Source organism: Myxocyprinus asiaticus, chromosome 48, assembly GCF_019703515.2.
Source record: "Myxocyprinus asiaticus isolate MX2 ecotype Aquarium Trade chromosome 48, UBuf_Myxa_2, whole genome shotgun sequence".
In the NCBI taxonomy this organism is placed as follows: Eukaryota; Metazoa; Chordata; class Actinopteri; order Cypriniformes; family Catostomidae; genus Myxocyprinus; species Myxocyprinus asiaticus.
Genome location: NC_059391.1, coordinates 881,949 through 1,020,000, shown reverse-complemented (window position 1 = coordinate 1,020,000; position 138,052 = coordinate 881,949). Strand labels below are relative to the sequence as shown.

At 41.0% G+C, this 138,052-nt stretch overlaps 1 protein-coding gene across 1 annotated transcript; it reads right to left on the bottom strand.

Moving 5' to 3' along the window:
* Window positions 1-24,225: 24,225 nt before the first annotated feature.
* ldlrad3 (low density lipoprotein receptor class A domain containing 3) lies at window positions 24,226-79,395 on the bottom strand. Its single transcript, XM_051692064.1, has 6 exons — window positions 79,224-79,395; window positions 76,970-77,116; window positions 44,893-45,018; window positions 42,824-42,958; window positions 28,063-28,450; window positions 24,226-26,477 (listed from the first exon to the last, which is right to left on the bottom strand). Exons 1-6 carry the CDS (start codon window positions 79,288-79,290, stop codon window positions 26,279-26,281), a joined length of 1,062 nt encoding a protein of 353 aa, XP_051548024.1. The 5' UTR covers window positions 79,291-79,395; the 3' UTR covers window positions 24,226-26,278.
* Between the last annotated feature and the right edge of the window lie 58,657 nt (window positions 79,396-138,052).

The window sequence follows — 138,052 nt, the reverse complement described above, 5'->3', positions numbered from 1 at the left end:
GGGAAACAGAGATGGCGTTCTCATCAGAGTAAGACGTTGCGCAAATCGACCCCCGCTACCCAGTATTCTACTGGCAAATGTTCAGTCTCTGGACAACAAGCTCTGCGAGCTGAGAGTGCGGATCTCTTTCCAACGAGAGACGAGGGACTGCTGCATTATCTGCCTTACAGAAACTTGGATGTCTGCGGAGATTCCAGACTCAGCCATCGAACCCGTGGGGTTCTCCATGCACCGAGCGGACAGAGCGAAAGACCTCTCAGGTAAAAGCAGAGGTGGTGGTGTATGTTTTATGATCAACAAATCTTGGTGTGATCAGAGGAATTCTATCAAGTCTTTCTGCTCTTCTGATCTGGAATTTCTCATGCTTCTGTGTCGACCATTCTACCGATGGAATTCACAGCGGTCATTATTACTGCTGTGTACATCCCGCCACAAGCCGACACAGACTGGGCACTCAAGGAACTGTACAGGATCATAATCAAGCAGGAAACCGCGCACCCTGAGGCCGCGTTCACTGTGACCGGGGACTTTAACAAAGCCAATCTCAAATCAGTTGCACCAAAATACCACCAACACATTAGTTTTAACACACGAGGGGACCGGGTTTTGGACCATTGCTACTCTCCCTTCCGGGATGGTAACAAATCCCTCCCCCGCCCACCATTTGGCAAATCGGACCACTCTTCCATTCTGCTTCTGCCTGCTTACAGGCAGAAACTGAAACAGGAAGCACCCACCCTCAGAACGATCCAGTGCTGGTCGGACCAATCAGACTCTACGCTACAAGACTTGTTTTGATCATGCGGACTGGGAGATGTTCCGGTCCACCTCTGATGACGACATCGAGCTTTACGCTGATAGCGTAACGTGTTTCATCAGAAAGTGCGTAGAGGACGTTGTTCTGACCAAAACAATACGGATCTACCCGAACCAGAAACCTTGGATTAATAGCGATGTTCGCGCAGCACTTGATGCGCGGACCTCCGCTTTTAATTCTGGGAACACAGCGGAGCATAAACAAGCCAGTTATGCCCTCCGAAAATCTATCAGGGCAGCAAAACGTCAGTACAGGAACAAGATTGAAGGACAGGTTAACACCACCAACTCTAGAAGCATGTGGCAGGGAATTAACATCATCACGGACTTTAAAGGGAATAAAAAAAACTCAGCCGTGAACACCGCTGCCTCTCTCCCGGATGAGCTAAATACTTTTTATTCTCATTTTGAGAGAAATAACACCGCCCTCACGGAGAGAGCTCTCACGGCCGAAGCTACAGAGGTTAGTTCGCTCTCTGTCTCTGTAGCGGATGTAACCCGATCCTTCCAATGGGTGAATATCCACAAAGCCGCTGGTCCAGACGGCATTCCGGGCCGCGTTATCAGAGCGTGTGCGAACCAGCTGGCTGGTGTTTTTACGGACATTTTCAACATTTCCCTCTCTTTGTCTGTAGTCCCCACATGCTTTAAAATGTCCACCATTGTGCCTGTTCCAAAGCAATCCAAAATCACTTGCTTAAATGACTGGCATCCTGTTGCTCTGACCCCCATCATCAGCAAATGCTTTGAGAGACTAATCAGAGATTACATCTGCTTTGTGCTGCCTCCATCACTGGACCATTGCAGTTTGCTTACCGCAACAACCGCTCCACTGTTGATGCCATTGCATCTACAATACACACTGCTCTCTCCTACCTGGAAAAAAGGAACATATATGTGAGAATGCTGTTTGAAGACTACAGCTCAGCATTCAACACCATAGTGCCCTCCAAGCTTGATGAGAAACTCTGGGCTCTTGGCTTAAACAGCTCACTGTGCAGCTGGATCCTGGACTTCCTGTCAAGCAGATGCCAGGTGGATAGAATGGGCAGCAACATCTCCTCATCACTGACCCTCAACACTGGAGCCCCGCAGGGCTGTGTTCTCAGCCCACTCCTGTATTCTCTGTACACACATGACTGTGTGGCAACACACAGCTCCAGTGCCATCATTAAGTTTGCTGATGATATGATGGTGGTAGGTCTGATCACTGACAATGATGAAACAGCCTACAGAGAGGAGGTGCACACTCTGACACACTGGTGTCAGGAGCACAACCTCTCCCTCAATGTCAGTAAGACAAAGGAGCTTGTGGTGGACTTCAGGAGAAGAGAAAGCGAACACAGCCCCATCACCATCAATGGAGCACCAGTGGAGAGAGTCAGCAGCTTCAAGTTCCTGGGTGTCCACATCACTGAGGAACTCATATGGTCGGTCCACACTGAGGCCGTTGTGAAGAAGGCTCATCAGTGCCTCTTCTTCCTGAGACGGCTGAGGAAGTTTGGAATGAACCACCACATCCTCACACGGTTCTACACCAGCACTGACTGGCTGCATCTCCGCCTGGTACAGCAATAGCACCGCCCACAACCGCAAAGCCCTGCAAAGGGTGGTGTGAACTGCCAGACACACCATCGGAGGTGAGCTTCCCTCCCTCCAGGACATATATACCAGGTGGTGTGTGAAAAAAGCTTGGAGGATCATCAGAGACTCTAGCCACCCAAGCCATGGGCTGTTCTCACTGCTACCATCAGGCAGGCGGTATCGCAGCATCAGCACCCGCACCAGCCGACTACATGACAGCTTCTTCCCCCAAGCAATCAGACTTTTGAACTCTTGATCTTTCACAATCAAAATACATCAGCACTGCACTTTATTACTCTTATATCTCACACCGGACTGTCATAAATTATATTCTCTCTTAACAACATACTGGCAACTTACTATCAACCGACAGCCTGAATGTCAATACAATACAATACAACCTACTGTATATTTTATATATACTATATATACTATTTTTATTGTATAATGTGTATTCTATATTGTGTGTATTGTATACTGTACATTGTATGTTATTATTTGTATATTGTGTTGTGTGTAATTATGTGTATATTAGATTTTAAATTGTGTTAATTGGTATATGTCTCATCACTGTCACGACTACTATGTTGCTCGGAACTGCACCCAAAAATTTCACACACTATCGCACTTGTGTATATGGTTGTGTGACAATAAAAGTGATTTGATTTGATTATTAAAAAGTATACATAATTGGCCATGTCAGACATTTCTACAAACTTTTCTTCCGTCAATTTGAAAAATCCAACCAAATCTGCCTGTTGTGTATTGATGTGACGTCATGACGTAGGGGTAGAAGAATAAAGATGGATGACGAGATCAATCTGGTGTCTGTGTGGTTCGACCTGAGATAAAGAGTGAGGCTACAACAATGGTGACGAGGGAAGTGACAGGACGCCATGCAAGGAGCAGAAGTGTGAGCGACGAGCTCTGCGCACTTTGCTGAATTTTCGATTATTCTCATGTTATAATCTGGAGAAATTTGATACACCCAGTTACACATTTGCCCTTTGTTGCAAAACATGGCAAAGAAGTCAAAATCCTCGGGCTCTGGAGATATTAAAAGACACTTACGTGTTCAGGATGAAAGCCCCGACAGGCCTACAGACCGGGGACTCGATTTGGATGGCAAGGTGGGAGAAGGAATCCAGCGTCAGTTGTCCAACATGTCGGTGATGTTGACAAAGATTCTTGCTGACTTGGAGGATCTCGCTGTAATACGTTGCTCGATTATGGCGATGGAAATTAAATTCTCTGAGTTAGGTACAAGAGTGACTGATGCTGAGAGACGAATCGATTTTCTGGAATCTTCGGAGAGGGAATTAACCGCTAATCCGCCCACGACCAAAGTTGATTTGGAACATCTCCTTGAAAATAGAAGCCGCAGGAATAATGTTCGAATTGTTGGAATTCCTGAGCATGAAGAGGGCAGAGATATGGTGAAATTCCTAGACGAGCTTTTCCCGAGTCTTCTCAACATAACAGGCCACAAGCTGGAAATCGAGCGAGCTCACAGAGACCCTGCTCACAGATCTGCTGAGAGAGATAGGCCCCGATCAATTCTGGCCAGATTTCTGAGATCATCCGATAAAGATCTTGTGTTGCGCCAGGCGAGGAGCAAAGGGAAGCTTTCTTGGAAGAACCATAATGTTTTCTTGTTCCCAGACTTTGCGAATTCGACAAGAGGGAAACGCGATCAGTTCAAGGAATGCAAGAAACTCTTACATCAGAAAAAGATCTCGTTCGCTCTGATGTTTCCGGCCAAACTGAGAATAGAAATGAAGGTCGGTCGCAAAGTATTCACATGTCCAAATCAGGCAATATCTGTTATAGAATCAATGTCTGAGTAAACCATTGGATGTTTTTCATGTGAGTGGGTCTGACTCGCTGTACTTACTCTTGAGGAAGCTGGGCGACATTTTAGGTTTTTTGCGTTGGCTCCGCCGAGCGGCTGGAGCTTGTTTTGTGAATAACACTTTTCCTTAAAGAAACTTTTGCATTGATGAAAGATTACTTTTGCATTGAAGTTCCCGGACAGATTGAGAGTGGACGCCACGGATGACCGCAAAATATCTACATGCTCACACAAAGGATGTCTTTTATAAAGCTGACGGATTGTATAAGTCATGGTATATGCTTTTATGCAGCCTCCGAGTGAATTTACTTGATCATTCGTGAAACCGGGATGCCGGTTTTGTTACTTTTTGTATTGGTTCCGCCTAGCGGCTGGAGCTTGTTCTGTTGAATAACACTCCTTTGGAACAGCTGTGGATTAATCTGTCCGTTCTTCGTGCTTATTCCTCCTGCTGGCTGTAGTTCGTTTTGTTGAGAATTTTTACAGGACACTGGAATGCTTACATAATCCGCTGAACTCATAACAGCCGGCTCACTGAAGATTCGTTTGTCTGTCCGAGGAATCTGAACGGTTTTATATCAGCTGGAATTTGTTTTGTGGAAGATCACATCCTTGAGACAGTTCTGTGAATGAATCTACACATTCTTTGTGTTCATTCTTCCTATTGACTGGGTTTATTTCACAAAGTATTTTCTGTTATGTAATTTTGCCTCACAAATTTGTGAGGCAAACTTGAGCATTCCAATGGCAAAGTTGCCGTGGGGGCTCGTGGGGGCTCGTGGGTGTTCATGGACCTTTTGAGTTTAGAGGGATTGACGCCGGTTGGCGCTTTCGTGCACTGGGTTAATGCGCACGTTTTTCTTTTTTCTGTTTGTTTTGTTCCGGGGGATGTTTGGGGGTTGATTGTTTCACTAATGGGGAATGTGGTCTGTATAATTTTGTTTTTCACACACAATTTTTTTTTTTATTATATCAATATGTCAGTTGTTAATATGAGTGTACTATCTCTCTCCACGTGGAATGTGAATGGGATGGGGCACCCCATAAAAAGAAGGAAGGTTATTTCTTTTCTTAAACGTAAGAAATATGATATAGTGTTTCTTCAAGAAACGCATCTCTCCCCGCAGGAAGCTGAAAAATTTGGGAAGATATGGGGTGGACATGTTTTCTTTAGTGTTGGCTCAAGTAAGAGCAAGGGAGTCATTATATTGATTAATAAACATCTACAATTCAAATGTCTCAAACAGACTAAAGATAAATTAGGAAGAGTAATTATTGTTTTAGCTGAAATTCAAGGGCAAAGTCTGATTTTGGCTAATATTTATGCACCTAACGCTGATGATCAGGGCTTTTTTATAGATCTTGAAGGGATGTTGCAAGCTGCTGGCACCCCTCATGATATAATATTGGGAGGAGACTTTAATCTTTTGATGGACTCAGTCCTTGATCATAATGAAGCAAAAGTGTGTAAACCCCTTAGAGCAACACTGATGCTTCACAGGATGTGTAAAAATCTTGGTCTTTCGGATATTTGGAGACTTTTGAACCCATCCGGTAGGGACTATACATTTTTTTCATCAGTCCATAAGAGTTATTCTAGAATAGATTTTTTTTTATATCCAAATCCCTAATTTCATCTGTTGTTGATTGCTCAATTGGAAACATTTTAGTCTCAGATCACGCCCTGGTGAGTTTAGAGGTGATGCCAAATATAGAGAAAAAGAAATCATATAGTTGGCGCCTTAATGTATCCCTTCTGCAAAATCCTGATTTCCAACAAATGTTAAAGACTGAAATCAATGTTTATATGGAGACCAACTGGTCCTCTGTATCCTCTGTGGGCGTGGCTTGGGAGGCACTTAAAGCGGTTCTTAGGGGCCGGATCATACAGTATGCCTCATTCATCAAAAAATCCAAAGCACGAGAACTTGTGAAGTTGGAAGGAAATATTAAAAGTGCAGAGGCAGAGCTGAAGCGCCGTATGTCATCTGATGGCCTCAGAGAATTGACCCGATTGAAATATAGATATAATACTATTCTGTCGCGGAAAATGGAGTTTTGGTTATTCAGGGAAAGACAGTCATACTTTGAGTTGGGGTGACAAAGCAGGGAAGCTTTTGGCTAGATATATAAAGCAGAGAGAGTCTTTTTCTACTATTCCCTCAATGAAATCTGCTGGTGGTGAAATATTTACCTCGGCCATTGATATTAAAAATGCCTTTAAAGAATTCTATATTGATCTTTATAGTTCCACGCCTTCGTCTACTGATGAAGATATTAGAAACTTTGTGGAACCATTAGATCTTCCTAAACTGACGATTGAGCAAAAAAACTCTCTTGATTCTTAGATAACCTTGGAGGAGCTTGACGAGGTAATTAAGTCCCTACCTACTGGCAAGGCTCCGGGGCCAGATGGTTTTGCTGCAGAATTTTTTAGATCCTATGCTACAGAACTGGCTCCACTTTTGTTAGAAGTTTATACTGAATCATTAAAGAAAGAACTTCCTCCAACCATGACACAAGCCCAGATCAGTCTGATTCTTAAAAAGGACAAAGATCCAAGCGAGTGTAAAAGTTACCGTCCAATCTCCCTGATCCAACTAGATGTAAAAATATTGTCAAAAATTTTGGCTAACCGATTAAGTAAGGTTATGACATCTCTTATACATATAGATCAGGTGGGGTTTATTCTGGGCCGCAGCTCTTCTGATAACATCAGGCGTCTCATCAATATCGTGTGGTCAGTGGCGAATGAACAATCTCCGGTCGCTGCCATCTCACTTGACGCCGAAAAGGCATTTGATATGGTAGAATGGGATTATCTTTTTAAGATTTTGGAAATGTATGGGTTCGGGAGTACATTTATTGGTTGGATTAAGTTACTTTATAGACACCCTGTAGCAGCGGTACAAACAAATGGATTAATTTCAGATTATTTTACTCTGGATAGGGGCACTCGACAGGGTTGCCCACTTTCCCCGTTATTGTTCTGTCTTGCCCTGGAACCATTAGCAGCTGCGATAAGAAAGGAGGAGGATTTTCCAGGGGTGACAGCGGGAGGTGCGGCGCATAAGCTTCTGCTTTACGCAGATGATATTTTATTATTTGTCTCTAAACCTACTAGATCTATGCCTTGCCTCCACAGAATTATTAATTCCTTTTCCAAGTTCTCAGGATACAAAGTCAATTGGTCTAAATCTGAAGCTTTGGCGCTGACAGCGTACTGCCCAGAAACGGCTTTCCAGCTGGGCGCCTTCCAGTGGCCCAAACAGGGCATTAAGTATTTGGGGATTTTATTCCCAGCAAATTTGTCTGATTTAGTTAGAGTTCATTTTGACCCTTTAATAAAAAGGTTTTCGAGCGATGTCAGCAGGTGGGCTTCATTACATTTATCGATGATTGGGAAGGTTAATGTTATTAAAAATGAATTGTATTCCAAAATTCAACTACCTGCTTCAGTCTCTCCCTGTAGATGTCCCCCTCTCTTATTTCAAGCAATTTGATAGCATAGCGAAGTCCTTTATTTGGAATAGTAAGCGCCCCAGGTTAAATTTCAATAAGTTACATAGGCCAATTGACAAAGGAGGGCTAGGCCTACCCAAGATTTTGTTTTATTATTATGCATTCGGTCTTAGACATTTGGCTCATTGGTCGCTTCCACCTGAGAGAGCCCTTCCCTGGTTTTGTATTGAAAAGGAAGTTCTTGCCCCTATCTTGCCACTGCATAGCCTTTTGATTAAATTAGCCGGAGAGGTTAAGTCGCATCCCGTTATTTTGCATTTGCACTCAATACGGACAAAAGTGCCCAGAGTGTTTAATTCTGATATTTATTTAAATGTTGCCTCGAGCATATGGCAGAACCCTAAACTATGTATTAATAAGTCCCGTTTTTGTTGGTCAGATTGGATTGTGAGGGGGGTTAATGCACTTGGTGACCTATATGAGGGTGGAGTATTGAGATCTTTTGAAAATTTGGTTCAACATTTTGGCATTCCCAGATCTCAGTTTTATAAGTATTTACAGCTTCGCCACCTACTCTGCACTATTTTTAGGAGTGGCACGCACCCCCCTAAAGCAGCAGGTGCTTTGGGAGAGGTGATTGCTGCTTTTGGAAAAGGCCATGAAGCATCAGTGTATTACTCCCTACTAATTCAGAGTCTGGGGGATGGAGCCTTGACTTCTCTCAAGATAGTATGGGAAAAAGATTTGAATTTGGTATTGGAGGATGGAGTGTGGACTAAGATTCTTACAAATGTCAAGTCTGTATCTAGAGATGCAAGGGTTTGCCTTATGCAATTTAAGATTTTACATAGATTTTATTGGACCCCCTCTAGATTATATAGGCTTGGTCTTAAAGACACACCCACTTGCTGGCGATGCCAGTCAGAAGTTGGAGACACTACCCATGTCTTTTGGGGGTGTGTTAAGATCCAGGAGTTTTGGTTGAGGGTTCAGAGGTATTTGTGCGACGTTTTGAACACTCAGGTTTTGCTTTGTCCCAGACTCTGTATTTTGGGTGATGGGGCGGTCATGCATTTAGGGGACAATCATATAAAAAACTGGGTTATGACCAGTCTCATGATCGGCAGGCAAGTAATTTTAAGGGGTTGGAAGTCAAATGGAGCACCCTCTTTTTCGGAGTGGTGTGTGGAAATGGGGAGGGTAGCTGCATTTGAAGAGGCGGTAAGTAGAAGGCTGGGGTTGAGGGACGTATTTACTAAAAAATGAGGCAAATATTTAGTTTTTTTGGGGGAATCTTGGGGAGGGGACGTGGAGAGTGTAGTTTAATCATGTATGTTTATTATTTTATTTATTTGTGTGTGTATATATATATATATATATATATATATATATATATATATATATATATATATATAATATATTTTATTTTATGTAAGTGTATGTATGTGTATCTGTGTATGTATGTATATGTATATATGTGTGTATATGTGTGTATGTGTGTATGTATATGTATATGTATATTTATATATATTTATTTTATTTTTTTGGATTGTGTGTATGTTATGTGGGACCACAGGGGTGTTCGTTAGGGGTCAGGGTGGGATTGTATTAGTAGGGTTTAAATGTAAAATGTTGATTCATTATATATGTGTTGAGTCATATGCACATGAATCAATAAAATGTTAATTACAAAAAAAGATTATGTGAATGAATATATGTTTTGCTTTTCTGTTTCAAGTGTGTGAATCAATAAAAACTGTTAATCAGAAAAAAAAAACAACAACAATGGTGACGAGGATATAACAAAGACTCATTCGTTAGTTAAATCTGAAAGTGGGTTAGGCATGCGTTACTCTGACGAGTTTATTTCAGGCGAACAAGCGAACACTGCAATCATTCGTGGGAGGTTTCCAATTCCCACAGTGGATGAACTGTTGCAAGGAATGAATAGATCAGTCATATTTAGCAAACTAGACCTGAAATGGGGGTACCATCAGCTGGAATTGACCCCAGGGTTGAGAGACATCACGACCTTCGCCGTTCACAACGGCATATATGGGTTCAAAAGACTGGTATTTGGAGTTTCTTCAGCAAGTGAGCAGTACCAGCACGAAATAGCTACTGTTCTAGCTGGCATCGAAGGAGTAGAGAACATATCCAATGACATCATCATCCATGCACCTGACAAAGAGTCTCATGATAAAAGAATGCACGCAGTACTAAAGAGACTGGAAAGCTGTGGCTTGACTCTGAATGCAGAGAAGTGCCAGTTGAACATGGACAAATTGGTGTTTATGGGCATGCTGTTGTCAGAGAAAGGCATAGGCCCGACGGCAGAAAGGGTGAGAGCAGTCATGGAGGCAAGAGAGCCTGAGAGTGCTTCAGAGGTGATAAGTTTTCTCGGTTTAGCCGGCTATAGAAGCCGTTTCATACCTCAGTTTGCAAGTATCTCAGAACCTCTGCGCAGACTGACAAAAAAGGACACCAAATTTAATTTTGGGACTGAGCAAAAGAAAGCTTTCAAAATTCTCAAAGATAAGTTGGCTGAAGCCACAACACTGGCTTATTTTGACAAAGACGCACCAATGAAAGTCATTGCTGATGCTGGACCGAAGGGCATCGGAGCAGTACTAGTGCAGGATCAAAGAGGAGGAATGGTTCCCGTCTGCTATGTGAGCAGGAGTTTGACAGTTGCAAACAGAGTGCGAAGCACTTGCACTGGTGTGGGCATGTGAACGATTGCACCCATACATGTATGGTCAGAAGTTTGATCTGGTCACAGACCACAAGGCATTTGAGGCAATTTATAGTCCTCGTTCAAAACCATGTTCACGAATCGAAAGGTGGGTCCTGAGATTACAGCCCTATGATTTTCGGGTGATTCATATACAACATAGCGGTTCCTCTATCATGCCTGCTGGGGCCATCAACCAAAGGTGAGATTCACGCACATGAAGCAGAGGAATATGTGAGGTTTATAGCTGTTTTTGCGACACCAAGCACCCTGACTACCAGGGAAGTTGAGCAGATCTTGGCAAATGATGTGGAATTACAGAGACTGAGAACTGCCATTCAAACAGGTTATTTTGATGACTTCCCTGCATACAGACTTATTGCGGGTGAGTTATGTGTCATTGGCCAAATAATACTCAGAGGAACAAGAATTGTGGTGCCACAGTCGCTGCGAGGAAGAGCATTACAGTTGGCTCATGAGGGTCATCTTGGTGTAGTAGGAACAAATCAACACCTGAGAACAAAGGTTTGGTGGCCCGGAATGGACAGGGCCAAAGAAAGCTTTGTGAGGACATGTCATGGTTGTCAGCTGGTAGCGAAACCAGATGTTCCCGAACCACTGTCACCCACAGTGATTGACAGTCTGGAGGACATTTTCAGTTGGCACGGACTTCCTTTAACTATTAGGTCAGATTGTGGACCGCAATTCAAGTCTAGTCAGTTTCAGAAGTTTTGTCAGGAGAACGGAATCCACCACATCAAAACAAATCCAAAGTGGGTGCAAGCAAATGGAGAAGTGGAAAGGCAAAACGCATCATTGATGAAACAAGTACGGATTGCCCAAGCTGAAGGCCAGGAGTGGAAAAGAGAGCTACGTAAGTATGTGACTTTCTACAGGTCCATACAACACGCCAAAATGGGCAAAAGCCCAGCGGAACTTCCTTTTCAGAGGAAGATAAGAGGAAAGTTATTAGACATCACAACACCACACAGTGAATTGTTGGACGCCATGCAAGGGGCAGACGTGTGAACGACGAGCTCTGCGCACTTTGCTAGATTTTTAATTATTTTCATGTTATAATCTGTTGAATTTTTATACACCCAGTTACACATTTGCTCTTTGATGCAAAACATGGCAAAGATTTAGATGGCGCGGCGGGAGAGGAGATCCAGCATCAGTTGTCCAACATGTTGGTGATGTTGACGAAGATTCTTGCTGACTTGGAGGATCTCGCTGTAATACGGTGATCGATTACGGCGATGGAAACAAAATTCTCTGAACTAGTTACAAGAGTGACTGATGTTGAGAGACGAATCGATTTTTTTGGAATCTTCAGAGAGGGAATTAACCGCTAACCAGCTGATTTGGAACATCTCCTTGAAAAGCTTGAAGATCTTGACAATAGAAGCCGCAGGAATAACGTTCGAATTGTTGGAATTCCTGAGCATGAGGAGGGCAGAGATATGGTGAAATTCCTAGACGAGCTTTTCCCGAGTCTGCTCAACATAACAGGCCACAAGCTGGAAACCGAGCGAGCTCACAGAGTCCCACCTCTGGACCCCCTCTAGACTGTATAGGCTTGGTCTTAAAGACACACCCACCTGCTGGAGATGCCAATCGGAGGATGGAGACATGGCCCATGTTTTTTGGTGGTGTGTTGAGATCCAGAAATTCTGGTCGAAGGTTCAGAATTTTGTGTGCGACATGGTGGGCACTCAAGTTTCGTTTTGCCCCAGATTTGTGTTCTGGGCGATGGGGCGGTCATCGATGTGGGGGATGGCCATATAGAGAACTGGGTTCTGACCTGTGTGATGATTGCCAGGCAGGTTATTTTGAGGGGTTGGAGGTCAGCTGGTGCGCCACCATATCCGGAGTGGTGCACAGAGGTGGGGAGGGTGGCAGCTTATAAGGAGGTGTCATCGGGAAGACGGGGTGGCTTGGATAAGTTTATTCGGAAATGGGGCAGGTATTTGCAGTTTTTGGAGGGCTCTCGGGTGGGGTGTGGAGAGAGTAGTGTATTATAGTTAGTATGATGATTATGTGTGTGTATGTACAGGTGCATCTCAATAAATTAGAATGTGGAAAAGTTCATTTATTTCAGTAATTCAACTCAAATTGTGAAACTCGTGTATTAAATAAATTCAATGCACACAGACTGCAGTAGTTTAAGTCTTTGGTTCTTTTAATTGTGATAATTTTGGCTCACATTTAACAAAAACCCACCAATTCACTATCTCAAAAAATTAGAATACATCATAAGACCAATAAAAAAAAACATTTTTAGTGAATTGTTGGCCTTCTGGAAAGTATGTTCATTTACTGTATATGTACTCAATACTTGGTAGGGGCTCCTTTTGCTTTAATTACTGCCTCAATTCGGCGTGGCACGGAGGTGATCAGTTTGTGGCACTGCTGAGGTGGTATGGAAGCCCAGGTTTCTTTGACAGTGGCCTTCAGCTCATCTGCATTTTTTGGTTTCTTGTTTCTCATTTTCCTCTTGACAATACCCCATAGATTCTCTATGAGGTTCAGGTCTGGTGAGTTTGCTGGCCAGTCAAGCACACCAACACCATGGTCATTTAACCAACTTTTGGTGCTTTTGGCAGTGTGGGCAAGTGCCAAATCCTGCTGGAAAATGAAATCAGCATCTTTAAAAAGCTGGTCAGCAGAAGGGAGCATGAAGTGCTCCAAAATTTCTTGGTAAACAGGTGCAGTGACTTTGGTTTTCAAAAAACACAATGGACCAACACCAGCAGATGACATTGCACCCCAAATCATCACAGACTGTGGAACCTTAACACTGGGCTTCAAGCAACTTGGGCTATGAGCTTCTCCACCCTTCCTCCAGACTCTAGGACCTTGGTTTCCAAATGAAATACAAAACTTGCTCTCATCTGAAAAGAGGACTTTGGACCACTGGGCAACAGTCCAGTTCTTCTTCTCCTTAGCCCAGGTAAGACGCCTCTGACGTTGTCTGTGGTTCAGGAGTGGCTTAACAAGAGGAATACGACAACTGTAGCCAAATTCCTTGACATGTCTGTGTGTGGTGGCTCTTGATGCCTTGACCCCAGCCTCAGTCCATTCCTTGTGAAGTTCACCCAAATTCTTGAATCGATTTTGCTTGACAATCATAAGGCTGCGGTTCTCTCGGTTGGTTGTGCATCTTTTTCTTCCACACTTTTTCCTTCCACTCAACTTTCTGTTAACATGCTTGGATACAGCACTCTGTGAAAAGCCAGCTTCTTTGGCAATGAATGTTTGTGGCTTACCCTCCTTGTGAAGGGTGTCAATGATTGTCTTCTGGACAACTGTCAGATCAGCAGTCTTCCCCATGATTGTGTAGCCTAGTGAACCAAACTGAGAGACCATTTTGATAACTCAGGAAACCTTTGCAGGTGTTTTGAGTTGATTAGCTGATTGGCATGTCACCACATTCTAATTTATTGAGATGCACCTGTATGTATGTATGTATGTATGTACTGTATGTATATGTATATATATGTGTATGTATTCATGTTTGTATATATATATATATGTATATTTTTTTATATATGTATATATGTGTGTCGGTTTGATTTTTATTTCTATATATTTACTTATGTTTGACCACAGGGTTGTTTTTTGGGGGGGCGGGGTCGGGGAGGGGGGGTTGTGGGTTTTAAATGTTGATTTTATATATATATATATATATATATATATATATATGTTTACATTTCATTGTTATTGTATGATTTAATAAAAAAATGTACACCACACAGTGATCTTGAAGCTTGAGACAGAGACGCAGAGCAAAAAGGAAAAGCCAAGATATACACAGACTTAGAGGTCGGCGATCAAGTGCTTGTGAAGCAGGATAAAACAGACCAATTCACAACAACATTTCACAGTATGCCTCAAAAAGTCGTACACAGAGAAGGTAAGCATGTGTGGCAGTGGGGGCGTGGTCAAGTGTCCATCCGGAGAGAAAGTGTTAAGGGCGCTTGCACCTGAGCTAGATTATGTTTAACTCCTGTCTCTAATTCCAGTGAGCATGGGGAGAGTGGCATATAAGCAGCCACGCCACCAGCAGAGGAGAGAGAGAGAGAGTCTGGCACAAGGAAAGCCACTGTGCTCCTGAAGCTGTAGAGTTTAATCTATTGTGTTTGTGAAGCTGATGTGTCTAACTAACTACGTGCCTGTGAAGCTGATGTGTTTAAGTGACTACGTGCCTGTGAAGCTGATGAGTTTGTGAAGTTTTAAAGCATTGAAGTGGCCGATTAACAGTCTTACCTGAGCCTGGAAAACCCGCTTCCCTGTGTTCTCCTTCCCTTCTGCTGTGAAGTTGTGTTACACTGGTGTCAAAACCCGGGATCAAGATCAAAGACGGTACGCCTCATGGAGTCCTCACCATTGACCGAGGTCCTCAAGTCCCTCGCTGGCCTACACCACTCCCACCAACAGGCCCTGCTTGAGCTCTGACAGGACCAAAATTGTAGGTTCCACGAGATCCTCAGAGCTCAGGCAGAGGACCGGCAGGCGATTCGGAGCCTCCTAAGTCAGGGGAAAGCCCTGGATGCATCCCCAGACAACAGTAGCCCCATGCCCCCAGCCATGCTCATGAAGATGGGGCCGGTGGATGACCCAGAAGCCTTCCTGGACCTCTTTGAGCGGTCTAGTAGTGGTAGCAATGTCGTCATGAGTGTATAAGGTTGCGGGTTTAATTCCAGCCTTTTCAAGGGAAAGTTTATGCATTTCACACACTTAACTTCTACCAGTAGATTTTGCTTTAAAAAATAAATGTATTGAAACATAAAAAAATAAAATAAAAATAAATAAACAATATTTCCATAGCTAAGCTCCTCAAACAAATGGACGAGCAAGGCTACGATCCAGAGACGTTCAAAGAGCAAGAGGAAATGCGTGACACTGGAAAAGATGCTCTATTTGATGCTCCAATGTCTCCAGCCGGCATTCTCGGAGGCTCTATGATTAGAATTGCTGAGCGTTACGTCATGACTCAGCAAAAATGACAGGCTATGAGAAATTTTATGCCAAAACAGAGCAGTACTTCATCACAACCGGCTCGCTTCCGCTCTGTCTCGGTCAAGTGTTAATGTTTTTTTTTATATATATATACAGGTGCATCTCAATAAATTAGAATGTCGTGGAAAAGTTAATTTATTTCAGTAATTCAACTCAAATTGTGAAACTCGTGTATTAAATAAATTCAATGCACACAGACTGAAGTAGTTTAAGTCTTTGGTTCTTTTAATTGTGATGATTTTGGCTCACATTTAACAAAAACCCACCAATTCACTATCTCAAAAAATTAGAATATGGTGACATGCCAATCAGCTAATCAACTCAAAACACCTGCAAAGGTTTCCTGAGCCTTCAAAATGGTCTCTCAGTTTGGTTCACTAGGCTACACAATCATGGGGAAGACTGCTGATCTGACAGTTGTCCAGAAGACAATCATTGACACCCTTCACAAGGAGGGTAAGCCACAAACATTCATTGCCAAAGAAGCTGGCTGTTCACAGAGTGCTGTATCCAAGCATGTTAACAGAAAGTTGAGTGGAAGGAAAAAGTGTGGAAGAAAAAGATGCACAACCAACCGAGAGAACCGCAGCCTTATGATTATCAAGCAAAATCGATTCAAGAATTTGGGTGAACTTCACAAGGAATGGACTGAGGCTGGGGTCAAGGCATCAAGACACAGACATGTCAAGGAATTTGGCTACAGTTGTCGTATTCCTCTTGTTAAGCCACTCCTGAACCACAGACAACGTCAGAGGCGTCTTACCTGGGCTAAGGAGAAGAAGAACTGGACTGTTGCCCAGTGGTCCAAAGTCCTCTTTTCAGATGAGAGCAAGTTTTGTATTTCATTTGGAAACCAAGGTCCTAGAGTCTGGAGGAAGGGTGGAGAAGCTCATAGCCCAAGTTGCTTGAAGTCCAGTGTTAAGTTTCCACAGTCTGTGATGATTTGGGGTGCAATGTCATCTGCTGGTGTTGGTCCATTGTGTTTTTTGAAAACCAAAGTCACTGCACCCGTTTACCAAGAAATTTTGGAGCACTTCATGCTTCCTTCTGCTGACCAGCTTTTTAAAGATGCTGATTTCATTTTCCAGCAGGATTTGGCACTTGCCCACACTGCCAAAAACACCAAAAGTTGGTTAAATGACCATGGTGTTGGTGTGCTTGACTGGCCAGCAAACTCACCAGACCTGAACCCCATAGAGAATCTATGGGGTATTGTCAAGAGGAAAATGAGAAACAAGAGACCAAAAAATGCAGATGAGCTGAAGGCCACTGTCAAAGAAACCTGGGCTTCCATACCACCTCAGCAGTGCCACAAACTGATCACCTCCATGCCACGCCGAATTGAGGCAGTAATTAAAGCAAAAGGAGCCCCTACCAAGTATTGAGTACATATACAGTAAATGAACATACTTTCCAGAAGGCCAACAATTCACTAAAAATGTTTTTTTTTTATTGGTCTTATGATGTATTCTAATTTTTTGAGATAGTGAATTGGTGGGTTTTTGTTAAATGTGAGCCAAAATCATCACAAATAAATGAACCAAAGACTTAAACTACTTCAGTCTGTGTGCATTGAATTTATTTAATACACGAGTTTCACAATTTGAGTTGAATTACTGAAATAAATGAACTTTTCCATGACATTCTAATTTATTGAGATTTTTTAAGCAAAATCAACCGGTAGAATTTAAGTGCGTGAACTGCGTGAATTTTTCCTTAAAAAGGCTGGAATTAAACCCGCAACCTTATACACTCATGGGGACACTGCTACCACTAGACCAACCAGTTAGATCAGCAGAATTGATGTATTTTACTATAAACTAACAATATCCAACAACAGACATTTAGAGCTTAAGTTTTTTTTTTTGGGGGGGGATTTTTCCCCTTTTTCTCCCAGTTTGGAATGCCCAATTCCCAATGTGCTCTAAGTCCTCGTGGTCGCATAGTGATTCGCCTAAGTCCGTGTGGCGGAGGATGAATCCCAGTTGCCTCCGCGTCTGAGACAGTCAACCCGCACATCTTATCACGTGGCTTGTTGAGCGCGTTGCCACGGAGACATAGCGCGTGTGGAGGCTTCATGCCATCCACTGCGGCAACCACGCTCAATTCACCATGCACCCCACATTATAGCGACCACGAGGAGGTTACCCCATGTGACTCTACCCTCCCTAGCAACCGGGCCAATTTGGTTGCTTAGGAGACCTGGCTGGAGTCACTCAGCACGCCTTGGGATTTGAACTAGCGAACTAGTGAACTCCAGGGGTGGTAGCCAGCATATTTTACCACTGAGCTACCCAGGCCCCCTATTTAGAGCTTAAGTTAAATTAATTATGTGAAATATTTATTTGAGCGCTTGAATTTGTCATAAAAATTAGTTTATCAAAACAGATAATTAAAAAATATTTTACCATGCATAACTTAATTAATAATGAGTGTCACAACTTCACATCCCTGTGAAAGCGGTAAAATCATAAACAGAGCGCGCATGCGCGAGAATCTTGCTGTGAAACGGTTACCTTCTAGGCTGCTTTCCACTTCAAATTTTTAGCCAATTGTACAAAGGTGCCTCTGTTTGTTCCTGGCAGGCAGCAGATGCCCATCCTAACCACTGTAATAAGAAGACATCCATGGTTTTACCTGTGCTTATATGGCATTACACTGTAAATATAAGGGCAAGAACATTAAGGGGTTTAACATTCAGGACCTCCAAGACTTATGGACAAATTATGGACAAAGCTTTCCTCCTGTGTATTATACTGTATGTTCTGTTAGATTGATGTTTAATAATAAAAAAAAAAAAAAAATATATATATATATATATATATATATATATATATATATATTTATATATATAGTTTGCCTTTAGATATTCCTAGAAATTACTTAAATCATTAAGAGCCTGATAAAAGGAAAATAATACCTGTTATGGAAACCAAAATTTTCACGAGCACATTCCCAACTCAGTAATGTGGTCCACTCATGGGTAAAGTCAGACAAACTAGTTCTATAATAAGTAACTAGTCCTAATAAGTGTTAATAACTAATCCTAATAATAAGGTGTAGATTAAATTGTTTCATTCAAAAGGTTCCAGATGCTTAGACGATATAAAAATCACTCAGAGTACTATACCATATAAAGTACCATAGATGAATATATATATATATATATATATATATATATACCATAATATTACCATCACTTTACCATGGTGTCAAAGCTGGCTACTTTTTTTTGAAGGTTACTGTGAGAAAGTTTAACGACTTCATGTTAATCTTTAAGTCTAAATGCTTTGAAGATGTAAAAATCCAAAATCCAAAAGTCACCAGAATCATACTGTAAAAAATAAAATCTTACTGGGGAGCATACCAACAAACCCCACTACAAAATAAGGGAGAAACGCCCCTGCATAGTATTTTTATTAGTAATAGGATTAAGTAAACGTGATGAAAATGTAATAAAAACAGTTTTAAGATTTTTGCTTTTAAGATTTCAATTTCAAAACAAAATTTCTATAAATTGAACTGAGTAATCTTTAATAAAATAAAATAAAATAATAAGCTAAATATTTATAGTTTTATTAATGTAGTTTTTTTTTTTAAAATACACAATTCAATTTGATGTAATTTTGTTGTGAAATTGAAATGCGTAAATCTGAAAAATACACTCTTTACAGTGTACGTTATACGTGCAAAGTCATGAAACTTTGGTATTTTTATGCAAGCATGCGCTAAGTCTTAGTGGGTTGTGAAATAGTTGTTTAATATTACGCATACTTCTATGACAGTGACGAGCTCCTTTTATATGCATGGGAAATGTGGTTCTCATCAAGACTTGGATGTAGGCTCTGTTAAATTATAGAGAATGAATGTATTACTAATCATATTGATCTGTTGACACACAAAGCATAGCTAGTATTACCAGTGATTGTATCGGCCTTACAGGTAAGGCTGTGGATTTTTGCACGCACTTCACTTCTACAGGTCAATTTTGCTTTAAAAAAATAATTTATTGAAACACACCCACACAAAAATCTATAATATTTCTCAATTCAAATTATACTATAAATGAAATGAAAATATAATAAAAAATAATGTAGTCATAAAATCATATATAATCACCTCCCCAAATCCAAAATTTTTACTCTGTCTAACTTCTTTCACCGGCCCCTTTTGCAGTGACTGTAAATCTAAATAAAACATATTAATAAAAATAATAATTAATAATAATAATTAAAAAATAAACCATGGCCTACGTATAAAGTTTAAGTTCAAATTTGTATTTCATAAAACGGTGATTGTCTTGGACATAATTTGATGTTCCACAATATTTTAAGAGTTTGGACATGAACTTTATTACCACCTGCTTGTGAAATCTCCAAATGCAAATGCAGGAACTGAGTTTAGACTCTGCACTGAGAATAGACGTGGTTTTGAAACATCTTGGTGCAATGACCTATTTCTCAGGAAAATAGCAAATTGTGCTTTGCTCCAATTCATTAACAGATAGCGCAACCACTCCCACCCGCAGCCACTTGTGCTTTGTGCTGGAACGAAACTGCACTTAGAATTAGTGCTCTCACAAAAATGAGATAAGACGTAGCACATGGATTTGCCCGTTGCGCTGCGCCTAGTGCGGACATGAAAAATATAGCCCCTAGTCCACCAAGACCAAATCCTATCAATTACAGCCCAAACCATTCTGAGATTTGTCAAGACTTATATAACAATAAATGAAAAACAAACCTTAAAACAAGGCAAAACAAAATACTCGACAACTAAACGATGGAAACCAGCCAACCAGCAGCACAACGGCATTTCATTCAGTTCATCATGCTCCACCACAGCCACACTAGGTAAAACAGGACATTTCTCTGGGCTATGGCATTAAAGTAGAAACAGAAAAGAACAGTACTGTACACAAAACAATAATAAAACAGTGTTAACACTTAATCCCACAGACCAATTTAATCTGACCTCATCTATGTATGAACAATGACAAATGTATTTTGAATGCTTTTGTTGTCTGTTGTGCCAGACGCTTAAAAAAAATAAAAGGACATTTTTATGTCCTTCAAAAACACGTAAATTTGAAATTGAAATAATGAATATTCCATTTCAAAACGAACAAAAGAATGTTCAAATTTCTGGTTCAGTCCAAGAGACAAATGCTCCTTTTTTTTATTACTGGAATATAGATAGGCAATACTATTCAATACCATCCATACATTTATTATGCATTCCACAGTTCCATTCCTGTTCAACACAGTCCATAGTCTGAAATATAGATACAGGTAATTCCCATCATCCACATATTTAACTTAAAAAACACGAATTTGCCATTTTCTAGCATATGGAGTGAAAACCTACACATAATTCCTGTTCCTTAATAAACCCTGCTGTTTTTCAGGCCTTTCAAGTCATACTGATACAAATTTGCTGGGCCTGATCCTTCAAATATACTTTTCCTTTCACATGTTATAACACCATCACAACAGAATGTAATGCTTGATTGGTCATCTATGTGTCCATTAAGCATGAAAAAAAAAACAAACACAAGACATGAGATGTTGTAACATTATTGGCTGCTGACAATGACGTGCAGTTTATTTACAAAAGTGAATGCCCTAACTATACACGTGAACTAAACATGAACTTGACATAAACCTGACTTGATATAAACTTGGCTTGACATAAACGAGGCCTGACATAAACATCTATACTCACATTCAATACTAGACCCAAACACAATGGAAAACATGAGGCTTAAATACATGGACATGGGGGAACATAAACCAATGAACAAACAGAACTGATAACAAGATAGTTAAACAATAAACCAATGAAAACATGACACATGAACATGGAGGGAAAACAGAAATCACATGACACGGGAAACAGGAACTAAACATTTCAAAATAAGACATGAACCAACAAAATACACATGACATATCCCCCCACTAAGGGGTGGCTCCCGACACCCCAACACAAACAAAACACGTAAAACATGACATAAATTCAAAGTTCTGTAGGGAGCGGGGGGAGGGGGGGGGGTGTCTTGAGGCGTGGCAGAGTCCGTGGAGCCATGAGAGGCTCGAGGGGCGGAGCCATGGAAGGTGGAGCCGTGAGAGGCTCAAGGGGCGGAGCCATGGAACTTGGTGCCCGGAGAGTAGCCGAAGACTCGAAAGGCCAGGGTGGAGCCGATGGCAGGGAGGACCAAGGCAGTGCTAGAGGCTCGGAGGAGCAAGGTGGAGCTGGGGGATTGGAAGACTGAGGTGGAGCCGGTGGGACTGAGGACCAAGGTGGAGCCATAGTGAAGGAGATCCCTGGTGGAGCTGACAGATCGGAGGGACAAGGCACAGCCAGAGGATCGGAGAGCCAAAGCGGAGCCAGGTGACCAACAGACCAAGGAGGAGCCGGAGGGACGAGGGACCCCGGCAAAGCCGACAGGCTGAAGGACCGCAGTGGAGCCGAGGGAACGCAGAGCTGAGGCAATGTCGAGGGACTGACAGGCCAAGGCGAAGTCCAGGGCTCGGAGGGTCCAGGCGGGGTTGGAGGGCCGAAAGTTCCCCTTGCCTGCTCAGCAGAACGAAGGGTGGGTATAAGGGTGGGAACCATCTCCAGGTCCAACTGCTCAGGTGTGGCTGTGACGTGGCATGGAGCAGGCTGAGGCGTCGCTGTGACGTGGCATGGAGCAGGCTGAGGCGTCGCTGTGACGTGGCATGGAGCAAAAGATGGTGCTAGCTCAGCGACCATGACTAGGAACTCTGGATTGGCGGCCATGTCGTGAACCTCTGGCTCGGCGGCGGCCATGTCGTGGACCTCTGGCTCGGCATCCGCCTCCCCCACAGTGAACGTGGAACCAATGATCTGCAGGGCGAGGTCGATATACTGAGCAAGGGTAAGGGTACTTTTACCGCCTGGCATCAGAATGGAGATTGGCTCACTCAGTCCAAACCAGAAACAGTCTTTGAGTACAACCTCATTAAAGTCCACCTGGAAGGCCAGCTCACAAAAGTCCTCCACATAGTCCTCCAGGGGACGATTCCCCTGACGTAGGCGCAGAAGCCGAACTGCTGGGTTCATGGTTGGGTCAAGTATTCTGTAACGTTGTTGGCTGCTGACAATGATGGCAATGACAAAGATGACGTGAAGATGAAGAACCCAAGTGCACATTATTTTTTGCAAAAGTGAATGCCCTAACTATACACATGAACTAAACATAAACATAAACATAAACATGAACTTGATATAAACGTGGCTTGGCATAAACGTGGCTTGGCATAAACGTCTATACTCACATTCAATACTAGACCCAAACACAATGGAAAACATGAGGCTTAAATACATGGACATGGGGGAACATAAACCAATGAACAAACAGAACTGGTAACAAGATAATTAAACAGTAAACCAATGAAAACATGACACATGAACATGGAGGGAAAACAGAAATCACATGACACGGGAAACAGGAACTAAACATTTCAAAATAAAAAACATGAATCAACAAAATACACATGACAGATGTTAACACGAAGTGGACAAATATGCAGCAAAATTTAAATATCACATCAGAGAAATACTTTTGGACTGGGATAGCTCTTGACAAAGATTAATTGTAATCTAACATTTAATTTACAATATACAGTATGTATCTCAAAACATTTAGAGATTCCTTTAAAAAAATGTGAGAATGTGTTGCCGCTGTGGCCTGATGGTTAGCACATATGCAAGTTTGAGTCTGGTTTATGACATCCTCCAATTCCTCATCATTTCCTGTCCTATCTCTCTACTGTACCTTTCCATAAAAGTGGCAAAAAGTCCATAAATTAATAAAAAGGTGTGAAAATATGTTGATTTGATATCAATGCAATATTGATGGGCTATTATATGTGTATATATTTGTCCATTGAAGACCTAATAGTCTTCAATAATAAATTAAAGGGTTAGTTCACCTAAAAATGAAATTTCTCTCATCCTTTACTCACCCTCATGATATCCCAGGTGTGTATGACTTTCTTTCTCAGCAGAACACATTTGAAGAAAAATATCTTAACTCAGTGGGTCTTTAAAATGCAAGTGTATGGGGATCAGACCTTTGAAGCTCCAAAAATCACAGTCAGCATAAACGTCATCCATACGACTCCAGTGGTTAAATCAATGTCTTCTAAAGTGACACAATCACTTTTGGTGTGTAAAAGATAAATATTTAAGTACTTTTTTTAACTCTAAATCATGCTTCTGGTCAGCAGCGAGTGATGTAATCGCATTGGCATTTGAAACACTTGAGAACTGACGCACGTGCGTCACAGCTGGAAGAGCAGTGCTGTTTACAAGTGCGGAGGAACGCTGTACAGAAGCTTCGTTGGATTCGTTTTAGATCTGTAATTGTATCTGTTTTTTTACTCATAATGGTGCATTTGTGTGCTTATCCTGATGTCTCAACCGAGAAAAAATGTGAGATTACGTCCGTGACATGCCACACGAGAGACCATGTCAACTCGAGAATGCATATACTGCTGACTGGAAGCAATGGTTTATAATAAAAAGTACTTAAATATTGATCTTTTTTTTTTGCACCAAAAGCAATCTTATCACTTAAGAAAACATTGGTTTAACCACTGGAGTCGTATGGATGACGTTTATACTGACTGTCTGTGATTTTTGGAGCTTCAAAAGTGAAATCACCATCCACTTGCATTTTAAGGACCTACTGATCTAAGATATTTTACTATTTTTCTTCAAATGTGTTCTGGTGAAGAAAGAAAGTCATACACACATGGGATATCATGAGGGTGAGTAAATGATGAGACACCATGGAGGAAAAGAACACCTTTAAGAACACCTGTATGTTCCAAAGCGAAACTAGCAAAATATTCTGTTGACAGATGAAACTTAAGCAGAGTTTTTTGGAAAAAACACAACACTATGCGTGTAGAAAAAAAAAAAAGGCAAAGCACACCAATATTAAAACCTCATCCCAACAGTGAAGCTTGGTGGAGGCAACATGATCACAGGGAAATCAGCTAAATTTAGTTCATATCGTTTTTCTGCCAAAAATTCGGACCCAATTTGCCAAATTCCAGACAAGCGCCACCACGCAGCCTCCCCCCTTTTTAATCTCTGCCTAGCAATATATGACATTTGCACAGTACGTGAAGTAATGATGTTTTGGTCTCAGTACTGTGAGGGTTAGGTTTAGAGTTTGGGTCAGGAGTATATTAATGTAATTACTACTGGAATTTTTCAAAAAAATCAAATGTGCTGTGCCTTTCATGTCACATCCATTCAAAGCAGAAAGTGAAAGAACGCAGTGTGGTCTCAGTGCTGTTATTATACTCATTAGAACTTGGAAAGCATTAACCAATTTTAGCAGACAAAACAATCAACCTCTTGTTGCCGATTTTACAGTGAAATCAGTCTGGTGGTGGGGCGATCATGGATTCTGGCATCATCTTCAGCTTGCGATCATTGACGGAAAAATTAATTCCCAAGTTTCTCAGGACATTTAGCAGGAGAATGCAAGGCCATTTGTCCACTGATTGAGGCTCAACAGAAAACAACCCATGCTGGGTAAATCAATAAAAGAGTTCAACAAAAATGTGTTTAAGCAAACTGTGTACAGTTACTACAGTACTGTGTACTGTTATTACAGGCATGTTTGTAGTAAAGAGAAGTACTATCAAGATTTATGAAAAAGTTAATGGGTGAAATGCTACTTGCTTTAGCAGTAGAATCAGGGTGGATCTGGTGCTTTGCATGTATAATACTCAATATACATGTTTGTTAATTGCGTCTTCCTTAACATGTGCTTATATTAAACAGCACACTTTGTACACAATTAACTACATAGAATAGAACAATGTGTATTAAAGAGAACTGTTTTTAGTACTAGAGCTAGTACATAATTATATAGTGCTTTTCTTGACTCTATATTAAAGGAATGTTCCGGGTTCAATACATGTTCAATTGACAGCATTTGTGGCATAATGTTGATTAGCACAAAAGTAATTTCGACTTGTTCCTCCTTTTTTTTACAAAAAAAAAAAAAAAAAAAGCATAAATCGAGGTTCCAGTGAGGCACTTACAATTTAAGTTAATGGGGCCAATTTTTTACATTTCACTGTTTCAAAAGTATAGACACAAGACTTGCGTGTAAACATGATTTTAGTTTTGTTACCATGACGATGTAATGTCAACAAACCCTAAATCCCTAAAATGACTGTAAAAATTACAATTTAAACAACTTTACAGCTCAAATAATACATGAGTTTTGACGGAAGAATTAATGTAAGTGCTTTTATAAAATGACAAGCTTCAAATTTCTGTTTAAATCCTCCAAAAATTGGCCCCATTCACTTCCATTGTAAGTGCCTCACTATAACCTCGATTTTAGTTTTTTTTAAAGATTCAAGGGACGAGTCGAAATTTTTTTTGTGGTAATCAACATTATGCCACAAATGCTGTCGATCGAGCTTAACTTGTATTGAACCCGGAACATTCCTTTATGGTTTTTGGCAGTCACTACACTGTGGCTTCTCTCGTGGTGAACAATAAATCTTGTCCACGACTGACACCTTCCTGCTTTATAACATTGCAAGCTGATTTCTGTAGATGCATCTCTGAGGCTCCCAAAGGCACTTGTTATGATTCTTTAACAGTAATGCAGTGAACTGGCCACTAGACGGCGCCACTAACATGTCCAACACATGCTTCATGAGTCCTGCAGTAAGACTTCTTTGTTTCTGAGCACTCTGCAGGGCTCTTCCTCTGCATATCGCACATGCACATGTCTATGTTCTCTGATTTTAAAATGAAGGCTGCTGAGACTCCTCTTCAGATCTGGAGTCAGCGTTGGTCCTGGTTTGTGGTGGTATAACCCTTGAGGTGGCTGATTCTGTGGATCTGGCTGGATCCTCATAGACAGTCATAGGCGGTTCCCTCTCAGACAGAGCTTCAGCTTCTGGAGGGTAAGGAGGAGGTGGGAGATCGAACCATGGGGGTCGGCTGCAAAAAAGAATGGATGGATTTGATGGGCTTCATAACATGAAATATATGATTATGGTAGCAGGACAGACCAAGTTAACAGCAAAGTGGTGAAAGCAGTGGGGGGGGTGGTGAACATCTCCAAGATGTCTGTTTATGAGCATTGCATTCTAATTTTTGTGTACCAGCGACTGATCAATATCATAAAAAGAGCAGATTTACAAGCATCCTAAATCAAAAACATCTTAAGTATACTGGCTTAATGCCCTTTTGACATCCAAGACTAAATGTTTTACATGTACAGCAGATGCGCAAACACACACTAAAAAAGACTTCCAGATGAAAATATATATATAAATACAATAATACTACCATCACTTTACCATGGTGTCAAAGCTGGCTACTTTTTTTGAAGGTTACTGTGAGAAAGTTTAACGACTTCATGTGAATCTTTAAGTCTAAATGCTTTGAAGATATAAAAATCCAAAATCTAAAAGTCACCAGAATCATATTGCAAACACACATGAAATAGACATTTAGGTGATCTGGGACAAGTTTGAACTAAGGCTGTCTATCGATAATTTTTTTTTTAGCTAATTAATTATGACATGCCGATTAGTCCATCAAATTAATCACAATTAATCGCATATATCAATATTAGCTGAGAAAGGCCCCCAAATAAAGATAATTCAATATAAATATACATTGAATGGCCGCGAGACGGGTGGCGTCTGCTTCCTGTGGAGGACGCCGGAGCCGGACCACGGGGGCGGGCTGTGGCGGAGCCGGTGTTGTTGCTGCAGGAGGACGCCCTTGGCGACGAGCAGACAGGGTGCAGGGTCTTAAGCTGCGCCGGGGCAGGATATGTTGTAAGTGCACTGAATACAACCGCTCGGCTCCAAAGAGAAAATCTGAATGAGTGGTTGCATACCAGCTCCTTTTATACCCGTATGTCCGGGGGAGTGGCATGTAAATTCCACTCACCAATTCTCATTGGCCTTTTTTTCAAAAAAGCAGAGGTGTTTGGGGCTCCCAAGTGTGACCCCTAGTGTCACTACATCGACACAACATCGAGTGAGTGATAGATAGGGAACACTGTGTTTTTAAGATTTCTAGAATTATCTGTACTGTTCACCTATCAGGTCTCTGTACTCGTAAGGGATGATGTCAATTCATTTGTATATACCTCTAATTACTGTTGTTTCTGTAATCCAAGTTAGTTTGAGGTTAGATTCTCAACTCGACAACTCGACTGTGTGTCCCCTGGAGGACTCAACTGTTCATAACACCGGCTCTCATTCTGTGGCTGCACTGCTTGTGAGGTTTGTTGAGGCTCGCTGACCACTTCCTGGTGATACGACTTGTAATTGTACTTCAAGCTTGAATTGCTCCGATAGTAGGAATATAGGTAGTTTTACTACGGAATTTATGTGTGTCAAGCTGATTTTTTTGACAATGATTAATTGAAATGTTTTTTTAAACAAGTGTTGCACTAAATGAATGTTACATCGACAGCCCTCGTTTAAATGTTAAAAGTATTGTTAATAATGTCTTAGCATTAGTAAATATTTTAATTTAATTTCATCTGTAGTGTTTGTAGACATACCCAACATCCTGTACAGCTTGCGAATATGATGGTGGCAGGTCTATCGCCGCAGTAGGATATTGTGAGCGAGACAGCAACTGGAGACTATGAACCGAACTGAATGGCTCTGACTGAGATGAACACTGGGTTATGGAGAGGCCACGGCCTGCTGGATGAACATGTCCTCTGTCCACTATCACAAACCGAGACAGCAGCAGTGGCTGGTGACATGCACCTCTGTGGACACCTTGAGGCAGCAAGACACTTCGCTTTCTCTGATGGTGCAGAACAAGGGCCATCAATGCCACCACCAGGACAAAGATGATGGCACTGCCAATAACTGCATAAGTGATACTGGGGTAATAGCGCAGTCGATAGTCCAGTGTCACAAAGTCCTGTCCTGGGGATTCTTTGAGAGAAAAAGAGACGAAGATGATCAAATATCTGTATCAACATTTTAGTAAATGCAAATAAACATGCACAGGCCACATACAGTACAACACACAAACATAACCTGAAGGTAAATTTCTAACACTTAAGTTGAAGAACACATTACTTGGTTAATCAGTTGATTTGTTTTTGTGTACACTTATTTTTTTTTCAAACATTTAAAATGACAAACATAAGGTAAATATAAAAATAATATAACACAAACCTGTTTAAATTTCATGTCTATTTGCATGACTGATCCAATTTAAACTGCTTCAGCTATAAACCAGAATTTTAATTAGCCAACCTCAAGAAACAAAAGTTAAATAAACACAACAACACAATATATTTTGTGATATGAAGATTTTATTCTTTAGTCAGGTAGACAGCATTGATTTTTCACATTTGAAAACGAGATTTTGAGGGATAGACGTACAGTCTGTTCAATAGATTGTACAACCTAATGTTCTAGATCATGTCAAATTAACATGTTTTTATCTCATGTTTTCAGGAGTTATTAAACAGTCCAATCAATTGATCTTTAGAAGAAGACTGTACTTCTATCCCTCCCAGCCTTATTTTCAGGCAGCCAAGTGTCTTGGCAACATACTCCTGCTCTTCATATGTAAAGAGTTCCCCACTAAATAATTGTGTTTTTATTTTGCCAGGTTTTTTAACTTTCCTTTTTTGAGCTTCTCACACACAAGCATTTACAATGTTATTTATATTAATTATTTCATTTATATATTAGCCATTGAAATAAGGTTGTCAGAGATGATGAACATTTGGGGTAATCATTAAGTAAAAGGTATTAAAATACTTTCCTTGAACAGATGTGAGTATACACAACTTACACTCATTGAATTATATAATATCTTGAATTTTTGAGTCCGACATTTGCTTAGAGTTACTCAATTTGAAAATATCCAGTATTTTTTTTAAGCTTCACACAGTCATGAGTGTCTAAAGGGGTCTTGTATAAATGTTGGTTACACCAGATGAATAACAGTATTTGATGAACAAAAAGTTTGTGAAATTATAATATTTTAAAACAAAATAGTTTCACTGCTTCTTTTTTTTTTTTAAATAAAGATTTTTTCCGAACTACTTATGCCAATTTTTTTTTCAAAAGTTTCAGTTGTTAATGACACTTTTATTTATTTATTTAATTGTTTTGCCATCTATATACGATCACACCACTTCAAAATGTTTGACCACAGAAAAAAATATCAAAATGAACTGAAATTTAAAGCATGTTCATCATAGTAGAGGTGTATTCAAGTAATGGTTTGTCTGATTTGCATGTCTAATGTATTTTTGAATATCTTAATACTGTAGATCTGAAAAAAAAAAAATGCATCACATCTTTGACCCATACGTATACGATTCATTATGAGATGTTATGCATCAACTACCCATTATTTTTAAGATCTAATGTCTCAGAAGAGATGGGAGATGTATTTAAACATTTATTGTCATTATGGAAAAAAGTTAGCAAGCATATTGTGCATTAAAGTAGATTTTAACTTATACATTTTTTGTCTGAATATAATTAAGTTATGATGCTTACAGCAGTAGTAAATTGTTGCAGTATACAATTCTTAAATAATATAACATTAATTTTAATCATTCAGCAGATGCTTTTATCCAAAGCGATTTACAACAGAAGGTTATCAAAAGTGTCAGGCTAGGAGAGAGGAGGACCCAAAACTGCTAAGTAATTTAACCCAATGTTTATTGAGAGAGAGAGACAGGCAGACAAAGGGTAAAAGATGACCAGGGAAAACACAGTCAACCAATCTGGGGCTTAAGAGGGGAGCCACACTGGGCAGGTGCTACCGCCAACAAGCAGGGGGCAGACAAGTGTGCTCCAGAGCGACAGCAATGCGTGCGGGGCTGAGGGCAGCAGCACTGGCGGGAGGTGAGCAGAGGATCTGCCTCAAGTGACCTGGTGCTATAGGGCTGGAGGGAGAAAGAGAAAAGCAGAGAAATGTAGCGGGAAATGGTGTGGATGACAAAGCTGGGAGTCTCGCTGGAGAGGAGGTTGGTCTGGGAAAGGCACCACAAACAGGAATCAAACAGGCAAGGAAAACAACCGACAGAGCTGAGAGACGGTTTGCAGGGTTGGACTGCTTGCACAAAAACACAAGACAATCTGACAAAAGACAGCAAACACGAGGGATTGAAATAGGCAGAGGAACAGGTAAAACAAATCAGGATAACGAGCCCAACGTCTCAACTGGGAAACCTGCAAGATCAGTGAGCAAAGAGATCGGGTGTCAAAAGAAAACAAACATGAGGGATTCACAAGGAAAAACATGAGACATGCAGACAAAAGCAGACACATTGACCAATCAGCCAGAAATTCTGACAGTAACCTTCCCTCCAGGAGCGCCTCCTGACACTCTCTGTGGGGCCGACCTGTGACGACAGTGGAAATAGTCAGTGAGGGATGGATCCAGGATGTCCCGAGCCACGACCCAACACTTCTCCGATTCTAGCCATTCCAGTCCACCAGATACTGCAATCCACAGTTCCTCTGCCTGATGTCCAGCAACCACCAGACCATGTAAGCAGGAGCCCCATCAACCACGAGGGAGGGAGAGGGGGGAGGGGAGATGGAAGAGGACAAAGGGTTTAACAAGGAAAATGTGGAAGACAGGATGGACTCTACCCAAGAAAGGAGGAAGTTTGAGCCGCACCACCACTGGGCTCAAAACATTAGTTATAGCAAAGGGCCTATTAAATCTGGGGTACAGATTTGCAGGCTGGTACCTTAAGGGGAAGGTCCTTAGTAGACAACCATACCTTCTGTTCAGAGATATAGGTAGGAGGAGGTGAATGGTGCAGTTTAGGGTGTTTGGTGCAGTCCCTCGTCTGCAGAAGAACGTATGGGCATAAACCCACATCCGATGGCAGCGTCTGATGAACACCACAGCGGAGGGAATGGCAGAATCCAGCTCCTGGGAAGGACAAAACCTGACTGGAAGGGCAACAGCTCCGTAAATGACATCGGTAAGGAATTATGAGCACACTCCACCCAGAAGAGGTGTTGGCACCAGGAGGCAGGATTCTAGGAGGCGAGATGGAAAAACGTCTGTTCGAGGTCCTGGTTGGCCTGCTCAGTCTGGCCATTAGTCTGGGGATGGAATCCCCAAGACAAGCTAATGGAAACCCCAAGCTGCCGGCGGAACTCCTTCCAGGAGTGAGAGACAAATTGAGGACCTCTGTCAGAAACCACATCAACCAGGAGGCCATGAGTACGGAAGATAAGATCTACGGCAATGGCAGCCAACTCTCGGGCAGAGGGAAGTTTAGGGAGGAGAATAAAGTGGGCAGTCTTGGAGAAACGGTCCACCACCATTAGCAACATGGTATTACCCAGGGAGGGGTGGGAGACCGGTGACAAAGTCAAGGGTGATGTGGGACCAGGGGCAGGAGGGGATGGGAAGGGACTGGAGGAGGCCAGCAGGGAGCAGATTAGAAGATTTTATTTTAAGCACAGACAGAGCAGGCCACCACGAACAGACGATCATCCATAGCCATAGTCGGCACCAGTGCTAGTGTGCACCTGATCCGAGGGTGGCATATATATATATATATATATATATATATATATATATATAGTACTGTGCAAAGGTCTTAGGCACATAAGATGTTTCACAAACGCATTTGTTTTAAGATGGTTATTTATATCTTCAGCTTTAGAGTTTCAATAGGAAATATAAATGTTAGACTCCCAAACGTTATTTTTGCAAATAGAAAAGATTAGAATAGAAGAACAGGGCGCTCTGCAACAGATGTCAGGATCCCCACAGAGCCCCCCACAGAACATCGTGTCAGTCTGGGATTACATAAAGAGACAGAAGCAATTGAGACAGCCTAAATAGATAGAAGAACTGTGGCAAATTCTCCAAGAAGCTTGGAACATCCTATCTGCCAACAACCAAGAAACACCAGGTGTCCAGGTGTACCTAGGAGAATTGGTGCTGTTTTAAAGGCAAAGGTGGTCACACCGAATATTGATTTAGCTTTTTTTATGTTTACTGGACTTTGTATGATATTAAGTGATAAATGAAAACTATGTCATTATTTTTGAAGACATCCTCACTATGCAACATTTTTCACAAGTGTCTAAAACTTTTGCACAGCACTGTATATATATATATACACACATATGTATCTACTCCACTCCGGTATGCAACACCCACTTTTCACAATCCAATCAACAACCGATGGATAAAATCAAGTCCCCGCCCTACATTTTTTTCTTGTTCGATCAGCCGTTTCACTCAGAAATACATCACAATATGGAAGTCGGTTGCAACTTCCGCTTCATGCCGACTTTAACAGAGAAGAGGCCTTGCACGTAGGGTAGGTCTACTCATGGGGGGGGGAGACCCTGGTTGTATGGTAGGCCTCAACGGGAAAGGAGGAATGTCTTGATAGGAAAGCAAGAACAAGAGGCAATTGAAAGGATCCGGTGTCCAGCTATGGGGGTGGCAGAGAGAAGTCCCTGACCATTGGACCTCACCACCAGGAGATGATCTGAGATTAATGGGCCGAAACATCCATGACAGGTGGCTACCAGCTGATGATCCTGTAGCAGGATGACTGAAGGCACTGGCGGAGATGTGGCAGGCAGTAATGCCCAGCAGGTTTAGACATCTACCTGTGCATCTGTTTGAGTATATGTTGGTCATTGTGGGATTTATTCACAGTATGCATTTACCATGTTTGCTGGCTTATTTCATTTATCAAAGGACACTTTATGTTGTTGCCAGCTAAATGGACTTTATGTTGAAAATTATGATAAGCCTTGTGTGTATTCGTGTGTACATTTTTATGCACATGTACAACATTGTTTATGGATGCGCTCATGTTTATGCCTATATGATGAAATTTATCAAGTAAATTGTTTATTATTATTATTATATGCCTTTGTTGGGCCTCATGTATTCAAATAGAACACAAAGGCAGGCCTAACACAGTCGTAAAACCTAACTCAGGCCCACATACCAAGTCATAAATTTTACTGATAAAAATCGCACCAAAATCAAACAATGGGAGTCCAAAACAGACTACAAATCCCATGAAGCCTTGCTCACTAAAGGATCGAACTCTCAACTCCTATTGGATGAGGCACACGACAGAACGCACCTCAACCATGACATCATCAGGAGTAGAAATACCTCTGAAATGCTTCCGGGATTTTCTTCCAGCAACTTTGTTCGCCGTGTGTAGACGCAGCTCATCGCTGCTCTCAGGTGTAGACTCGTGGCACAAGGAAGTAAAATATGACTTGAAACTGTGGCCATACAATCTCCATCTCGCTGGACGAGTTGAGATTACTCTGTGTTCCACCGAACACTCTAACGGATCCAAAGGAGACCGCTGAGCAATCCGCATCTTCATCCGTTTGCCTGCAGAAGTGAAGAGAGAAAATATTTCTCTTCCATCTTCAATCAAGTCGATGTCGCTGATTTCTCCGCCAGCCCACCAGGAATCAGCAGCCGTACCGCCCGCCGACAGAGCGAGGAAACGGCCTCCCGTCATCACCCGAGCCTCGAGGAACCGAGTTGGAGTTAAAGGACGGATGAACACACATTCTGCATCCTCATGCGATTCAAGTAAGAGGTTTACGTCTGGGCAGAGATAGAATATTATAGTGTGTTATTCTTGTGTATCAAGGTTATTGCTTGTACAGTTTACGGACCACCGAGTCCGCTCATTGCGGCTAACACTCAGGGTATTAATTATCACGAATGAGATTTGCTGTATTGTAGTCCAACCACATTGGACTGTTGTGCATTTCCGCCATCGCGGGTGAGACCGGCACACTGAGTTTATCCATTAAAGAATCAAAGACCGTGGGACGGTTTACGAGCCGTCCACCGCGTCTCTGAGTGATAAACTAACAGCTGCTTTCTCTCCCACGATCGCGAAACCGGCTTTGGGGCCGTCACTTAATTCTCTCTCTCTCGTACTAACCACACATACACACGCGCGCGACTCCTCACAAACATTCTCGCACACATTTTTGGCTAGTAGATAGCTTCTTGATAAAGCTCAGCTTTGTCCCCTTAGCTATTGTACAAGCGGATACACGCGGTAACTGGTAGATGCCATTGACTGGTTTCTCTCTGCCCACATTCGTGGCCATATTCTCTGGCCGGAAGTCTCGCGTGACATACTCTCCACTAGAGTCACGGCCGCCATTTTGTGCGCGTCCCTCCTTACACACACATACACACACACACACACACCCTCATGTGTTATAGGATTATTTTGATTTCCATATCTAATCATATCACTGTTTAGTTTGTAGTTGTAATTCGGAAGTTTATTGACTGCACTGTATTAATTATTAATTGATATTACTGCATAAATAAACTTTGTTATATTACAAAGAGGAGTGTTTTGGTTTGTTTTGCATACAATCTGCAATCTGCAATCTTTGTCTCTAATCATACATCTGTGGTGAGCTAGTCCCCAACTGGCATCCCCCATTGGACTGTAGGCCATTAAAGCCCATCCAATTTTTAATGGTCCTCTGAGCCAGAATGCAAGCTTTCCACAGTTAAGAAGATACAGCAATTAGAAGAAGTTCCTGTTGTGTATGTCAAGAGGTAGACAACCATCCCTGCATATTTACATGACAATGATTTGACTGGCTATAGTTTACCTAAACCCTTGTCACTATCCACTATTCCCAAACCTACCTCGTACTGCTTCGACTGAGGAGGATGTCAAGAGTGGACACTCAACAGACAGAAGCATATGACAGTGATCAGCATAGTCAACTGCAGTGGTATATCAAGGATCAGTGGGACCTTCACATGGAAGCCCTGCAAGAGCAGAATGCTGATTTGAGGAAATTCCAAGAGAGTCTGATGACTACAGTTCAGCAGCTAAAAGAGGAAAGGGAAGAGCTTAAGCAAGTTAACAGACAATACATGTCTTAGATGGCTCAACCATAGTATCAAGTCCAACATTTTTGAAGTTGGCAAACACAGAGCAGCAAAGTCATCAGTTACCATCTCCAATTCCCACACCTCATCAGTTAAAGACACCAAACTGCCCAAGACCTCTGCCAGTCCCATGGAGGCCATGATTAACTGAAACTGCACCAAGTGCTAACTGTGCTCGAGCTCCTCATGGCCAATCACTGGACAGTAGTGTGCCACAGAGTTCCAGCAGTACAAGGAGCATCTCCTCTTCAATAGATGAAGACATGTGTCTTAGCTCTCCGCTGCACAGAATGGTCAATGCTAGCTCACACAAGGTGAGACAGACTAACTTGAGAAGAGATGGTCAACGCTGTGCCAAAACAGGAAAGAGAGGTGATTTCCAATATACTTCTCAGCAACCATGCTTTGAACAAAGACATAATCAGTCACCCAGAAGTCGGAGAAGGCAACATAATTCTCCAAGTCCTCCATTTACCAGCCAAGAGAGAATATACTGTGGACCTACTCTACCATACCAGACTTGATCCACCCAAACCCCAGAGAGTTTGAACAGCTCAAGATTGCTCTGGACAACATTCTTCCAGTTGATGCCACAGAGCGCTTTAAATTCCAAATTCTGCTAGATCATCTCAAGCTTGAAGAGGCTCTGTTGATTGCTGAATCTTATTGTAGTTCACATCATCCTTACACCATGGATGCCCTCAATCAACAGTATAGACAGCCACAGCAATTGACATTACAATGCATAATGGAATTAATGGATGGACCAAACATCCTTACTGGGGACAATAAACCCTTTAGAATGTTAACAGTGAGGGTGAGGTCACTGTTTAGCATGCTGCGACAGCTGGGGAGTCCAGGTATGGTGGAACTACAATGTGGATCTCATGTGTCCAGGCCACTGCAAAAATTGCCACATTATTTACGATCCAGTTTCCGCAGATTCATCTATCCAAATAAGGTGAACATACCTACCCTCCTCGAATTTGCAAACTGGCTGGAGTATGAGATCCAATTGCAAGAAGATACCACCAGGTATTCAAGCAGTGGGATTCAACTTATCACAATGTATAGTCAGGACATTAATAACATGAAAAATTACTATTACAATTTGATTTTTTTTTTAAACTACTTCAAAGGGTTCTCATCAAAAAAATCCTCCACATGCAGCAATGACAGCTTTGCAGATCCTTGGCATTCTAGCTATCAGTTTGTCCAGATACTCAGGTGACATTTCACCCCACGCTTCCTGTAGCACTTGCCATAGATATGGCTGTCTTGTCGGGCAATTCTCACGCATCTTACAGTCTAGCTGATCCCACAAAAACTCAATGGGGTTAAAATCCATAACACTCTTTTCCAATTATCTATTGTCCAATGTCTGTTTCTTTGCCCACTCTAACCTTTTCTTTTTGTTTTTCTGTTTCAAAAGTGGCTTTTTCTTTGCAATTCTTCCCATAATGCCTGCACCTGAGTCTTCGCTTTACTGTTGTACATGAAACTGGTGTTGAGTGGGTAGAATTCAATGAAGCTGTCAGCTGAGGACATGTGAGGCATCTATTTCTCAAACTAGAGACTCTGATGTACTTATCCTCTTGTTTAGTTATACATCTGGGCCTTTGACATCTCTTTCTGTCCTTGTTAGAGCCAGTTGTCCTTTGTCTTTTAAGACTGTAGTGTACACCTTTGTAAGAAATCTTCAGTTTTTTGGCAATTTCAAGCATTGAAAAGCCTACATTCCTCAAAACAATGATTGACTGACGAGTTTTTAGAGAAAGCTGTTTCTTTTTTGCCATTTTTGACCTAATATTGGCCTTAAGAAATGCCAGTCTATTGCATACTGTGGCAACTCAAAAACAAAGACAATGCTGACCTTTATTTAACGAACCAAATAGCTTTCAGCTGTGTTTGATATACTGCCAAGTGATTTTCTTGTAACAAATTAGCAATTTAGCATGCTGACTCAAGGATAAGGTGTTGGAGTGATGGCTGCTGGAAATGAGGCCTGTCTAGATTTCATCAAAAATGACTTTTTTTAAATAGTGATTGTCATGATTCACTGTTGTTTGCCTTGTGTTTCTCCCGTCATCTGTTCCTCCCGGACTACATTTCCCATAATTCCCTGCCCTCATCACTGCCAGCTGTCCTTGATTGTCCTCACCTGTGTTTTATTAACTCATTAGTCATTGTGTATATAATGCCCTGTTGTTTGCTTGTTCTTTGTCAGTTGTTATCTGTTTTGACCTCCTGTTTATTTACCTGTTCCCTTCGTGGTTGTTTCCTTTGTTCCTGTGTTTACCCCGTTATGTTGTACTTTGTTTATCTTATTAAATACAGTTTTGCTGCACCTAGATCTAGCTCTTGTACTTCCTTCCAATACGTGACAGTAATGGTGCTGTTTTTTACATCAGTAATATCCTGACACTACTTTGTGATCAGTTGAATGTCACTTTGGTGAATTAAAGTACCAATTTCCTCCCAAAACAGCAAAATCTGTACTGAGAAGTCACCTCCAACTTCACCTTTCACTACTCAACAGACAACAGCCAAACCTTACTATCCTACTGTGATAACAACAAGCGCTCCTTGAATAACTGTACAATTGTTTCTCAACATATCAAATCACAAAGGCAGAATTTGATTAAGGGACAGAACTGATGTTGACGCTGCGGAAGGGGCCACTGATCTTCACAGTGCAATCTCAAGATGCGCTACAAGACATGTAATAGTCACCAGTTACTTGTTCTTCATGAGGTCAATGAAGGCAACCGTGAGAAAGCAGAGAGAATGGAGGATGAAGATCCACCTGCTAGCTTTTACATGGGAGAGACTGCCAATGAGGTGCTGCTCATTGGCAAGCCACCAGGGAGTCGAAAGGTCCTATTGAAGATAAGTAGAGTCATTCTTAGGAATGGAGATTGAACCATGAATGCAAACACCGTCCTTGATCATGGGTCTGAGAGGACCATCCTGCTGCACAATCCTCCATAACAGCTAGGATTGAAAGGTCAACTCCAGGACCTGCCCCTACGCACAGTAAGTCAAGAATTGAAAGTCCTGCAAGGGGCGGCTGTTTCCTTCACCTTTTCACTGGCCTGCCAGCTTAACAAAGTGTTTTGCATTAATAGAGCCTTCATTACATGAAGTACATACTAACCCTGCCAAGGCATTGATGAAACAGCATCATCATCTCAAAGGCCTTTCACTGCAGCAGATTCAAGCAGCTCACCCAGTACTGCTAATTTTATTGGACCTCCCTCATCTAATTATCCCAATAGAGCCAGTTTGTTTAGGCCCACCAGGAGGTCCGGCAGCTATCAAGACTCACCTTGTCTGGACATTGACCAGCCCCAGTGTTACACAGTCACAGAGCAGCAGTGCTTGTTCACCAAATCTCTGTCCCCACCAGCCACTTTACAAGGCCAAGATGAATTAGATGGTGTCAAGCACTCTGCAAATCCATTGAACTGAGTTCAAAACATATGCTGGCACGATATGGACTCAAGGAGTGATACTGCTGATGATATCACACAGTGTAAAATGCTTGCAGAGCTGGGGCTGCAAAGTCAGCTGTACAAATGGAAGAATCTCCTCCATTACACACCCAGTCATTAGCCTGGTAAACCGCCTTCTGCACCTAAAGAAAGTAAAGAAAGGAGAAAACCTACCATCTGTGGTCTCACTAATTCTCTGTAGATATTATGGTGGTAACAATAAAGGGTTAAAAGAATGTCAAGCTGCAATCTTATTGTCTCTAATCAGACATATGTGGTGAGCTAGTCCCCAACTGGCATCCCCTATTGGCTGTTTATGCCCATCCAATCTTTTAATGTTATTAATGTACTGTAGAATTTTGGAAGTTTTGTATAAGAACATTTTGGTAAAATCTCTGGTGGCAAAATACGGTCATGAGGCAGCCAAATTACTGGCATACCCACTTATCTGGACTCTGGACAGCTGGTAGAGATTAATAATGTACATCAGCAACAAACAATTCAATGAGCCTGTTTTAATGGCATAATGCACTGGACAAATGCACTTCACTTAATTAATATAAAATTGTCTTTTGGATTTAAGACTTTGCAAAATTTGTCTTCCAATAAAAAAAAGAAGAAGAAGAAAAAAAGATAAACCTTATTTAAAAAAATGTATAAAATAAATTATTTTATAATTGTGGTTCAACATCCTCAAACTCTGAATTTCACAACTCATACAAATGTATAAACTTATTTTGCACTATGTAAGATTATTTGGTTAAAAATAAACAAATTGCCATTACTGATTGCAATCAGTGTTCAAAACAATGTCCTTACCTTACCCTGATTCACTATTCAATACATCCTTGCATTATTACTTCGTGTCCGCACACACAGGAAAGTACCAGCTGTCTCATGTTCCGGCTGGAGAAACAAACTGCACTGTTTAACTCGCTGCAGACTAAATGGATATTTATCTGTTATCATTTGGCAAAGTTGTTTACCTGCTATAGTGCTTGGATATGTTTTCTGGTAGGGTTGTTGAAGCTAATATTGCTTGTCATGCTTTTATGTATCGAACATTACTCGTGTGTTAAACGATCACGATGTATCTATGTTGTCCGGTGAAGTTACTGTGACATGCTTAATATGTATGACTTCAGAAACTGACTTCTTGTATTTGTTATATTGCATAATTAAGCATCTTATTTTTCTGTTTAAAAAAGTATATTTTAACCCCATATATTTTAATACTCATTTTATGTTATTGTATACATTGCATAGATAGGCTTGACAATATAGTTTAAAAATAATAAAATCTTCTATTGAACTCATATCAGCTATATCACAAGTTTAACCTCTTAAATTTTAAATTGTAGTACAATTCAAACATGAACAGTAGATAAAACACTTGAATAATCATATAAAAATATACTGGTGGTTGAGGAGAGTACCCTGTTCTCTATTTAAAAGTGCTCTGAGTATAGTGTCAGAAAAGCAATGTGTAAAATTCATTCAAATATGTACATAAGAGTGTTGTTTATCTTCATCAAAGAAAGTTATATTTTAGTTTCAGATTGTTTAAACATATAATATCAACATAAAAATAGCACATTGTGACTCCGGCTCCAGTCATGATCACACACAGGCGATGTCCAGGTAAGCTCAACTTGGGTGATTCATCCACCTGAAGAGCAGTGCCAGAACACGACTGAGTAATGTATTCTTCCGCAAATTGCTTGTAATTTTAAGTTTCAACCACAGATGTCGCTCGAGAGCACAAAGTTACGTAGTGCAGCTTTAAGCATAAGCCTCTATACAAAACCATCTTTAACCCTTAAACGCATGGGAATTTCAACTTACATATCTACAAAATGCCCAGACGATTAGAAAATAATATAATTAAATATATTTTTATATATTTTTATGCTTTATTTTTAATATATTAAAGAGATAATGCAACAAATCAGGTCACATCTAGAATAGGCTTCATTAGTTTCACACTGAAATGTAATGAGGTGCAACAGTCTGTCAAACACATATCGAACCACACATAACACATAAGATACAAATAAGCTCAATATTAGTATTTTCTCAAGCACAAATTCAGTTTAAATAGATGCACATCTTACAGAATTTCAGTAGTACACCAAAATGACAGTAGTCATATCATATTGTTAATGTGTTACACTCGCTATATATCAAGTCAGTCACTGAAACAACAGTGCCACTTTTGTAACAAATAGCATGTATGATATGTATGTGTACATGCATATCGTATACTGATAATTCACCAGTGTTACACAGAAAATCAATGTGATATAGTAGTCATTTGTATGAATATAGTAATCATTTCTCTTGTAATAAACAAAGGAATAGATATCTTGTGATAGTAAACTTATATAGAGATGAAATAATCATAAAAATATATAATTTATGGAAGTGCACAAAAAAAAAAAGAAAAAAAAAAGACACTATTACACACCTAGGGTCTCTAATGTCCCCATCCACTTTTGGTGCTTGAGGCATTATACATTTTTGTTGTTGATGTTGCAGTCTTAGCATTTTTTGTGTGTGTTACACTATTGATAAGAGAAAGATTGAGGAATACTAAAGAGGTGTGGGCACAACTCCAAAAAAGGGATAAAGTACAGGGGGTTGAAAAAGGTCCCGTGTCACTAAAGACCTGAGGTTAGGGCTGGGCAATATGCCAAAATATTTTCACAATATTCTTTTTCATATCGTTTGATATCGATATTTAGCATGATATATATTCACATTTGCACACTGCACATTTTTTATTTATTTCCAAGTTGGCAGAAAAATAAAAAAGAAATCCTAAACAGTCAAAATAGTCTCTACAAATATTGGGGGTCGAGAGGCAGCCAAAGCAGTGGGGTCTGAAGGATCTTCTACCAAAATATTAAAATGTTTTATAGAGTTTATCAATAAAGTGCAGTTGGATATGAATATAAAAAATTTGTTTTCAAGCATAATGACAGCAGTCCAGTATTTGTTTGAATATTTTTAAATTAAAATTTTATTTTTATATTTCTTTATATTCAGATAGCCAAGTATGGGTGCATAGAAGCCCTTGTGACTGAGGAATGATACTGTATGGGGGTTCAGAGGTATCCCCTGAGAGAAAATTTAGAAAATGTAAAAGTCTGACTGGACCATTTTTATATTTTCATTAAAGTGAGAAAGACTAGGCTAGTAATTTTATTGACTTGTCATCCATGCCAGAGATGATGACATCTGATTAATGTTCACAAAATTAGAACAGAAATCTATTTGTTTATTATTAAAGACACTGATTAATAAAGCTAAATTTAGAAGTAAAAAACTTCATGGTCTAAAGAAGCTTTGGAACCACGTTAACTTATGCGGTGCCTAATGTCTACTCACATGCGGGGAAAAGTGGCAATGTGTATGGAGCAGGACAGGGCATAAACGAAGCGTGTTCGGTGCTAGAGAAAAATATTCAAGAATACAGCGCAGAAAGATCAGAGCTGGTGCACTGTTGTTGTGTTGCACTGCTCACTAGAGATGATGAGAGGGCACCACCGTCGTCATGAAGTATTGCGATCCAGATGGAATCAACCCGGGGTCTGGATCTGGGCCACGGTGATCGTTGTAGCCTAATCATTAGTAAGGCAGCTAATGTAAGCAACTTCATACAGTCTCTGAAACCCAAACTGCTTGCGTTTTTAGTGACACACACCTGATTGTGTAGAACATAGGCTAAATATCGAAAATTACTCAAAAGCTTATCATCGATATAGTGGATTTTTTTATCGGAATAAATATCGAGATCGTTTTATCGCCCAGCCCTACCCGAGATATGCTTTTAAGGGTTAATATCATGACAAACATGTATTCGGTCATTGCAGTGTATGTGTGTACCTGCTGTTGTAAGGCAGTTCTCTTCATCACTGTTGTCTTGACAATTATCTTGTCCATTGCACAGAAAACTGCGATCTACACACCGTCCATTTTGACAGTGGAACCGTGTGGATGAACACACCAGAGGGTTAGCAGCTACAGAAAAGAGATGGACTCTTATTACATGGCTCTCTGGAATACTTAATTATGATTGGCCAATCACGGCATTCTGCTGTCAAATTTTTGTGTATCAGGACACTAAACTGTGTAATTGTTGTCCCAGGCAAACAATTTCCTACATAGCTGTGCTAGTTTCATGTCTCATCTTAAAACACAATCTCTTTCTTCTTCTCACATAATAATTCAAATCAATAATTCATGTACATTTATTTGTTTGGTAAGTAGCCGTGTAATAAGCAGGGTCTTTTTTTCGTGATTGACTATACATGATACTTTAATATATAACCCAATATGACTTTCTTTTTCTTAACACAAAGGGAGAATTGTGCTCAGTGATGTCATACAATGAGTTGTAACCTCTTCAAGCTTCAAAAGGATGCAAAAGTATAATTAAGAAATCTTATAAATTATTCCATGACACACATGATAGTTTTGAAAACATATGATAAGGTTTGGTGAGAAACACACTGAAATCCACTGTATTATTTAGTGAAACTGTTGACCGACCGTTGCTCTCCTCTGCACGTTCATGAGACTGAACAAGACTAGTAGTTCACGCAGCCAGCTGGCGAAATGAGGCGTTCAAGCGAAAACGCGTTATGTTTATCTAAGAACAGGTCCGCCACAGTGATACTAAAGAATAGATCACAGCTACACACAAACCAGAGAACTGAACTAACAAAACATATCTGAAGAGTCTGTGGTCCAAGAATAGATGCATTTACATGCCCAGCCTTATTTTTTTAAACTGGAGTACTCAATCAAACAGAGATAGAGTAGGTGGGAATGTCTGTCACCTGTTCTTCATTCTGAACCTCCATCTGAAGAAAGCGATACCTCAGTGAAACATTCGGTAGGTGTGACATTTTCGGCCAAAATCAAGTAGTTTGTAACCGTCTCATGATATGCTGGCTTCAATATACTGTTATGAGAAAGTTTTTGGACTGGTGCCAATTCACAGCAGGCAGGGTTACCAAGCCTGATGCTGAAAATAGAAACCAAGCAAACGACACAATGTACCATCGCTTGTCATGGCTAGTTAGGACAAAAACTCTGATTAACATAGAAAAGATACCTTTTATCATGTGTCATTTGACATCAGGCTTGGAAACGGTGTGACTGTGGCTGCCTTCAGCCCCCTCTGTCTATAACTGTGTCCAAAAGCTGGAAGGTGCTGCCTTCAGAGGCCTTCAACTCTTCACATTTTGTAAGTTCAGTTCTCTGGTTTGTGAGCAACTGTGTTCTGTTTTTTAGTACTGTTTTGACATTATCTGTTTTCAGATAAACAAAACAGGTTTTAACTTGAACACCCCGTTTCGTCAATGGGCTGCTTGAACTACTGGTCTCGCGCAGTCTCGTGAACATGCAGCGGAGAGCAACAGTTGGTCAACAGTTTCACTAAATAATACATTAGATTTCGGTGTGTTTCTCACCCCACTTTATTATATGTTTTCAAAACTATCATGAGTCCTATGGAATAATTTCTTAAACTTCTTATTATACTTTTGCATCCTTTTGAAGCTTCAAGAGGTGGTCACCCCATTGTATGATATCACTGAGCACAAATATTTTCACAATTTATCCCTTTGTGTTAAGAAAAAGAAAGTCGTATTGGGTTGTAAAAACGCAGGGGTGAGTAAACAATGACTGAATTTTCATTTTTGGGTGAACTATCCCTTTAATATTTTTTAATATGCACAGCAGCTCTACATTGTGATTTTACTGTTACACAGTCTGTATTATTTAGCAATTGGACAACAGACCAGACAAGATTCAACCTGTGCTATGAATGATCTCTTTGCAAATAATTATTTTCAGTGAGGGGATAGTTTAATAGAAGCTTGTGGCTCTGATATGCCTGATTCATGCTGAACTTTAGAAATTTTTAAAGAGGTGGTCTTGATACTCACTGCAGTTTTCTTCATCACTGCCATCAGGACAATCTTTGAAGCCATTGCATTGAAAGCGGCCAATAATGCAGTGGAGCCCATTTGCACAAGCAAAGAATGTGGGTGCACACTTCGACTTCACCTTTGCTGTGAGAAAGGAGAACATGTTGTGCTGTTTATGCAGATAAAATGAAGTAACAAAGGCTAAACCTCAAACAAAATGCCAAAAGTTACAAACACTGGATAATATTGCACAAATTAGTCTAATTAGTAATAATTCATGTTCCTGTCCATTTCAGCTTGTTTTGTGAAACACAGTTTCTTCTATTCCTCAAAAAAATAAAAATAAATGAAAAATAAAAAATCATTTCAAACCCATTCCTTGTGCTCATCTACAAAAGACAGAGTTCCGTTCAGTCTCAATGTAACAAGACAACATGCACAAACACATGCTTTTTCCTACAATCTGCTAAAGGGGGAAAAAAACAGCTTGAAAGTTTTAGTTCATGAATCATATTTGATACATGATATTAAAAAGCCTCTACATCGGGAAGTCACGTGACGCCATGCGAGGTTCGGACGTGTGAATTGCGAGCTTTGTGCACTTTGCTAGTTTTGATACTTTTAATGATATAAACCAGTGAAATTCAATACACCCTGATCCATAATTGTTCAAGGAACACAATATGTCAAAGAATTCAAAATACTTGGGCTCTGGAGACATTAAAATACACTTATGTGCTCAAGCTGACGCCCCTCCGGAGGCCTTGAGCCAGGGAGTCGATTTGGCTGGAGAGGTGAAATAAATTCAGTGAGAATTGCTGAGCGTATCGGCAATGCTGACGAAGGTCGTTGCTGACTTGGAGGATCTTGCTGCAATACGTCGATCGATCATGGCCATGGAGACGAAATTCACTGAGATGGTTACAAGAGTATCTGTTGTCATCGGAGAGGGAATTAGCTGCTAATCCACTAGCATCCAAGACAGATTTGGAGCGCATCTAGGAGAAGTTGGAGGACTTGGAGAATCGTAACCGGCAGAATAACGTCCGAACTGTTGGAATTCCTGAGGAAGCAGAGGGTCAGAATATGGTGGAATGCCTGGATGGGCTCTTTCCGAATCTGCTTGACATAACAGGCCATAAGCTGGAAATCGAGCAAGCTCACAGGGTCCCGGCTCGGTGATCCGCAGAGGAAGACAGGCCCCGATCAATTCTGGCCAAATTTCTGAGATCATCCGATACAAATCTCATGTTACATGAGGCGAGGAGTAAAGGAAGGCTTTCTTGGAAGATCCACAGAATTTTCTTGTTCCCAGACTTTGCGAATTCGACAAGAGAGAAATGTGATCGATTCAAGGAATGCAATAAACTCTTAAATCAACGGAAAGTCGCTTTGGCACTGATGTTCCCGGACAAATTGAGAATAGATACTAAGGATGGCCATAAGGTATTTACATGTCCCCAGCAAGCCATGTCCTTCATAAAGTCAGTGGACTGAGTAAGTCATTTTGTGGTACTCACGTTGCAGCCAAGTGAGCCTGACTCACTGAACATTCACTTGACCGTCCGAGGAAACTGAGCGCCTTTTTTTGTTTCTTTTTGTGCTGGTTCCTCCTAGCGGCTGGAGTTTGTTTTGTGTAGCAGCACTCCTTTGGGACAGTTATGTGGATGAATCTGCATGTTCTTTGTGTTTATGCTTCCTATAGGTTGGAGTTTGTTTCGTGGAGTATTTCTTGCAGGACACTGGAGTGATTGAGTCATTTGTTGCACTCATGTAGCAGTTGAATGGGCCGGCTCAGTGAACATTCATTTGACTGTCCAAGGAAACTGAATGGCCTTTTTTAAAATGTTATATATATATATATATATATATATATATATATATATATATATTTTGGGGGGCATCAGAAAATGGTTTGGGTTCCAGGGCTGAGAAAGAATATTATAAGTAACATTGCTAACACTGTTCTACATTACAGAGAAATACTAAACCGTAATAATGAGCCTTTAAAATATCAATTTTACAAGCGCAAGCACGAAGCAACCCGCAGAGACACTGGCAAAAGCGGTGATGATTCTGAATGTGTCAGAAAAACCAGCAAGGAGACTGTCTGAACATTTTGTTAATTTATAGAGAGAAATGCACATTAGGGTTGTGCCGACAGATGATGATCTTGGGGATCGACGATGGTCAGAGATATCGCCAATAGCTGATGCCTTTGACGACGTCAAGATGATATTTGGCTAATTTTTTTCATGAATGTATTAAATTATTATTATTATTATCAAATTAATATTACAAATAATTTGCCCATAGACACACAGACACACGCTTGAATAAACACACTTTATTATATTATTAAGAACAGAGGACAGAAAAGTCATCTATGCGTATGTATGTTTGTTCGGAGGCGTGCAGTCTCATGGAACACGTGCATGTAAAAGGTTCTCATTCTTTCTTTGTTTCTGTCTTCTGAATTTTTTTATTTGCAAGAACAGTATCATCTATGAGTGCTGCAAATGACCTCAGACACCTCAGCTCAGGAGGTGCTTTGAGTTCAGTTCGCTTTATTTTCACAGAACTTATATTTATTTATATTTCAGTGATTATTATCATCATAATGATTATTTTTACATTTATAATTGTTTTTATGTCTTCATTTTTAAGTAATTTTCCGCCTGCTTGTTTAGATGGATACTTGCCTGACGGTAAATGGAAAGGTTACTTATATAGGCTATATAATATTTTTTTAATACTTAATTATTTTAATTGCTTTTTTGTTTCATTTGGAGTGCAGTTAAAATATAGAAATGTATTTGATTTAAGTTTTTCATTTTTTAAATAAATTAATTTAATTTTCAATGCAAAATCACGCAAGAATATTCACGATCCCTCATCCCGGTTGCCGATGTAATTGGATATTGCGATATATATATATATATATATATATATATATATATATATATATATATATACATATGTATACAGTATATATATATCGTGAAGGGGGAACAAAAGGTATTTATTCACACACATGATGTATTTTCCCAGATGACGAAATTCCTGACCGGTAGAGAATGCACAGATGAAGTAGGTTCTTTGCCAGAGAGATGTTGACAACTATTGTAAAGCCATCTTTCAAAAAGTTGAACAACACACATTTTAATTGCACTTAATTTTTTTCCAGTTTCATTTGAATTTTTGTTAAAATAAATAAAAAATAAAGTTCAAAATTTGAAATCAAGGTGTCTTGCTTTATTGCATAGGCTTAACCATAACTCTGCTTAACGAAAATTACCCCATAGTACCACCTAGCGTCCAACCAGCGGTAATACCGGTGTTCGTCGGTTTCTCGTCGACTAACCTTTGGTCGACTATTAGGGGGCAGCCCTAATATATATATATACAGTACTGTGCAAAAGTTTTAGGCACTTGAGCACAGAAACATTTGTCTTAAGATGGTTATTTATATCTTCATCTTTTGCAAACAGAAAAGATTATAATAGAAGAACGGGGCGCTCTGCAAGAGATGGCATTGCCCCCACATAGCTCCCCACTGAACATCGAGTCAGTCTTGGAGAAGAGACAGAAGCAATTGAGACAGCCTAAATAGACAGAAGAACTGTGGCGAATTCTCCAAGCAGCTTGGAACATCCTATCTGCCATCAACCAAGAAAAACTGTGTCCAGGTGTACCTAGGAGAATTGGGGCTGTTTTAAAGGCAAAGGTGGCCATACCTAATATTGATTTAGCTTTTTTATGTTAACTAGACTTTGTATGACATTAAGTGATAAATGAAAAATATTTACGTCATTATTTTTGAAGACATCCTCACGTGCCCAAGTGCCTAAAACTTTTCTCAGTACTGTATATATTTATTGTTTTTTTGTTTGTGTGCTGGTTCCATTAGAGGCTGGAGTTTGTTTTGTGGAGGAACACACCTTCGGGACAGTTATGTGGATGAATCTACACATTCTCTGTGTTTATCCCGCCTATTCGTTGGAGTTTGTTTTATAAATTATCTTCTGTTGTATAATTCTGTCTTACTTGAACAATCCGATGGCAAAGTTGTCACGGAGGCTCTCGTAGATGGACGCCAGTTGGCGCTGTGGTGCCCGGGGTTAATGCGCACGTTTTTCTTTTTTCTGTTTATTTGGTTCGGGGGGAAGTTTGGGGTTTGATTGTTGCACTAATGTGGAATGTGGTCTTTATAATTTTATTTTTGACACACAATCTATTTTTTCTAATATGTCAAAATTTAAAAATGTTAGTATGAGTGGATTGTCTCTAACCACATGGAATGTGAATGGGTTGGGACACCCCATAAAAAGAAGGAAAGTTATTTCTCTTCTTAAACGTAAAAAATATGATACAGTGTTTCTTCAAAAACGCATCTTTCCCCGCAGGGAGCTGAAAAATTTGGGAAGATATGGGGTGGACATGTTTTCTTAAGTGCTGGCACAAGTAAGAGCAGGGGAGTCATTACACTGATAAGTAAGCATCTACAATTCAAATGTCTCAAACAGATTAAAGATAAATTAGAAAGTCATTATTGTTTTAGCAGAAATGCAGGGGCAAAATTTTATTTTGGCTAATATTTACGCACCTAACACTAATGATCAGGGCTTTTTTATAGATCTTGAAGGGATGTTGCAAGCTGCTGGCACCCCTCATGATATAATAATGGGAGGAGACTTTAATCTATTGATGGACTCAGTCCTTGATCATAGTGAAGCAAAAGTGTGTAAGCCCACTAGAGTAACATTGACGCTTTACAGGATGTGTAAATATCTTGGTCTAACAGATATTTGGAGACTTTTGAACCCATCAGGTAGGGACTATATATTTTTTTTTCATCAGTCCATAAGATTTATTCTAGAATAGATATTTTTTTATATCTAAGTCCCTCATTTCATCTGTTGTTGATTGCTCAATTGGAAACATCTTAGTCTCAGACCATGCCCTGGTGAATTTAGAGGTGTTGCCACATACGGAGAAAAAGAAATCATATAGTTGCCGCTTTAATCTATCTCTTTTGCAAAATCTTCAATTCCAACAAATGTTAAAGGCTAAAATAAATGTTTATATGGAGACCAACTGGTCCTCAGTATCCTCAGTGGGCGTGGCTTGGGAGGCACTTAAGGCAGTTCTTAGGGGTCGGATCATACAGTATGCCTCATTCATCAAAAAATCCAAAGCACGAGAACTCGTGGAGTTGGAAGGGAATAAAAAAGTGCCGAGGCAGAGCTGAAGCACTGAATGTCATCTAATGGCCTCAGAGAATTGACCTGACTGAAATACAGATATAATATTTTGTTGCAGAAGGTGGAGTTTTGGCTATTCAGGGCAAGACAGTCATACTTTGAGTCGGGGGACAAAGCAGGGAAGCTTTTGGCTAGATATATAAAACAGAGAGAGTCTTTTTCTACCATTCCCTTAGGGAATTCTGCTGGTGGTGAAATATTTGCCTTGGCCATTGATATTAATAATGCTTTTAAAGAATTCTATCTTGATCTCTATATTTCCACATCTTCGTCTACTGATGAAGATATTAGAAACTTTGTGGAACCATTAGAACTTCCTAAACTGATGACTGAGCAAAACAATTCTCTTGATTCTGAGATAACCTTGGAGGAGCTTGGTGAGGTAATTAAGGCATTACATACAGGCAAGTTTCCGGGGCCATATGGCTTTGTCGCTGAATTTTTTAGATCTTATGCTACAGAACTGGCTCCACTTTTGCTAGAAGTTTATAAGGAATCATTAAAGAATGGAAAGCTTCCGCCAACCATGACACAAGCCCGGATCAGTCTGATTTTTAAAAAGGACAAAGATCCAAGTGAGTGTAAGAGTTACCATCCAATTCCCTGATCCAGCTAGACGTTAAAATATTGTCAAAAATTTTGGCTAACCAAGAAGTTATGACATCTCTTATATATATTGATCAGGTGGGGTTTATTCAGGGCCATAGCTCTTCTGATAACATTAGGCATTTCATCAATATCATGTGGTCAGTGGCGAATAATCAGACCCTGGTCGGTGCCATCTCACTTGAGTCCAAAAAGGCATTTGATATGGTAGAATGGGATTATCTTTTTAAGATTATGGAAATATACAGGTTCAGGAATACTTTTATTGGATGGATTAAGTTACTTTATAGACACCCGGTAGCGGCGGTACAAACAAATGAATTAATTTCAGATTATTTTACTGTGGATAGGGGCACCCAGCAGGGTTGCTCTCTTTCCCCATTATTGTTCTGTCTTGCCCTGGAACCATTAGCAGCCGCGATAAGAAAGGAGGATGATTTTCAAGGGGTGGTGGAGGGAGGTGTTGCACATAAACATTTTGTGACGAGGAGGAGGGCGGGCTAATCAGCTGAGGAGAGGGATAAGGCCAAGCCGGATGCGGCAGTTCGGGAGAGAGAGAGCCACACGCAGCTGCCGTGTGTGTGTTTGCGTTTTGTGTCTTTTTGTTTCATTAAATATTACTTTGACTGTTCAGCCAGTTCCCGCCTCCTCCTTGCCCATTTTAAACCATGTTACATTGGTGTCGAAACTCGGGAAGGAGGAGGGATGCGCTGTCATGGAGTCCTCCCACTGCTGCCCACCCAAAGGACCAGCCACGGCCGTCCACCGGGGGACGGAGGAGTCACTGCCGCTTGCCGGAATGTGGAGGAATGGCCGCCATCCATGAGGGGAGGAGGGGCTCACTGCCGGCCGCCTGAAATGGTGGAGCCGGTGCCAGGGGCGGAGGGGCTCGCTACCGGCTGCCAGAACGTGGAGGGGCGTTCCATACGCCAGGGGTTGGAGGACTCGCTCCGGTCCGCCCGGGAAGGAGCGGTTGTCATCTACCAGAGGGTGGAGGAGTGGTCAAGGACCAGGTGACAGCGTGTCCTCGACCTTGTGTCATGGTTGGCGGAAGCTTTCCATTCTTTAATGATTCCTTATAAACTTCTAGCAAAAGTGGAGCCAGTTCTGTAGCATAAGATCTATAAAATTCAGCGACAAAGCCATATGGCCCAGGAAACTTGCCTGTAGGCAATGTCTTAATTACCTCTCCAAGCTCCTCCAAGGTTATCTCAGAATCAAGAGAATTTTTTTTGCTCAGTCATCAGTTTAGGAAGTTCTAATGGTTCCATAAAGTTTCTAATATCTTCATCAGTAGACGAAGATGTGGAACTATAGAGATCAAGATAGAATTCTGGTCGAGGACCAGGCGACAGTGTGTCGGGGAACTGGCGAGCAATTTTTTTCTCTCTCTCTCACTGTCGCTCCACCATGCCCTTTCCCTCTCCTCTTTTCCCTCCCCTTGTCTCCCTCCCTGGTCTCAAAATGTGGGTAAAGCCTGCTGGCAGGCACAGCCAAAAGGGCAACGCGGGGGGCGTTGCCCTTTCCGAGTGGTTCCCTGGCCTGAGGCAAAGGAGGGAGGAGTGCAATGAGGAGGGCAGGGCTGGCCCGTGAGTCTGCACGGCCGGCCCCCAATCGGGCTAATCAGCTAACTAAAGACTCGATACATGTGTTAATGGACTATGATAATGGCCTACACGGACAACAAATTGTTTCCTAGAGTTGGCAGAAAATACTAAAAACAGACACCTATCAACCACAAATAATATAATATTGAGCAGCAGCCGTCGGAGTTGCATTGGAGTGACGTCACCTCCCCTCTTCGAATGATTGGCTAGAGGAGGAGCTGTCGATCAAGAACTTGTGGACCAATAGGTATGCAAAACGCCCCCTGATTTACATGAAACTCTACTCACAATTTTGGAAAATCAAGAGCAGAACTTGGAAACAAAAGCAGAGAAAAAAACAGCGTAAGCGTACAAAAAATGAAAATATGAGCAAAATTGTCACAAAAAAAGAGCACAAAAAAAACAGTAATATAGCCAAGGAAAACATGATTTTGTTTGCAATTCTGATGACTTTGCTTTAATTTTTTTGTTGTTTTTTTTTGCAGCATATTTTAAATGTGTTTATATATTTTTGATTCATGCTTGTTATTTTTTGATCTGCGCTAATTATTTTGAACTGTGCTATTTATTTATTTTTGTGCATATTATTTTTTTATCTGCACTTATTAGTTTTTGATTCACGCTTATTATTTTGATTCACGTTTATTATTTTTGGATCCGTGACCGCAATACATTTGATGGGATTTTGATCCCATAGTAAACTTCTGACCCACTGGAATTGTGATATAGTCAATTAAAAGTGAAACAATCTGTCTGTAAACAATTGTTGGAAAAATTACTTGTGTCATGCACAAAGCAGATATCTTAAACGACTTGCCAAAACTATAGTTTGCTAATATGAAATCTGTGGAGTGGTTAAAAAATGAGTTTTAATTACTTCAGCCTAAGTGTATGTAAACTTCTGACTTCAACTGTAGGTGTAGGTGTGAAACAGATCAATATTTATTTTTTAATATATATATTTCTAACAGCTGTTTCTCATTACAGTGATAGTGGAGAGTTGCTTTAAAACAACCGAATGCCAGAGGAAGGCAGAGAGAGAACGACACCAGATCGCAGTGACTGGCATGCCTTATTGTGTTTTATATGATCATTATTATTGTTGTGACGCTGAAGAGTTCAAAAAACTATTTGAGACTTTTGTTGCTTTGAACTGAGGAATAAGAAAGCCCTGAGAAGGCGGCACTCAAACTAACTGAAAAGAGAGAATAAAAGCTACCTGAAGCATGTCACTGCTCCCCGTCTCCTCCTCTTCCATACCCATACCGTAGATCCTTTACACTGGTGCTGAAACCCGGAAACCGAGGAGAAATTTCATCATGGAGTCCTCACCATTGGGCGAGGTGATCAAGACCCTCGCCGGCATCCAGCAGACCCAACATCAGGCCCTTGTCGAGCTGCGGCTGGAGCAGCATTTTCAACTCCTGCTCCAGGCCCAAGCAGTGGACCGACAGGCATTCTGGAGTCTGGTCAGACACAAGGGGGTTGCTGCTGCAGCCGCGGAGCCCACTCTGAGAGGGCGGAGCTCGGGCCAGAGGTGACGCTCAAACCTAATCAGGGCACCCCGGTCCTGTGTGGAGACCACCTCTCACCATTGCAGCTACAGAGGTAGCCAAGTTGCAAGCGGAATTCGCGGACATGTTCTCGCCTCTCCCTGGTCACACAAACTTCATAGAACACCACATCGAGACCACCTTGGGAGTGGTGGTTCGTAGCCACTCTGTGGACAAAATTCTCAGGCCACATATGGCATATGCTGCCGCTTATCTAGATGACATCATCATTTATAGTAATGAATGGCAGCGGCACATGCAACATCTGAGAGCCGTCCTGAGATCGTTGTGGGGGGTGGGGCTCATGGCCAACCCAAAGAAGTGTGCAATTGGGCGGGTGGAAGTTCAGTATCTGGGGTTCCACTTGGGTGATGGGCAGGTGCATCCCCAAATTAACAAAACTGCAGTGATCGCGGCCTGCCCACCACCCAAGACCAAAAAGGAGGTGAGACATTTTCTGGGGCTGGCCAGCTACTACCAAAGGTTTGTGCCTAGTTACTCTGAAGTCACCAGCCTGCTGACTGATCTCACTCGAAAGGGGGCTCCCGATCAGGTCCAGTGGATGGAGTCGTGCCAAAAGCCTTTTCTAAAAGTGAAATCTGCACTTTGTGGGGGATTGCCCTTATATGCTCCAAACTTCTCTCTCCCCTTTATTTTGCAGACGGATACATCAGACAGGGTACTGAGGGCGGTGCTCTCGCAGGAAGGGGGGGTGGGGGGATGAGCGGCCGGTGCTATACATTAGTTATAAACTCTCGATTAGGGAAACTAAGTACAGCACCATTGAAAAGGAGTGTTTGGTGATCAAGTGGACGGTTCTCACCCACTGCTTCTACCTGCTGGAGCAGGCCTTCACCCTCTGTTCAGATCACGCCCCACTCCAGTGGCTCCACCGCATGAAGGATACCAATGCGCAGATCACCTGTTGGTACCTGGCACTTCAGCCGTTCAAATTTGAGGTGATCCACAGACCGGGGCGCAGTTGGCTGTGGCTGACTTTCTCTCCAGAAATGGGGGGGGAGGGTTGGCAGGCCGGATGTTGCCCCAGCCTGAGTCAGGCGGTGGGGGAATGTGGAGATGGGCATGGTCACGTGTCCATCTGCGGGAGAGAGGGAGTGGAGTGGCTCGTCAAGCTGGTTGACATTATTTCTAACAGCTGTTTCTCATTACAGTGATAGCAGAGAGATGCTTTAAAACAGCCAAACACCAGAGGAAGGCAGAGAGAGAATGACACCAGAGCGCAGTTACTACCATGCCCTATTGTGTGTTTTATATGATCATTATTATTATTGTGAAGCTGAAGAGTTTGAAAAACTACTAAGACTTTTTGTTGCTTTGAACTGAGGAATAAGAAAGCCCTGAGAAGGCGGCACTCAAACGAACTGAAAAGAGAGAATAAAAGCTATCTGAAGCGTGTCACTGCTCCCCGTCTCCTCCTTTTCCATACCCGAACCCCTAGATCCTTTACAATATATACATATATATATATATATATATATATATATATATATATATATATATATATATAAATATTTTATACCTAAAAATGTTGGCCCTTCTGAGTTCACTTGCATAGTATGAACCTACAGATCTGAGATATTCTTCTAAAAATCTTCGTTTTTGTTCAGCAGAAAAAAAAAAGTCATACACATCTGGGATAGCATGAGCGTGAGTAAATGTTGAGAGAATGTAAAATTTTGGGTGCACTATTCCTTTAAGGCATGATTTTCAGTCGCATTATTCATTTAAACTGCACAATGAGGACTTTAAGACATCACAGCTTAATTTTCTGTAACAGCATAATTTTCTGTAAAGCTGCTTTGAAACGATGTGTGCTGTGAAAAGTGCTATACAAATAAAAATTACTTTACTTGATATCTATATATCAAGGAGAGGAAGTTATCATGGCCAAACTCCCAAACATTTGGTATCTCTGAAAGGCCCAGGGAGTCCTCTTCAGATACCCCAAGATTTACTACTGTGGCATGTATCGGCTAAGAGAAACTTAAAAAAAGTCCTATACAAAAATAAATTGTTGGGTCTCGGGAGTAAAACGACTTGAAAAATGACCTGATGTTTAAAATATGATACAAAAAATCCACATATTTATTTTTTATTTGACTATAACAGGTCCATTTAAAAAAATGTACAATTAGAATTCACATTAGATTTTTTTTTCTTTATTAAAAAAATTAAATTACAAAAACCCACTCAAGACAAAGCTTCACATTATGAGGATGACATATGAAAATTGTGTAAATAATATGGTCCCTGCATGGACATCCTTACATGTTAACATACCCTATAAAATGCACATGTTACAAATAAATAAATAAAAAATAAAAAACTTTGTTACAGTAAAATTAATACATAACATTAGAAAAAAAAAAAGGAGAAATATATATATACAAAATAAAATGAGAAAATAACAGATTTTAACAAGTACCGTCTCCTTAAAATATTGCAAAAAAAGGGCTTTATGATTTAGTAGAAAGATCTGGTTTCTTTCTGATTCCAAACTTAATCTTTTCAAATTTGAGGGCAAATAGTAGATCCAAAATCCACTGACGACAGGATGGTAGCTTCCAATTAATAAGTCGTCTGGCTAACAGTGTGGAAAGTGCTATATTGTCAATTTCAAAAGCTGTTAATTTAATATTTTCTGGAAGAACACCAAATAAGGCTGTCAGGGGGATGAGGTCTATTACCGTAGCAGAAATGTCTGAAAAACAGCTAAAAAATGTTAAAACTTAAACAATTTAGGACAAGACCAAAATGAATGAAACAAAGAGGATGGCTCTACAGCACATCATGGGCAGGTGGGGTCAAGATGAGGAAATATTTTGCAGAGTTGGGCTATAGACCAATAGACACGATGTACTACCTTAAATTGAATAAGGCAGTGCCTAGAATTAACTGAGGAACTGTGTATTCTTTCTAAGCTAGAGGGACAAGTGTCACTGTCCAGTGTAATCTTTAAGTCAACCTCCCAAAGAGACATTAATGGCCCATTAGAAGGGGCTTGCTTTTTATTTATTAAACTGTAAATTCTAGAATTGGCACCCCTAATACATTTACGCTGATCTATAATGCACTCAAGAATGCTGTTGGGTGGAATAGAGGGAAAATCTGTGAAATATTTACAAATGGACTCCGGACTTGAAAATATCAGAATAAGTGTGAGTTAGGCAACTTGTTTTTTTAAGTTGGTCAAATGAAGCAAATATATTATCAATAAATAACTGACCAATTATAACTAAGCCTTGTGCTCTCCAGATATTGAAAGCCCCATCAGAAAGAGAGGGTGAAAAAGATACATTGCCAAAGATGGGGGAAGCTGGAGAGAGACTCTTAAGCTCTAGTGTGCTACGAAACTGAGACCAGATCTTTAAAGAATGCTTAACTGTTGGGTTCTTGAACAATATACTGTGAGTGGGAGGAATAGGGGAGCAGAGTAAAGATGTTTATGTTGCTGGGGCACAAAATATTGTCTCTATTTGAACCCAGAGAGGTTTACACTGCTGCAGGTCCTACTGTACTCAGTAAAATACATTTCTAAAATTGGGGGCTCAGTAATAAGTTTGAAAGTTTGGCAAAGCTAAGCCATCCAGCTCTTTCAGCTTCACAATGTGTTTTTGCTTTATTCGCCTTCATTTATTATTCTAAATAAAAGAAGAAACACTTTTTTCCAGGTTAGTAAAAAACAATTTAGGGATAAATATGAGTAAACATTGAAATAAATATAAAAATTTGGGAAGAATATTAATTTTAACATTATTTACCCTCCCTACCAACGAAAGAGGAAGGGATTTACATGACAGAAATGAAGACATTGTGAGACTGAATAGAGGGCTAATATTAGCTTTAAACAAATCAGCATGCCTATGAGTCACTTGAACATCCAATTTCCTAAACTGACTAGTAACAATTTAAAGTGAGAAACCTGAATGAGATTTTTAACAAAGCAGGGTTCACCGGAAATAATTCACTCTTAGTGTAATTATGAGTCAGCAGAGTTTTGATCCATATGCAGCTTTTAATAACAATAAACATAGTAATACAGACAGGCAGGGGTCAGTCACCAGCAACAGTAATATCCAAGGTAATCCAGAGAGGTAGACAATAAACAGGCGGGGCAGGCGGCAGACAATCACAGGTTAAACGACAAAGGCAGAATTCCTCCCCACGAGCGGCTCCCGAAGCGCGGAGGCAGATCAGGTAGATGACCAGGGACCCAAGGAAACCAGAGCAGATCAGGCAGACGGCCAGGAGACCAAGGGAGCCAGAGCAGACCAGGCGGACGGCCAGGGAGACCAGGGATACCAGAGCAGGTCAGGTGGACAGCCAGGAGACCCAGAAGACCAGAGCGGATCAGGTGGACGGCCAGGAGACCAAGGGAAACAGAGCAGATCAGGCAGATGGCCAGGAGACCCAGAAGACCAGAGCAGATCAGGTGGACGACCAGGAGACCCAGAAGACCAGAGCGGATCAGGCGGCTGGCCAGGAGACCCAGGAGGCCATCTCAGGGTAGGGACTGGATCAGAAGACCTGGTTGATGACCACAGAGCTAAAACAGGGTCAGGAGGCCTGGGTGGTGACCCCAGATTGGAGACTGGAGCCATGGAGGACTCTGAGGGCGGAGCCAGGGTAGGCGGAGCTGTAGGAGGCTCGAGAGGCGAAGCCATGGAAGGCTGAGCTGTGGCAGGCTCGAGGGGCAAAGTTGTAGAAGGCGAAGCCATGGCAGACTAGAAGGGTAAAGCCGTGGAAGGCGGAGCCGTGGGAGGCTCAAGGAGCGGAGCTGTAGAAGGCGGAGCCATGGCAAGCTCGAGGGGCAAAGTTGTAGAAGGCAGAGCCGTGGCAGGCTCGAGGCTAAGAGTCCAGGATGACTGAGAAATGACCTCAGTGGTTGTGAACATGAACACAGTCTTGGGAGTGACCTCTGTGGTCGTGGGCATGGACAGAGTCTCGGGAGCGACCTCTGTGGTCGTGGGCATGGACAGAGTCTCGGAGCGACCTCTGTGGTCGTGGGCATGGACAGAGACCACCTCTATAGTCGTGGGCATGGACTGAGTCTCGGGAACGTGGGTGTTGGCTCGTTGGCCATGGCAGGCGTGGGCTCGTTGGCCGTGGAAGACAAGGGCACTGACAATTTGTGGGAAAGGGTCTTTGTGGCCCTACGCCGTGACACAGCGTGTAGCAGGCTGAGGCATGGCTGTGACATGGCGTGGAGCAGGCTGAGACATGGCTGTGACATGGCGTGGAGCAGGCTGAGGCGTGGCTGTGACATGGCGTGGAGCAGACTCAGATGTGGCTGTGACATGGAGCAGGCTGAGGTTTGACTGTGACATGGTATGGAGCAGGCGAAGGCATGGCTGTGACATGGCATGGAGCAGACTCAGATGTGGCTGTGACATGGCATGGAGCAGGCTGAGGTTTCACTGTGACATGGCATGGAGCAGGCTGAGGTTTCAATGTGACATTGTATGGAGCAGGCTGAGGCATGGCTGTGACATGGCGTGGAGCACACTCAGACGTGGCTGACTCGGAAGTTGGAACCGTGATTGTGGGAGGAGGATCCTTTGCGGTGAACGTGTCGAGTACTAGCCTCACATATACCTCCCACGTGTAGTCTCCGATCCGTCCTATCCGGTATATGGATTTCAGAGCAGCATCATCAAAACCATTGAGGGCGGCAACAAAGAATGCTACTAGATCCATGGTGCGGTGAATTGTTCTAGATGAGGCCGGGTGTGCCGCTGTGTTCGATGAAGGAGTTGAGACCTCGTGGTTAGTTGAAAAATGCTGCTGGATCGGTTTGTGGTGAAGTCTTCTGTAATGATGTGTCAGCGGAGTTGAGATCCATATGCAGCTTTTAATAACAATAAATGTAGTAATACAGACAGGCAGGGGTCAATCACCAGCAACAGTAATATCCAAGGTAATCCAGAGAGGTAGACAATAAACAGGCAAGAGGTCAGGGCAGGCGGCAGACAATCACAGGTTATATCCAGGTAAACAAGGCAAAAATAGTAGGCAGGCAGCAATGGGTCAAAACAGGGTGAACAGTCCAGGATCATACACAGGTAATGCAATAAACACAGAGAACGCTCAGAAATGTCAGCCAGGGCAAAACAAGACTTCGCAATGATAGAGAGTGAGAGTGAGACTTAAATAGCTGAGTAAATGAGAAACAGCTGAGCAGGTAAATAGTGACAGTTATGGGGATTATGGGAAATGGAGAGAAAAGTCAATTCCCTAGGTGATGGAGCCCTCTGGTGGTGAGCGGGAGGAACAACAAAGGCGGGATTCATGAAGACAATTAGAGAGATTCGAGTCAAATCTTTAATTTGATTCCTTTGAACTGAACAAAAGATTCAAAAAGTGGTCTGAATGATTCATTATGTGAATCACAAATCTGAATCAATATCACAAGCCAAGCGCGCGTCAGATTACGTGTTCCGTCGTCTGTCTCCTCTGGGGAAGACAAGAAACTGCTCATGTGAGTTAATTTATTTTTTATTTTTTCGACTAATTAATTTGATAAGTTTAGGCTTAAACATTATGAAAGCTGTTAAATAATGAAGTTATGTGCGATCAGTCTCCCGCCTTTTCAGGAGACCTGTTCAAATAAAAGTCAATCACATGCATTTACATTTTACATTTAAGCAAGGTATGATGTTTATGAATAATTACCAGCACTCAAGAAAATGTCCAACAATATTTCTTTTTTATATTTTATGAAGATGTGAATGGCCTTTGCCTAAGCAAAACTAGTTTTCTGGTGGTTGCTAAAGTGTTATATTTGCTTTGTAGCACATTTATGCTACAGTATGTGGTAACTAGGGATTTCTGGATGGTTGCTAGCGCATGCTATGCAGTTATCAAGGTGATCTGCTGTGTGTTTTGCTGCACTGCTACAGTATGTCGTTGCCAAGTTGTTTTCTGTGTTTTTAGCACATAGTTTTGCAGTTGATGGTGTTCTAGGTGGTTGTCGCTATGCTAGTAAGTTGTTTTAACTGTTTCAGCACATTGCTATGTAGTTAGTTGCCAGTGTGTTATGGGTGATTGCTTATTGGCTCCATAATCCCATAAATATGATCATTCTGATATGACTTGAATGCGCCATTAAAGGGATAATTCTTAAAAAATCTTTTCTTGTAGAAGTATTAAAAAAACGAAAGGCATCACAAAGACTATATTTCTGCAGGAAAGACTGAATAATCATAGCACATTTTGAAAGTGCTATTGCTTTCTTTGAGGATCTGTCAAGCCATGGGCACATCACACAGTTAAAATCCCGACCTAGAATTAATGAGCAAGAGTGAAGATTAGGTATGCATGACAAAAAAAATAAATAAATAAATAAATAAAAGCAACATCATAATTAGGTGCATAGACATTTGCGAGAATTAGGGAGGTTCCCGTGATAACATATCCGCCTTCGTGATCTGCAATAACTTGTGATACTACAAAGGGGGTAGATTTATGCACCAAAATGCCACAACCCCTGGACTTGGAGTGAAAATGTGAATGATAAACTTGCCCCAACCAGTGATTTTTCAATCTAAAATGGTCTGAAGAACAAAAGGCGAGTCTCTTGAAGAAATACAAAGTTTGCCTTCAGTTTTTTAAGATGGTTCAACACCTTATGTTTAGCTGGATTATTCAGACCTTTACAGGTCCAGCTAACACATCTCACCAAGTCAGCACTATCATCTTTAGCCTGGCTACCCATCATTATCAAAATATGAGGAAAAAGGGAGACCAATTAAAGTTGTAATTACGAAACCCAAGAAAGCATGAAGACAATACTTACTCAAAGAAAATATGACTAATAAGCATCAATTAGATCTTGAGTTACTTGATAAAAGAAAAAAGAAAAACACACTACAAGAACCCCAACACTTCAAAGACTGACCAACCAATGAACAAAACTAGAGGGTATTAATACACAAGGAACTAATGAGGGAATGGAAGGCAGGTGCGGATGATGATAAACAGATGGAAGTGATGAGGGCAGTGAAACATGGGAGATGTAGTCCAGGGGAAAACTTAAAAATAAGAGTCCTTGAAGAACATGAGGGAGACTGTGCCAATATCTTAATATAGAATAATACAAAGTACCAATAAAATCAGATATGTATGTTTAACCACACAATCAACAAAAGTGCTGTCAGTGTCAACCGTCCTGAAAGAAAGGAAATTGGATATTAAGTCCCAATATCTAAGGATACAACATAAAATCCAAAACCCGGCATACATTGTACCCATTTACTCAAGCTGCTGTCGGAGTATCAAACTTGTGTTCGACGCTGTTCTGCGTGATTCTGAAACAGTAAGACCCTTCAACCCATACTTCACCTCAGGCAAAGTCCTCAGCAGTCGTTTCACCTCACAATATGCAGCTTGCTTCTTAGCGATTTCAAGAGGAAAATCCGGGAAAATTAACACAGTTTTGTCCTTGAATTTGAGCTGTTAGCCTGGCTCACCTTTCGCAGAATATCCTCTTTAACATTATAATGATGAAAACAAATCACGAAAGCATGCAGTCGGCTACATTCTGCTGGTTTCGGTACGAGTTTACAATGGGCACGAGCAAGGAGCGGAGGTTCAGGGAGGTCGAATATGTCAGCCAATGCTTCTGCCATGAACTTCATTGGTTGTGGGCCTTCCAGACCTTCTGGGATTCCCACCAGATGGAGGTAACTTCTTTGAAAACAGCAAGTCAATGCATTTAGCTTGTAATGCAGTTACCTCTTTCTGAAGAGAAACAATAGTAGGCTTGAGTGAGTGCAGACTGGTTGTCCAATCTGAGGCAGCAGTCTCTAGGCTAGTTATGCGATCATCTTGGGTTTTAACATCCGATTTCAAGGATGAGAGTGTAATTCCGCTACTAGCAGCTGCCGGATCAGCCTTCTTTTGTCGTTGGGCTTTCGTAGACATGGTATCAACCCGGATAAAAGCAAAAAATCTGGCACAGATGCAAAAGATAGCGCTGTATCTGGTATTGAGGCACATTTTAAAGGATGGTTTGCAGAGCTCCCGACTTTATGACTTCACATGGCAGACGCTAAACCGTAAGTCTCCACATTATAATTATTTTACTAGTAGTCTCCTAATCTAACCAGCTGACAAGTACACAAAACCACTCCAAAACCAGTCTGACCAGCCTGGGACACTGGCTAACAATATTAAGCTGATTTGAGGTGATTTTATTTTTAAGCAGATAAATCACACAAACAAATAAAAACAAACTTGAGCAGTAATATTTAATCTTAAAAGGATAAAGGTCTATGACATACTGGACAGAGTGATTTCAACCTTAAAACAGATCTGGGAGGCCCTTGAGACTCCTTTCCTGTTTACAGGATATGACGATGATATGCAGTCCCCAACGACATTGTCAGGGACTTAAAAGGTTTTAAGGAGTTGGGATAAAATACAGTTGAGAAAGCTTTTTTCTCAAATTTATCTCAGTACAGGATAGTTTTGAGTTTGAAAAAATGCTTGGAAGCTACCATCATTTAATAGATATGTCCAAGACTGACACTTCGTTTATTTTATTTGTATGCACACAGCAATGTAAGATGAATTCAGCACGTCTACTCACCTATTGTCAGCTTTTCCCATTTTCTCATAATACTGTATGCTGCAGTATGCGGTTTTCAGCTGCTATTCATTGTGCAGTATACTGTACAGTAGATTCATATCAAACAGCTGTATTTAAGTTGGCATTGCTTGTAATCTGTGCCAAAATGTTTACCTTTTACCTTTACTTTAAATGTCTACAATATTTTGTGTGTATGTGTGGATAGTTCTGGAGTGTCTTTTCCTTGTTCTTGCCACGATGAAACCTCCTGGACCAATAAAATGCAAACTGTAGGTGACATGCTAAAGTCATTGGGATACACAAATCAGCACATGTGAGGGTGTCAACACATCGAAAAAGGTTTTATCAACTGGAATTAAACACCAACAGATGAAGAATTAGAATTAACTAGAAAAATAACTTTCATAAAGACAAAAGGAGCTTTTCCATCAGGAGGAACAGTACTGAGCATGGTAAGATATGGTACCAGCAGCATTTCCATTAGAACACAGTTTGGTACCGTATTAAAGACAGAACAACCATTCTGGCTTTAGTGACATAGTGACTCACAACTGGCAACTTGTCAGTTATTTCCTTTCTAATCCTGATTTCACACCACCACAATTAAAAAAGAAAACCAAACTATGTCAATTCTTGAATTTATTAAGTTTACCTGAGCCTGGGGGTTCACGTGACGCCATGCGAGAGACAGACGTGTGAATGACGAGCTCTGCAAACTTTGCTAGTTTTTTAATTATTTTTATGTTGTGATCCGGTGAGATTCAATACACCCAATTACATACTTGCTCTTTGAGGTAAACATGGCAAAGAAGTCAAAATCCTCAAGACTCTGGAGACATTAAAAGACACTTACGTGTTCAAGCTGAGGCCTCTGACGGGACTGCGAGACGGGGACTCGATTTGGACTGCATGTCGGGAGCAGATATTCAGCATCAGTTGTCCAACATGTCAGTGATGCTGACGAAGGTTCTTGCTGACTTGGAAGATCTCGCTGTAATACGTTGATTGATTACAGCGATGGAAACAAAATTCTCCGAGTTGTTTACAAGAGTGACAGAAGTTGAAAAACGAATCGATTATCTTGAGTCATCGGAAAGGGAATTAACCGCTAATCCGCCCGCATCCAAAACAGATTTGGAATTAATTTCGGAAAAACTGGAATATTTCGAAAATATGAGCCGAAGGAATAACATACGAATTGTTGGAATTCCTGAGCATGAAGAGGGCAGAGATATGGTGAAATTCCTGGACGAGTTTTTCCCGAGTCTGCTCGACATAACAGGCCACAAGCTGGAAATCGAGTGAGCTCACAGAGTGCCAGCTCACAGATCTGCTGAGGGAGATGCATTCTGGCCAAATTTCTGAGATCATCCGATAAAAATCTTGTGTTGCGCCAGGCGAGGAGCAAAGGGAAGCTTTCTTGGAAGAACCATAATATTTTCTTGTTCCCAGACTTTGCGAATTCCACAAGAGAGAAACGCGATCGGTTCAAGGAATGCAAGAAACTCTTACATCAGAAAAAGATCTCGTTTGCTTTGATGTTCCCAGCCAAACTGAGAATAGAAACGAAGAATGGTCGCAAAGTATTTACTTGTCCAAAACAGGCACTCTCCTTTATAAATACATTGGAGTAAGCCATTTGATGTTTCTTATATTAGTGGACTGACTCGCAGTTCAGGGACTCTATTATCTGAGGAAGCTGGGTGCCATTTTTGTTTCTTTTTGTGTTGACTCCGCCTAGCGGCTGGAGTTTGTTTTATGGCATGACTCCAAGAAACTTTTGCATTGACGGAAGATTTTTTTGTTACACTGAAGTTTCCGGCCAGATCGAGAATGAACACTTTGGATGACCACAAAATATCTATATGCTCACATAAAGGACGTCTTTTATAAAGTTGATGGGCTGAGTAAGTTTTGAGCAAGTAAAAAAGCTTTTTTACAGATCTTGAAGGGATGTTGCAAGCCGCTGGCACCCCTCATGATATAATTTTGCGAGGAGACTTTAATCTTTTGATGGACTCAGTCCTTGATCATAGTGAAGCAAAAGTGTGTAAGCCCCCTAGAGCAACATTGACACTTCACAGTATGTGTAAAAATCTTGGTCTTACAGATATTTGGAGACTTCTGAACCCATCTGGTAGAGACTACACATTTTTTTCATCAGTCCATAAGATTTATTCTAGAATAGATTTTTTTTTTATATCCAAATCCCTCATTTAATCTGTTGCTGATTGCTCAATTGGAAATATCTTAGTCTCAGATCACGCCCTAGTGAGTTTAGAGATGTTGCCACATATAGAGAAAAATAAATCATATAGTTGGCGCCTTAATGTGTCCCTTTTGCAAAATCCTGATTTCCAACAAATGCTAAAGGCTGAAATCAGTGTCTATATGGAGACCAACTGGACCTCAGTATCCTCTGTGGGCGTGGCTTGGGAGGCACATAAGGCAGTTCTTAGGGGTCGGATCATACAGTATGCCTCATTCACCAAAAAATCCAAAGCACAAGAACTTGTGGAGTTGGAAGGAAATATTAAAAGTGCCGAGGTAGAACTGAAGCACCGTATGTCATCTGATGGCCTCAGAGAATTGACCCGATTGAAATATAGATATAATACTATTTTGTCACGGAAAGAGGAGTTTTGGTTACTCAGGGCAAGACAGTCATACTTTGAGTTGGGGGACAAAGCAGGAAAACTTTTGGCTAGATATATAAAGCAGAGAGAGTCTTTTTCTGCCATTCCCTCAGTGAAATCTACTGGTGGTGAAATATTTACCTCAAAGAATTACATTCTTTAATGCTTTTAAAGAATTCTACTTTGATCTTTATAGTTCCACATCTTCGTCTACTGATGAGGATATTAGGAACTTTGTGGAACCATTATATCTTCCTAAACTGACGACTGAGCAAAGGATTTCTCTTGATTCTGAGATAAACTTGAAGTAGCTTGATGAGGTAATTAAGGCCCTGCCAACAGGCAAGGCTCCGGGGCCTGATGGCTTTGCTGCTGAGTTTTTCAAATCTTATGCTACAGAACTGGCTCCACTTTTGTTAGAAGTTTATACAGAATCATTAAAGAATGGAAAGCTTCCACCAACCATGACACAAGCCCGGATCAGTCTGATTCTTAAAAAGGACAAAGATCCAAGCGAGTGTAAAAGTTACTGTCCAATTTCCCTGATCCAGTTAGACGTAAAAATTTTGTCAAAAATTCTGGCTAATCGATTAAGTAAAGTTATGAAATCACTTATACATATAGATCAGGTGGGGTTTATTCGGGGCCATAGCTCTTCTGATAACATTAGGTGTCTCATCAATATCATGTGGTCAGTAGCGAATGATCAGACTCCGGTTGCTGCCATCTCACTGGTAGAATGGGATTATCTTTTTAAGATTTTGGAAATGTATGGGTTCGGGAATACTTTTATTAGTTGGATTAAGCTACTTTATAGACACCCTGTAGCGGCGGTACAAACAAACGGATTAATTTCAGATTTTTTTACTCTGGATAGGGGCACCCGGCAGGGTTGCCCTCTTTCCCCATTATTGTTCTGTCTTGCCCTGGAACCATTAGCAGCCGCGATAAGAAAGGAGGATGAATTTCCAGGGGTGATTGCGGGAGGTGTAGCGCATAAGCTTCTGCTTTACGCAGATGATATTTTATTATTCGTCCCCGACCCTACTAGATCTATGCCTTGCCTCCACATAATTATGAATTCCTTTTCCAAGTTCTCAGGATACAGAGTCAATTGGTCTAAATCCGAAGCTTTGGCTTTGACAGCGTACTGACCAGTAACGGCTTTTCAGCCGGGCACCTTCCAGTGGCCCAAACAGGGAATTAAGTATTTGGGAATTTTTTTCCCAGCAAATTTGTCTGATTTAGTCAGAGTTAATTTTGATCCCTTAATAAAGAGGTTTTTGAATGATGTGGACAGGTGGGCTTCATTACATTTATCGATGATTGGGAAGGTTAATGTTTTTAAAATGAATTGTATTCCAAAATTCAACTACCTGCTACAGTCTCTCCCTGTAGATGTCCCCCTCTCTTATTTCAAGCAATTTGATAGCATAGTGAAGTCCTTTATTTGGAATGGTAAGCGTCCCATGTTAAATTTCAATAAGTTACATAGGCCGATTGACAATGGTGGGTTAGGCCTACCCAAGATTTTGTTTTATTATTATGCATTTGGTCTTAGACATTTGGCTCATTGGTTGCTTCCACCTGAGAGAGCCCCTCCCTGGTTTTGTATTGAAAAGGAAGTTCTTGCCCCATCTCATCACTGCAAAGCCTTTCGATCAAACTAGCTGGAGAGGTTAAGTCGCACCCATTATTTTGCATTTGCACTCGATATGGACATAAGTGTCCAGAGTGTTTAATTCGGATATTTATTTAAACGTAGCCTCGAGCATATGGCTGAACCCTAAACTATGTATTAATAAGTCCCCTTTCTGTTGGTCAGATTGGATTGTGAGGGGGGTTAATGCACTCGGTGACCTATATGAGGGTGGAGTATTGAGACCTTTTGAAAATTTGGTTCAACATTTTGGCATTCCCAGATCTCAGTTTTATAAGTATTTACAGCTTCGCCACCTACTCTGCACTGTTTTTGGGAGTGGCACGCACCCCCATAAGCGGCGGATACTCTGGGAGTGGTGATTGCTGCTTTTGGGAAGGGTCATGAGGCATCAGTGTATTACTCCCTGCTAATTCAGAGTCTGGGGGACGGAACTTTGAATTCTCTCAAAAGATTATGGGAGAAAGATCTAAACTTGACATTGGGGGAGGGGGTGTGGGCTAGGATCCTAAAAATGTCAAGTCTGCATCTAGAGATGCAAGGTTTTAAAAATTTAAGATTTTGCATCGATTTTATTGGACCCCCTCTAGATTGTATAGGCTTGGTCTTAAAGACACTCCCACCTGCTGGTGATGCCAATCAGAAGACGGGGACACAACCCATGTTTTTTGGGGATGTGTTGGGATCCAGGAGTTTGGGATGAGGGTTCAGAGCATTGTGTGTGATGTAGTGGACACTCAGTTTTGGTTTTGCCCCAGCCTGTGTATTTTGAGTGATGGGGTGGTCCTGAATATAGATGATAAATATATAAAAAGCTGGGTCCTAACCAGCATGATGATTGGCAGACAGGTAATTCTCAAGGGATGGAAGTCAACTGATGCGCCCTCATTTCATGAGTGGTCTACCGAGATGGGCAGGGTAGCAGCATTTGAGGAGACGGCATGTAGAAGACTAGGCAACCTGGATTTGTACATCAGGAAATGGGGCAGCTATTTAGCCTTTTTGGAAGGCTCTCGGGGAGGGGCAGTGGAGAGAGACTAGTGTTTTTGTGTGGTTTTTTTTATGTTTCTAAACATTTTCTGCTGTTTTATTGTCTATATGTGTGTCTTTGTCAGATGGCTTTTGACCACTGGGGTGCTCATTTGTGTCGGGTGGGGGTGGGGGGTTAATGTTCGGGGGGAAATTTGTGATTTCATGTGGTTTGAGTCTGCATTTTCTGTCTATTTGATTTGCTGCATGGAATCAATAAAAATTGTTAATAACAAAAAAAATAAAAAACATACATGAATGTGGTCAAAAATGCATGTAACCACGTCCATTTGAGGTGTAAACACTAATCCATCCTGAATGCATCCCGGACAGCAGTGACACGCCACCCCCCTCACCTGTCAATCAACCGCTGCACTAAAACAAGAGTTTAAACTTTGCCGGTTACGAGCAGTTTAAAAGGAACTAACCGTCCGATCTGAAAATGTAAAAAAGCAGATACAAACACTAACATGAGAACTTCACAGATCTTCTTCAGTGTGTCTGATATCAACATGCAGGGACACTTATGAAAAGCACGAACACCTGCAGCTCAGGTTAATAGATTTAATCTACTAAAATAATGGATAATTCTGCTCAAAATGTTGCTGTGAGGATGGGGGTGTGGTCGTGTGTTTGTCTGCGGGAGAGGGAGAGTGGTAAAGCTCGTCACCTATACTGTCATTTTTATTAACACCTGTCTCTTGTTATAGTGATGGTGGAGGGAGACCTGAAAAGGCAGACAAAGCACATCAGTCGGCAGAAAGAGAGGGACCAGAGAGAAACTGTTCCTGCATGAGCGACAAGAATGCTTGACTCGTTTGTGTGTGTTTATTTGGCCACTGAGTGCCTTTTTGTTTGAGTTTTGTGAATGACGCTGAAGAGTAATAAAAAAAAAGGGGATACATATCAAGCTTTGGTGGATTCGGGTTGTACTCAAACCTCTATCCACCAACACTTGGTGCAAGGCGGGGCATTGGGTACGAATAAACGGGTAAGTGTGCGGTGTGTGCACAGGGATATTCACAGGTATCTGGTGGTTACCACTAAGATGCTATTTAGGGGGAAAAAGCATAGAGTAGTGGCTGCAGTTAATTCCCACCTCACCCATCCACTGATTTTGGGAACTAATTGGCCTGATTTTAGGAATTTATTAAGGGAAATATTTGTGGATGGGTCCTGTAAAATGTTGTCTCGGTGTGACGTGCAATGCTATGGCTGGGGAGGTGGTGCCAGGGCCGTCTACGTCTGCTCTGCATCAAGGTGATGCAAGAGGGGCAATTCCTGTTCTCAGGGGGTTCCCTGAGGGGGATTTCCCTCTAGAGCAGTCAGTAATGAGTCCCTCAAACACACGTTTGGCCAAGTGAAAGTCATCGATGGTCAACAGCTCCAGCCTGACGTCACACTCACATACCCATATTTTTCAATTATTAAAGATCAGTTGTACTGATTGACACAGGACACCCGAACAAAAGAAAATACAACACAATTTTTAGTACCGAAGAGCAGTCGGGAAACCCTCTCCAGGCGGCTCACCATAATCCAATGGCTGGCCATCTAGGTCACGAGAAATCGCTTAACCAATTAATGGCCCGTTTTCTTTTGGCCAGGCATTCACGGGGACGTTCGCAAGTGGTGTGCTGCATGCCGTGAATGTCAGTTGGTGAATCCACCGGCCACCCCAAAAGCACTATTGCGCCCTCTACCGCTAATTGAGTTCCCCTTCGAAAGAATTAGCATGGACCTCGTCGGGCCATTAGAACGGACCGCATGCGGGCATGGCTTTGTATTAGTTCTGGTGGACTATGCAACGTGATATCTGGAAGCAGTACCCCTGCGCAACATCTCGTCTCATAGTGTTGCGGAGGCACTCTTCAGAATAATCTCCCGAGTGGGGATTCCAAAAGAAATCCTCACTGATCTAGGCATTACATTTATGTCACGAACACTACACAAACTGTACAAATTGTTACATTTTAAATCGATTTACACCAGTGTTTACCACCCACAAACAGATGGGTTGGTGGAACGATTAAATAAAACCTTAAAAAATATGATTCGTAAGTTCATCCACAAGGACGCTAGAAATTGGGATAAATGGCTCAAACCCGTTATTTGTAGTGCGAGAGGTCCCACAAGCCTTCTCAGGGTTTTCCCCATTCGAGCTGCTGTATGGGTGTCAACCGCGCTGCATGCTTGATGTGATGTGGGAAGCTTGGGAGGAGGGACCTTCAAACAGTAAAAATTAAATTCAGTACGTTCAGGAATGTCAAAGCCGACTGTATGACAGGGGCACTCGACTACAGGAATTCACACCGGGAGATAAAGTGCTTGTATTACTGCCCACCTCATGCTCTAAATTACTCGCCAAGTGTAAAGGGTCATTAGAGATCACACGGCTCGATTATGAGGTTAGGCGAATGGACAGGGGCGGGGCGCATCAAATTTACCACCTCAACCCCCTAAAATCATGGAGGGAGGCAGTCCTTGTGGCCTTGGTGACGGTAGTTCCGGAGAGGGTGGAGGTCGGGCCAGAGGCGACTCTCAAACCAAATTCATTCACCCCAGTCCCATGTGGAGACCACTGCTCACCGTCGCAGCTCACAGACGTGGCCAAGTTGCAAGCGGAATTTGCGGACATATTCTCGCCTCTCCCCGGTCGCAAGAACCTCATAGAACACCATATCTAAACCACCCCGGGGATGGTGGTTTGTAGTCGCCCCTACCGCCTTCCTGAACACAAGAAAAAGGTTGTTCAGGAAGAATTAGAGGCAATGCTCGAGATGGGCGTAATAGAAGAGTCGCACAGCGATTGGGCCAGCCCGGTGGTTCTGGTACCTAAGAGCAACGGGAAGGTCCGGTTCTGTGTAGACTATCGTAAAGTCAATGTGGTGTCCAAATTTTATGCGTACCCAATGCCTCGGATTGACGAGTTGCTCGATCGGTTGGGAGTGGCTCAATCTTATTCAACACTTGATTTATCAAAGGGTTATTGGTAGATCCTTTTAACTCCAATCTCCCGAGAAAAAAACAGCTTTTTCCACACTGTTCGGCTTACACCAATTTGTAACTCTTCCATTTGGTTTGCTCGGGGCCCTGGCCATGTTTCAGCGTCTCATGGACAAAATTCTCAGACCGCATACAGCATATGCCGCCGCATATTTAGATCATATTATTAGAACCCCGATATTATCGGCTGATATTAGCCTTTCACCAATATATCAGTATCGGCATATATGTTTACCGATATGTGCAGATATGAAAACATTTTTTCAGAACACATAATGCAAAAACCAATGCTTGAATTGGTATCATAATGTAGTTTGTCCAGCAGAGCGCACTCCAACTCCACTGTTTACAGAGCTGAGCTGACGGTGGCTCTGCAGACAGGGTGGAGTTAAGCGGTGTGGTGTCTTCTCGGTAAGTTGCTAACTAATTTGTGAAATACATACTGGAAAGTTAATAAACAATGACCCCATCATTTTCCCTTTTCAATATAACTAATATAACATTAACCCTGTCCCTGACAACCATTTCACTCATGTTTATCACATCTGTTTACTGTTCACCATCTATAGTTTGTCAGTACAGTCAGAAATGTAGCAGATTGAAATGTAAGCATCAGAACATCTTTTTGCAGCTCAGAAGACAACGGTGCGGTGGTGGATTGTGTCTGTTGAGTGTTGAATTCACACTACGTTGTTACCTAGTTGGTGAGACACAATGCTGGAAAGTAAATAAAGTCCATCTTTTACTCTATGTGACAACAAGCTTATAGCTAACTAGCTAACTATGTAGCTACTTTCACTGCTTGTCAGCTGAGCGGAAGCTAATGTGTAAACATGTATTCACCAAACATTTTGTTCAGGATTCACTGTTTGGTACCGAACCTTCAACCGAACAATTCCAGTCATTGCATTTATAAAATGTAATATTCAAAAGTCTGGTTTTCCACCGTTGAAAGTTTCCCCTGAACTTGTATAGCAGAATATGGTGTAACACCACTGCCGCTGTTTAATTCTTGACTCGGCAGGTGTAAATGCTTCTTGTTTTACAACCTGCCCCTAATTGACTGGCAGTATTAAAATAGTCAGCATTTGACTGATGTTTATTTAGCTATTTATTTTATTTTTATTTATTCTTTATTTTAATGGTCAGCATTTGACTGATACTAAACATACAGTACTGATGTTTATTTAGCTATTTATTTTATCTGAATTTATTCTTTATTTAAATGGCCAGCAATTGACTGATACTAAACAGTACTGATGTTTATTTAGCTATTTATTGTATTTTTATTTATTCTTTATTTTCTCAGTGTTAATTTCTAGAATTTGTTGACAATGTATAATAATAATGTAAAATATTCTTTGATAAAAATATTTAAGAAAGCAGCCTTCTGAGTACCTTTGCATAGTCATGTCGGTGCAAAATCGGTGAACAATCGACATAGAAAAGGTCTGTTTTCATTCCAGCTCAAAAATTAACTATATCGGCCACCATATCGGTAATCGGTGAATTTTCCCCCTCTAAAATCGGTATCGGTCTCAGAAATCCCATATTGGTCGGGCTCTAGATATTATTATTCATAGTAATAACTGGCGGTGGCACATGCAACATCTGAGAGCTGTCCTGAGATCGCTGCGACGGGTGGGACTCATGGCCAAGAAGTGTGCAATTGGGCGGGTGGAAGTTCAGTATCTGGGGTTCCACTTTGGTCACAGGCAGGTGCGACCCCAGGTTAACAAAACCGCAGCGATCGTGGCCTGCCAGAGGACCAAGACCAAAAAGGAGGTAAGACAGTTTCTGGGGCTGCCTGGCTACTATCAAATGTTTGTGCCTAGTTACTCTGACATCACCAACCCGTTGACTGATCTTACTATAAAGGGGGCCACCGATCCGGTCCAGTGGACGGAGTCGTGCCAACAGGATTTCCTAAAAGTCTGCGCTTTGTGGGGGGCCACTTTTACATGCTCCTAACTTCTCTCTCCCCTTTATTTTGCAGACGGATGCATCCGACATGGGGTTGGGGGTGGTGCTCTTGCAGGAGGTGGGAGGGGAGGAACGGCCGGTACTGTTCATGATCTCCTTGAGGGAGACAAAGTACAGTACCATCGAGAAGGAGTGTCTTGCGATCAAGTGGGCTGTCCTCACCCTCTGCTACTACCTGCTGGGGCAGGCCTTCACCCTCTGCTTAGATCACACCCCACTCCAATGGCTCCACCGCATGAAAGATATCAATGTGCGGATCACCCGTTGGTACCTGGCACTTCACCCATTTAAATTTGAGGTGATCCACAGACTGGGGGCGCAGATGGCTGTGGCTGACTTTCTCTCCAGAAAAGGGGGGGGGGGGGGGGTTGGGGGTGGGTGCAGTTGGCAGGCCGGATGTTGCCCAGGCCTGAGTCGGGCGGTGGGGGTATGTGGGGATGGGGACGTGGTCGTGTGTCTGTCTGCGGGAGAGGGAGAGTGGTAAAGCTCATCACCCGGGCTGTCATTATCATTAATACCTGTCTCTCGTTATAGTGATGGCAGAGGGAGACCTGAAAAGGCCGACAAAGCACATCATTCGGCAGAAAGAGAGGGACCAGAGAGAAACTGTTCCTGTGTGTGTGACAAGACTGCTTGACTCGTTTGTGTATGTTTATTTAGCCACTGAGTGCCCTTTTTTTGGAGTTTTGTGAACGACGCTGTAGAGTAATAAAATACTCACGTTGACTGTTTCTGCTGCCTCCTGACTCCTCCATTTGCCCATAAAATACGAATGCTGTTCCAGTTGTGTTTATTCATAGATTAAATTTCAGATACATCTGGGAGAAATAGAACGCCATTTTTTTTGCGCTTTCTTTGTCTTTTCTGACTTTGTTGCGTATTAATGTCATGCCGTAACACACTGACATAGTGATTGATGTATGTCGTCATGAGGCAGAGTCCCTCCCCTCTAAATCTGATCACAAGTGGTCATAGGAGACGCATTTAAATGACCAGGTGTAAACAGCGATGTGTCCCACCTGACCACATGTGATCGGATCACTCGAGATGCATCTTAATATCAGCACAATATGCGTGTTCAGATCTAGGTCAGATGACCAGATGTCAGAAACATATCAGATTTAGAACAACATTTGAATAGTGCTGGTTACTGATACAGATTTCCCAATTTAATTGGATTCCGATTAACAAGCTTACGATTCGATTTGATTCAATATTGATTCATATGGGTTTATTTCAGTTATAATGTCCTTTTTGCTTACATATAAAATAAATGATCTCCCAGCTAATGCTGTTAATTATACAGGTGAACTTTTAGCTAGGTACATTAGGAAAATATTAATTTTACAAATTATATTTTATCACTTTTTCATAATTTTAGTCAAATTTTGGCTTTTTAAAAATGAACAAATAAATGTATTCAATCAATAAATACGATATTATATTTCATATATTACTTTTGTTACATATTTATTGTTAAATTGCATAATTTGTACTATTTACAATTATTTACATTGATTTGTTGAACACATGCTAAAACCGGAGCTGTCTCTTTAACAAAAAACTGAATTTCTGTAAACAGCACCTTTAAATGAGCACACGTTAACTAGAGAGGACTCGACTGGCTTTACCTCATCTGTGCGATGCATGATTAGAATTAAATAAAAAACAATTTAGTTGTTTTTGATCAACAACTGACTGTAAAGAACAGAAAGGATATTCAAAGAAACAATATTTAATGACAAATGGGTTCTCGTCTTGGAAATTTTACTCTCAACATGCTGTGAAAGGATCTCGCTGCTGAACACTTCACGACTAAACTACACAATTACTGGTGAGTGAAATGTAAACATTTACCAGCCAGTTGCCAAATATATTCACATCAGTCGTATAGCGCAAAATTTGGTTTCAAATGCGAGAGATTTCCTCTCATTGAAGTAGACGGTTGCGCATTGAGTGAAAGATTGATCTTGGGATTTAAGAATCGACCGTTCAAATGAAGATTGCGATTAATCGGAAAAACAATATTTTTACCCACCCCTACATTTGAAAGTGGCCCAAATCGGGAAAAAAATCCAATCTCACAAATGTTTTTGCTGCTTACACACATGCAATAAGATCCAATCTCATCTGCAATGAGACACCTGCACAAAAAAATCTGAATTTAAATGACCCTCGATTCTTAATGCAAAGACTCAATATCAGTCCTTATACTTCACTCAGTCTGAGGTTCTTCTTTGTTTCTAAAATATATTTTTGAATGTTCAATATCCATTGTGCAGCATTCTGGAAGGAGGTGAATAAAGGTTGCGGGGGTTTCAGAATGAATCAATATTTCCTGTCTGCTCTGGCATTTAATAGCCTGAATTATTGATCAAAGTCCATTAATCATTCTAAGACCCCAGCAGATGTCTTTAATTCCAATACAGAGGCTTTAGTCTGGAGTCAGAGTCCCTTCAGTTGACCTGAAAAAACTCTGTGAATGAAACTGCAGACACAGAGAAACACACAGGCACTTATTTATAATACAAAAAGTGTTTTGCTCTTGGCTGATGGCATATGGTGATTTGTTTATAATTTTCAATCAATTCTGACTGCCGTGTCCAAACCTAAAACAAGCCAATCTTGCAATTTCGACATAACCTCCTCTATGTTAACCAGCTAGATAACTTTACACATTTAAATCAGCAGAATTCACAACAATATTCAATATTCAATACATCACCCAAAGCCAAATGTTTAAAGCTGATGTAAACTGTATATTTTATTCAGTGTTAAAATGCTTAAAATGCAGAGAATAGCACAAGTAAGCTACTTTTTTTTATTATTTTACCTAAAAAAACAAAAAAGGCTTAGTGGCACTATCAAAACATTACTGTTTGTCTGAATGGCCAGTCAAGCCAGACACAGCATTATTTGCTTGACCAATGGTGTGAGTTTGAGGCAGGACTATCTTTTTGTACACCCAATGGCAAACAAGGCAAGTTTTCTGAACTCTTTGATATTTGAACCGCTAAACCACTAAACCATATCCACCCTCTTGGTACTTCTCTGACACCTAGAGTACTACCAGCTGTCTGTCTATGCAACAGGCTGACATAAACATTTCCATTTGTCTAGCTCTGTGTGTGTGATACTTACAGCAGCCCTTCTCATCACTCTTGTCAAAACAGTCTGGAAAGCCATCACACTGCCAGTTTCCAGAAATACATTTGCCATCTCCACACATGAAGTTTCCTGGTATGTTGCACTCTGTTGTAAAGTTATTCCCAGGAAGAAGCTGGCAATCTGAACAAAAGAGACAAATGTATTTATTAATGTATTACATAAAAGGTGAAATGAGGTGAAAAACTTTAGCAGAAAAACATTTGTTTAGCAATAACTATCTTCTCTCATGAATGTGTTAAAAGTTGAGAAGTTAGCTAAAGCTAAGAAGCTTAGAAGACAATGTGCTGAATTCCAGACAACCATACCATGTGGTGAATGTTTATGCCCTGAAAACCGCCTGCCTTTCACGTCACATCCATTCAAAGAAGTGTGCTCTTGTCTATGCAACAAAGACCTTAACTTAGTCTGTATTTTTTGGATCAGTATAAAACTGCTGGCAGTGTTAATTATTACACAGTTTTTTGTTTCAGTCTTAATTTTAGTCCTTTAAATCCTTTATATGTCATCATAATCATTTGTTTTAGTACATTTTTAAATGGCATTTTACAGAAATTAATAAAAATGTAATTTAGTTCATAATAATGTGAATGACAAAAATGTCAAACTGTAACAGACCAAGCTTTTGCCAAAGATTAAAACATTTTACAAAAAGTATAAACATTAATTAATTGAAAAACTAAATTCAACATGTGAAAACTGTGCTTGTTGTGAAAACCAGAGTTCCTTATATGTTGTCATGCTTAAATGAACATTCCCCAGTCAGCCCATTGTATTTACAATTCGGATTGGCAAAGTATTTAGTAAAGATGTTTGCCAGTAAAACTGAAACTACAAATGTTCTTGAATTCTGAGAATTTCTTTTAAAATACACTAGAACGATTCAGAACAACCATTACCCCAGTTGCAGCAATGCATACACTTTTGCACAGATTGTTTTTAAATGATACTGGACTTTAAAATTAAAATAGACAACAAAATATTTCCCCATGAATGTATGCAAATCTCAAGTTGTTTGTTTTTATTACTGCTTTATTTTCATGGCACATTATTTTACTAACATACAGATTTACTTGTTTAGCCTGCTGTCAAACTTAGAATTTTGTAAATGTTGATATTACTGCATAATTATTTTGTTTTTAATAAAATATATTGCATCACCACCATTATTCAAACCTCCTCATTCTATGTGTTTTAACTTTACAGTTTTATTGTAGCCAGCTATTTTAATCTTATCAAGGTTAACTTGGATCGTTCGATGAGACTGAAAAATGTCTGATGTGTGCGAAATGCAAACAGCTCTGCATTTATTTGTGCATTAATGTAGAAACTTAATTTAAAACAAAAAAAAAAAACAATCTGTGTTTTTGTGGATTGTATTGTGATTTTTGGTACATGTACAAACTTGATGATACAAAGAATAATTATTCAATTAATGCTGAGCTTTTTATGTTTGCACCCTGAATTGAAAATAATGTTTCAAGAGTTTCAAACAAGCCTATGTCCACCTGCCCATTATTCTAATTGAGACACTCTTCTGTAAAAAATGGTAAATGAACATTTCAGAGGTGTCTGTAACATGCAACTTTGTTCTTTTGCACCATGCAAATGCACTTCAATCCATGCTTCAGGAAAGTAGGAGTAATTCTCATGGGTCTACTGAAATGGTTCTTAATATGTTGAACTGGGTGATCTGACTGTTGTTCAGTGACCTTCAGCAGATACAAACACTCCATTATGTGCTGGACACTGAAGGTCTCATTACTAGTATTTTGAAAGTGGTTCCTTAAATATCATGGATGTTGCACCAATCTGGGCCTAAATGACACGATTTTATAGCACTAATAGCCACTACATAGATACAGAACAACTCAAAGAAACTGGACGAACACCGACGAGACAACAAACTACTTGTTCATAAGTTTGCTAGCGTCACAGGCCCGTTACTCAGAGCATTACTCAACTCATCTGTTTATCATTGTATCAAAAACTCGTTTTGGTTCACATATAGTAAACGTTTAAAAGGAAATGTCACCGATGGAACTAAACAAACGCGAGAAGCACACACATTTACGTCGCTTCACTAACCCGTTATTCATGCTACAGAAGTTGCTTTTAAGTTTGTGGGAAACTGCAACAGTTGCGATCATTTTAAATACACATTCAGTTTATGCTATGGCGCTAAAGATGGAGATCCAGAGAAACGGTGCATGAGGGCGTTGCGACTCACAGACTGAGCTGCCCGTTCCCGATCCCAGCAGAAAATACCAAAGCCACATTCTGCCAGTCCTCCTCATAATCCTTCAATGTGTCGGCCTTCACGTTTTCTCCCTTCACGTAATGTTCTTGTGCTGGGTTGAGGGAGTTTCGTTGGGACAGCCGTGTGAATTACTGTAGAGGAGGCGGGGAGGAGGTAAAGACACGCTGGTGTCGAGTTCACAGAGGAAGGCGGCGACATGTCCAAAGAGCGGAAAAGTCATGTGCAGCGATTTCAACAAAAATCGCGACAACAAACTGGATTGAGGAGTTGTCCTAGTTCAGAACTGCCCAAAAGATTATAGCTGTTTCTTACTTATCTCTATAACAAATTACTTATAACTATATAATAGATCAATAATTAATAATGATTCATGATGCTGTGTTCTAGGGGCACTTTTGGTCATGTTCTCCAAATTCATTAAACTTTAGAATATGAATTCCCATTATTGATCTCTCTTTGCATTTTTTTTCTTCATACATATTCACCATCAGATGTCTTTTATTTAATCTCAAGCATGCTCTTCCTTGACACTGTTGATAAACAAGCACACTAACTTTTATTCAAACTTAATTAGTGGTAAAATATTTGGTTTTAATTTTCACAGTAAACATTAAAACCATTAGTTTATTTCACTCTTTGTTGACATTATCATAATAGTGTAATCAAGTGTTTATGATAGGCCTAGATTTTCGTATTTGAAAGGAATAGTTCACCTAAATATGACAATTCTGTTATTATTAACTCATCACCATGTCATTCCAAACCCATATGGCAGCGTACCTTTTTTGTTGTGCAAAACGCAAAAGGAAACATTTTAAGGAATATTCCAGCATGCCTTGTCAATACAGTTGTATCTCTCATTTGTAACGCTCCTGGGGCCGGTTGCACCAGCTATATGCAAGTTACAACATAGCCTTGTTGTGGCGTAAATGGGCACTAAGTCACAATTTACGCATACTTCATATGTGAGCGTTGTACCATTAAACTTAGGTAGAACGTAACCCTACGTACAGCATAAACTATATATTTACAGAAGCCTCCGACCAGGAGTAACGGAAGGAATAAAAAAGCAGACTGATTTTATGACATCAATGAGCTCATGTTTTGGTTGACAGGCTTCAGTCCTTTCGACATATATGATGATGTTGGCATTTACACTCGTTTACATTCACAGGAGAAAACATCATGTAAAAAACGTACTTCTTCAGCATGAAACCGATCTAACGGTGTACTTTCCTAAACATATTTTGTCATATTATGCAACTACGCATAACTTTACAGAGAGCTTACGACCTACTAGTTAAGTCTCACCTTAAGAACAGGTGGTGCAACCAAATTCAGCACTGACTTAGTTACAAACTAACTAGTAGTTACTAAGCCCTTAGTGTAACTTAATTGAGACCTTATGCACAGCTGGTGCAACCCATGTGCAACCCATGTGCAACCCAAGCCCATGTGACTTAGTGCTCCACCCTCTTGTGTTCCGGTCCAAATTGATTGAAAATGTTTATCCGATTGAAATTAAAAATACTATAACTTTGTTTACACAAGGCATCTGATCACACAAACTAAATTTATATGATTTTTATTTCCATTTTGTTACACATGGGGTGATAGGTGTATATGCATCCCAAATAGCACATGTACGTCTCCAATATGTCTAAGAGTTATTTATCTGGAAAGCATTACATTTTAATTAACATCTGATCAACATCTTGAAAAAAGCAGATTTACATAAGTCAGTTTTCAACCAAACGGACAGATCAGTGCTGATCCGGGCCAGTTGGCATGGTTACGGTTTCTTTTTCCACTGTGGTGCTTGAATGTATGTAACAAATACGGCAGTTGGCGACGCCGTGACAGGAAAATATTGAAGCGAGTGTGCTATGGAGTATGATCGCATATTCCATATTCCCCCTGGTTTTTACTCTGCTTAAGCACAGGAAAGACATGGCCAATTTTGCAAGAGGAAAGAAAAGAAAAAAAAGGCGAGATGTTTACCTTCATTTGCTGAGGGGTTGTGCATGCCACCGAACACAAAGACACAGAAAAAAAGCAGACTGCTTTTATGACATCAATGAGCTCATGTTTTGGTTGACAGGCTCCACCCTCTTGTGAAGCTTACTGGAAGCAATGATTTATAGCATTACAAAGTACTTAAGTATTGATCTTTTTCACACCAAAAGCAATTGTATCCCTTTACAAGACTTTAACCGCTGAAGTCGTATCGATGACATTTATGCAAACTGTTTGTGATTTTTGGAGCTTCAAAAATTGTATCACCATCCACTTGCATTTTAAGGACCCACTGAGCTAAGATATTTATTTATTTAATTATTTATTTTAATTTTTAATTTTCTTTTCTCCCAATTTGGAATGCTCAATTCCCACTACTACTTAGTAGGTCCTCAGGGTGGCGCGGTTACTCACCTCAATCTGGTGGAGGACAAGTCTCAGTTGCCTCCACTTCTGAGACCGTCAATCTGCACATCTTATCACGTGGCTCGTCGTGCATGACACCACGGAGACTCACAGCATGTGGAGGCTCATGCTATTCTCCGCGATCCACGCACAACTTACCATGCGCTCCACTGAGAGCGAGAACCACTAATCGTGACCACGAGGAGGTTACTTCATGTGACTCTACCCTCCCTAGCAACCGGGCCAATTTGGTTGCTTAGGAGACCTGGCTGGAGTCACTCAGCACACCCTGGATTCAAACTCGTGACTCCGGGGGTGGTAGTCAGCATCAATACTCGCTGAGCTACCCAGGCCCCAATGAGCTAAGATATTTTTCTATTTTTCTTAAAATGTGTTCTGATGAAGAAAGAAAGTCATACACACCTAGGATATCATGAGTGTGTAAATAATGAGAGAATTTTCATTTTTGGGTGAACTATCCCTTTAATGTCTTGATATTAAATGAGAAAAAAAGATATTTGCTACACAAAGCCTTAGGGCATCTTGATTTTTTTGAAGTTTGAGTTATAAATTATTGAAACCTAATGGCAGACAAAAAAGTTATAGAAAAGAAGTGACATTGCATTGCATATTGTAGGCAATATTGAGATGTAGGAAATATACGGTATATTAAATAGGCCTATCAATTGTATAAGACAGAAAATATATTTTATTCTAATAATCATTGGCTGTGCATCACTGGAAGCGGCAATGCTAGATTGCTCCATAATAGACGAGGTTGTCAACAGCTTTGGTTTCTAAGAAGTGACTGCTAGTTTTGTCTCGTCTTATCATCAAATCAAATAATTTTTATTTGTATAGCGCTTTTCACAACACACATCGTTTCAAAGTAGCTTTACCGAAAATCATGCTTTAACAGAAAATGAAACGTCCTGGTTACTTTCGTAGCCTCCGTTCCCTGATGGAGGGAACGAGACGTTGTGTTGATGTAGTGACACTAGGGGTCATTCTTGGGAGCCGCAAACATCTCTGCTTTTTGAAAAAAGGCCAATGGGAATTGGCGAGTGGAATTTGCATGCCACTCCCCCGGACATACAGGTAGAAAAGGAGCTGGTATGCAACCACTTATTCAGGTTTTGTGCTGAGGAGCCGAGACAAGGTCCCGGCCAATTCAGCGGGTAGTTCAATGTTGTGGCAAGAGGGACACAACGTCTTGTTCCCTCCATTAGGGAACAGAAGTTACGAAAGTAACCAGGACGTTCCCTATCTGTCACTCACTCGACGTTGTATCGATGTAGTGACACTAGGGGTCCCTATACAAAACACCACAACTCGCTGAACTGTGTGACGTGGACTGGCGGTGCGAGACGGGCAGATCGCTGTGTGCCTTGTAGCCAGCGCACCAGGCCGTCACGTGACCTCCCCCAACACTCTTATGAGCTTCGAACGGTCCTTCAGGAACAAGTCGACTGCCCAACAAATAAGGACAGGCTAGCCCAGCTGTGGCCTCTTTTCCTCTTTTTTCTCCCCAAATTTGTTGGAATTTGTTAACCGACCGGGGGCCGTAAATTAAGGGGAAGACACCGCGGAGACCACACCCTGTCCAGAGAAAAAAGGGGGAGGGGGTATTTTGAGTGGAAATACGTCACATGGTCTTACCAAGTCTTGTCGGAAGTATGTCATGTGGAGAAGTCCCATGGTAGGTCCTACCCGAGGGGGGAGGAGTTTCTACAAACATGGTGACCAGGGGCAGAGGGGCCTCTGCCCAAGGAAGACGCAGTTTACCAACAGGGAAACGATTTAGCGGAAGATATCACATGGGGTCACCTGCAGGGAACCACCATATGTGGAGCACCTACCTCAATACAGGGCCTAATTAGCACACATACTGGGCTGGCAGTGAGTTTTTCCGCAAACTCGTCTGCCACAAGGCTAAGGAAGAAAGTCATCCAGGGATCACAACTTGTGAACATGACTGGGAGTCCAAAGCGCACGTCTTCACCTCATTCACCTCATATGCGCAAGCGGTACACACGGCCAGCTGTCCCGGAACTTACCTGTTCGAACCTGACAACACATGGGACGAAACCGGCTCAACCCGGAGATTATAGAACCTCGCAAATGTGTTGGATGTTGCCCAGCCCGCTGCTCTACGGATGTCTGCCAAAGAGGCGCCACTGTTCAGGGCTCAGGAGGCCACTACACTCCTAGTAGAGTGGGCTCGTAGCCCCATGGGGGGCGGCATGTCCTGGGCGTGATATGCCATCACGATGGCGTCAACAACCCAGTGGGCGATCTTCTGTTTGGAGACAGCGCTTCCTTTCCGCTGTCCACCAAAGCAGACAAAGAGCTGCTCGGAGCTTCTAAAGCTCTGCGTGCAATTCAAATAGATGGGTAAAGCACGCACCAGACACAGCAATGCCAAGGCTGGGTCTGCCTCCTCCTGGGGCAGCACTTGCAGGTTCACCACCTGATCCCTAAACGGGGTTGTGGGAACCTTGGGCACATAGCCTGGTCGGGGTCTCAGGATCATGTGAGAGTAACCCGGACCGAACTCCAGGCACGATTCGCTGACAGAGAACGCCTGCAGTCCCCTACCCTCTTGATGGAAGTGAGCACAGTCAGGAGGGCAGTCTTCAAAGAGAGTGTCTTAAGCTCAACTGACTCCAGAGGCTCAAAGGGAGCACCCTGTAGACCCCGAAGGACTACAGAGAGGTCCCATGAGGGCATGAGGCGCGGTCTGGAGGGATTCAACCTCCTAACGCCTCTCAGGAACCTGATGATCAAGTAGTGCTTCCCCAAATACTTACCATCCACTGCCTCGTGATGTGCCGAAATGGTGGCTACATACACCTTCAAGGTGGAGGGGGACAGCCACCCCTCCAGCCTCTCCTGCAGGAAGGAAAGCTCCTGTTGCGAGGAGCGTGAGGTCCGAGAACCATGTCTGAGTGGGCCAGTAGGGTGCTACTAGGATGATCTGCTCCTCGTCCTCCCTGACCTTGCACAGTGTCTGTGCAAGTAGTCGTGGTCGTGACGACGGCCGTGCCCACCTGACATGTGACCCAGAGAACAAGGAAACCACTCTTTTGTTGAAGTTTTGGGTACCGTAGCCTCTTGGGCATGCGGCGAAAGATTCTCCTCAGGGCCCTCCACCGGGGGACGGAGTGGTCTGTTTACCAGCTCTGTAAAAGCGGGTCTCCTCGTCCCTCAGTCGCCCGTCTCAGGGGCGCTTCGAAGTCTTCCTAGGGTTCTTGGCGGCCTCTCTCATGTCGACCAGGTTGAGCCAAAGGTGGCATTCCTGGACCATCAGGGTGGACATCGCCTGCCCGAGAGACCGCGCCGTGACTTTCGTTACCCAGAGAGCGAGGTCGGTCGCTGAGCGCAGTTCCTGCATCAATCCTGGGTCAGAACTACCCACGTGCAGCTCTTTTAGTGCCTTGGCTTGGTGTACCTGCAGGAGAGCCATGGCGTGCAGGGCGGAGGCGGCTTATCCAGCGGCACCATAGGCCTTAGCCATCAGAGATGATGTAAACCTATAGGCCCTGGACGGGAGCTTCGGGTGCCCGCACCAGGTGGTGGCGCTCTGCGGGCACAAGTGCACCGCGAGTGCCTTATCCACCTGGGGGATCAACGAATACCCCTTGGCCACCCCACCATCGAGGGTAGTGAGAGTAGGGGAGCTGAAAGATCGGGACCGGGTAGTAAAAGGTGCCCCCCACAATCTTGTCATCTCCTCAGGCACGGCCGTGAGCGGCGCTCTGGGCCCAGGAACCAATCATCGAGCCGCGAGGGTTCAGGGGAGGCGCGACCACACCCGAAGGGGGAAGCCCAGCCGAAGCCTCCACGTCAGAGTGGACAAGCCCGCTCTCCGATGCTGCACTCGATAGCTCATCATCTTCCCGGGCCCCGAATAAGAGGTCGAACTCGCCCTAAGACGAGCCGGCGGTCTCATCCGAGAGCCCGACCGGGGCAAGCGAGCGTGCTGAGGAATGGGAGGTCCGTGGGGGGTTACCCGGCAGAGGTGGTCCCATTGGAGTCCCCAGATCACCCCCAGTGCTAACCGACGTGGCCTCATACCCATAGGTAGAAGGATCGAGGCAGGGAGCCGCTGGGGTGGCTTGCTTTCTTATGAAGGCAAACCACGACCACAACGTTGCCATGGTCATGCTCTCGCAATGAGGACAAGACACATCCACGAATGAAGTCTCCGCGTGGGCAGCGCCCAGACACATAAGACAGTGATCGTGGCCGTCAGAAGTGGAGAGATAACGACCGCAACCAGGAATAACACACAAACGGAAAGGCATCTTTAAAAAGACATTCCGTCCGTGTGTGCCGCTCTTTTACAATTGAAAATATACTCTTTTATTAGAATATACTCTTTTCTTTGTTCTGCCGAAGCATCCAGGGGCGTTCTCTGCACTCCACGGGTGCAGAGGGGGAGAAGCCGCTGAAATGCGCCATAAATCCAGCAGTTTAAGGTGAACGGTAGAGAGAATTGAATTCAGTGCACTGAATGCAACTGCTCGGCTCCGAAGAGAAAATCTGAATGAGTGGTTGCATACCAGCTCCTTTTATACCCATATGTCCGGGGGAGTGGCATGCAAATTCCACTCGCCAATTCCCATTGGCCTTTTTTCAAAAAGCAGAGGTGCTTGGGGCTCCCAAGAGCGACCCCTAGTGTCACTACATTGACATAACGTCGAGTGAGTGACAGATAGGGAACTGTAATATCTATAAAGTCTTAGAGTCATCATTGTGTAGTTTGATTATATATGATTGTAAATTGTGTATAAAAATAAATAATTAAATAATAATTGTATTTAGAACCCCAGTGAGCAAGCTGAAGGCGACTGGCAAGGAACACCAAACTCCATAAGATGTTGGTTAATGGAGAAAAATAACCTTGGGAGAAACCAGGCTCACTGTGGGGGCCAGTTCCCCTCTGGCTAAACAGCATGAATATAATGCCAATATTATTTATTTATGTGAAGTGCAAGTCATGGTTTAAAATTAGTAAACTAAGTAAGTGTTAAGGGCCAGTGTTTAAACAAATATTTTGTATGAACTGTAGGATTAATGACTAATGTCTTTGAAGTCCATCCTGGATTAACTGCAGTAGTTCACTTAGATGCATTGTCCTTTGTTAGTTGGCTGATGAAGGCTTTTGTTGGCAATTAACTGATAGTCTATGTATTCCATTTTAAGAGTGTAGTCCATCATTAGACCAAGATGATGCAAGCAGAGATCAGTGAGGTGCATCGCAGTTCAACCGGCAGGTCATTTCGGTGAGGTCTATCCTAAATCCAAAGTTCAGGCACTGGCATATGAAGTATCCCATATACCAGTCTTATGGTTGGAGTTGGCATCAGTTCATCCTCTGAAGTCCATCATAATTGACTGAAGTGCCATTCAATTCACTCTGCTAATTTAGAAAATTGTGAAATTCCGTCTTGTTTCGAAGAAATATAAAGTTGGGTACCATCGGCATAACAGTGGAAACTTATTCCACGATTCCTGATAATGTCTCCAAGGGGAAGCATATATAAGGAGAAAAGCAGAAGCCCTAAAACTGATCCCTGTGGCACTCCAAATTGTTTGATTTGAGGTCACAAATATAATGGTCCTATTTGGTACTTTAATATAGTAAAGGCACTGAATGCAATACTTTTCTGAATAAAGGCTTTAAATGAGATAAAGTCCTCAAATTTTATATTTTTGGGTTTTAAAAGATACATGTATTTTTAAAGTTCACATAGTACAAGACAAACACTGTGTCTGCATTGGTAGCAATTTGCCTGTTTCAGTCATCTTTTATTTCTTTTTTGTGCTATCTCAAAGATGAATATAATTAGAATTTCTTTTCATTATTGATGTATCTGTAAAATGACATGATTTTGTCAGCTGATTAGCAAAATTATTTACTACTCCTATGCTGTCCCTCGTTGTTTTTTTTCCCCCAGTTGAATCTTAACTCAGTCTTTTCAAGAATCCTAACACTGCTCTTTTCCATACCAAATAGTTAATATTGACCACTGCTGTCAAGGTCCAAAGAAAGAAAAAAATACCATAAAAGTAGTCCTTACAACACATAGCTATTGTATGGCCCCAGAAAGTTTGGAATATAGTGCACAAGTCATATGGATGACTGTTATGATGTCTTTGTTCTGAACATTTACTAGTGCTATATAGTAGGCTATTTGTCCTCTATGAAGCTTCACAGCTCCTGCTCAACATAAACTGTTATTCTATGGAATAGAGCTGCTTAAAATATCTATTTTAAAGTTCCAAGAAAAAGTAACAGCATATGGGTTATGAACAACATAATGGTGAGTAAATGATTGAGTAAAAGTACATTTTCCATTTTTAGGTAAACTACTCCTTTAACTGGTGGCTCATGTTTTGAGCACAGACCTGACTCACAATAAAATGGTCAAAATAAAAAGAAGACTCTTAGGAGATGCTGTACAAAATTCAGAATTAATTAAAGACAAAATATTTAGAAAATCTTATATTGATTTTAAATTATTATCTAATAATATTTGCATTAAGAATTTATGACACTGATACTGAAACCTAAAAGCACAATAGAAGTCACAAATCAGGTCTTATCATGTTCTAGTTCTGATCTGGGTGATAACGCTCTACTTTGTATTTTATAGATAATTTTTTTAGACCATTTCTTTTTAGACAATGTCAAATTAATTTTCTAAAAAGCTACTTCAAAAGCTTGCCAGATTACCACATTCATTCAATTCCTCTACATTATACACACATTCCCTCTTTGTCTTAAGCCTGATTCGCTGAAAACTGCTCCATTAATGTTTTCAAATTCACAATTACGAATGACATACAAATCATGTACTATATATGAAATATTTTCAATTCAAAATGGTGAATTTCACCAAATGGAGAATAATTTGCACCCTTGGAAAATAATGTCAGTTGGTACAACATTTCAATCATAAAACCGTGGGCAAACATTGCATTTTTAGTTAGATACTTACATCTTACATGACACACACCTTAACCTGAACTGCTTGCTGATGCGTGGCGCTGGAATAATCCATGAGATTCCCGCTTAGCTTCTAAAATGTAAGTCCCGCCTTAATCGATTTGATTGGCTATCTCAAATTATATTTGGCCATATCTGATATCTGAAGTATATATACTTATATATATATATATATATATATAAGTATATATACTTATACCTCAAAGTATATTGTGATTACGGCCCTGTATTTATTGAAGCAAAAAAGTTATTCAGTACAAACTGGGCCTGTTTGAAAAAGTATTTGCCCTTATTAAATCCCCAAATTATAATGAGGTTCAGCTGGACACACCAAGGCCTGTTTACTGCCAGCCCTGTTCAATCAAATCACCACCTAAATAATTTTCAGCAGCATGAATTTGGTTAAAAGGTTTCACCCAGTAGCACACTATGCCAAGGTCGAAAGAAATTCCAAAAATGATGAGGAAAAAGGTCATTTAAATACATCAGTCTGGGAAGGGTTACAAAGCTATTTCAAAGGCTCTGGGACTCCAGAGAACCACAGTGAGAGCCATTATCTCCAAATGGAGAACACTTGGCACAGTAGTGAACCTTCCCAGAAGTGGCTAACCTTCCAAAATTCCTCCAAGAGCACAGCGACAACTCATCCAGGAAGTCACAAAAAAGCAAAGGACAACATCCAAGTAACTGCAGGCCTCTCTCGCATCAGTAAAGGTCACTGTTCATGACTCCACTATCAGAAATACACTGGCCAAAAATGCCATTTATGGAAGAGTGGCAAGGTGAAAACCACTGCTAACCCAGAAGAACATTCAAGCTCATCTGAATTTTGCCAAAACACACCTTGATGATCCTCAAACCTTGTGGGAGAATGTTCTGTGGACTGATGAGTCGAAAGTGGAACTGTTTGGAAAGTAGGGGTCCCATTACATCTGGCGTAAATCAAACACAGAATTCCACAAAAAGAACATTTTACCTACGGTCAAGCATGGCATCTCGTTTGAAGATCTAAAACAATTTAGTATGAAAAATACACAAAAACAGAAGAAATCAGGACTTTATCACAGCACTCTAGTGATATTATTATTGATCTGCAAATGCAATTATCAATATTAATTCTGCACACTGCAAATAATTCTGCACTTGCCAAGATTTAAAATCTTAAATTTAGACATGTTAGGTGGATTATCTTGTTTTAAAATTTATTTATTTGTTTTTAATCTTTGCATTTATGGTATAATCTTAAATTGATCAGGGACATGTCTTTTTTGTCTCAACTAGTCTGGGAATCTTAAAATTGAGTGAATAAATGTTAAAATAGGTTATTTTAGTTCTAGCTCTAGCTCTCACCAAAATAAAACTTGTTTTTAGACTCAGTAACAACCTCAAGTTACTTGATTTAAGAATAACACAAAGCATCTGTTGAAAATATAATTTATTAAATAGAATGCCTCAGACTTCTACAAACATGTACAAACAGCATGGAAGATAAACCTCTACCTCAACCACAACTCATGATACAATTACACATCCTCACGCCCATTTCTATGGGCAGTAATATCACAAAGACTATATTTTATTGGCACAAACACACTTTTTTTTTAAACTCATAGAAAAATATGAAGTGTAATCAATGAGCTCATGTACTAATTCTGTAGCCTGGGCAAGAGTGGGCACTGCCACTTCATATGCCAACAAGTCTTGATTCAAATTTAAAGTTTCATAACTCTGGTACTCAAAAGCAACAAAAGAGGAATCACAAAGATATCCTTTATCAGTCCAAACACTGGGAAAGCATAATCCACATCTGTGATAATCATAGACTTCCCACTGATGTACTTATTGCCATTGAGGATATACCATTTCACAGAGATGACAGAATGTATGACCTCTATTCCCCAAAAAATCTTTGACTTTTCTCTTAACATATTCAGGATTTTTGACAGCTGAGACAGGACCTGATTCTCTTTCATTTGCAGAAATTGGATTCTCAATGCCTATTTCATTCTGACAACATTCAAGAAACTGATTGTGATTTGCGAGTGATTTAAAAACATTTTTTTAAAATTTAACTTAGAAGCCCACTGCTTAAAATAACTGTGCTTTGCCTTAAATTGCATGCACATACTCCTTATTTTTAGATCATAATATGTTATTTTAAAAATATTTTTTATTAACAAGAATATACACTGTAAAAAAAATTCTGTTAAATTTACAGTAAAAAAACTGGCAGCTGTGGTTGCCAGAAATTCACTGTAAAAAATACAGTAGCCACGTTTCAGGCTTTACGGGATATAATTTTGATGCCTGTATATTTTATGGTGCAGTACTGTTTATATTATTAAATGATATAAAATTAATACTTTAACCTTCTGAAATTGTAAAAATCTGCTTTTCACTTGATAATGTATTGTTATTCACCATAGTATTTACAAAAAGGCTCATGATGACAGGAAGTTCATCAGTAGTGGGTAACACATGTGAAATTAAAATAATGCAATAAACATGAACTAAACTACATCAGATGTAACACAGAACACCCCAGTGTACATAACTGATATTAAAAATAAGAAGAAATATAATTATTCCCATAAAATATAATGAAATGTGATGGGTAAAGCAGGGAATTCTGGGCATGCTCGATCATTGCTTTTATTTAACCGTAATTTTACCAATAATTTACCATAAAAAGTACATATACTCTCTTGTTAAACATAATATAAATTTTTAATGTAAATTATACTTTTTACATGTAAAATTACTTTTTGCAACATTGTACTGTAAAATTACATGTATTGTCTTTTTAAATATATTATAATATTTTACCATATATTTTTTTAGGTAACTGCCCATTTAGGAATTTTTTTTTTTAATTTAAAAAATTTTTTTTTTTTTACTGTGGCATTTTTACAGTCTTTTACCGTTAAAATTACGGACATTTTTTACAGTGTATTTTTGTTTTATGTTTTCATTTTGAATTACAGTATTTTCTGCACGTGCATGTCCGTCACATCTCGATGACGTCAGTAACTTACTTTGAAGCGATTTCGCGTTCTGATAACGGAGGCACGTATCTTTGATGCGAACTGAGCGGACAACAGTCCAAGGAATGTAACTTTAGCCTACAGGGTTTTATTATATTTGCAAAAATCATGTTTTCAGGACCACAGTGTTAAGATATATAACGGCATTTCACATGTCCTCCACGGGGGCTGCTGGCTAGCAAGCTAGCTAACTTTAGCCAATGTCAACTTTTGCTAGCTAGCTCACAAACTCACTCTGTGGCTGTGGGTCTTTACAGGTAGTGTGTACTAAGGCTTTGGCGAGCGGGAGAACTCTTAAGTCGGCATGGACGATTTTGACGACACCATATTGTCGGTGTTCGAGAGTAAGTCGTGTTTTTCCATTCATATTTACTGATTAGCTTAGCAATGTTAGCGTCTGTATCTGTATATTTGATCACGGGATCGTTAATATTGCACACAATAGTGTAATAGCTGGATAATGCCTGTCTGCAAAAAAAGGCCACGCTTAAGCGTCGTGGATAATTAAGTTACAGTGAGAGAAAATAAGTAAGTAGAATTATATCAGCTCCCAACTGTTTGTTTCTTTTGCGAAAAAATATACCTAATATGTACCTTTTTCTTTTCCATTTATACACTACATGCTTCAAATCAATGTTTGGAATTTCAGAATAAAAAAAAACAACTAGTTCCTTTTATATGGTTTATTATGTTGAAATATAACTGTCCAAAATACAAAATAAAAATTCAGAAAAATAATTATTGCTGCAATTAATGCTTCTGATTTACCCAAATGTGTGTATATATATATATATATATATATATATATATATATATATATATATATTTTTTTTTTTTAACTGAATCAGTTAAAGTTAATATGAATCTCTGTCTGTGGCTCTACTAAAATATATTGTTGTTGAACACACTATGATTTGAATTAATTAATAGATTTGTCTTGCTAGGTATTAATTATTTACAAATTGGTGCATGTAATGCACCAGTTTATGTACTTCGAGCAATATACATTTTATGGGGCTGTCAGAAGCAGCAACTTAAGTGATAATTTTGTTGATAGTGTGGTCAATTGGTCATTTTTGCCTAAGCCAGTAAAACATTTTTTTAGACATCCATCTAAAAGGGCTTAGGTTAAATTTCCCTTTCAAGTAAGAATCATTTGGCAAGCACTAATTTTGAAAATGCATATTGCAGTAGGTTAATTTCGTGCAGATTAATAATTACAATAAAAATAATAATTTGAGGGTTGCAAACATTCTGTCTTGGGCTATATTGTGTTGGAATTCAGAGAGAGAAAAAAAATGGCAACAATGTGATTGAGAGCTGGAATGTGTCTCACTTTTAAACATATATTTGTCAATTTACAGCTGCCAGTATTGATGAGGAGGCTTTGAAAAGCCTTAGCCATTATGACCTGAAGGATCTTTTTCCTGGCCCTGAAAATTTTATCAGGAGAAAGAAGCTTTGGGATTTCATCAGTCATAAGGTAAATACACACTGAAATAACTAATGGGATTATTACTGTCAAATTGTCTCATATTATTAATGCTCTAAATTCTTTTTTTTTTTTTTTTATCCCCCACAATTTTAATAGTGTGAAAATACTACTGACCAAGATGCCAACACTTGTAGTGGAAGTGGGATTATAACCTCAACTAGTGCCGTGCCACCATGCCAGCCTCGAGCCTCCACCCCCATATCCCAAACTGCTGACAAAACAATGAAAATGCCAGACCCACCAGAGTATGTGGTGTACACAGATTCAGAGTTAGAGATGGTGCACAGCCAGTACTTTGCATTGCTCCGAAAGGGAAAGGATTGCAAGATGTGGATGGAGCTATGTTGCAGACTTATAAGAAACACAATCACCAGCATTGTTGCGATCCTGTGTACTAGTCCCATGGGGAAAGAAGTAAAATACCCCTCCAAACTCAAAATGAGAGTAATGTCACAGAAGATTGTTGACTATACCCTATGTTACGAGATGCTGGCACAGATATGCCTTATGTAAGTAATGTTTTTTCCTTTAATTACCTAAACTGTGGGTGGGACAGCAACAAGAAACAACTTATCAAACATTATTTCACCACAGCTGACCATCTACACCAAAATGTACAAGCGACTCCAAAATATGAGGTCCCCAAGGAAGAGGCAGTGCTCCATGCCACAATGAGGGGCGGCAAAGAAGACTCTCTTTTGCTCAAACAACACAGACAATGAGACAGATGGTGACAGAAGTGGCGACACGTTCAAGTGATTACAACATAATTCGTGAGAGCAATGATGAACTCAGCGAGGACAGTTTCAGTGCAGGTATGTGCTTAAAGTGGGAAAAAATGTGTGCTGTCATAGTTCTGGTTTCTGTACATCTAAAAAGTTTAAACCTGTACTGAGACTACAATTGCCTCCATCTCATGCGCCAGAGTACATTGTAAGGCACGCACAATGTTGGATATTGGCCTGTGTTTTCCTGTTATTTTGCTTATACTTGTTTACAAATTATTTGATTATTTTCCCCAGGAAAAGCGTCTCCACCGCAAACCACCCCCCCACCCTTCCCCTTGTGCCAAGGAAGCCACACAATAGCACCCTGGCCTCACCGCTGCCATCTGACTCAGCCTCAGACCCCTTGCCCAAGACTTTGACCAATCCACAAACTGCACCTGCAGAGGACGTTGTTGGTAAGCCCACCATCACCCTTTGCCACCTCTCAGCCTGTTATCTATGATGGTGGCTGTCAGAGTGGCAAGCCAGAGTCTAAATTGTTGGAGATCAAATTGAAATTCCTAAGCACATCATATGTTATTTCTCAGGGTCCAAGGTTTTGGATGTTACTGAACACACTTTTCTGACTTAAATCTATCAGCTGACACAGTCATTGTCCACATTGATGTGAACAATATCAAACAAATTATTAAATTTTCCTTACTTCAACTGATTTGACACATTATTTTATGATCAAGCATATTAAACTTGCGTTTAACTTTAAAGTCATGTATCATAATATATATTAAGTAAAACATTTAGCTGACAAGTGTTTACATTGAAACATCTTTCCCTTACTGTCTTGTTCTAGCCGGCCAGGACAGACTGAAGATGCAGGTGAGGCACTACAAAACATTGAGCAACATGTACAAGAAGCCCAATGCAAAACCCAAGCAAGGAGATGTTGCCCAAATTTTGGACCTTGAGTTCGAGGCCAGGCGGGCTTTCATTGATGCAGATGTTACAAAGGAAGAAGACCAACCCATGAAAATCTTTGGGGCATATCCATGCTTCAAAGACACTCGAAATGTAAGCTTCTTAACTTCCCTTCTTGGTACTCTGTACTTCTGTCTGTTCAGCCTGCCCAATATTAAGCCTGCTCAGTAGTTGTAATAACTGAGCACAATTTTGTCCTAGCCAATGAATGAGCTGCGTCACATACTTGATGGCACCAACCGCAAATACATAGAGGAAATGAAGGGAAGATGGGCAGACTTTTGTGCTAAGGTGCAATTCTGTGGTGTGTGGAAGAAGTTCCTCAAACCCCCTTTCCCCTTGGATCTGCGTGGAGGTAAGTTGCTGTTCCATACCAAATCCATTGTTATGTCAGCCATGTTCAAACCATTCCATAAAAGGCCTCTTTTCTGTTCCATAGTGGATTTCACTATCGCCCTCCTCAATGCAATCCCATCACTTTTCCCCTCACCAACTCCACCACCAAAGCGTCTCGGAAATGCTAGTGAGGCACTGTTTCAAATCCTTAAGGTGAGAATTGTTATGTTAGGCTTTTACCACTCACTGTAATGTGTCCTTCATTTACTGACATTGTTGTGCATGTTCACACTTAGAACTACTTTAAAGTTCAGTTCATTACAGATTAATTTAAATCATTCATGTTCACAGTTCATAAATTTAGAATTTAAAGTTCACAGTCCCAAACGTCCCAATTCATGTTCATTTCTTCTGTTCCAACAGTAAATTACAGTATGAGCATTGTTAACCGTTGATAGTGCTCTTGGTTCAATTCATTAGTTGCAACCTGATAAGTTCATCAAAAAATGATTGTGTTCAATGAACACACAACCTTTGAAGCAGTTTTGATGCACAGCACTGCTTCTCTTTAAACTCTTCACTACACTGTCCTTTTTGTTTTATTCCAGCCGGGCGAGGACCCTGGGCTATACCTGGAGAAGCGGCTTCTCTCCTCTCCTGCTTTTTGATGGAACAACCAGCATTGTTGCCGTGGGAAACATGCCTGCGAGCACCCTCACCCAGGAGGAATTTTGGGAAGGAATGTTGGTATTGATGGCATACTACTACACTGCACTTAACATACCCAAAATGTGTTGCCACGGTCCTCTCTGTCATTCAAACATAGGTAATTGGTGATGCCATCCATGATCAAGATGCTACTAGTGCATATAAGCAACAGGTGAACGGAAATCATTCGTTGAAAAATAGATGAATGTCAAGCAGCATTTTGTCAGGACTGTTTGTTTTTGTTTGCAATGTCTTTCAATAACTTTTGTGCCTGACTTGGCTAGCTACTCCACAAGTTTTCCCTCAGTGTCCTTAGGTTATTTGCCAAAATAACTCACCAGGGTTCCTTCAGATCCTTAAAAGGTCTTTTTACTTTCGAGAGGTCTCAAATTTTAGATGGCACTTTAACTGAGACATATTTGAATACTTTATTACACTGTCTAGTGTTATACTAATTTATTTTAATGTAAGTTTTTATGGATTGTCTTGTTCACGTGACAAAGCACTTATGGCAGCGTATTATGTGTTTTGATTGCTGTTTAAGTAAATATTTTTTTTGTTTTTTACTCTTAAATTTGATGTTAAAAAGTGTGCAGCAACCTTGACTCACTGTTACTGGTGTACATGTTATATGCTGTTATTCTTGACAGTTTAATAAATGTTGACGGTACTCAACTTGCCATGGTTGTGATTCAGTTGAATCAGTTAAGATGTATATTCTAAGAATAAGCACTGGTTTTAAGTTTTTGGTTTTAGTTTTAATACGGATTTAGGTTTATTTCAGGATGAGCCAACTTGTATCAAGAAACAGCTTAATCATACTTCACTAATACTGAGTAATGTTTTGCTTAAATTAGTGATTTTTTTTCTTGTTCCGAAGCCTTAATTTGCTAAAATTAAGAATACAATTTAAAAAAAGAAAATAATTATTTGCTTATATTCAGTATATTTCACTTATTATTGTGCTGTATGAAGTTTGATTTCAAGTAATTTTATCTAGTAATCAGCATTTTCTGCTTATTTTAACCCTTTTGAACACTTATTAGGGCCTTCTTATTTTAAGATTTAACAATCTTATTTCTAGATTTCTTGTTAAGTGAAATTAACTTGCTGCATGGACAGATAATTTCCTTTGTTTTAAGTAATTTCCTCAAATTTAGTTTTTTTTTTCTTATATTTTAGCTACCCTTATTTGCAGTGCATAATCGGATTGGGAGGCATATGTTAATTTACTGAAATTAACAACAATAAAATCTGTAAACAGTAATCTATGTAAGGCTATGACAGTAGGACTTCTTAACTGATATTTCTCTTTCATCAGGATCTTAATTATTGAAATAACTTTTTCCATTAAAGTTCATTAGAACTGAACATATTTACGGAGGAAAAACTAATTTAAAACTCTTGTTAAATTCTCAATTGTACTTGCCCTAATGATAATTTACCACAGTGCTTGCATAGTAGGCCTATACTGTCATGGGAGGATTCATTCTGCTGGTTTGTTTCTGTACGTCTCCCTCCTGTTGTTGCTGGTGCAGAGTTAAAAACGCGGCAGCGTTGCCCAGCAACGCTCATTACCAGCCGCTGCTTCATTAGCTCAGCACCTGCACACTATTTTCTCTCTCCCTAATAAGCAGCACTGTTGTATTAGTTCAGTATCGGATCGTTCTCTTGTTGTGTGCTTTGTTTCTCGTGTTCCCACGTTGTTCTCTGTATTTTTTCGTCTGGATATTTTTGCCTATTTTCCTGTGCTCTAGCCATTACCATCAGCTCCATTCACCAGGATTTCTCACCTCTGTTTCTCTCTGCTCCAGTCGTCGCCATCTCACACCCTGGAATATACAGGTGCATCTCAATAAATTAGAATGTCGTGGAAAAGTTCATTTATTTCAGTAATTCAACTCAAATTGTGAAACTCGTGTATTAAATAAATTCAATGCACACAGACTGAAGTAGTTTAAGTCTTTGGTTCTTTTAATTGTGATGATTTTGGCTCACATTTAACAAAAACCCACCAATTCATTCTCAAATTAGAATACATCATAAGACCAATAAAAAAAAAAAAAAAAACTTCCCAGAAGGCCAACAATTCACTAAAAATGTTCATTTACTGTATATGTACTCAATACTTGGTAGGGGCTCCTTTTGCTTTAATTACTGCCTCAATTTGGTGTGGCATGGAGGTGATCAGTTTGTGGCACTGCTGAGGTAGTATGGAAGCTGAGGTAGTATGGAAGCCCAGGTTTCTTTGACAGTGGCCTTCAGCTCATCTGCATTTTTTGGTCTCTTTTTTTTTTTTTTTTCTCATTTTCCTCTTGACAATACCCCATAGGTTCTCTATGGGGTTCAGGTCTGGTGAGTTTGCTGGCCAGTCAAGCACACCAACACCATGGTCATTTAACCAACTTTTGGTGCTTTTGGCAGTGTGGGCAAGTGCCAAATCCTGCTGGAAAATGAAATCAGCATCTTTAAAAAGCTGGTCAGCAGAAGGAAGCATGAAGTGCTCCAAAATTTCTTGGTAAACGGGTGCAGTGACTTTGGTTTTCAAAAAACACAATGGACCAACATCAGCAGATGACATTGCACCCCAAATCATCACAGACTGTGGAAACTTAACACTGGACTTCAAGCAACTTGGGCTATGAGCTTCTCCACCCTTCCTCCAGACTCTTGGACCTTGGTTTCCAAATGAAATAAAAAACTTGCTCTTATCTGAAAAGAGGACTTTGGACCACTGGGCAACAGTCCAGTTCTTCTCCTTAGCCCAGGAGAGACGCCTCTGACATTGGCTGTGGTTCAGGAGTGGCTTAACAAGAGGAATACGACAACTGTAGCCAAATTCCTTGACACGTCTGTGTGTGGTGGCTCTTGATGCCTTGACCCCAACCTCAGTCCATTCCTTGTGAAGTTCACCCAAATTCTTGAATCGAATTTGCTTGACAATCCTCATCAGGCTGCGGTTCTCTCGGTTGGTTGTGCATCTTTTTCTTCCACACTTTTTCCTTCCACTCAACTTTCTGTTAACATGCTTGGATACAGCACTCTGTGAACAGCCAGCTTCTTTGGCAATGAATGTTTGTGGCTTACCCTCCTTGTGAAGGGTGTCAATGATTGTCTTCTGGACAACTGTCAGATCAGCAGTCTTCCCCATGATTGTGTAGCCTAGTGAACCAAACTGAGAGACCATTTTGAAGGCTCAGGAAACCTTTGCAGGTGTTTTGAGTTGATTAGCTGATTGGCATGTCACCATATTCTAATTTTTTGAGATAGTGAATTGGTGGGTGTTTGTTAAATGTGAGCCAAAATCATCACAATTAAAAGAACCAAAGACTTAAACTACTTCAGTCTGTGTGCATTGAATTTATTTAATACACGAGTTTCACAATTTGAGATGAATTACTGAAATAAATGAACTTTTCCACAACATTCTAATTTGAGATGCACCTGTACATTACCTCTACTCTCTCTCCGCTGCCGCTGTCAGAGTCCTCCACCATCTTCTAACTCGTCTCTGAACTGCTCCATTGTTTGTGCTACTTCATATTTTTTAATCATATACCTGAACTTTTCACTCATTAAACATTGTTATATTTTTACTCCTGCGTCTGGGTCCTATTTATATCACGACATATACGTGATATTAGTAAGGGCATGGTGGTCACAGGTAAACATACTCCTTATTACCAGATGTAATTATGGTTTCTAAAAAATCCACTATGGAATTTAAAGTTACAAAAAACAATATCCATGTAGAGACTATAAAAAACCTGCCATAAACATGATATATTCCTCTAATATAAAATATTTAGTATAATTATAATTAAAGTGATAAATTTTAAATATATCTGCCAAAACACCATAGTTTCTACAGTTAGTGTTCCTAACTGCAATGCAATAAGAAAGGTGATGTGTGGATTGAAAAGAATGTAATTACCATTGTGAATGTTTTCCTGTTTACCTCATCACTGCTGTTTAGAATGTCGGGGATGTTTAATCTGGTTCCCTTACGATTTAGTGCACTTGACATTGCATCACTAAGCTGAAGCTATGGGCGTGTCCTTCTACATGACCTAGTTGAAACCCTTCTACAATAATAGCAATTATAAAATTGGCTATGGTGTTTAAGCCCTGCCCTTTTAAGAGAAAAGCTGTCCGGTATAAAAGTTGCCGTGCAAACACCATTCCTTAGAATTTTCTTCCTTTAAGAAGGTGATTCATCGGACACGACGTGACGCCATGCGAGGATCGGACGTGTGAACGGTGAGCTCTGCGCAGTTTGCTAGTTTTAACACTTTTAATAATATAAACCAGTGAGATTCGATACACTCTGTTTCATAACTGTTCTAGCAGGCCAATATGTCAAAGAATTCAAAATCCTCGGGCTCTTGAGACATTAAAGGACACTTATGTGCTCACGGCTGCGAGCCAGGGAGTCGATTTGGTCAGGGTATTGTGAGAAGTGTGGCGAGAGATGTTGAACATGTCGGCAATGCTGACGAAGGTCTTTGCTGACTTGGAGGATATTGCTGTAATATGTCGCTCGATCACTGCCATGGAGGCGAAGTTCTCTGAGATGGTTCCAAGAGTGGGGGATGTCGAGAAATGGATCGATTATCTGGAGTCATCAGAGAGGGAATTATCTGCTAATCCGCTAGCAACCAATGTGGATTTGGAGCATGTCTGGTAGAAGTTGGAGGACATGGAGAACTGAAGCTGGCAGAATAACGTCCGTATTGTAGGAATTCCTGAGGCCGAAGCGGGTCGGGATATGGTGAAATTCCTGGATGGGCTCCTTCCGAATCTGCTCAATGTAACAGGCCATAAACTAGAAAACGAGCGAGCTCACAGGGTTCCGGCGCGGAGATCCACAGAGGGAGACAGGCCTCAATCAATTCTGGCCAAATTTCAGAGATCATCCGATAAAGATCTTGTGTTACGCGAGGCAAGGAGTAAAGGAAGGCTTTCTTGGAAAAACCACTACATTTTCTTGTTCCCAGACTTTGTGAATTCAACAAGAGAGAAATGTGATCGATTCAAGGAATGCAGGAAACTTTTACATCAACACAAGGTTGCTTTTGCACTGATATTCCCGGCCAAATTGAGAATAGATGCTAAGGAGGGCCGTAAAACATTGAAATGCCCACAGCAAGCAATGTCCTTCATAAAGTCAATGGAGTAAGTTATTCTGTGGTATTCACGTTGCAGCCGAGTGGACCGACTCACTGATCATTCACTTGACTGTTTGAGGAAACTGAGCGTTTTTTTTTTTTTTTGTGTTGATTCCGCCTAGCGGCTGGAATTTATTTTGCAGAGTCGCACACCATCAGGACAGTTTTGTGGATGAATCTACATGCTCTTTGAGTTTGTTCCGCCTATTGGCTGGAGTTTGTTTTATAGATTATCTTTTGCTGTGTAATTCTGTCTCACATAATTTGTATAGAAACACTGGGCTTGAGCAATCTGGGGGTCCTCATAGGCAGACCGTTTGAGTTTGGAGGGATGGACGCCAGTTGGCGCTGTCGTGCGCGGGGTTAATGCGCACGTTTTTCTTATTCTGTTTGTTTTGTTCCGGGGGATGTTCGGGTTTTAATGGTTGCACCAGTGTTGGAATGTGGTCTTTATAATCTTGTTTTTGACACACAATCTATTTTTTTCTTTTATGTCAAAATGTCAAATGTTAATATGAGTGGATTGTCTCTCGCCGCATGGAATGTGAATGGGTTGGGGCACCCCATAAAAAGAAGGAAGGTTATTTCTCTTCTTAAGCATAAGAAATATGATATAGTGTTTCTTCAAGAAACGCACCTTTCTCCACAGGAAGTGGACAAATTTGGAAAGATATTGGGTGGGCATTTTTTTTTTTATAGTGCTGGCTATAAGCACTATACAAATCTATAGTAAGAGCAGGAGTCATTACACTGATAAGTAAACATATACAATTCAAATGTCTCAAACAGAGTAAAGATAAATTAGGAAGAGTCATTATTGTTTTAGCTGAAATTCAGGGGCAAAGTCTTATTTTGACTAATGTTTATGCACCTAACATGGATCAGGGCTTTTTTTAGATCTTGAAGCGATGTTGCAAGCTGCTGGCACCCCTCATGATATAATATTGGGAGGAGACTTGAATCTTGTTTTTTTTTTTTAATTAATTAATTAATTTATTTTTATATTTATAGTCACCATCTCAGAAACATTTAATCCATTTTGCTTCCAAACTTTTTAACTGCACTTTTTTTTTATGCTTTAAACAAAAACTATTAATAGCAGAAATTAACACATTAAATTTCCCAGCCCTAATTGTCATTAACAATTTTTACTGATTCCAAAATTACAATTAACACAAACAACAAATGAAAACACGGAATCAACTTTTATCAGTATATGCCCCCCCACCCTTCCCTCCCATCACCCAACATACATCCCAGTGGTCAGACATTAATAAAAACAGACACACATATAAACAGGCAGTTCAAAGAACATACTCTATGACATAAAAACACAAAGAAATTAACCAACCAACCAACCAAAAAAAAAAGAAGAAAAAAAAAAAAAGATTCCACAAATTAATTAATTACATAAACTCCAACCCAATTGTCCCTCTCCACTTCTCCCAGTCAACCCTCCAGGAAGGCTAAATAATTGCCCCACTTCCTGCCATAATCACCCAAACTGCCCAGCCGTCAATGTGATAACTCCTCAAAAGCCGCCACTCTGCCCAACTCGGTACACCACTCATGAAATGAGGGCGCACCCGTTGACTTCCATGCCCCAAGTATCATCTACCTGCCGATCATCACGCAGGTAAGGACCCAGTTTTTTGTATGTTTATTTATTATATTAATACCTGCCCCATCTCCCAAAATACAAAGTCTGGGGCAGAATATAATCTGAGTGCCCAAGACCTCACAGATAAAACTCTGAACCCCAGGCCAAAACTCTTGAGTCTTAATACAGGACCAAAAAGCATGGGCTATGTCCCCATCCTCCAACTGGCATCAAGTAGGTGTGTCTTTAAGGCCAAGCCTATACAATCCAGAGGGAGTCCAATAAAAACGATGCAGAATCTTAAATTGAATGAGGCGAACGCTTGCATCCCTAGATATAGACTTGACATTTTTAAAAAACCTACCCCATTCTCCATCTTCTATTACTAAATTCAAGTCTCTATCCCATAACTTAAGAGATGTTAAAACCCCATCCCCTAGACTCTGAATTAGCCAGGAATAGTACGCTGAAGCTCCATGACCTTTTCTAAAAGCAGCAAGCACCATCTCAAGAGTGTCTGCTGCTTTAGAGGGCTGCGTACTACACCCAAAGATGGTACAGAGTAGATGGCGCAGCTGTAAGTACCTGAAGAATTGAGATCTGGGAATCCCAAACTGCTGTATAATATTTTCAAAGGATCTCAACGCTCCATTTTCATACAGGTCACCCAGCATAGTAACACCCTTACCAATCCATTCTGTCCAGCAGAAAGGGGACTTGTTAATGCACAATTTAGGGTTTAACCAAATACTTGCGGCAATGTTCAGATAAATGTCCGAATTGAACACACAAGAAACTTTTGTCCACACTAAATGCATGTGCGAGATAATGGGATGTGTATTTACTTCTCTGGGCAGCTTGATAGAAAGACTTTGCAATGGCAAGATAGGGGCAAGGACCTCCTGTTCAATAAAGAGCCAGGGAGGAGATCTCTCAGGTGGAAGCAACCAATGTGCCATAATAGTATAACAAAATCTTGGGGAGACCTAACCCTCCTTTGTCAATTGGCTTGTGTAACTTGTTAAAATGCATCTGAGGACGATTACCATTCCAGATAAAGGATTTAGGGAACTTCAGTGGGGAGAGTCTGTAGCAGGTAGTTGAATTTTGGAATACAATTCATTTAATAACATTAACCTTCCCAGTCATACATAAATGTAATGAAGCCCACCTGCCCACATCACTAGAAAAACTTTTTATTAAGGGGTCAAAATTAACTCTTAACTAAACCACATAAATTTGCTGGGGAAAAAATGCCCAAATACTTAATGCCCTGTTTGGGCCACTGGAAGGCACCTGGCTGGAAAGCTGTGACTGGGCAATACACTGTCGGAGCCAAAGCTTCGGATTTAGACCAACTGACTCTGTATCCTGAGAACTTAGGAAAGGAATTAATAATTCTGTGGAGGCAAGGCATAGATCTAGTAGGGTCGGAGACGAATAATAAAATATAATCTGCGTAAAGCAAAAGCTTATGCGCCATACCTCCCGCCACCACCCCTGGACAATTATCCTCCTTTCTTATCATGGCTGCTAATGGTTCCAGGGCAAGACAGAACAATAATGGGGAAAGAGGGCAACCCTGCCGGGTGCCCCTATCCAGAGTAAAATAATTTGAAATTAATCCATTTGTTTGTACTGCCGCTACCGGTTGTCTATAAAGTAACTTAATCCATCCAATAAAAGTATTCCCGAAGCTGTATATTTCCAAAATCTTAAAAAGATAATCCCATTCCACCATATCAAATGCCTTTTCGGCGTCAAGTGAGATGGCAGCGACTGGAGTCAGATCATTCACCACTGACCACATGATATTGATGAAACGCCTAATATTATCAGAAGAGCTATGGCCTCGAATAAACCCCACCTGATCTATGTGTATAAGAGAAGTCATAACTTAGTCAGTCGATTAGCCAAAATATTTGACAGTATTTTTATGTCTAGCTGGATCAGGGAAATTGAATGGTAACTCTTACACTTGCTTGGATCTTTGTCATTTTTAAGAACCAGACTGATCCAGGCTTGTGTCATGGTTGGCGGAAGCTTTCCATTCTTTAATGATTCTGTATAAACTTCTAACAAAAGTGGAGCCAGTTCTGTAGCATAAGATCTAAATAAATCAGCAGCAAAGCTGTCCGGCCCCGGAGCCTTGCCTGTGGGCAAGGCCTTAATTACTTCGCCATGCTCCTCCAAGGTTATCTCAGAATCGAGATAATTTATTTGCTCAGTTGTCAGTTTAGGGAGTTCTAATGGTTCCACAAAGTTCCTAATATCTTCATCAGTAGACGAAGACGTGGAACTATAAATGTCATGTTTAAATGTGTTTTTGTTTATGTTATGTGTTCATGTCATATGATTTCCTGTTCCCTCATGCAATCTTGTCATGTGATCCTGTCATGTGTTTCCCCTGTTCATATGTCTTGTTTTCATTGGTTCATTGTTTGAGTATCTTGTTAGCAGTCTTGTCTTTTCATTGGTTAAAGTTTATTAGTTTTGTTATCTTGTTTACAGTTCTGTCTCATCATTGGCTTTTGTTCATTAGTTCTGTATGTTGATTGGTTGACTGAGTCTATCAAAAGATTAAAGTCTCCTCCCAATATTATATCACGGGGGTGCCAGCGGCTTGCAGCATCCCTTCAAGATCTATAAAAAAGCCCTGATCATCAGCGTTAGGTGCGTAAATACTAGCCAAAAGCAACCTTTGCCCCTGAATTTCTGCTAAAACAATAATGACTCTTTCTAATTTATCTTTAATCTGTTTGAGACATTTGAATTGTAAATGCTTACTTATCAATGTAATGACTCCCCTGCTCTTACTTGAGCCACCACTAAAGAAAACATGTCCACCCCAAATCTTCCCAAATTTTTCAGCTTCCTGAGAGGAAAGATGCGTTTCTTGAAGAAACACTATATCATTTTTTCTTACGTTTAAGAAAAGAAATAACCTTCCTTCTTTTTATGGGGTGCCCCAACCCATTCACATTCCACGTGGAGAGAAACAATCCACTCATGTTACCATTTGACATATTAGAAAAAATAGATTGTGTGTCAAAAATAAAATTATATAGAACACATTCCATATTGGTGCAACAATCAACCCCTGAACTTCCCCCAGAACCAACTAAACAAACAGAAAAAAGAAAAATGTGCGCATTAACCCTGCACATGACAGCGCCAATTGGCGTCCATCCTTCTAAACTTAAACAGTCCATGTACGCCTACGAGAGTCCCAGCGACAACTTTGCCATCAAATTGCTCAAGTCCGGTGCGTCTATACAAATTTTGTCAGACAGAATTACACAGCAAAAAATAGTCTATAAAACAAACTCGAGCCCATAAGTGGAATAAACACACACACAAAAAAACATGTAGATTCATCCACTTAACTGTCTCGAAGGTGTGTGCCTCCACAAAACAAGCTCCAGCTGCTAGCGGAACCAGCACAAAAAAAACGGTTCAGTTCTTCGGGCAGTCAAACTCACTCCAATGCCCTGCAAGAAATATTCCACAAAACCAACTCCAGCCAACAGGAGGCATAAGCACCCAAAACGAGCAGTTCATCCACAAGATGTCCCGAAGAAATGATACTACACAAAACATACTCCAGCTGCTAGGCAGAACCAGCACAAAACAAAATGAAAAAGGCACCCAGCTTCCTTGAACAGTCGAGAGTATGTTTAATGAGACAGGTCCACTAGGCGGCCACATGAAAATCACCAAATGGCTTACTCACTCCAATGTCTTTATGAAAGACAATGCTTGCTGTGGGCATGTAAATACTTTGCGGCCATCCTTAGTATCTATTCTCAGTCTGGCCGGAAACATCAGTGCAAAAGCGATTTTCCACTGATGTAAGAGTTTCTTGCATTCCTTGAATCGATCACGTTTCTCTCTTGTCGAATTTGAAAAGTCTGGGAACAAGAAAATGCTGTGGTTTTTTCCAAGAAACCTTTCCTTTGCTCCTCGCCTCGCATAACACGAGATCTTTATCGGATGATCTAAAAAATTTGGCCAGAATTGATCAGGGCCTGAGGTCGCTCAATTACCAGCTTATGGCCTGTTATGCCAAGCAGACTCAGGAAGAGCTTGTTTAGGAACTTCACCATATCTCGACCTTCTTCATGTTCGGGAATTCCAACAATTCGAACGTTGTTTCGCCGGCTACAATTCTCAAGATCTTCCAATTTTTCAAAAATGCATTCCAAGTCTGCCTTGGTCAATAGCGGGTTAGCAGCTAATTATATATATGTTCCATGTACATTTATGCTCCAAGATGGCACCGAGTATGGGTACTGTGCTGCGAGCTCTGACCTAATATTGCAATATTTTGTTTGTTTTGTCTACAATTCTTATGTTTTTTGTCTTGGATGTTGTCTGCCATTTGTCTAAGATAGACAAACACTTTTGGACATTGGTTCCGCAATAGCACAATGAAAACTGGACTTTGAATACCTCAATGCCGACCCGCTGTTTACAAACACAACAGCGGAGACCTTTGTCTGGGCAGCCCGGCCACGGAAAGGCAGCCGGAAAAGGGGAAGGAGAGCCGACGTTCTCGTCAGACTAAGATGTCGCGCAAATCGACCCCCGCTACCCAGCATTCTACTGGAAAATTTTCAGTTTCTGGACAACAAGCTCTGCGAGCTGAGAGCGTGGATTTCTTTCCAACGAGAGATGAGGGACTGCTGGATTACCTGCCTTACAGAAACTTGGATGTCTGCAGAGATTCCAGACTCAGCCATTGAATCCATAGGGTTCTCTGTGCACTGAGCGGACAGAGTGAAAGACCTCTCAGGTAAAAGCAGAGGTGGTGGTGTATGTTTTAAGATCAACAAATCCTGGTGTGATCAGAGGAACGTACATTCTATCAAGTCTTTGATAGAATGATCTCCTGATCTGGAATTGCTTCTGTGTCGGCCATTCTGGCTACCGAGGGAATTCACAGTGGTCATTATCACAGCTGTGTACATCCCGCCACAAGCTGACACAGACCGGGCACTCAAGGAACAGTATGGGAGTATAAGCAAGCAGGAAACTGCGCACCCTGAGGCTGCATTCATTGTGACTGGGGACTTTAACAAAGCCAACTTCAAGTCAATAGCACCGAAATACTACCAACACATCAGTTTCAACACACGAGGGGACCGGGTTTTGGATAATTGCTACTCTCCCTTCCGGGATGGCTACAAATCCCTCCCCGGCCCACCATTTGGCAAATCGGACCACTTTCCTGCTTACAGGCAGAAACTGAAACAGGAAGCACCCGCCCTCAGAACGATCCAGTGCTGGTTGGACAAATCGAATTCTATGCTACAAGACTGTTTTGATCACGTGGACTGGGAGATGTTCCAGTCCGCCCCTGATGACGACATCGAGGTCTATGCTGATACCATAATGCGTTTCATCAGGAAGTGCATAGATGATGTAGTGCCGACCAAAACAATACGGATCTACCCTAACCAGAAACCATGGATTAATAGTGATGTCCATGCGGCACTTAATGTGTGGACCTCCGCTTTTAATTCGCGGAGCGCGGAGGAGCACAAACAAGTAAGTTGTGCCCTTCGCAAAACTATCAGAGCAGCCAAACGCCAGTACAGGGACAAGATTGAAGGACAGTTCAACACCACCGACTCTAGAAGCACATGGCAGGGAATCAAAATTCATCACAGACTTCAAAGGGAATAGAAACTCCGCCGTGAACACTCCTGCCTCTCTCCCGGATGAGCTTAATACTTTTTATGCTCGTTTCGAGGGAAACATGGCTGAAGCTACAGAGGTTAGTTCACTCTCCGTCTCTGTAGCGGATGTAACCCGATCCTTCTGATGGGTAAATATCCGTAAAGCTGCAGGTCCAGAAGGCATTCCGGGCTGCATCATCAGAGCATGCACGAACCAACTGGCTGGTGTTTCTATGGACATTTTCAACCTTTTCCTCTCCTTGTCTGTGGTCCCCACATGCTTCTGTACCAAAGCAATCCAAAATCACTTGCTTAAATTACTGTCGTCCTGTTGCTCTGACCCCCATCATCAGCAAATGCTTTGAGAGGCTAATCAGAGATTACATCTGCTCTGTGCTGCCTGCCTCACTGGACTCACTGCAGTTTGCATACCGCAACAACCGCTCCACTGATGATGCCATTGCATCTACACTACACACTGCTCTCTTCCACCTGGAAAAAAGGAACACATATGTGAGAATGCTGTTTGTAGACTAAAGCTCAGCATTCAACACCATAGTGCCCTCCAAGCTTGGTGTGAATCTCCGGGCTCTGGGCTCAAACAGCTCGCTGTGCAGCTGGATCCTGGACTTCCTGTCAAGCAGACGCCAAGTGGTTAGAATGGGCAGCAACATCTCCTCATCACTGACCCTCAACACTGGAGCCTCGAAGGGCTGTGTTCTCAGCCCACTCCTGTATTCCCTGTACACACATGACTGTGTGGCAACACACAGCTCCAATGCCATCATTAAGTTTGCTGATGATACGACAGTGGTAGGTCTGATCACTGACAATGATGAAACAGCCTACAGAGAGGAGGTGCACACTCTGACACACTGGTGTCAGGAGCACAACCTCTCCCTCAACGTCAGTAAGACCAAGGAGCTTGTGGTGGACTTCAGGAGAAAAGACAGAGAACACAGCCCCATCACCATCAATGGAGCACCGGTGGAGAGAGTCAGCAGCTTCAAGTTCCTTGGTGTCCACATCACTGAGGAACCCACATGGTCCATCCACACTGAGGCCATTGTAATGAAGGCTCGTCAGCACCTCTTCTTCCTGAAACGGCTGATAAATACAGTGTATTTTTATTGTATACAGTCTTCTTATTTTGTGTATATTGTATATTATTATTATTATTTTTTTTTGTGTACAGTCTTCTTATTTTGTGTATATTGTATATTATTAGGTGTATATTGTATATTGTGTTGTGTAACAAGATGTGTAAACTGTGCTATGTGTAATCAGATGTTTATTGTAATTGTCATACGGCTATGTTGCTTGGAACTGCACCCAAGACTTTCACCCACTGTTGCATTTGTGTATATGGTTGAGTGACAATAAAGGGATTTGATTTGATTTGATTTGATTTAACTCCCTCTCCGATGACTCCAGATAATCGATCCGTCTCTTGATGTCCGACAATCTTGTAACCAACTCAGAGAATTTTCGTCTCCATCGCAGTAATCGATCGACGTATTACAGCAAGAGCCTCCAAGTCTGCAACGACTTTCGTCAGCATTGCCAACACATTCATCAATTCACGCTGGATTTCTTTCAGTTCACCGTCCGAATTGAGTCCGGGGCTTCAGGCCTGTTGCTCCGGGGAATCAGCCTGAGCACTTAAATGTCTATTAATATCTCCAGAGCCCCATGACTTTGAATTTTTTGACATATTGTCTTCGTAGAACAGTTAAGAATCAGGGTGTATCGAATCTCACCAGTTTATGACACAAATAGTAATAAAATTAGCAAAGTGCGCAAAGCTCACAGATCACACGTCCGAACCTCGCATGGCTCGCGTGACTTCGAGACTTTAATCTTTTGATGGACTCCTTGATCATAGTGAAGCAAAAGTGTGCAAGCCCCCTAGAGCAACACTGACACTTCAAAGGATATTTAAAAATCTTGGTCTTACAGATATTTGGAGACTTTTGAACCCATCTGGTAGGGACTATACATTTTTTTCATCAGCCATAAGATTTACCCTAGAATATATATATATTTTTATTATATCTAGTCCCTCATTTCATCTGTTGTTGATTGCTCAATTGGAAACATTTTTGTCTCAGATCATGCCCTGGTGTGTTTAGAGGTGTTACCACATACGGAGAAAAAGAAATCATATAGTTGGCGTTTTAATGTATCCCTTTTGCAAAATCCTGAATTCCAACAAATGCTAAAGACTGAAATCAATGTCTAAATGGAGACCAATTGGTCCTCAGTATCCTCTTTGGACGTGGCTTGGGAGGCATTTAAGGCGGTTCTTAGGGGCCGGATCATACAGTATGCCTCATACACCAAAAAATGCAAAGCACAAGAACTCGTGAAATTGGAAGGGAATATTAAAAGTGCCGAGGCAGAGCTGAAGCGCTGAATGTCGCCTGAAGGCCTCAGAGAATTTACCTGACTGAAATACAGATATAATGCTATTTTGTCATGGAAGGTGGAGTTTTGGCTATTCAGGGCAAGACAGTCATACTTTGAGTCAGGGGACAAGGCAGGAAAATGTTTGGCTAGATATATAAAGCAGAGAGAGTCTTTTTCTACCATTCCCTCTGTGAAATCTGTGCGTGGTGAAATATTTACCTCGGCCATTGATATTAATAATGCTTTTAAAGAATTCTACTTTGATCTCTATAGTTCCATGCCTTCTTCTACTGATGAAGATATTAGGAACTTTGTGGAACCATTAGATCTTCCTAAACTGATGACTGAGCAAAAAATTCTCTTGATTCTGAGATAACCTTGGAGGAGCTTGATGAGGTAATTAAGGCCTTGCCTACAGGCAAGATTTCGGGGCCTGATGGCTTTTCCTCTGAGTTTTTCAAATCTTATGCTACAGAACTGGCTCCACTTTTGTTAGAAGTTTATACAGAATCATTAAAGAATGGAAAGCTTCCGCCAACCATGACACAAGCCTGGATCAGTCTGGTTCTTAAAAAGGACAAAGATCCAAGCGATCTTTGTGTAAAAGTTACCGTCCAATTTCCATGATCCAGTTCGATGTAAAAATTTTGTCAAAAATTCTGGCTAATCGATTAAGTAAAGTTATGACATCACTTATACATATAGATCAGGTGGGGTTTATTCGAGGCCGTAGCTCTTCTGATAATATTAGGCGTCTCATCAATATCATATGGTCAGTAGCGAATGATCAATCTCTGGTCGCTGCCGTCTCACTTGACGCCGAAAAGGCGTTTGATATGGTAGAATGGGATTATCTTTTTAAGATTTTGGAAATGTATGGGTTCGGGAGAACATTTATTGGTTGGATTAAGTTACTTTATAGACACCCTGTAGCAGCGGTACAAACAAACAGATTAATTTCAGATTATTTTACTCTGGATAGGGGCACCCGGCAGGGTTGCCCTCTTTCCCGATTATTGTTCTGTCTTGCCCTGGAACCATTAGCAGCCACGATAAGAAAGGAGGATGATTTTCCAGGGGTGATTGCGGGAGGTGTGGCGCATAAACTTCTGCTTTACGCAGATGATATTTTATTATTCGTCTCCAACCCTACTAGATCTATGTCTTGCCTCCACAGAATTATTAACTCCTTTTCCAAGTTCTCAGGATACAAAGTCAATTGGTCTAAATCCGAAGCTTTGGCTTTGACAGCGTACTGTCCAGTAATGGCCTTCCAGCCGGGTGTCTTCCAGTGGCCCAAACAGGGAATTAAGTGTTTGGGAATTTTATTCCCAGCAAATTTGTCTGATTTAGTCAGAGTTAATTTTGATCCCTTAATAAAAAGGTTTTCAAATGATGTGGACAGGTGGGCTTCATTACATTTATCAATGATTGGGAAGGTTAATGTTATTAAAATGAACTGTATTCCAAAATTCAACTACCTGCTACAGTCTTTCCCTGTTGATGTCCCCCTCTCTTATTTCAAGCAATTTGATAGCATAGCCAAGTCCTTCATTTGGAATGGTAAGCGTCCCAAGTTAAATTTCATTAAGTTACATAGGCCGACTGACAAAGGTGGGTTAGGCCTACCCAATATTTTGTTTTATTATTATGCATTTGGTCTTAGACATTTGGCTCATTGGTCGCTTCCACCTGAGAGAGCCCCTCCCTGGTTTTGTATTGAAAAGGAAGTTTTTGCCCCTATCTCGCCACTGCAAAGCCTTTTGATTAAACTAGCTGGAGAGGTTAAGTCGCCACCGTTATTTTGCATTTGCACTCGATATGGACAAAAGTGTCCAGAGTGTTTAATTTTGATATTTATTTAAATGTAGCCTCAAACATATGGCTGAACCCTAAACTATGTATTAATAAGTCTCCTTTCTGTTGGTCAGACTGGATTGTGAGGGAGGTTACTACACTCGGTGACCTATATGAGAGTGGACTATTGAGATCTTTTGAAAATTTGGTTCAACATTTTGGAATTCCCAGATCTATATTCTATAGGTATTTACAGCTGCGCCACCTGCTCTGTACTGTTTTTGGGAGTAGCATACACCCCCATAAATTTTCAGATACTCTGGGAGTGGTGATTACTGCTTTTGGAAAAGGTCATGAGGCATCAGTGTATTACTCCCTGCTAATTCAGAGTCTGGGGGACAGAACTTCAATTTCTCTCAAGAGATTATGGGAGAAAGATTTAAACTTGGTATTGGAGGAAGGAGTGTGGGATAGGATAAAAAAAAACCTGCATCTAGAGAAGCAAGGGTTTGCCTTATGCAATTCAAGATATTACATAGATTCTATTGGACCCCCTCTTGTATATGCTTGGTCTTAAAGACATACCCACCTGCTGGCGATACCAATCGGAAGATGGAGACACAACCCAGGTGTAGAGCTGAGGAGGGCAGGGTCGGGCTGGAATGACACACGCCCAGTCCCCAATCAGCCTGATGGGGCGCGCAAGGGATAAAGGCGGCCAGGACGACAGTTCGAGAGAGAGAGAATTACAGGCAGCTGTACTGTGTGTGTTTATGGTTGTGTGTTTTTAAGTTGTTCATTAAATTATTATTTAAATTCTCAAGCCGGTTCTCACCTCCTCCTTTTCCCTCGAACCCCCTTACACCAGGTTTTTTGAGGGTGTGGTAATATCCAAGAATTTTGGTTGAAGGTTCAGAGTGTCATATGTGATGTTTTGGGCACTCGAAAATTCATTTTGCCCCAGACTCTGTATTCTGGGTGATGGGGCAGTCATAAATTTGGGGGACAAACACATAAAAAATTAGGTCCTGACCAGTATTATGATTGGCAGGCAGATTATTTTAAGGAAATGGAAGCCAGAGGGGGCTCCCTCATTTCCGGAGTGGTGTGCGGAGATGGGGAGGGTGGCGGCTTTTGAGGAGATGTCGAGCAGAGGGCTGGGGGTTTGAGATTTCTTTGCTTGGAAGTGGGGCAGGTATTTGGTGTTTTTAGGGGACTCTCGGGGAGGGACTGTGGAGAGAGAGGTTTAGTTTTAATTATATATGATTATTACATATTGTTTTGGGGGGGGGGGGGTTCTTTTTTGTGTGTGTATTCTATTTGTGACTACAGGGGTGTTTGTTGGGGGTCAGGGTGGGGTTGGTGATTGGGGAGGGGTAATAGTGGGGGTTAAATGTTGACTCAATGTATATATGTTGTGTTTATTCTTTGCTATATGTTTGAGTCAATAAAAAATGTTAATTGAAGAAGATGTTCGGGGGGAAGGGTTTAATTTTGTATAATCTGATTCCGCATTTTCTGTTATGTTATTGGAATCAATAAAAACTGTTAATAATAATAAAAAAAAAGAATAACAATTACAAAATTGTTGAATACAATATAATTACTGCCAAATATCTGTATAAAAGTGGTGTTTTGAATCTTTTTTACCAGTTTCCTACACATTTAATCAATGTTGCTTTTTTGTGCATGACTAAAGATTTGTTGTCAAAAACTTCATATAACTAGGTTGGACAACTTTTATGTTGCATTAAATACTTGTAAACTCTGAAAAAAAAGAAAGAAAAAAAAAGCGATTCATCTCTCATCCTAGAAGCCTTCTACTTCTGTCGCCATCGAAATACACGAGCCAGTGGACACAGTCTTTGCAAGCTTAGAAGACTCTCCGCTCCCCTGCAGTGTTCTGGTGGACATTCTACACCTAGCTGATTGATGCTTGATATTATGTCTCTCACTGCATCTGGTGAGTGGTCAATGGAGGACGTTGCCGCCCCTTCCCCCAGTGAGGGTGAGGAGCCTGCATGCGCCACTGACAAGGGGATGCTTTGCATCCTTTCGAGGGCGGTCTAAGAGCTTGGTCTCGAGTGGTCTCCTCAAATGGAAACTGAAAAATCTCGCCTTGATGAATGGTTCCTGCAGTCCGGATTTCGTTCTGCAGATCTGCCTCATTCTTCCCGGAAGTTCATAACGAACGTACAAAATCCTGGCATGCACCCTATTCAGCTCGCTTGCACAGCGATTCCACTCTCCTCACTAAAGTGGACCATGGGGAAGAGAAAGGTTATGCCCCTGTGGAAGAGACAGTAGCGGCACATCTCTGACCGGTGAGTAGCAGGGTGTGTAAATCATGCCCCGTTCATACTTCCAAGCAGTGTCGACTGATGTCCGCACTGGCTGGATAAGCATACTCAACGGTGAACCAAGCTGGTTCAGCACGCCACACGATGGCGGTGCTCCAGGTTTTCCAAGCTAAGCTCCTCAAGAAAATGGACGAGCAAGGCTACGATCCAGAGACATTCAAAGAGCTCTGCACCACTACGGATGTCAATACACAGGCCACTGGCAGGTCACATCTTGCTGACCCTTACGGAAATGCGTGATGTGGAAAAAGCCTCTCTCTTTGATGCTCCGGTGTCTCCAGCTAGTGTTTTCGGCAGCTCTGTGGATAGATTTACTGAGTGCTATGTCACGACTCAGCAACACTCGCAGGCTATGAGACATTTTATGCCAAAACGGAGCAGTGCTTCATCGGAGCAGTACTTCATCACAACTGTCTTGAGCCAGCGCCTGGCTAAAAACCCCACGCCTGCTGCCTCAGCGCCACCAAAAGTCGCCACCAAAAGTCACCACCGAGCAGCCGGTAAAGCAGTGCCAGCCATGGCCCAAATGAAGGCAGCCGCCTCAGCGTGAGCGCCGCACCAATGGGAACCCCCCCCGCGCAACAAAAGCACTCCTGATGGGCAAAGCCCTATGAAGCGGAATGCAGAGCTTGCCATTCCTTCTGGACCTGTCCCAAAGAAGGCTCGATTGGAGACAAACAATGCTGTTCCACTCTTCCCCACTACTGTTTGTCAGGAAAGGAATATTGTTGTTCAGAATTTTGTTTCTGTGTCTCACATTCAATCACATGCAGTAAAGAATGCAAAAAAGAGTACAGCGCTCGTTGCACACGCACGAGACGCTCACACTTGTTCAGTTAAGAGCTCTTTTCCACTTCAAAGCCCAAATATTATGCACAACCGCTTCCCAATGGTGAGCTGCGCATTATATCATACAATGAACAAACCAAACTGCCCATTGTCCCGTTACGTGGATGCATGGTGAGCCCTTGCAGGCATTCCAACTGGGTGCTAAAAACGATCGTACATGGTTATATGATACAATTTGCAAATAAATAAATAAATAAAAATAACGAAACAGAAATAAATGACACTCTGTCTGCAAGGAGTTGTAGCACCCCCTGATGTCATAGATGTAGCCAGAGTTTGTTTCACTGTGTTGAGCAAAAACACCTGCAGAGTGGCCCACTCTGGGAACGTTTACACGAAAACGTTGTACAAAAAACGGAAACGTTTTTCCTTTGCGTTTTTGAAAAGTTTTGCATAAAGACGACAACGTTGTTGAAACGATCCCCGTTCACATGGATCCGTGAAAACGACAAAAAATGCTGTATTATGCATGCCAGGCCAGTAGTTGGCGATGTCACTTTGTAAAGAAACACTACGCGCCTGCGCACATAAGCATTCTTCCACAGAGCGGTGAATACAAACAATGAACATGGCGAAAGCATCGAGCAATTTTGTCTCTGATATATGGATATCTTTGGAGAGAGAGTTCTTGTGTACACTGGATCTAACATGCATTTTCACTGCCTCATGTTTTCATATTCTAAGCATATCACTGAATACTGTACATGGCATCACATCTCTGTTTATAGGCTATATACATAAGCGGTGGGTGAATGAATTGCAGGGTGACGGTACATCAAATAAAATTAAGTAAATAAATAAATAACATTTAAAATACAAATAAATTTTTCCCATCTGAATCCATACATTAATTTCAAGATTTTCAAATTGCAGGTTCTGCCAACTGTACAATGTTCACACTCCATACAAAACACTCCAAATGAATAAATTGTTGATTATTGTTATTTGCAGAGACACCAGTATTCATATTGATAATTATACATCTCAGATTGGTGCCTATCAATCCATCATTCTTTATATAACATGTAATACGCACGTGCATGACGGCATCGTTTTCAAAAACTTGCACTTTGAAACCCATTTTCAAATGTTTGCGTTTTCAGGCCCGAAAACGCTGTTGTCGTGTAAACGAACAGCCAAAACGCATAAAAAGTTTTCCGTTTTTAGTTGAAAACGTTGTCGTTTAAACAGCCCCTCAGTCAACCAGTACACTTGAATGTTACTACGGAAACTGCTGTTTAACATCGATTATGAGGTGGCTGGCACGACGAACGCAAAGACAGGTATGTAGCCAATGTACTAGAAACTGCAAGGCAGTTTCACAATACAGGGGACCTGACAATTCGTAAAATCGCATGCAGCTTTTGTGCAGCCAAGATGGTGCTCGCATCTTGGTTTCATAGTGATTAAGAACTTCATTAAGTCAAGTCACCCACATCATGTTTCTCACAGTTTATTAAAACAATCAGAAAAATATTATTAATATTGGGCTATTAAGTCTTTATCTCTTGTGGTGCACGCAGTGTAGTCAACTTAAACTGGTTCTTGACTAATTAACTGTAACTTTTTAAATAGTCGGGAGAAAAATAGTTATTGCTAAAGCAGACTGCAACTCTGAAAAACAGATAAACAGCACCTATTTATTGTTTTTCTATTTTAAAAGCATTGACGAGCTGCTTAAAATATGTTCTTTTACAGTTTTTTCCACTATAAAATGCACAATGAAATATTAAGTTATTTTGGGCAATGACATTTTTTGTTTATTATTTAATTATATATTGGGTGACCAGATGTCCTGGTATATTACACAGAACAGTCCCACTGGATCGTTGATGCGATCGCCCTGGCTTACAATTCGCAGGGTGCGAATTGCCCAATTCATGTTAAAGCACACTCAACTAGAGGCATGACCTCTTCATGGGCATGGTCGAACGGTGTGTCCTTACAAAGCATATGTTTTGCAGCAGGATGATCTTCTCAAAACACATTTGCAAAGTTTTACAACCTAGATGTAACATATCTCTCATTGCAAGTCCTCTCTGTCTAAAGTGCTTGCTATTTCATTGGCCAAACATATATTTATGCCCCTTCTTCTAAGTACGGGCTCCCCATCATTTTACACAACTGCCTGCATTCAGGCCGTTGTAATTTCCCATAAAGTCACAAGCACTTTCATTATAAATAAAACTTCCTTCCCGACTGGGTTTGTGAAGGGGTTAATTCATTCTATATACACTATATTGCCAAAAGTATTCGCTCATCTGCCTTTAGACGCATATGAACTTAAGTGACATCCCATTCTTAATCCATAGGGTTTAATATGACGTCGGCCCACCCTTTGTAGCTATAACAGCTTCAACTCTTCTGGGAAGGCTTTCCACAAGGTTTAGGAGTGTGTTTATGGGAATTTTTGACCATTCTTCCAGAAGCGCATTTGTGAGGTCAAACACTGATGTTGGACGAGAAGGCCTGTCTCGCAGTCTTCGCTCTAATTCATCCCAAAGGTGTTCTATCGGGTTGAGGTCAGGACTCTGTGCAGGCCAGTCAAGTTCTTCCACACCAAACTCGCTCATCCATGTCTTTATGGACCTTGCTTTGTGCACTGGTGCGCAGTCATGTTGGAACAGGAAGGGGCCATCCCCAAACTGTTCCCACAAAGTTGGGAGCATGGAATTGTCCAAAATCTCTTGGTATGCTGAAGCATTCAGAGTTCCTTTCACTGGAACTAAGGGCCAAGCCCAGCTCCTGAAAAACAACCCCACACCATAATCCCCCCTCCACCAAACTTCACAGTTGGCACAATGCAGTCAGACAAGTACCATTCTCCTGGCAACCGCCGAACCCAGACTCATCCATCAGATTGCCAGATGGAGAAGCGTGATTCGTCACTCCAGAGAACGCATCTCCACTGCTCTAGAGTCCAGTGGCGGCGTGCTTTACACCACTGCATCCGACGCTTTGCATTGCACTTGGTGATGTATGGCTTGGATGCAGCTGCTCGGCCATGGAAACCCATTCCATGAAGCTCTCTACGCACTGTTCTTGAGCTAATCTGAAGGCCACATGAACTTTGGAGGTCTGTAGCGATTGACTCTGCAGAAAGTTGGCGACCTCTGCGCACTATGCGCCTCAGCATCCGCTGACCCCGCTCTGTCATTTTACATGGCCTTGGAGTTGCTGTCATTCCCAATCGCTTCCACTTTGTTATAATACCACTGACAGTTGACTGTGGAATATTTAGTAGCGAGGAAATTTCACGACTGGACTTGTTGCACAGATGGCATCCTATCACAGTACCACGCTGGAATTCACTGAGCTCCTGAGAGCGGCCCATTCTTTCACAAATGTTTGTAGAAGAAGTCTGCATGCCTAGGTGCTTCATTTTATACACCTGTGGCCATGGAAGTGATTGGAACACCTGAATTCAATTATTTAGATGGGTGAGCGAATACTTTTGGCAATATAGTGTATATCCATTCTGAGTGTTCCCCTCCTTGCTCACTATAAGGGTCATTCACTTGCGGCATACTCATGTCGGTCGCCGTCCCACGGGACTGCGGCGTCATGTTGCCTCTCGGGGGGGGTTATGTCGTGTAGTGCGGAGTGATGGGACTCTGTTCCCTATAGCGTCAGCTTAGTGACACAATGTCAAGTGAACTGAATTGTAAGGGAACATCTCGGTTACATATGTAACCTTGGTTCCCTGAGATCAAGGGAATGAGACATTGCGTAAGCTGGCCGCACTACAGACTCAGAGTTCTTTGAGGTGTGAGCGATGCGCTCTTTGTCCCTCAGTCAGAAAATTCTGAGGAATGTTGTTTGCGCAGCCGCTTTAGCTTCACGCCTAAAAGGACAGGGCTTAAACACCATAGCCAATTTTAGAATTGCCATTATTGTAGAAGGGTTTAAACTAGGTTGTGTAGAAGGACACTCCCATAGAGTCAGCTTAGTGACGCAATGTCTCGTTCCCTTCATCTCAGGGAACCGAGGTTACATACGTAACTCGTGCTTGGTTTTTCCTACAGGACTGTGTTGTTATTATGGTTTTACTACACACTACTACAGATACAATGGTATTTAAGCTAAAAAAAAAAAATTAAGAGAATGTTTAAAATTAAGGTGTTTAAAAAGTATGAAAGAATGGGCTGATAGGAATAGTATTGTATTATATATATATATATATATATATATATATATATATATATATATATATATATATATCTACACTACCGGTCAAAAGTTTGAAACACTTGACTGAAATGTTTCTCATGATCTTAAAAATCTTTTGATCTGAATACGTATGCTTAAATGTTTGAAATTAGTTTTGTAGACAAAAATATAATATTTATTTCATTATAAAACAAAAATTTAATAAAAAAAATAAGTTTTTGAAATGGATGACTTGGACCAAATAATAAAGAAAAGCAGCCAATAAGTGCCCAACATAGATGGGAACTCCTTCAATACTGTTTAAAAAGCATCCCAGGGTGATACAGTATCTCAAGAAGTTGGCTGAGAAAATGTCAAGAGCACATGTCTGCAAATTCTAGGCAAAGGGTGACTACTTTGAAGATGCTAAAATATAACACAGTTTTTATTTATTTGGGATTTTGTTTAGTCACAACATAATTCCCATAGTTCCATTTATGTTATTCCATAGTTTTGATCACTTCACTATTATTCTAAAATGTGAAGAAAAAAATTATAATAAAGAATGAGTGTGTTTCAAAACTTTTGACCGGTAGTGTATATACACATATACATAGTATATACATGTGTGTTGGGCCTCATGTATTCAGATAGAAGACAAAGGCAGGCCTAACAGTCAAACACATTCCTCAAGCCCCCTCATTCTAAGTCGTAAATTTTACTGACAAAAAATCGCGCCAAAATCAAACAAAGGGAGTCCAAAACAGACTACAGATCCATGAAGCCTTGCCCTCTAAAGGATCGAGGTCTCAACTCCTATTGGATGAGGCACACCACAGAACATCCCTCAAACATGACATCATCAGGACTTCAAATAATTCTGAAATGCTTCCAAAGTTGCTTCCAGCGACTTAGTTCACCGAATACGGACGTAGCTTTTTGCTGCTCTCCGGTGCAGCCTCGTGGCATAAGGAAGTAATGTCCGACTTGAAACTGTAGCCATACAATCTCCATCTCGCTGGACGAATTGAGATTACTCTGTGTTCAACCGAACACTCTAACGGATCCGAAGGAGACCGCCGAGCAATTCGCATCTTCATCCGTTGGCCTACAGAAGTGAAGAGATTAAAGATTTCTCTTCCATCTTCAATCAAGTCGACATTTCTGAGTTCTCCGCCAGCCCGCCGAGAATCAACAGCCGTACCGCCCTCTGAGAATCAACAGCCGTACTGGCCGCCGACAATCACGGTACGCCCGCCGACAGCGCGAGGAAACGACCTCTCGTCATCACACAAAGAACCGGGTCAAAGTTAAAGGACGGAGGAAAACACATTCTACCTGTGTCCTCATGCGATTCAAGTAAGAGGTTTACGTCTGGGCAGAGATAGAATATTATAGTGTGTTATTCTTGTGTTTCAAGGTTTTTGCTTGTATAGTTTATGGACCGCCATGTCCGCTCATTATTAATACTCAGGGTATTAATTATCACGAATTTGTTTTGCTGTATTGTGGTCCAACCAAATTGGACTGTTGTGCATTTTCGCCATCGCGGGTGAGACAGCAACTGAGTTCATCCATTAAAGAGTCAAATAACAAGGGACTTTTACGAGTCCCGCTCGTAAAACCGCGTCTCTGAGTGATGAACACGGCTACTTTATCTCCAGCTATCGCGAAATCAGCTTTCGGGCTGTCACTTAATCATCTCTCTCTCTCTCTCTCTCTCTCTCTCTCTCTCTCTCACTAACCACACTGACACACACACACACACACACACACACACACACACCTTATGTGTTATAGGATTATTTTTATTTCCATATCTAATCATGTCACTGTTTAGTTTGTAGTTGTAAGTCGGAAGTTTATTGACTGCATTGTATTAATTATTAATTGATATTACTGCATAAATAAACTTTGTTTATATTACAAAGAGAAGTGTATTGGTTTGTTTTGCATACGCCTGTGTCGTGCTGATGGGATGTCAGTGCTCGGATTCAAACCTTCATTCATTGTTTTTTCCCCGAAAATCGATATTCTTCGGATGTCGATTTTCCTAAGAAAACAATCTAATATTGAGACTGTTTTAATATTCGGTTATTAGTCCCTGATTCCAGGGTGGTGCCCCGTCACTGTTAATCTTTATTAATATTCTATTGATTTTTGATAATTGATAATTATCTTTGATTGAATTTGAATGATCAACAAGCTAGTGTTAATTTTAATTAATGTTTCATCGACGTTAACAGTTAACGATTATCTTTGATAACTGTTGATTTAAAGGATTTAAAAAAGCTAACATTGATTCTCATCAATGTTCTATTGATTTTAATAATTAATAATTATCTTTGATAATTATTAATTATTGCTAATAACCAAACTTGCTCCTAAACGTAGCACACTACATTTATTGGAGTCCCATATGAGGTTTTAATAAGTTAGATCCAATTAATTAATTTAAATATTGATTAATAACTACAGAAATAATTATTAATTATTTCTGATAGTAACACTGATCTCAACAACCAGTAAAGCCCTACATGTGTCATGTAGAAATTAAGCAGTTAAAGCAAACGTTACATTTTGTTAAGGTTGATTCAAATAATTTATTTGTTAGTATGAAGTGTAATTGATAAATGTTATATATAAATATATATAAATGGCATAATAAGGTTTGGCTATTCCTTTTTGGACATTTAAAGCAGATCCATTTTGGATGATGTTATAATAAATAAATAAACAAATAATAAATAAATAAATTAATAAATTAATTAAAATGAAATAATACAGTATACTGTATTAAAACCATGGTTTCCACCAAAAAACTGGTTGCTTAACTTACTATTCATAGTTACTACAATATTACTATAGTAAAAGCATGGTTTCCAAAAAAATAAAAAAAATAAAAAAATAACATGGTTAGCCTACAACATTCATGGTTACTACAATATTAATATAGAAAAATGATTTCCACCAAAAACTATGGTTACAGTCTACAATGTTACTATAGTAAAACCATAGTTAAACTGTGGTATTTGCATAGTAAAATCATAATAACCAAAACATTTTTTCTGTATTAATACTATGGTTTTACTATAAATATGTAAAAATATGGTTCTACGAAGCCCCTAAGAGGACATGGTGGGAATTGTTTCTGAAATAGTTTTGTGTGTCCTTGTGTCCTTGTGTGTTTTGTGTTCTCTCGCAACACTTTTGCATTCCCTCGTAATAAATTTACTACAGTAACCATATTTTAACCTTGATATTCATAATAAAACCATAGTAATAATACAGAAAAATTAAAGCTATGGTAATAAAAACCATAATGTTTTAATGTTATGGTTTTACTATAGTAACATTGTAGACTTCACCGACAGAGCCCCTAAGAGAACAGGGTGGGAATTTCTTTTTCTGAAATGGTTTTGTGTGCCCTCGCAATAAATTTACCATGGTTTTACTTCAGTAACCGTACTTAAACCTAATAAATAGTAATAGTAAATAGTAATAAAACAGAAAAATTTCAACTATGGTAATAGAAAACAATGTTGTGGTTATTATGGTTTTTACTATACAAAACTTATATGGCTTATGACAAAATTTACGTCATGCATACTGTGTGCGGAGCCATCAGCAATGTGGGCAACGAAAGTATACTCTGGCCTTTACTTTAGTAAAACCATAGTTAAACTGTAAAAACCATAATAACCACAAAAGTATGATTTTTATTGCCATAGTTTTTATTTTTCTGTTTTTATTACTATGATTTTACTATGAATATCAAGGTTAAAATATGGTTACTGTAGTAAAATGGCACACTGCACAAGTGTTTGCAGCTTGCTAGCCTGCTTAGCATTGCTTATTCTTATACGTTCATCATTTTATCCTTTGCCATTTTACCACGTACTTTGGGTTTTTCTGCTTTTCTACGGTTTCATCTGTGTTTATTATACCACGCGCACCCGTTTCCCTTGTTTTTTTCTTTCTTTTTTCTGTTTTTTTCTGCTTATCTGCATCTCGTGTCTCGACTGCGTGCATTCATTTTCTCCACTGTGTTTTACATGAATTATTGCATCAATCTCAAACAACTGATGATTAGGAACCACAGCGATCAAATATCCTTGCCGCTCAAGAACAACCATAACAACAACAACAACAAACAATTTCAGTAATCATGGCATCCACTCATGTTATTTCTTCCTGCATTACATGCCACATGTTTTCTATAGCTTCTTCTGTCAGCAGTGAGGGATTCACATGTTATAAATGCTGACTCCGTCAGTCTGATGGAGAAGGTTAATGAGCTAGAGACACGCATCTGAACGCTAGTGGAGGTCAGTGAGAAAGAGAAGCCGGTAGATACTGTTTTGGATGCGGGTACTACTGCAACCAACACGCACACTTTGGTTCCGGCTCTAGAGCCCCCGCAGCAGTGCGATTGGGTGACGTCTTGGCAGCATACTCGCTCAGCAAAGCTACACCACTCTCCCATTCCTGTTAGAGTTTCCAATCGATTCTCCCCACTCAGTGAAGCACCCACTGATAATCATGTTGAAAGAGCCCTAATAATTGGTGATTCTGTTGTAAGGAATGTGGAAATAGACTCCGGCCACTATTGTTAAATGCATTTTGGGTACCAGAGCATCTGACATCAGATCAAATTTACAAGTGCTGGCTAATGCTAAACGTAGATTTTCTAAAATTGTTATTCAAGTCGGCACTCATGATGTCTGGCTTCGCCAGTTGGAGATCACTAGAGATAATGTTTATTTATCCAGGTGGCAGAGGATGAATCTCAGTTGCCCCCATGTTTGAGACATCAATCCGTGCATCTTATCACGTGGCTTATTGAGAATTTTACAGAGACATAGCGTGTGTGGAGGCTTCATGCTATTCTCCGCGGCATCCATGCACAACTCACCACCTGTCCCACCTAGAGTGAACCACATTATAGTGACCACGAGGCGGTTACCCCATGTGACTCTACCCTCCCTAGCAACTGGGCCAATTTGGTTGCTTATGAGACCTGGATGGAGTCACTCAGCACGCCCTGGATTCGAACTCACGACTCCAGGTGTAGTAGTCAGCTTCTTTACTCGCTGAGCTACCCAGGCCCCCCACTAGAGATAATGTTAAAGAGGTGTGTGAACTTGCAAAAACTATGTCAGACACTGTAATATGCTCGGGCCCCCTCCCTGCTCATCGTGTGGTGTCCGGAGAATAGCATAGGATTTATAGACAATTGGAAGAGTTTTTGGGGTAGACCTGACCTGCTAAAGAGAGACAAACTCCATCCCTCCAGGGAAGGTGCCGCTCTCCTCTCTGGTAATTTGGCTCATAGTCTTAATAATGATAGTATTTGACCAACTGGGGCCTAGGTCAGAAAGCAGACACACTGGATAATCAGAACATCTGCTAGCTGCCTTGAGATGTCACATAGGTCACATAAACTACAACACATAGAGACTGTATCACCTAGATATCATATAGAGTGTCTATTCCCCGAACTACCAAACACAAACTCTCACTAAATCATTTAGAAAAAATTTGATTAAGGTCAACCTTGGAGAAAAAAAGATAAACATCATATAAAGGTAGGGCTACAAAACATTAGATCTCTTTCTACCAAAGCACTAATTGTAAATGAAATTATTACAGATCATAGTTTGGATGCGCTCTGTTTGACTGAAACCTGGTTCAAACCGGAATAATATATTAGTTTAAATGAATCTACTCCCAGGTTATTGTTATAAACATGAGCCTCATCTGAAGGGTCGAGGAGGAGGTGTTGCTACAATTTATTGTGAAGTTTTTGGTGTTACTTAGAGGACAGGATATAAGTTTAAGTTTTTTTAACTAATAATGCTTAAATAAAAAGTCATCTTTTGCCCTTGCTAGAGTATATAGATCACCCGGGCCTTACTCTGGTTTCCTTGGTGAATTTGCACATTTTCTGTCTGATCTAGTAGTTAATGTAGATAGAGCTTTAATTGTTGGTGACTTCAACATTCACATAGATAATGAAAATGACACATTGGGATTAGCATTTATTGATATTCTTAACTCTCTTGGAGTCAGAAAAAATGTGACAGGACCAACCCATTGCCATAAACATACGCTAGATTTAATTCTGTAATATGGAGTTGATGTTGATACTATTGAAATTCTACCACACAGCGATGACATCTCAGATCATTACCTCATCTCTTGTTTGTTGCAATCAGCTAATGTCACTGAATCTACACCACGCTGTCGTTCAGGTAGAACTATTCTTTCAACCACTAAAGGTAGCTTCACTAATAATCTTCCAGAATTGTCTCACATACTCAGTAAGCCAAAAAGCCTAGAAGAACTTGATGAAATAACTGAAAATATAAATACGGTCAACCATCAAAATAAAACCAATATGGGGTCAGATTTTTTATAGTTTGGGTTAAAGGTCATTTTTTTTTGTGGTTTCAGCAAGTAACCACCATGCAATAAAGTGTTAGAGATGACATTAGAAAAGATAGTCTTCTCTAGCACTCTTGATTGTCTCACCATTTACATTTATGCATTTGGCAGATGCTTTTATCCAAAGCAACTTACAGTGCCCTGATTAGAGGGACAATCCCCCTGGAGCAACCTGGAGTTAAGTGCCTTGCTCAAGGACACAATGGTGGTGGCTGTGGGGATTGAACCAACAACCTTCCACTTACCAGTTCAGTGCTTTAGTCCACTACACCACCACATCAGTCACCACCTTTTGATTAAAGAAAATTAAAGAAAAAAGCCTCGCACCGCGGTACATTGATCACACTCATGCTCTCAGGAGAGCAGCTCGGGAAATGGAGCGCAAGTGGAAGAATACAAAATTAGAGGTATTTCGTGGTGCATGGAAGGATAGTGTCTGTAGCTACAGACAGGCACTAAAAGCTGCCAGATCAGCATATTTTAGCAAACTCATAGAAAATAACCACAACAATCCTAGGTGTTTATTCAGTACTGTGGCTAAATTGGTTAGGAATAAAGTATTGACTGAACCAGATATTCCGTTGCAGCACAATAGTAATGACTTCATGAATTTCTTTACTGATAAAATTGAAATAATCATCAAATAATCAAATAAAATTAGAACTATGCAATCAACTTTCACAGCACCTCAGAAAACAGTGTCTCATAATTTTCACAACTGTCACAGGTCATGAAGAGCTAACGAAACATATAAAAAAATCAAAAGCTACAACATGTATGTTAGATCCAATACCAAAAAAGCTCTTAAAAGAGGTATTCCCCATAATCTCAGAACCTCTTCTTAATATTATTAACTCCTCACAGTGTTCTTGATGCAGACACACTCACTCACTCAGCCAGGCATTCACCTAATTTATCCATCAGCTCACAATTAGGCTGCTTTAGTTAGGTCTGCCGGAACCAGAAACATCCATCATGATCTAAAACGCTGCATAAAATTGAATGGCATCTATGCTAATATTATTCTATCCGGATTCATATCCCGAGGTTACTAGAGCCTGCCAGATCCAGCTCCGTTCCTGCTTGGTGTTGGACTCCACTGCTATGTGTCGCTGAGAGATGATGACAAACTACAGCCGGGGCTAGCCAGACACCACTTCAGTCTTTTGACTTCAGAGGATGAACTGATGCCAACTCCAACTGTAAGACATCAGATACTTCATATGCCACTGTCTGAACTTTGGACTTAGGATGGACCCCACCGAACCTCATCGAAATGCCCTGCAGGCTGAACTGCGATGCACCTCATCATTTATCTCTGCCTGCATCACCTTTGTCTATTGATGGACTGCGCTCTTGAAATGGAATACATAGACTATCATTTAATTGCCAACAAAAGCCTTCATCAGCCATCTAACTAAGGACAATGCATCTATGTGAAATTCTGCAGTTAATCCAGGATGGACTTCAAAGACATTAGTCATTAATCTTAAAGTTCATAAAAAAATCTTTTTATTTTTAAAACACTGGACCTTAACTCTTACTTAATTTATAAATGTAAAACCATGACTTGCACTGCACACAAATAACAAATTTTGGCATTATATGCATGTTGTTTAGCAAGAGACTGGCTCCCACAGTGAGCCTGGTTTCTCCCAAGGTTATTTTTCTCCAATAACCAACATTTTATGAAGTTTTGTGTTCCTTGCCACAGTCGCCTTCAGCTTGCTCACAGGGGTTCTAAATACAATTATTATTTATTTAATTTCTATACACATTTTTCAATAATATTTAATCAAATTACACAATGATCATTGTAAGACATTATAGATATTACAGTAAAAAAGTTTTTTTTTTTGTGGTTTTTCTCCCCTTTTTCTCCCAATTTGGAATGCCTAATTCCCAAATGTGCTTTTAAGTCCTCATGGTTGCGTAGTGATTCGCCTCAATCCAGGTGGCGGAGGATGAATCCCAGCTGCCTCCGCGTCTGAGACCGTCAACCCGCACATCTTATCACATGACTTGTTGAGCGCATTGCCACGGAGACACAGCGCGTGTGGAGGCTTCACACCAGCCACGCATCCACGCTCAACTCACCACGTGCCCCACCGAGAACGAACCACATTATAAAGACCACGAGGAGGTTACCCCATGTGACTGTACCCTCCCTAGCAACCGGGCCAATTTGTTTGCTTAGGAGACCTGGCTGGAGTCACTCAGCACACCCTGGGATTCAAACTCCAGGGGTGGTAGCCAGCATCTTTACCACTGAGCTACCCAGGCCCCCACAGTTTAATTTTTTTTGTTAATGCATGACTTCCTGTAAAGCTGCTTTGAAACGATGTGTGTTGTGAAAAGCGCTATACAAGTAAAAATTACTTGACCACAAAACTTATTGCGAGGGCATGCAAAACTGTTCCAGAAAAGAAATTCCTGCCCTGTCCTCTTAGGGGCTCCATACAAACCATCAAAACAAAACCGATATGGGGTCAGATTTTTTATAGTTTGGGTTAAAGGTCATTTTTTTAGGTGGTTTCAGCAAGTAACCATTGCGCAATAAAGTGCTAGAGATGACATTAGAGAAGATATGTATGTGTCTCGCATCTCTGTATGAGAGGACCAGTAGTCCCGATACAACTGTGATTTTTCTGAACACCCATGAGTAGGGATGTGACGGCATCAAATTTTCATATCACGATAATTGCTGAAGTATTTATCACGGTATACGGTATTATCACGGTATTGTTTTGAATTACAAAACGGGTTGAAAGATAAATAAACTTTATTATTGTTCTTAATTACAAGATTTAGTTACTTATTTTCTACTTTTTAAATGATAAGATCGCAAAGAAAGTAATTTTGCAAAGATCAAGCCATATAAGATTCAAAGAGACAAGGTGGCTTTCAAAAGTCCAATGCTTCTATTTTGCATTTCTCTAATTTATTAAGGTTTTACTTCATTGCAAATTAACAAGTAACAACAATGGTAACATTTTGAGGGAAAGTTTAATTGAAAAAGAAACATGAATTTTAGAATTTCCTAGTAATTTGGTATGTCTTCCGATTACTGTAAGAGTTAGAGTGTTAGGAATTTGTATTTATTAATGGAAATGCAACAGTGCATTCAGAAATATCAAAACAATCTGATTAATAGGTTATCTAGAAATTTTCACTGTATTTTGAAGTGCTCACGTATAATTATCATGGTATACCTTATAATTGAATATAATCAAATGTCTACCCATGAGTATGTTGATTGCCCTTCTGGGATAAGAATGGTCATTTCATTGCCATATGTTTTGCTTCAACCCTTCAAATCTAGCTCTGTTCACTCTCCTGATCTTCAACAGTATTCTGGTCTCCATCACTACTCTCAGTATCACTGTCTCCATTTCCCTGCAATCCATCTCTATTCAGCTCTTCCTCATCATCGTCCTCACTGCACTCTCTCTCTCTCTCACTACTTGAAGAACCAGATGGTATGGCTCTCTAAAAATAGAAAACAGAAATAATTTTCCATGTGATTTTGTGTTTTCTGTATTTGCAATGTGGTTACTGTGAGTAACCACCATGTTTTGTCCATGTGGCTATCTGTTTTGCTTATATACATAGTGGTTACTGTGCAAAACTACCACATTTTACCATATAATATTAATGTATGTATAATTTTATAATAATTTTTATTGGTGTTTTATTCTGTTACATGTTACCTTCAATAAAACTTACAGGAATGTGTAAAAAAAATGCCCAGATTGAGGTGGAAGGCAGAATTTGAGTAACACCTGCATCAACCACGTGGACCCAACTTTGCAGAGATTACATCACTTTCTGTGTGCTACATTCTTTTTCTTATGCTAAATAACATCAAACATTTTCTCAAAATAGAAAGATTCCTACATTAAACTAATGCAAAACTATAAATGAAAATATAGCCACAAGAAGCAATCATCGGGGTCCAGGCATGTATGGCCAAAACATAACCAAATGATTTGGGGGCACTGATGGATTCAGAAGAAACATATTTTTTTTTATTCTAGCCCTTGTGGTTCGGAAGTTATTAGCAAAAATGCAAATTATATGCTCATTATAGTGCCACCTTGTGGCCGATTCTTGCTAAATTTGGTATACAGCCTAATTTTGGCGACCTGCAAGTGCACTGTAAATTTCATAACGATCGGCCAAGTTATTAGCTGCTGAAATTTGATTGGCTGCTGGCGGCCATGTTTGTTGATTTGTCGAATTGTATTTGTAAGTATATGTTAACACATGACTTGATGATGCAAGCCAAATTTCAACTTTTTCACTCAAACAGTTGCAGAGTTATAAGGACATTTTTAGTTGTAGCGCCCCCTATGGGCAAAATTGGACGGAACTTTGCATGCAGCTTTAAAATGTTTTGGTATGAATCTGTACCTAGTGTCGTAAAGTTTGGACTTTGCATTGAGAAGATATAGCCCACTGAGTAAATTTGGGCCATGCCCAAATAATTAATTAATATCTTCGAAATGATTTGACGAATCAAAAATCTAACTTTTTTTTTTGTCAGGACAGTCCCCAGATCATACATGCAAAGTTTCGAGTAAATCGGACACACGGCCTAGGTTTTACAACAACAACAAAATCGCGAAAAAAATTTTACTAGATGGAAATAAAATCAGAGATATACCGCTGTTTTGTTCGTTTTGACTTAAGGAATAAGAGGAAAAAATAATTTAGATTCTAGCCCTTAAGGTTGCGAAGATATGAGCCTAAAAGCGTATGGGCAGCAAAGTAATGTGCTTATTACCTTCGGTGCTTGGACCCCTAAAAAGAAGAGGTTTTGCACAGTGACCACTGTGCCTGAAAGGGTTAAGCGAAGGGAGGTAATCATTCCCAAAGGCAAATTTACTAATTGATCATTTCTTGTTTAAGAAGGGCACAATGTGTCATTGCTGGTGGGCAGTGTTGGGGAGTAATGGAATACATGTAACGGGATTATGTATTTAAAATACAAAATATAAGTAACTGTATTCCACTACAGTTACAATTTAAATAATTGGTAATTAGAATACAGTTACATTCAAAAAGTATTTTGATTACTGAAGAGGTTACTTTGCATTTTATTGTCATTTGTTTCATTTAATATTTAGTCCTTTCAGATGGAAAATATTTAACCATATAAATGATGCGATCCAAAGTGCATTTGAACAGTGGTGAAACACTTTCTTATGATGTGTTACATTCATACGAGCAGACAGAGAAGTAAGTTTGAAGTAAGTTCGGAGCAGAAGAAATAGAAATAAACTTTGTGTAAACTGTCAGTTTTACGCTAAGCTGAATCAAGAAAATTCACGTTGGATCATAATTTCTTCTTTTCTAGTAAGACCTTTGATATTAGGGCATAAATCATATTCTTGATAATAATTTTTGTATTGTTTTCCTGTAAAAATATCTAAAAATCCTTAAAACAAGATCAGTTTGATTGATCTTGTTTTAGAAACAACACTGCATAAGATATTTAGGTTTTTCAGAGAATGTATTTTTAACATGTGTATTTTGTCTTACTGTACTGGCAGAGTTTTTATAGTCAAAACAAGTGAAAAAATCTACCAGTTTTTACTGAAGTAATCCAGAGCATTTAGAATACGTTACTGATCTTGAGTAATCTAACAGAATACGTTACAAATTACATTTTACAGCGTGTATTCTGTAATCTGTAGTGGAATACATTTCAAAAGTAACCCTCCCAACCCTGCTGGTAGGACACTGCCCCCTAGTGCCCACCCATGGCTATGGGCCTGCATCAAAGTCTCCATTAATCCTCCTGACTTTCCCCACTAGCCTTGGCAGCAAAGATGCACCAAACAGTGTTGTTCATAAAGTAGCTCTGAGAACATGCTGCTTAAATGCATCCTCTGATTGTAGCAGATATGGAAAAGGTTTGTTGGATTTGGAAGACAGAATATAACTCATTGAGATTGGTGATGGTTCACACTTCCCCCTTTTCCATTGTCTCAAGTGCTTCTGAAGCTTTGTGAATGTGATGGCAGTAAATGTTTCATTTTAAAGAAACTGCTATAATGCACTGGCAGATATTCACAAAAGTGCTTGCAGCCTTTGAGAACTTCATACAAATTTCTCTTTGCACACTCTACAGCAGCGGTTTTCAAACTGGGGGGCGCAGGAGCATGTCAGGGGAGGTGTCGAGAATGATGATACATTCAGAAAGTAAAAACAAAAGAAAAAAAAATAAGATATTGCGACAAATGCTTGGGGAATTCTTTCTCTGATGACCTAGCTGAATTGTATAATAAATGCAATCTTATGATTGGCAATGGTGTTTGAGCCCCACCCTTTTAGGCGCTCATTTGTCCTATATAAGCGGGTGTGGAATCACCATTTCTTCAGAATTTTCTGACTGAAGGACAAGAACACATTGCTCATACCACGAAACTCTGAAGTAGTAGTGCAGCCAGGTTTCGCAATGACTCGTTCTCTTCATCTCAGGGAACCGAGGTTACATGTGTAACCGGAGACGTTCCCTTATCGATTCAGTTCACTCGACATTGTGACAAATGCTTGGGGAACACCGCACTACACAACGTCATACCCTGAGATGCATCAGGGTATAAACACTTGAAAAATAATATGTACCATATATGAGGTAACAGGCCCGCTGGGCAGTGACTTATTATATGTCTTCAAGTGTGTAGGATAATAAATAACCCCCCAGTTGGGAAGTTAATCTTAATCTGAGGATCAATATGAGTCATATAATACACACAGAATTGGACAGCAGCCTATACAGGTGGTTGTATTAAAATTATAACAGGTAGCACGTCCGTAATAAGGAGCTTGGGCTCACCTGCTGGGTGTTGGAATAGTAAGCTATCTAGAAAGAGAGGACTCACAAAGCGATGGACGCCATGTCTAGGTTATAAAACCTCGTGAACGTGTTCTGCGAAGACCATAATGCTGCAAGGCATATATCCTTTAGGGATACACTGTTTGTCCATGCCCATGACAAGGCCATGCCTCTAGCTGAATGCGCTTTCACGCCAATAAGGCATCTCGAGCCCTGTGATTCCTAAGTGAGGGCGATCGCATCAACGATCCAGTGAAAGCCTTTGCTTGGAGACAGACATGCCTTTTGTGCATCCTCCATAACAAATGAAGAGCTGATCTGACAGTCTAAACTGGCAGGTGCGCTCCACATACATGTGTAATGCCCGCATGGGGCATAATAAATGCATTAACTGCTCCTCATCTGAATTAAACGGTGGGGAAGAGAAGCTTGTAGGTGGACTACCTGAGCCCTAAAGGGCGTGGAAAGAACCTTAGGCACATAGCCTTTTTTGGGTTTGAAGGTGGCTTTTGAAAGCCCTGGTCCAAATTCCAGACATGAACTGTCAACCGACAGTGCCTGTATATCACAAAACCGTTTAACTGAGGCCAGAGCCAACAGAAGTGCGGCCTTAAGAGAGAGCACACGCAACTCAATGGATTCCAATGGTTCAAATGGGGGGCTCATGAGCGCCCTCAACACCAGATTTAAGTCCCATGTTGGAACTGTAGCAGGGCGAAGGGGGTTCAAGCACCTCACTCCCCTAAGGAACTTTATGATCAGATCATGTCTACCTATAGAGGAGCCAGCCTCTGGGATGTGAAATGCCGAGATGGTCTCTACATAAACCTTAAGCGTTGAAGGAATAAGACCTGTGTCCAATCACTCTTGAAGGAATGTAACAATCTCCATTATGGAGCAATTCACTGGGTCTTTGCCGCGTGAAGAGCACCAATCAACAAACATGCCATTTTAGAGCATAAAGGCGTCTCGTGGATGCCGCTCTAGCCTGCAAAATGGTGTTCAATTTAGGCTTGTTCGCTGCGCTCCATTCAGGGGCCATAGTGTAGGTTCCACAGCTCCGGCTGGGGATGCCAAACCATGCCCTATGCTTGAGAGAGTAGATCCCTCCTCAGCTATATTTCCCATGGAGGGCTGTCTAGTATCTCCATCATTTCTGGAAACCATGACTGGTTGGGCCATTTTGACACAACCAACAGAACCGTTTCCTTGTCCTCTCGGACTTTGCAGATGACAGAGTGAAGGAGACGTATCGGAGGAAACTCATATTTGCATTTCACCGGCCACTTGTGGGCCAAGGCATCCACCACCAGTGGGGCTTGGGACATGGAGTACCATAGAGGAAAGTGGGCGGTCTGTGTGGAGGTAAATAGGTCGAACTTCTGCTTTGCCAAACATTTCCCAAATCCTCAGAACCATCTGAGGATGAAGTCTCCATTCCCCGCCATTGGTCCCTGGCAATTTATGTATGCTACCAATGACATATTTTCCGACCTAATCAGAATGTGATGATTCACTATGTCAGAATGGAAAGCCTTTACAGTTAAGAAGACAGCTAGTATTTCCAGGCAGTTGATGTGCCACACCCGTTTTGCACCCGTCCAAGTGCCAAAAGCCAGGTGTCCATCGTACAGTGTGCCCTAACCTGCTTTGTCACCACTTTCACGCATCTGTGGTCACCACTTTCCACCTGAAAACCTGACCCAGCATTACACCCTGCTGATAAAGGCTTGGAGCTGTCCATGGTGCTAGAGCAGCCAGACAGTTGCAAGTCACGGTGACACGCACGCACCCTCTGCACCAGGTGTGATGTGGTACATTGATGTTTGAGCCAGCACTGGAGAGGTCTCATGTGTTAAAGGCCTAATGGTACGACGGTGGATGCTGCCACCATAAAAGCCAACATGTTCTGAAATGACTTCAGTGGAAATGCTTTCCCCAGTTTGAACTGAGAGAGACACTGATGAATGGTCTGAACGCACTCGCTAGTGAGGTGCGCACGCATGCTCACGGAGTCGAGTCGAACCCCAAAAAGAGATTTGTTGGCTGGGAGAAAGTGTGCTTTTCACCCAGTTGATATTGAGACCTAGGCTGTTCAAATGGTGAAGTATCAAGTCCTCGTGCTCGCATAGCAAAGCCTCTGATCGGGCCAGTAATAGCCAATCATCGAGGTCATTCAGAATGCGCACGCCATTCATCTTCAATGGGGTGAGCGCCACATCGACACATTTTGTGAATGTGCGTGGGGCCAGAGATAATCCAAAGGGGAGAACTTTGAATTGATATGCCATTCCCTCGAACACGAATCTCAAGAACAGCCTGTGATTCGGTACAATTGTACATGAAAGTATACGTCCTTTAGACCTACACAAACCAGTCCTGTGGGTGGATGTGCTATAAGATCTGTTTCTATGTAAACATTTTGAATGGGCATTTTGCAAGCGCACGATTCAAGCGTCTCAGATCTAGAATCGGCTGACGCCCACCATCTTTTTTCAGAATGAGAATATAGCAGCTGTAAAACCCTTTGTGAGCTTGGCAGTCTGGAACAATCTCTATCGTGTCTTTCACGAGAAGATTGTGAATTTCTGCCCGTAACAGTGCAGCGTGTCTTGTGATGGAACCGTTGATGTCAGAATGCCATTGAATCGAGGCGGCCGGTGCGCAAATCGGAGCGTATAACCATGCTCGATCATTTTTTGCACCCAGTCTGACACACCCATGAGAGCTCGCAACGCATCTGCGTGGTGAGACAGTGGGTGCATCGATCCTCTCTTTATAGGATATAGAGCGCCGCTCGCCATAGGGAAGCAGTTGTGTGCGGGGTGTGAGAAACATGAAGAGAAATTGAACCCTCTCTTTGAGAATGTATGAGCATCTCGTGCAGTCACAAGCGCTTTTCTTTTTTAATTTTAAAACATTCTTTATTGGCAAACAACACAGGAACAACATTTTGCACAACATCACGGTCCTGACAAACTTCGGCGAGCCGGACTTTCTTTAGATCTGGGCCGAGAAGAACGGCGGGCTCCAGAATCCTCTTCACGGCGTGCACATGCTGGTTCAAAACCTCCAGATTACTCATCGTTTTCCCGATGGCCTACATGGTAATTTTTGTAGCGCACTGTGCCAAATCTGTGGTGGTGCAGAGCTCTTTGAATACCTCAGGATTCGGGCCTAGCTCATCTACCTATCATCTTTGAGTAGCTTGGCCTGGAAGGCTTGAAGCACCGCCATGCTATGGAGTGCAGAGCCAGCCTGGCCTACCACCGTATAAGCTCTTCCAGCCAGTGTGGACATTAGTCGTCATGGCTTGGAAGTGTGGGCAGGGCAGGACTTCAATCCCATAGCGGTAGACGGATTGAGATGAGCTGCAATCACCTCTTCAATAGGGGGAAGCTTAGCATATCCCTTTTCCTCCATGTGGTCCACCTTTGTGAGGACAGCAGCTCCTCCGATCTGGATGCGAGAAGAATAGGGCGTGCGCCAGGTCTTCGTGAGCTCTTCGTGGACTTCTGGGAAGAACGGTGCAGTTTTCCAGGCCGTGGTCTGCTGGCGGTGGCCGGCCAGCAGGAACCACTCATCCAGGTGAGATTTTACTCTTTCATAGAGGGCCGGAGGTCGTCACATGCGTACAGCACTGGGGCTTGCGCCGGCACGAGATCTAACTCGGATTCTTCCATCTCTACCTCACGGTCCCTCTGTGCTTCCTCATGTGCTCCCTCGAGACTTAACACAAAGGAAGTGGTTGGGAGGGCGTGGGAGGCGGAATCGTCCCTCGGAATGAGGGCGACCCTAGAACGGAGCGTCCGGAGACTCATGTCCTCAAAGTGAGGGCAGTCTATCCCCATAAGAGCCGCTTCGGTGTGGGTGCAGCCCAGGCAGTGAACGCAGCTCTCATACTGATCTGACAGAGTGATGCGTCGCTCGCATGAACATTTGTGATGCGACTTCTTTAATAAGACACGTACACACAAGAGGCTTAATCGAATGTTTTACGTCACATGAACGGAATATTATATATATATATATATATATATATATATATATATATATATATATATATATATATATATATATATATATATATCTCAAAGGATAGAGCTCCTGCCGAAATGCTGCGGGAAGGGGGTAGGTGTCTCACTGAGGTGAAGGACCCGATGCCAGCGGCGAGGTGGAGAGACTCTTCGCTGGAACACTAGAGGGGGCGGATGAATATTTCGCTGCAGGTGCTGAGAGTCAGGCGATGAACATCCTGATGCATCTGCAGGGAAGTCCCATCTGCTGGAGGGTGTACGTCGACAGCAAAGAGAGGGCTGTTCAAGACAAGATGATTGTTGAAGTCAAAACTAGACTATGTTGGTCTTGAAGGAAGAAAATTCTGAAGAAATGGTGATTTCGCACCTACTTTTATAGGACAAATGCGCACCTAAAATTGCGGGGCTCAAACACCATTGCCAATAATAAGATTGCCGTTATTATACAAGGGCTTCAACTAGGTTATCAGAGAAGTAATTTCCCAAGCGTTTATCGCAATGTCAAGTGAACTGAATTGATCAGGGAACCTGAACTGAAGGCTGTTGATCATCATTGGCAAATTGCTCCAACGCCTGAAATATGAGAAATTTTGATAAAAGGTAGAGGATGATACTGCAAAAAAAAAAAAAAAAAAAAAAGATGCCGGATCTAACTTCAAACAAATGGCCAGAGTGTAGTGTTCTGCTGTATTATAGCAGAACAAAGTGATTTTCTGACATTTAATTATTATTTTTT

What these genes read in the sequence shown, in the direction of transcription:
- ldlrad3 (XM_051692064.1), bottom strand. Translation starts at nt 79,290, where the DNA reads ATGAGGAGGACTGGCAGAATGTGGCTTTGGTATTTTCTGCTGGGATCG. An exon ending in GGGAACGGGCAGCTCAGTCT is followed by an intron (nt 77,117 to 79,223) that starts GTGAGTCGCAAC and finishes TCTTTTGTTCAG; the next exon opens with ATTGCCAGCTTCTTCCTGGG. An exon ending in CAAGCTGTACAGGATGTTGG is followed by an intron (nt 26,478 to 28,062) that starts GTATGTCTACAA and finishes TCTTTTTTGCAG; the next exon opens with CCGACCCCCATGGTTCGATC.